This window comes from Coturnix japonica, chromosome 5 (genome assembly GCF_054131305.1).
Source record: "Coturnix japonica strain WE chromosome 5, WE-NBRP24, whole genome shotgun sequence".
Taxonomy (NCBI): Eukaryota; Metazoa; Chordata; class Aves; order Galliformes; family Phasianidae; genus Coturnix; species Coturnix japonica.
The window spans coordinates 46,170,261-46,292,156 of NC_140667.1; the positions used below are offsets into that span (position 1 = coordinate 46,170,261).

General features: G+C 40.0%; 1 protein-coding gene across 18 annotated transcripts; it reads left to right on the top strand.

Moving 5' to 3' along the window:
* The first annotated feature begins 10,570 nt into the window (after positions 1–10,570).
* EML1 (EMAP like 1) lies at positions 10,571–121,278 on the top strand. Of its 18 annotated transcripts, none has more exons than XM_015865509.3 (25): positions 10,789–11,010; positions 71,845–72,027; positions 75,642–75,704; positions 78,726–78,858; positions 84,020–84,067; positions 87,019–87,153; positions 90,738–90,766; positions 92,138–92,164; positions 95,309–95,438; positions 99,014–99,163; positions 100,201–100,270; positions 101,834–101,944; positions 104,220–104,315; positions 104,843–104,977; positions 106,281–106,380; positions 108,496–108,650; positions 109,317–109,442; positions 109,712–109,843; positions 112,013–112,080; positions 113,292–113,380; positions 113,683–113,780; positions 113,898–113,985; positions 114,183–114,278; positions 119,359–119,489; positions 119,741–121,278. In XM_015865509.3, the coding sequence occupies exons 1-25, from the start codon at positions 10,983–10,985 to the stop codon at positions 119,864–119,866; spliced, it is 2,547 nt and encodes an 848-aa protein (XP_015720995.1). In that variant the 5' UTR covers positions 10,789–10,982; the 3' UTR covers positions 119,867–121,278. The 18 variants fall into 18 exon arrangements, with proteins under 18 accessions (XP_085406685.1, XP_085406682.1, XP_015720995.1 ...); XM_085550547.1 differs by lacking the exon at positions 10,789–11,010 and adding an exon at positions 27,347–27,479; XM_015865507.2 differs by lacking the exon at positions 10,789–11,010 and adding an exon at positions 47,593–47,769.
* Positions 121,279–121,896: the final 618 nt, after the last annotated feature.

The following is a 121,896-nucleotide window of genomic DNA, read 5'->3' on the forward strand; positions in this document are numbered from 1 at the left end:
TGTCTCCTTTATGTGTTGTTCATTACTTGTACAATAACCTGTGACATCTCACCATCTGTGTTAGTGCAGGTTTGGGGAATCGTTTTGGAAACACCAGATATCAATAAGAGCCTTTGAATTTCAAGGTTTAATATGTGAGCTTATTCTTGTGTAATGCTAGTCCTGCAGCATTCAATACCAATAAATTCAATTATGCTTTTCATATAAGGACTATTTCTAAAACTAGAGGTATAAGCATGAGACAGTGTTGTGCAGGATTGTATAGTGAGAGAGTTGTAGGTTAACAGATAACAGACTGGAGATAAATTACCCAAAGGAATGAAATCTTTGCTTGTAAGATCCCTCCAAAAAAAAGGAAAAAAAAAAAACCAACCCAAACAACAACACAACCTTATTAAATCCAGATGTAATCTAGAACAGAGCCAAACAAAAAGCCATGTTGGGGCAGTGGTTTTATTAAACCACATCCAACTAACCAAACTTGCAGAACCACCCCACAGCTTTGGGTATTCAAAGTGCTGAGGAGACTGTACGAGGCCAAGTCGTGAGTGTTGATCCTGTACTCTGAAGGCTAATAGCCTAAGATCTGTAATCTGCCATCTAAAAGTCCTTGGGATCCTGTGGTTCATTGCACTCTGGTTCCTCCTGGGGTTAATTTCAGTGCAGCTCCATGTGGGTTGATTTGCCTTGGGATGAGTTCAGCACATGCTGCTTGTTACATCAAACGGACCTTACATGAAGGTTAACACTTTTTGTTTGTTTATTAATTCTGCCTTTGAGTTGGTTAGAAAAGATACAGTCCATCCAGCATTTATTATGTGAGCACAACTGCTTTATCACTCCTCACATTTTCAGAAAGCCACAGTAACGTTTTCCTGAAGATGGAGGCAGGTGGCCACCCAAAGTATTCACCAGGGATGCTGAGAAGTGGCTGAATGTTTTGGAGCAGCAGACACAACCAGGGCACCCGTGCTTGGGTGTGCATGTGTGTTTCAGGTTTCTTGGCCATAATCATAGATACAACTGAGGGTCAAATTCAGTCCTGGCATAGCTTCAGTGAAATCAGATCGTCTGCCTTGGGGTTGCTGGTGCTGCATGGTGTTTAATTTAGATCATATTCAGTGTGAGTTAATGCTTGCTTCACCCAGCAGGCAGGCTTTGCAAATGGGTTTTCTCTTCACCTCATGCTGCATGCATCCTTGTGCATCTTCTTCCACCTTTGAGTAACTGCTCTCTTTAGTCTTATTGTATCTAAGGGAAGTTTTCATCAGCAGAGAGAAGAATGTGGATCACATCTCTGCTTTCTGCGAGGAAGAACCAAAAGAACAGTTCTGCCTGGAGAAACTGTAACAGAGAGCACTGTTGATGTAGATGGAAGTAAAAAGTCTGCCCTGAGGACAGCTTGTCACATGAAGCCTCTTGTGCCTTTAATTACAGTTCTGATATGCAGATGAAATACAGATATGATAGAAGAGGTTTGCTTTGTACTGTATTGTTGGGTAATATTTTTAAAGAGACAATATTGTGCCAAGTCTTCAGCTCATACACAGAAGTTTTTCTTTTCTTGTTGCTCTTGCTGCAAAAAAAAGACTGCTGGCATCATGTCCCAAAGCACTGATGGGTTCTGCTCTGGTTACATCTCTGAAAGTGGATTTTTCCAAGGGGTCCTATAGGAAGGCCTGTAACACAGATGTTACTCTCACAGGTGTTCTTTCTTCCTCCTTGCCATCCTCATCAGACCTGTCTAAGCTGACATCTTCATTGCTGATGTGCAGAAGGGAGTAAAATGCTAATGACTTTCCTGGATGATGGTAATAAAATAGGTTTGTGCCTGCTGGTAAGGACGTGGAAAGACAACATAAAGGGAAGCAGCAAGGTCAGAAACATGGGCAGAAAATGAAGCAATGAGATTTGCTTAGAGAAAAACACAGCAAAACGTATCTGGTGACAACACAGCTTGGAAGAGGTGGTCAGCAGGGCTGGTAGGTCAGGAAAGGGATGGTGTGTGCAACAAGATCAAGGAGCAATGGTTGATGGCATATTGGATGTGGGCTTGCAGTGTGGCTGCAACCTACTGTAGGGAACCTGCTTTCCAGTGGGGCTGGACTCAGAGATCCCTTCTAATCCTTAGAGTTCTGTGATTCTGTGTTATGCTTTCTGTGCCAAATCAGTTCCAGAACTGTTGAAACAATCCCATATTAATTTGTTAGAGAATTACCATTGAAGTGGAAATCCATACAAAACAGAAAATAATATTGGGAAGAATTTTACTTCAACTCTAGTCAGTATTTCATACACCATATCAACCCTGCAACAAGACCCTTGATGAAACACATGGACGTACTAATTACAGAAGTAGCCAAGAGCTCAGTGGCAGAAAGAACTCCAACAATACTCAGAGCAAAAACAAGCAGCATAAAGCAGCTCTGGACCAGGACAGATTACAGAGCAAAACTTTGCTATCTATGGATTGCAGAGGGAAACTGAGGCACAGAGAAATTCAATCTCTTGCTTAGTGTCAAGGAAGAAATCTCTGGCAGAGCTACGAACTAAACTTAGCCTGCTGGGTCTGCATTCCTGCCCTGGGCACAATCGAGCAATAAATAGCAGGCAGCAGGAAAGGAGCCATGGGAGGAGCTGAGTCTCTGCTCTGAGGTCTCTGATGGCAGGGCAGGTTGGTGAAACAGCTGGGACTGCAGCAAGGAGAGCTGTGCCTCCTCATCCTGAGCAATGTGGATGGAGACCGGCTTGCCCCTTGAGTTATCCATCACATACCACATATCACAGTGGTCACCCACAACCTTCTCCTCCTGGCAGCTACCCATCTCAAATCCTTGCTGCTCTTCCAATGGCCCCATCACGCATCCATGTGGGATTTAGGGTTCATGGCCACACACATGGGCTGATGGAAACCCCCTCATGCTGACAGCCTTTCTCTGGTGCAGCAGCCATGGGAAGAAAGGAAAGCCATAACATTTGGGAACTGAGCAGCTGTTTCTGAATGCATGTGCACTGGAAGGAAAACTGCTTGGCTTTCTTTCCTTCCCTCTGAGGAAAAACTCCAAATGGAAATACGATTGCCACACTGCCCTTTGCAAAACAAGCAACTTGACATTTGACCATATATGTTGTATTAAGAGACATGATTTAGAGGGGAGCTGTTGGTGCTGGGTGTGCAGTTGGGCTGGGCAGTCTTGGAGGTAATTTCCAACCTTGGTGATTCTGTGATTCATATGTGGTGTTTCCTTAGATGTGGGCTCTGCTGTGAGACAGATTGCTCTCGGGCCTCTGCTACTACCTAAAAGATCACTGGTGGATTAAATTTTAGCTCTGCTGCCTTTGTATTTCTCTGATCTGATCCTCACAAGCTTAACATCTTCTTAATAATAAGGTTTTATAACTTTCAAGTGTAATTTTGTAAAGAAAAGTTAGGTGCTATGCAACAACAGTGTGCCCCAGGAACACCAGGATCCCCGAGCAGCTCATGTCATTTCTGCAGATTAATAAAGTGAGGATTGGATCCAGGACATGGTGAGAAGGTTGGCATGGTGTTGTGCCTGGGGTAAGGACTCATGGATGGGCACAGCTCAGCTCTGCGAGGGGCAGCCCTGGGGCTATGAGACTGCCTGGGATGGAAGCTCTTGGCCTCACTGGTATTAAAGCCCTGGGATTCCCCTGGCTGCCCCATGAGGCAAGCTGTGATGTCTGTGTACAGAAATGAAAACAGGAGACAGCCAGTCCTGGAGCAGAGCTGAGAAAGAAACAGCAGCTTCATGCACCAAACTAGGAAATTACAAGGATTATTGACCCTACAATTCGAGATGTGATCTTCTTTGGGCTTCCAGGCGGAGGGCAGTGGCTGGCTAAGCAAGAGGAAGGATACATGTACCTGAAATCCCTTTTCCAACAGTGCTGCAGCAGCTGCTCCTAACCAAAACCCCTTAGTGATCAGCCTGCTGGGCAAAAACGTTTTCCCACTCACTGAGACTTGAAGTAAAAAGGAAAAACTGAGATTCTGACATTTCTCATGAGCAATGACTGAAAAGGTTATTTTTCCCTTTTTTTTTTTTTTTTTTTTTTTTTTTTGGCATGTTGGCATCATTGCGACTTTCATTCTTGCAGTCTGACAGCCTGGATCCTTTGCTTACCCCTCACCCATGATGGGTGACCTTGGGAAAATCCCTTCCCTGCTCTGGGATTTCTCCCTGTGGTGGCAGCGGGAGCTTTGCGATGGCCCCAGCAACTCACACCAGCCCCAGTGTGACTCACAAAGGTCACGTAAGTGATAATAATCTGCTTTATTTGTTATTCCCATGGAGTCTTGTCCTCTTTGCAGAAACTGCCAACAAGGTCACCGCTTCCGTTAATTGTGGCTGTGTTTATTGTAAGGCGGAGGCGTTCCCACATGACTAGGAATGAAAGCTCCTCCCTGGTCGTTCCTGCTGGCAGGCGCCCTTGACAAATGTTTGCAAAGAAGCAAATGAAAGTGGATTGTAAAGTGCATCGTGCTGCGCCATGGTACGAAATTCGTAGATAACCTAATAAATAATTTTTCCTGCTGTTCAGCTCTGATTCCATTAGTAATTCTTTAATTAATTCTATTTCCTTGCCTAGAAGGCCCACACCCAGTGCTGGGGAGAACAGTGCCTGGTGGAGCAGATGAGTGGAGAGATTGGACAGTGATTATTGCTGCTCTCTGGTGTTCGCTCTGCTGCTGGCTATTCCAGAAAACACAGGACAGAGGAGCTCCTATGGAGGGAAATCCCAGATGATTTTTTATAGCACAAGATTGCAAGAGAAGAGCTTGTCAGCTCTGACTTTGGCAACGATTGTGCAGCCCATTACCTGCTGCTTTCTCAGTCCCATTCTAGGGTATGTGTTTGCCCTACCTTTAGAAACTTCTAAGTTTGACACGACTCTGAGTAGGCAGAAATTCATGAGGTTGAGATTAGCAATGGGGAGGCAGCAATTTGAAGGTGGGAATGTCTTCAGCTCTTGTAATTACTCTGTGTTAGAATCATAGAATCATTAACACTGAAAAAGACCACTAAGATCACCTGGTCGATCCATCAACCCATCCCCACTGTGCTCACCAAACCATGTTCCTTGGTGCCACACCTACACAGCTCTTGAAAATCTCTGGGGATGGTGACTCCACCACTCCTCTGGGCAACATGCAGCTCAGGGCTGGTTTCATCAGGGCTGAAGGCAAGTGTGAGCACCATACCTTGATAGCTGTGTTATCGACCTGCAGGTGAAGTAGGAAGCTTCACTTCCCCAGATCAAGTTTCAGTTTCAGGATGAGCCAATAGCTCAGAGTGCTGACACCTCATGTCTCCTCATTGCCGAGCCAATATCCCGATTGCTGCTGGCTGCAATTAGCCCCTGGAGCACTTACAGCACACGACTGACATCGTGACTTTTGCCTTCAAGAAGGATGATATTGCACCTCCTTAATTCCTCTTGGGATTTCCCAGCTCTGAAGCCCTTTGTCAGCTAACCTTGGATATACAAGCTGTCCCGAGAGGTTATTGATTCCTCTCATCCCTGCATCCTTACTAGGCTGGGCTGATTTATAGGAATTTTGGTAGGAACCACTGAAAACCTGGCAGAGCTCATTAGTTTGTGAATCTTTTAAAGACTTCCCTCATTACAGTGAACATCTGTTTGCTGGAGTGCTATTTTTGCAGCTGCCAAATCAGGTTTGCAAGACTTTCACCTTCTCTGCAAACCCAAACTTGATACCATAATATTTACCTTCAGAGCTCAACACTCCCATTTCCACAAGATCTATGCAGAGCGAACTCAGCCACGCTCAGTTGTGTGAGTCTCAGTCCCACTCAAATAACCCACAGTAATGCCACTAAATCCATAAAAAGCAAGATCAGACCTAATTGTAGAATTTCTCTTTTGCTTCTTATGTTCACCATGAGGCACTTCAGTAACATTTGGAACATCATCAGAGGGAAATACCATTAACACTAATTGAGATGTGCACGAAAATCTCCCACAGATCGGTGGGAACACAAATTCTGCCTCATCTCTCCAACTTCATCTTTCAGATATAGCATTTATATTTCCTCATGTAATTTTAATAGCTTTTTATAACTCATCCCCCAGGAATGCAACTGCTTGTAAATTAGATGAGACCAAAACACTGTTGAGATTGAGACCATTCATTCATTTTTTCCTTAAGACAAATCTTCTTCCCAGTCTTTGATCTCCTTATTTTATTTACTGTATATCTGCACATTTGCATAAAGCATTCTCGTTGTGAGCCAACAATTGCCACTGCCAGGCTCACATTTCTTGGAGGAATTTCTCCCTCATTCTCTTTGAATGTGCAAAATTATTTTCGCTGCCGCTGGGCTGGTGTCAGCTGACACAGCTAATCTTCTAATCTTCTCTCTGGGGTGACATCAGAGGAGATGATGGAGACGTTTCCTTTCTTGAATACAAATCTCAGATTCAATAGTGGCTAATGAAAATCTTATTAATAAAATTTAAAAATATATACATGAACCAAATTGATATTAAGGTCTCACAGGTGCAAAATGTTGATATGTGTAGGGGGATATATATAGGAGACATTTATAGGAGATGTATATTTCAGGGGGATGCTGTTATTCTTCTGTTTGCTGCTAGCTGTATCTTGCTTTCATCCCTTACTTTCCCTTCCCTGGATAAACCACATGAGATTGTGTCAGTGCATCCACTTCTCTTACAATGACATTATTGCACGCCCCATCTGTCATGTCAAACTGTGAAAAGGATGTGTCAGAAAACAATAATGAAATAAAATCCCAATTACTGGGACTTACTTTCTAATCTATCACTGTTGCACACACAGGTGGAGCTCCACAAGCATCCCACAGCCTGGAGGCCAGCCTGCAGGACTGTCCTTAGGGCTGTTTGATGTCATCCACTGACACCTCTGTGCTGCTATCTGCCTGCATCACTCTCTGCATCCTCCCTTCCCCCCCTTCCCAGCCACTGCTTGTACCCAGCAGGCAGAGATCTGCGCACAGCTGGGAGAGATCCAATGGCATTTGCATAAATTAGAGGCAAGAAGCGAATCTCAGCCATTCTCCTTTTAAACTGCATGGAAATTGTACTGATGCGAAATAGAAATTCTTGCCAAACTGGGTGGGAAGGTGCTTGCTTTGGCCTCATGGAAAACTGCAGTTTGAGTAACCAGGTCTTACCTGGTTAGATGACATTGCTCCTGGTCCCCACAATTCCCCTCTGTCTCAGGAGAGAGAAATGCAGGGGAGATCAGCAACAGTCTGTTTATGCTTCTACATCAAGGACAGGATCAGCAAAGCCTTTCCACCAGCAGTTTGAGCAGGCAGCCAGTGTCTGGCAGTGTGCAGACCCCACCACTGGAACCATAACTACCTGCTGTGTAGGTGGTGGAACAGCCTGGTGCCCAGCTGGGAGTGGCTGGATGAGATGTAAGATGTTAAAGAGCGGATTTCCAGTGGCATTTAGATCAGGAGTCCAATGGGATGTGTAAGCATCTGGAGTAGAAATTAGGTCCTGCTATGTATCATGCTCAGGTTGGATATCAGGGAAAGGCTCTGCCCTGAGAGGGCAGTGGGCATGGAACAGGCTGCCCAGGGCAGAGGGTACAGCCCTGAGCTGTCAGAGTTCAACTGGCATTTGGACAGCACTCTCCGACACAGGATTTGGATTTGGGTGGTGCTGTGTGGAGACAAGAGTTGGATTTTATGATCCTTGTGGGTCCCTTCTGACTTGGGATGTTTTATGTTTCTGTGATACTCATTGCAGTGACATCCAGTATGCATGACCTCTGCAGATCCGGTGTAAAGACAGTGTGGGTAGGTGTCCTGTTATGCCCTGTGCCCAGGCCAACCTTCTGTAGGCGATACTCTACTGCCTTCCTTCCGCATATTAGGTTTATCATTCCTTCCACTGCATTTGTCATTGATCTGATGCAGAGGAGTGTGTGCTGTGCAGCGGTGAGGAGAGCAGGCAGATCCACCATCTGTTTTCTGTGTGCACTGAAGGACAAGAGTCCTTTGGGCTCCTCACAAAGCCCAAGAGAGAGCACTTACTGATGGATACTTATCACATTAATACCCACTATAATACTCTGTGCTCACTTCTTACATTTTGTTGTTTAGTTCAATTTTAGGCTTCTGTATTTTACCATGTGTAATGGAAATGCTAATCTGAGGCCTGAACCAGTGATTGAGTATGTGGTGGGAAGGCAGGGCCAACCCAAGTGAGCCCAGGTGTGTGCAGTGCACCTGGGTACCCAGAAGTGGTGGATCCTGGCTCCACCCCTTCCCAGACCTCATTTAAGGGCTGACAGACAAAGCAAAGGTGTTTTGCTGGAGATCCCTGCCTACCTGAGGCCCTCTGAATGTAAGCAGTTTCTTTCCTTTATTTCTATGCCTATGGCTGCTGCATCTGAGCTAGTCTTCCCTTGCTGCAGCTTAGGAGCTCACTGCTCTGCTGTCATTGCTGCCCCTTCTTTCATGTTACACCATGGATTACTTGTAAATTCCCCAAACTTTTCTCTCTCAGACTTCAATTTTCCAGGCTCAGCATCTATCCAGGAGCAAGCATGGCTCCTTTCATCCTGAGAGATAGAGAAGCTTAAAAGAAATATTCAGTTTTACTCTTAAAAAAATAAAAAGAAAAAAAAAGAAAAAGAAGAAAATGAGTTTTATATCTTCTCAGAAAATAACTCTGCAACCAAGATATCCAGGGAGTAGAAGAAAACTTGTAATTGAAAAAGGACTTATTTAAGGTAATTGGTGGTGAGTGTCCCTGTAAGAGCTAGACTGTGTTCAACCTCCGGCCCAATGGATATCTCTGTTTTAATGTTTCATGGAGCCTTCCCAGGGCTCAGCAGAAGAGGGGGTGCCAAGTCCTAACCATGGTTCTGGCCACTTTTTTACAGTAGCTGTGTATATCTCTGTTCCTTCCTTTGCCCTCTCTGCTGCCTCCTCTGCCCTTGCCCAGAAAGACACTGAGCCAAAGGCCAACGGATGGGGCTGAGTGAGGTATGGGTTTCTTCAGCCCACTGTAAGAATAAGTTTGAGCAGAGCCACAGGCTTGGAAGCTGTCATGAATTCACTGCAGGAACCACTCCGGCACTGCCAGAGGACTTCAGCCAGCAGCAGAGGAGCACTAGCACAGCTGGAAGAGGTAACCTCAAAATGAGCCACAGCTGCTTGCTCTGAGTGCAGGGTGGGATGGCCAGCCCTTGATCCTGTGAATACTCTGGCAGCTGCTTTGCTTTATAACTGTGAGTGGGTCCAGGAACTTGTGGGGTTTGAAGCTCAATTGGTATGTATTTCTCTGCAGAACTGGGATTCTGTGATTGTACAGAGCATAGTTAGAAAAAGCCTCCATCAACTCATGTCAGAGCAAAATTTATCTGTACTGGAATTGTCAGGGGGGGAGAAGGGTTCTCTGTTCTGGTGTAAGCCCCTTGCTCTTCCCTGATATGTACTGAGAATGAGAGCAGACCCCTCCTTGGCTCTGTAACTCCCAGATCAGAGGTAATTCCTTGAGCCTGAGGGTGGCAGAAGAATGGGTGGTATGTGAAGGAAAAGGATTGATGCAATGCCCTGCGCTTCATATACTGGGATAAGAGCAACAGCTGTGGTATTTTTCTCCCCAGAGCTGACACCCAAAAGAATATCTCCAGGCTGCAGCACGAACAGGCATAGAGACATTCTCTTCCAATGGCTGTCCATTGCAGTGGGATGCCTGCAGACTTCACACCAGCAAACCTCACCAGCCCATGGCACCCAGTGCTGGGTAGAGAGCACCAGGAGACCACTGGCAGATCCTGTGCAGGGAATCTGAGGCATCATTTTGGGAGTATGTGCAGCTCTTGCAGCTTCTGATTCTCTCCCTGCTATCCTAGATTCAAGCTACCTATGGTTAACTGTGCTGCTGAGTGCTCAGAGGATGAATGAAACCAGCCCTGCTCTATCAGAGATGCTGAGAATACATTCCATGCACTTGCTGTGCAGGAAGCCTTTTTATTTCCCCCCCTTGGAAGCTCTTTGAAGCAAATTGTTCCCCAAGCTCCAGCAGCAGATTGCCCCAGGTGGCTGTGCCATGGGCTCTGAGAGCACCTTCCAGTGCACCCCAAAGGGCTCTGATCCCCCTCAACTCTCGACCTCCAGCTCTGCATCCCACGCACCAATGCTGGTGACACAATATTAAGTAACATAGGGTACAGTCTGCATAGGTCCTCACTACTGACTGGACATGGCTGAAAGGACTAAGAATTTTATACAGAGCAAATTCCATGGAGACAATCCCAAAGATTAAGAAGTCAAACTTTAAAGAAGCCATGAAAATTCTTCATTAAAGCTGTATATTTTAAGTGAGCAGCAGTTATGAAGACTAACAGAGCAATCTGCCCTCAGAGCATTGCCACTGCAAAATGCACTGTGTGGGACAGCAGTGTTACCAGCGCTATTTCCCAGACTCTGTAGTATAAACCAAGCGGATTTATTCCTGGCCCCATATCCAGCTGTGTTGCTCCAGCCCTCCTCTGTCCCGGCTCCTACCCGTGGCTGTGCCCGCAGTACTGCTCCCGCACAGCCTCAATCCTCTCCTCCGGCACAGATCCGTGGCTCAGCTCTTAAAAGCCGTTTCATAAATATTCCATGGCCTTTCAGCCTGGGTAATGTGCCTCTGTGACATTAAAGAGGAAACTCCGTGAAGGGGAGGGATGACAACAAATTTATCCACCAATAGCACACTCTTTTGGCACAAAAGCACATTCTTATCTTTACATCCCATAATGAGAAGGCAGAGACGGGACTGTTGCTGCAGCTCTCTGGGTGGGTAGCCGTGCCGTGGAAGAGCCGGGTGACTGTAAACCGTGAGATATTTTCCACCCCCCTCCTCCTCCTCCAGAAGAAGGACCCGTGCCGCTGTTTGCTCGCCGTGTTTTCCCAAGCCCCCGACGAGGAGCTTCTTGCACGATGTCTGACTGTGAGGGACTGCCTGTGGGTAAGAGCCAGATTTATATTTACCGCAGCGTCCCGTCGGCTGGCGCGTGGTCTCGGGTTGCAGAGCTCCATGCCAGCCCTTTGCTGCAGGGCGAGGAGAAGCCCCGGTGCAGGGTTTGGGTACTGCCAAAAGGTACAGGGTGAGGATGGGCAGAGTGGTGAGGGCTGCTGGCCCAAGCACCATCCTCAGGTGACAGCATGGTACAAGCCACCTCCAGCTCACATGGGAGCTTCTGGGGACAGGTCCTGCAGGACTTGTCATGGGGACACGTTGATAAACCCACAGCAACGGCAGGACCGCGGCAAGGGGAGATAAATGCAAAGGGTCTGTGTGCTGAGGGAAAATAGAAGTGTGCCTTGCTTTCAAAATAAGGGCCTGGCGTGTTGTGCCTGTCTGTTACTGTACATGGGGTTGTACATGTCAAAGCTGTCCGAGCAAGAGCAGGTTGGAACAAAGTAGGCTTCTCACTTGATTTTTTTTTTTTAACTTTGAGATGTCTTGTAAATACTCACTGTGCTGCCAGCATGGCAGGAAACTCTTGTCATAATGCTAGAGCTGCGCTCTGCCACGGCAGCTTCATAATAGAGGCGCGGGCTGTTGGAAATATATTTTGTTTTCTTTTATATTCCTGTGCCATGGAAAGTGTTTATCTTTTCATGTTATGTTGTATACATTTATATACAAGCAATATAACACAGTACTGGTGTTTCACTTTCTTTGCGGAGGTCGCGTGTCAGAAATGAGGTGGCTAAAACAGCACCACAGAGGGTGGCTGTGGCAGTGGTGTTGGTTTTCTTTGATCTTAGCTTCCATTTTGCACAGACAGTCCCAAGTCCAGAAATACGCAACTGGAGAAACATAAATTATGTATGTGCTGCAGAGTGAGCTGCGCCATGCACAATCTCCTGTGCCCTCACACAGCTCCTGCCACTGTCTAAAGGCAGGAAGGAGGAGGATGGGTTTTCCTTGCTCATCTTCTCAAGGGGCTGCTGTGTGCACCTGCAAGGCTTCCTTTCTTTGGTAGAGCTAGCTCTGATTGAGGGCCTGTCCTATTAGCTTGTGAAGCATACAGAGCTGTGGGTGGGATATTCCAGGATGACAGTGACAATATTTGGAATCTGATATTAATGATGAAACTGATATTGAGCACGCAAAGCATGCTGTGTGCAGGAGCTCCTGATGTCTCAATTACCTTTGCCAGTGTGGGCCCAGGAGGCTGCCTTCAGGAAAGTGCTGGTGGGTACAGGAGCAGCTTGCTAAAGAGACAAAAATCAACAGGGATGTGCAATGTGGATGCAGCTCAGAAGGATCCTGACACAGCAGGGGAAAGATTTGGTTTGTTTCTCCTTTCTCCTAGCCATCCTCCTGGCCCCATGGCTCACTCAGCACTAGAGGCAGGCTGGTGGCCCTTCTTGTTCCTTAGGAGCAGAGGTAATAACCTCAGGTTGCCCCAGGGGCAGTTCAGCTTGGATAGTGAGTGGTAATGCACTGGCACAGGTCGCCCAGGGAGGTTTGGCAGTCACCATCCCTTGAGGTGTTCACGAACTGCATAGATGAGGGACTAGTGGGCAAAGTAAGATGGGTTTGGGGTGGAGAAGGTGATCTTAGGTTTTTTCCAGCCTTAATGATTCTATGAGTCTGCAAGTTTTATGAGTCCTTCAGCTTCTGGCAACTGGCTCTTCACATCCAGGTACTTTGAAATCAAGAAATTCCCTTCACAGTTGTCTCCTTTAGAAGCTATTTCATAGTTTATGGATTTTCTACTGCTGAAGTTCTAAAAGGTGTTGCAAGAAAACCAGCATAAAACTTTCTAAAATAACGTTAGCATTCAGCCATACAGAAATGCCTCTTTGCTGAAGTAGTAGTAAGACTGGTGGTGTACTTCTAAAACCCTTATTTCTGAATTTGGCCAGGCAGCACAGCTGCGAGGAACTGTTTGTAGTGGCAAATGTCGTGAGCACTGCAATGTGGATCTCAAGGCCTGTTTACAACAACCTGGACAGCCACATGCAAGCATCTGTGCATATGCGTGCAACTATAAATAAGCTCAGCCGAAGCACGGTATTAGTGTCAAGTCTACAGGCTGCCTTGCCAGCCCCTCTGCAGCGGGTATGCCTAACAAACTGCCTTGAGAACTGGAGGCTGTAGTTACAGTAAATACATGCCAGGATTTTTACAGTGCTGTCGGCCTACACAGGAATGTAGTAAGAACAGCTGCGTAATTGTTCCCTCTGGGCTGCTGTCTGAGGGAACTCTCAATGTGATCTTTGAATTCAAATCGTTCAAAATCTTTGTGTTAAATAGCTGGATCTGGATGGCTCAATATACATACCTGTAATTATTAAACAGGAAGCTTTACTCTGTGAGTGATTCTGCAGCTTTCAGGGTAAAGGCAGTGGGTTTTTCAGTCCCTGGTTTATGTTTGATTGCAGCACTGATTTGGAATGGAAAACTGAACCTCGGATGAAAACCAAGTTTTATTTTGTCTTTTGAATGTAGCACAGGAGACATAAAATCCTAGCTGTCAGATTGCAGATGAAATGTAAGCAAGTGAGTCATTTTGGACTGAATTCCAACCAAAAAAGGCATTTGTGAGTGTTACTATCAAAGTGATCTATTGGTGAGCAGAAACCTGAAACTTACACTATCAATTTCCTGTTGTAACATGTGTAGATAAAACAGAAAGAAGCATCAGCCACACTCAGGACAGTGACACTCCTATTTCTTTCTCATTACCAATTATTGGTGTTCTGATGCTGTCCATTAGCTCTAGGTACATAGATTTTTCTGCCATTCCTACACGCAGATAAAAGAAAAGAACATCAATTATTTAAGTGCTTCCCCTTGTGTACATTAGTTCCCTCTTGTAAGGAGCTGCAGCTCGGTCTCTGTGTGACTGAAGAGCTTTTCATGCACCCAGCATTTTGATTAGGAATATATGAGTCACGAAGGTTCTGGTTCTTAATACAATCCTTTTGACTTCAGAAAAACCTCTGAAGTCAAGCAAAGGTTCTTAAAGTGCCCCTTCCCTGTTTACCCCTCAAGACTATGTCAGCCACAGGCTGGTTCTGAGTGGTGCAGCTGAATTTTTGTGGATAACATCACTGCTACAGAAGCATGGGGAATTCAGCCCTAGGAGTTGAAGAGTCTGTTGCTGGAGGGAGGGAAGCTCTTAGGTTACCAGGAATCTCTTACGTACATACATTCTGTTATATACAAAAATAGGGCTGAAAAGTGATGAGGCAGAATTAAGTCAGCTTGTTCTGTGGCAGGTGGTATTGAAATCTGACTGAATTCCCTTCAGATTTCTCCTAAATTTTGCTGGATTTGTGTCAATAAAGGAGGGAAAAAGACCTTTCAACTGAAGTGTGTTCCTGGCTCCTTGGCTAAATACTTCCTTTCAGAGCTAAAATTACATGTTTCAAACATGCCTTTAAGAGAGACTGAAACCAATTTGCTAAAATTGCTGTTTGCAGAATCAGGATATCCCTGAGCCCTGCAGTAATGTAGGTTTCCTGAGCCTCAGGCCTGTTCTGCAGTGTCATGGTGAGCTTGCTGAGCTCAGCAGTGCACCCACAGTGCTCTGTCCCTGTGCAGCCTCTGGAAAGTTCTCTGCAAGTGAGGCATTTTGATACAGCCCCATGATCTCAGATATCAAATGCAATAGGGGATCCATCAGGTGTTATCCCACTTGCACAGCATCCCCTATCTCGTGGTCTACTTAAGCCCAAGCTCTGCATGTAGCCGCTCACTCCCAAGCTGGGCTGGTGATGTGCAGATTCTCTGATTTCAAAGCAGTGAGGCTGCAGTGAGCCAGCTTTAGTTCCTTACCTGTATTCTTAGATCTTTTCTTGGAAAGAAAGAATAGAAGTGCTTTTTTGGACTGGGAGCAACCTGAGGACTCCCAAGCCTGTGCAGTAATTCTGATGTGCTGTGAAAAGGAGGGGGCTGGAGGGCTGACAGCAGCTCCGTTTCACTTGTGTGAGGTGCCACAGACCACAGATCTGACTCTTTGTTGTTGGAACCAAAGGGAAGAGCAGTCTGCTCTCTATTGTAGCCAGGCTTGATCTCAATGTGGACTTGGCTCAGCTCCCCTCAGCACACAGCTCTAGAGCTACACAGTATGGCTCCCTATGCATCCCTATTTAAATGTGGCAGGTGAGGTCTCTTTGCAGCATGTGTGCTGTCTGTTTTTGGGGCTCCAGGCAGAAGGTATTGCAGCTAGCAGAGACATTTTTGGAAGTCTAGGTTTGTGGAAATGTATTGTAATAATATCTAGAAGAGCAAATGAGGTTTTCCTATCCCTTCCCATCTGTTTTCTGAGGAGGATGGTGCTGAAGAAAGAGGCCGTCCAGTACAACTCTTGACAGTCCCAGCCTGTGACATTTAAAGTAGCTGAAGGTACCTAAAAATCAAAGGATATTTTTTTCTCTACCTCCCCACCGTGTACCACAACATCTGCAGCATTTCCAACATAGTCTGTGTTAAGCCATTGGTATTTAGGAGCCATAATTGCCTTTAACACTTGCTGTCTGAGGTCCTCCCTTGCTGCAGACCTGTTTCATGGTCCCTGTTTTAGATGGTGGGGCACATTTACCTCCTTTTGCAATTCAGGCTCCATGCAAAATGATGAGGTTCCCCCGGATGATTCCTTGCTTTTGTGAAATGAGAAAGAAATGCTGGGAGAGAGGAATGGGTTCCTGATGTTTTTAAGGCACTGTTTGGGGACCTGCTGATAGAGCCCAGGTTCATTTCCCTACAGGAGTCCTGTGTGGGAAGTGTTCTGCGTTACTCGTGCTTTGTGCCAGCATGATTGCTGAGGGAGATCTGTCTGTATTTGTACCTCATTCAAACTCACTTGATGTTTCATACTCCTCTGGCTGAAACATTCCCTAATATGACTTAGCAGAAGTCACTGCCCTGTGTGTGGTATTGTTCAGAGTTTATAGATGAGGCACTGAGGCTTGGCAAGATTAAACCAAAAGCAGTTCTGTCTGATGTGTGTCCGTAACTCAAGATGCTGAGGCACAGCACGATGCTTTGTATATTCAGTCCTCGTTTGAAGCTGTGAGAGCTGGGCATGTCTGTAAATCACGTCCCTGGTCCAGCACCAGGAGATGAGAAATGTTCTGCTGTGACCACTTGAGAAAAGCTTGGCTTCTGCAGCTGCTCTGTGGAGCAATGCTTCTCCCTTCCAGAGGAGCTCTGTGGTGAGAGGGAGGTGCAATCCAGTTCCTGGTAATTCTTTTCAGTCTGATCTAGCCTGAAATTGTCCTTAATCATCCTGGAATTACATCCTTCAATATCTCCGACAGGTGAAGCTGTGATCTTACAATAAACAGCTTTCTGGGAACACATTAGTCATAAAATATAAAAACCTTTATCACTTCATAACTAGATCTGTAGCAACAAATATACTTTCTCAGTTTGTTATAGTAGTAACTCAGTGCTTTATTAACTGTACTGATTGCCTCACACATCACAAGCTCTAGCACAAGCATCTTGTCCCTGGGACACCAATGCTGTCATTTTCTGCAGCTCCTATTGCCCATAACTGAGGCTTCCAAGTCAGTCTTCTTGCTACAATAGTCAGCTGCCCTTTACACACACATCTGACGTAGGCATGAGATTGCAATGTGTTTGTGCTGCAGGCATATGGGTCCCATCTGGAAAGGGTTTTGAGAAGGAAACGATTATTTCCTGCATCTATCATAAATTCCAAGTGGTATATTTAGGCACAGTGTTTGAAAACAGACAGCACGTTGATGAAACTGAAGTAATTTCACTGGGAAATTTCACCTAAAATGTTTGATTCATTGTAGTGCTGCCAACCCTTTGATGTTTGTCACGAGCCTTAAGTGTTGTTATAATCTTTTTTTCTGGTCAGGTTTCTTGAGTCGTGAGCTCTTGGGGGGTCAGCAGGATGTCTATGCACCATCCATTCTTACTCATTCAGCAACAAATGGTTGTCTTCTGTCACTGGAGTAGGGATTTTCTTTGTTGTTTGATAGATATTTTGTTATGATTTTTAAACATCTAAGTCACGGGGAGAAGCATCACATGGGAAGGAGTCAGAGAATGTGCAATGTCTGAGATATGGCAGACTGAGGCACACAGTGCTTGCATGTGTAGGCTGGAGAATAATATTTCTCCAAGAAAAAACTGCCTTTTTAGACACCAACCACATTTTTACGTGTTTTTGTTTTGAGTCATTTAATGAAAAAATTGAAAAACTCCAGGGAAAGTATTCAAACTGCTCTCAGCTTTTCACAAGGAGAGTGGTTGTTTTCTCAGCAAACTCTTCTCTTGCAATTACTTGGTTTCTTTAGACTTTTGGGGAGCCTCCCTGCACATAAAGTAGCTGAGCAGTCCCTTTTCTCTACTTTCTTACTTTCTGCCCACTCTGATGGTTTCTCCCATATACCAGGTAAGGATGCTACGACTGGAATGTGACTGATGACAGTTTCTGGTTAAGATGTAATGAGTCCCATCTCTATGAGAGCCTCGTTGCTCAGTCCCTTGAAGCTCATTTGTCCAAGGAGTAGATACAGGCTCAGAAATTGCCAGTTTCCAGGTGTTGGTTTTATTTTCTCACTCAGAAATGCATCTCAGTGTACAGTGCATGATTAGCGTTCGATTCCTTTCCCTAATGAAGTTCAGCATCTGGGCTGCTCTAGGTTGGTGCCAAATCTTTAAAGATTTCCTTGTTTTGAGGTGATTGCTCAATTGATGATCTGACTTGTGGAATTAAGCCTTATGCAGGGACAGAGGAGAACTGGAGGCAACAGAACAAATTAATGAGTTGATCTGAAGGTCCACCCCAGGGCAGCCCAACCCATCCAGGCAAATGTTTTTATCGTGATTCAGAGTGTTTGTTTTTTTGGGAATGAGCCTGACTGGTATTTGGGGTTGTTTGAAGCAAGGAGCCAGCAAATGGAGACCAGATTCTCTTGCTGCTGCTGCTCATTGCAGAGCTTTGCGACAGGCTGGGGGCCAACACAGGCCTGGTACACCTACAGACTTGGTCTTGTTCCTCTTGGAGCAGTTGCTCCTTACTTCAGCTGAACCCTAGCTCTCTTGTCACCATGGTTAAAGTGAGACAGGAACTCATGAGGACCCCATGAGGTCCTAAATACACAGTGTCCCTGCTGTGTTGTGTTGCTCATTAGGGAAATTCAGACTGAGATCTTTCTGTCCCTTCCTCGTGGTCTTTCCATCCCTGAACACCTGCTGCTGCCTTCCTTGCCCCATCCAGCAGCAGGTCTTGGAAAGCACCTTTGTTTTTATCCCCGATAAGGGGTAGGAATATCAGTCATTAGAATTTATGGGAGTAAAGTTTTTGTGACTGCACATTCATGATGAATATATGCAGAGGTCACTTTCTGCTTGAAGAAGAGATCACGAGATATTTCTTAGTGCTTTTTTTGAGGAAAATATCTTCAATTTTCACAGCTTTAATAAAAACTGCTTTCTGTAATTGTTATGCAATAAAGAGAGAATTCTACCAAGCATCTGGTGATGACCCAAACCACAACAGTGAAATATGAGCCACTTACTCATGTCTCTGAAGAGAATTACAGCCTTTAGCAGGGTTCATTTGAGGCATACTACTTAAGGTAATAGGGCAGGACAATCTCATTAAGACTTATTTCCACCCCATTTAAAGACAGATTCAGAAGTACAGCTCCAGCTGCACTGCTTACAGAAGAGAGAGGTGAACAGAAAAAACAGTCCATCACTCAATCTGCTGGGCCGTGAGAATGCAGTATCCAGCAAACACAGATTTTCAGCAAGCTTGGAAACTGAGGAAGTCAGAACGGACTTCTGTCCTTATTACATTGCGTATTATTTTTCCCCCCTGCTGGTTTTAAGAGATATTGCATCACTTTGGGAAGGGGTGGAGGTGGGGGGAGGAGACAGAACAATGGCCTCTGTTCTTCCCCGCATTCACTTGAGTTGCTTCAGAGATGAATTTTTGTCCATACTCATTTGGGAAATGCATGGCTAAGAATAAGTAAATTATCAAACATTTTGGTTTGTGTGGTAAGTTCCCTAAGTAGTCTGAGATGTTTTCATAGCTTCTAAAGCATCACATTTGTCCTCTCCTGGATAATGATAAGTGGAGACAATAATCACTCTAAGTGCTGCTGCTTGTTTCTGTTGGAGTGATTGTGGGTTATTCTGAAGAATTTATTTTCTCTGCTTCTTCATTATGAGAGAAGCTGAAGATCTTCCAACCATGGATAGGAGAATTCACTAGATAGCACAGGACAGCAAATGCAGCAACCCTCTAAATACACTGTCATGTCTTTTTTGTGAGAGGCAATGGATACGCTTGGATGCTTCAAATAGTAGAGCAAGGCTGCACCTACCAGAAGAGATCCTTGGTGACTATGGCTTGAAGCCCAGTGGCTTTTGGGATCAGGCTCCCTGTCACACACAGCCCTGCTCCAGCTCCTCTTACAGCAGGCAGCAGTGAGGCCTCTCTGGGGTTCAGCCTTCTAGGAAGGTGAGCTGCAGAGTGCACTGAGTAGAGCACTGAGAGGGATAGCATGAACAGCAGAGGACAGAATCCCCAGGATGTCTTTATGGTGCTTCTGCGTGGCAATATACCTGAGCCAGTCAGTGTTTGGACAGATTTCTTGCTTCGCTCCCCATTGTGCTCTCACCCTTCTCAGATCTGGATCGTGCTTTGTAATTTACTGAAACCACAGTGCACTGAGGCAAAGGCATTCTGCCCCCTCCCACATTTCCTAGCACAGGCTCAAATGGGAGGTAGATCCAGCATTGCTGCTCCGTGTGTCTTCAGTGGCAGTTGTTAATGCATAAACATGCACGATTGGCACTGCTGTGTAGGCCAAGACTAAAATCTGTGTGTTGGAAGAAAACCAAGGAATTGAGTAGAGAGAAAAATGGAGCTGGTGCTTCTAAGGACCGATCACCATAGTATCAAACCACTATTTACAAAACTTCTTTGTGGAGAATTTTCCATAAGTCCTTTCCTTCAGTTTCAGTTAAACTCAGCGTAGCCTCTGCTCTGGATTTAAACTTAGCTTTGAAAGGCCTGTAATCTAAACATGGAAACATTTAAGTCATGTGCTAAAACAAGAAAATGAAGTTGTGGATAAAGGTATACGGTACAACCCAGGGCACTGCAAGGGTTCTGTTGGAGCTGCATCCCTGACAGTCTGCTGAAGTACCTTGATGCAAGCACCAGAGGTGCACCCAGTGAGATACCTTCACACAAACCCCAAATATACAATCCCAGGATCACAAAGCTTGGACAAAGCAGATGAGGGTACAGCACGTCCCTGGTGTGCTGTCATAGCTGCATTTCCAGCTTTCACAGAGCATCCATACCCCATCCTCCATCCTAGGATGTCAGTGTGCTGCAGTCAAGAGGGAGCAGAATAAAATCCCATCTAGTTTTGGTGACTGTTGTGTGAAATACAGATCAGACCCTAATACCTAAGAGTGAGGATTTAATTGGGTATCCAGGTTTCATTCTGCTCTAATCTAGAATTATTAAGGAAATTTATATATTTAAATACAATGTTTAGCCTGACAGTGCCCCTTTGAAATGCTTTATATAAGCTCATTAGAAGCTTCTGTATGATCTCATATTCATTATAATTAGCAAATCTTAGTGGATCAGTCTCATAACAAGATATATTTTCAGTCCCGTTCCTCTTTTGTTCCTCCACCTCCTGCCTGTCGTAACCTAACCATAGCCACAATTAGATCCTTTCAGACATCAGCTTTTTGCTCTGATGGGTTCTAAAGAACAAATAAGAAAAAGAAAAGAAATAGAAAATTAACCACTGAGAAATCAAGAGACTCTTAGAATAAGCGCCTCACCAGTGTCAGGACTAGTAGCAATGCCAGTGGCATTAATGGCACTAAGGCACTTAATTCCAATATGATTCAGAATCATTTGTAGCTATCGGCTTATTCTGAGTAAATCCTCTTCCTCCCAGCTCTTTTGTTTGCCATCCCTTGACAAGCCACACTGAATGTCAATTAACTTGTAAGGTATGTGAAGGAACGATACATTTTCATTGGTATTTGGAGATTCATGCATGCAGATGCTATTGTAGAAATACTAACAGTGAATAGTATTAATAGCTAATGAATCTAATCTTTTATTATTATTTTTATTTTGAGACCTTGCTTTGATATAAAATATACACAATGAAAGGGAAAGCCCTATTTTGAGATTGTTCCATTCAGCAACATTTCTGGCCCAGTTAGCCCCAACCACAGCCTGGATCTCACTGCTTGGCTGGAATTCAGCCTGAGGTCCTTGTTTGTAAGTGAAACAAGGGCTGCTAAAGCCCAAAGGGCTCCTGTGATCTCCAGAGGGAGCAGAGGTTGGGTATCTGAGTCTCAAACTTCATAAGCATTGGGCTTCCTATGCACTGTCCAGTTCAAGACCCACGTGCCAAACTTTCTACTCATGTGTACCAACAGATGCCTGAGTGCTGGCAGAATGGAGACTGTGGTTGTGTTTATCCTACCACAGCCTCAGAGGGCCCAAATCCTCTTGCAGTGGGGATCTGAACTGTCAGGTTATAAGGGGACATAGTGAGTAAGGGCTACTTTCTGGCATCCCACTGCCACATGTACATATGGTTTGGTCACCTGTCACCTTCTTTCTGTTGAAAAGAATCAGGAGAGTAATACAACTGAATCAGGAGAGTAATACAACTAGCAGCTGCCTCTGCTACGCTGCAGAAAACTGCATCCTGCACTTCTTTGTCTAAGAGATAAGAGCTAGTCACAGTACGGCTGGAGAGGGCTCTGCGTTGGGGTCTTGTGAGCAGACCAAGTAGAGCAGCATTTAGGATGCAATGCAGAAATCAGTGCTGGCTCTTCAGCATCTTCCCTTTTCCCCAGCAGTTCTGTGTGTCCATGCAGGGGAGAGGCTTGGTCCTCTGCCAGGTTCCAGTCCTTCTCAGTGCACCTGCATGGTTCACATCAGTGCTTCTGCCCTGCATGCGCAATAGCTGAAAAAAAATTTTGCTGTTGTAGAGCTGCTATAGGTTTATTTATTTATCTATTCATTCATTCTGGAAAGGGAGAAAATAATGGTGTCTACAAAGTTTGCTTACTGGCTTAAAAACTGTACAGTAATGCACCCAATCACTACCATCTTTGGGAAGAACTATTGCAAAAACCGCCAGTAATCAGCTAATTTTCATTTACATTAAAATTGTCACACAAGGTTCAGAAATCTGGGCTTACAGAGTCCATCTTGGAGACCTGAGAAAGAAAGTTACCTGTCTATTAGGGGCCCATTCAGCAGCATTTAACAGCCTAGGTTTAATGGTCCAATGCATAAACATTTTCTAGTTTTGTTCTTTCCTATTTGAATTGCTGGCCCCAGCTGAGTTTCTATTTCTTTTCCTAGCTTATGTCCTTTCACCCTAATGCACTCCAGTGGCCAGACTGCTGCCCTGGCATGTGGAAATCAATCCCAGAGTGCTTCTTGCAGACCCTAAGTGTCCACCCTGCAAGCCCTGAGCAGTGCTGTGTGCCACTGCCAGAAGCAGAGATCACCACTTGCTCGATGCACTGAGCTAGTTTGCTATCCTGTCTGAAAACATTCACCATAAATCTGCCTCATTACATGTTCAAATTTTTTCCTGGATTTCAGTGAGCTTAGCTTGGATTTACTGGGTTAAGTTCTCATTCCTAAAACCTCAAGTTCTCATCTATTATTTTTCTTCTAAATACTTTGATCCAAACAGGCTTCAACTAATGAGTGTATCTTAGTCTTGTTGTGTCTGGCACAAATGTAATCTTTATGGCATGTAGTGTTTGAACTGGAAAACAGGATTGATACCTACTTCCACTGCCTCTCCAGGAATGTATTTAGGACACAGGCTGGAGATTAATGCCTTGGCTGATAGTAAGGAGCATTAGGAGCAGGACAGAGATAGGGTCAGATTACATAAAAAGAGAAACACTTGATGTAGAATCCAGTGTTGTGAAGAAGAGAGCAGAGTATCTAACTCACTGATGTCTCAAAGCTGTTCCATCTGAGATGAAGCCAGCAACAACTTAAAGACTAAGGTCTGTGTTCAGTTATGCTAGCTGCAATCTTGCACTAGTTGGTTGCAGAATATGTAGAGAGGGGGATAAATACTCTCTGTAACCCTGGCTGCCAAAGAAAATGCAGGAGATATTTTCAGCTGCTTACTCATTCAGGGGGAGCTGCAGCACATAGCCTTGCTGTGATTTTTGGCTGCTGGGAGCCAGCAGCTTTTCACCGCTAGCTTGGAAATGTGTACGTCCAACTCTTGAGGGAAAACATGGATACATCAAAAGTTCCCTGATGTTGCCTTGTTAATGAGTTGTGTGCAGTCTGAGCATGTACAGTACGGCTTGTGAATGTTCTTTTGGAAAGGAAAGTGATTGGGGAAACTTTTACAAATGAGAAAACAAACAGGCTGGCATCTCCTGTTTTGCTCCAATAAGCGTGCTCAGTATTGTGTGCAGATCTGCTACAGAAATCACAAGCCTTGTCAGAAGCAAGGGCATTTCATAATACAGACTGTGTCTGCAGAGGAAAGAAAGGAGGCTGCCAAATAATGTTTGTGAATCTATCAATAAAATACTTTTCTGCAACAAAGAAACAAAAATAGGCAAAGAATCTGACTACGTGGCTTGTCTGAACTGAGGAGACCAGGCATGCAGTCTGTACGCAAAGGACTTCATTATCATTCCTCAGTTATTCTAGCAAACCCTAAAGACTTTCCAAAATGACCCTTAACCACAAAAATTAAAAACATTTTCATTCTATTATTTACCACTGAGCCCTTCTTCTATAGGGGAAAAATATCTAACATGAGAATCTATTAGGAGCAATGGAAGGTGTCTCTAGTCCTGGTGTTGCAGGTCTATCCCTGCTTCATAGCCTTAACTTTTACTTTTGTACAGACAATGGAGGCGAAGGCTGCCACCTGTTCTCTCAATACTGTACTGCTGCAACCACCCAAGTTGCCCATTTCATGGTCAAAATGCCTCTCAACAAGCTGAGTTATATGTTCATAAATGGACACTGGCACTACCAGAAGCCCCAGTTTCATTTTCTCCCAATCCATGTGTAATGGAAATGCTAAGCCATGGCTTGAACCAGTGATGAAGCACCTGGTGTAGGCAGGGTCAACCCAGGAGCCCAGGTGCATGCAGTGCACCTGATTGACCAGATCTCATTTAAGGGCTGGGAGAAGAAGCAAGGGTGTTTTGCTGGGAATCCCTGCCTACCTGAGGCCTTCTGAAGGTAAGTAGTTTCTTTCCTTTATTTCTGTGCCTACGGCTGTTGCGTTTGAGCAAATCCTCCCTTGCTGCAGCCTAGGAGCTTGCTGCTCTGCTCGCAGTGCTGTGCTTTCCATCACGTTACATCATGGCAGTTTACAGCACTGAGATTAAAGTCCTGGGCAGCGTATTGAGCATGCATGTTTTTGGGATGGGAAGTTAAATCACATGAGGGCTTCTTTCATGGAATTGGATGTACCTTGGGAAGCCATCTGGTCCAATTATTTATTACTTGCCTAAATTAGAGCAACACAGAGATGTCTGCCAATGAAATTTGACACACTCTTGTTTCTGTGGTAGCAAATCCAGCTTAAGAAAGAGACAGTTCCTTATGTTTTTGTTTTGTCATGTTTTTGTTTTTAAAATGCTGTATACTCCAAGAGTATTAATAGATAGTGAAAGTTTACTCATGACATTTCTAGAGCACGAAGAAGTTATGCTTGAGTCTTGCTGCTATGAAAGGAGATAGAGTGCCCTAAAACATTTAGCTAAAGAAGATATAACCCATAGGATAACAGACTGAGTAAGGCTGGAGATGTACACAAGCTGGTATAGATGATACTGAGCCAGAGAACAGACTGTTTAGATAGAGGCCCTTATGGGCCCTCCACACCAGCAAGTGAATCAATGAGAGCGTAACTGTCTGCTTCTAGTTTCATTTGGCTTTTACCCCAAGAAATATTTGTGAAGCACTACCCATATAAAAATAATAGCACTATTATTAATTAATATTTATTTTTATCATTATATTCAATGTTTGGTAGCAATGGGCTGTAATCCCTATATGGTTTGAGACAGCACTGCATTAACTGTTATATAAGAAAAACGAAGATGGCTCCAGTAACAGCACTTAACAATTTTCTCTATCACTTTGACTATTCACCTTGAATGAAAAGTGCTCTTACGCACCACTGAAGCACAACTCCAGGCACTCAGCAATGCTGAGATGCTGCAAGATGTAACACTTCTGAGCACAGTCACACTCCAGCACATGCTGCCAGGACCAGGCCTGGTTCAGCTCATTGCCTGTAGCACTCATCTGCCCTGTGGCTCAAGGCATGGAGCTGAGCCATTCCAGCTGCCTTCCAGTTTTGCATGATTACCAAGCATATCTTACATTAAATTCCTTGTGTGAAATTGGTGGTAAAATATACGCAGGCTTAAGCTTGTTCCATAAGCTTTTATGGGCTCCCAGAAGTGTGTGCTCACCTTGTGGTGGGGACTCGGAGGTTGTAAATTAAGGGGTGATGCTCAAATCCAGCAGATCAGCATAAAGCCCTCAGGGTGTTATTCTTGCTGCAGTTACAAGTAAAGGCTACTAGGAGCAGAAAGGGGAATAGGCTGCCATGCAGGGAATAGAAATGTTTCTCCTCAGTTGTTTGTGCAGGTATTGCAGACAGAGATAAATTGCTGTTGCTGCAAAGCACCCAGTGACAAATTGATCCCCATCTATGTCTCCAGCTGCCTGGAGTATTTCCCTATGGGAGACAGTGGTGGGGCTCCACTGTGGTCATTTTAAGTTAATTTAAGTCTCCTTGTGTGACCTTTGCTTATACTCCTAGGCATTGCTCACACAGCCTCACTGATGCCAATGCCAATAAGAGTATGGCCAGGATGATCTCAAAGGCTGTTAGAGGCTGTAGTCTGGAATCAAAAGCCTCTTTCTGAGCTCTTCCCATCAAGCTCAAATGCTGTGACTCACTTCACCTCATGTGGAACTGGCTGCTTAGAAAAACCAATGCTGCCATCCTTTTACCACATTTAGGAGATCACAGTGTTCGCATACACAAAGCATTACTCACTGAAGCTGATTCCATTAATGCTGAAGACACAGCTTGTCCTTACTCTCTCCAAGCTGCAGAGAAGGCTTCTTTATGAGAAGTCTGTGGCTGCAGTTCAAATGCACAGCATTTCCTAGTAGGAATATTTCACAGTGAGGCAATAGTATTATGAAGAGTTTGCATGGCATCACCATATGCTTTATTTCTTCTTCTGCTAGATCCTCCTTAGAATAGATATTTTGTACAGCTATGAAGAATATAAAAACCAATTGTTGCTGTTATTGATTTCTGCAAAACCAGTTACTTAGGAAATAGAGAAGAAATCCCATGCTGAGTTGTACAACACGATCATACTATCACTGCAAAATGACAACACTTAGTCAATCCAAAGTGAAAGCTGAACAGATTTTCCTCTGACAATTTTCTGTCTGAACCTGCTTCTATGCAAACACAGGCTCAATCTGGACTGAACTAAATCAACTATATTATCTTGCAACAAGATATTATCCCAGGTCTTTGTGTTCCCAAAGATATAACTAAGCTGTAATTGTTTAGTCTGGAGAGGAGGAGTCTCAGGGAAGATATTAACCTGAAAGGAGGTTGTAGGGAGACGGAGGTCAGCCTGTTCTCCTGAGATAGGATGAGAGGTAATGGCCTTAAGTTGCACCAGGGAAGTTCGGGTTAGATGTAAGGAAAAAACTATTCTTAGAAAGAATGGCGAGGTATTGGCAGAGGCTGCTCAGGGAGGTGTTAAAGAGCTATGGAGATGTGGCACTGAGGGGCACAGTCAGAGGTCATGGTGTAGATGGGTTGGACTGGATAATCTTGGTTTTTTCCTTAATGATTCTACAATTCTTTATCTAGTCCTTAGTTATCTCTTTATATGTTCTTGAGCATAAGTAACCTGCTTCTCACAGCTGAATCAGATTTATCAGATCACCTCCTGTTTAAATTGGGCATGTTTCAGGATAGTTTAGTGGATAGAAAAAGTACTCCTCCAGGTGGTGTCCATTCTGTGGTATGAATGGCTTGGCAGATCCAACACAAGCCCTTCAAACCACAGATTGTTTTATTACTGGATATGTGCTATCCCTCTCCAGTGACCTTGCTGTCCTAAGCAGGTTCTTATGACATCACCTTAATGCCGTGGCTTAAAAACAGCTTAATTAATTTAGTGTCTATGCATCGCTGTCTGCTGCCACTGTAACCTTCACATAAATAAAAAGAAGATAAGGCACCAGCTGCTTCTCATGCAGAACCCTATGGGTCCCGGCCACAGCCCTCCAGGGCCCCCTCTGAGGAACATGAAGTCCATCCCTGAGGAGCCGGCCCCGGCAGAGCACAGCGGAGCACCAGACTTCTGTGCAGGTTGCTCATTTCTTTCATTACTTAGCTCCGCATTGCCAGTGACATGAGGATTACACTGTGTTTTATAACAGCTGGGATCTTACCTCCATCTACAGAGTAATTAATTTTCCTTAAGTGTGACGGTGCCTTGGTGTTAAGCAGTAAGTAGATAGGGTTACTGTAATGATGTTTTATGTGGTCTGGGTGTGATGTTGTAAGATAACATCTGTTTCTGTATTGTCCTGTTTTAAATATACCTGTGGCAAGAAAAAAAACTTTCTGACTTAATATTGAGATCTGAACTTGCTGACTTGTTTATTTAGGACTAATGCATTCACAGTGATTGTTTTAGTGTGAATTTAGAACAGAAAATGGCTTTCCTTTTGCTTCAGTGCAATCTGGAATGAGGACAGGTGGCAGTAACACAAAAACACAACTAAACCCACTGTAATGCCGTTAATGGTTTAACTTACTTTAATAAGAAGGGATTTGTTGCTTACCAGCTTGAGATTATAAATAACTACTTTCCTTCAGTAAGGAGAAAAACAAGATCTATACTCAAATGCCTGATTTTAAATTTACTTAATTTTCCCAAGTAGGAGGCTTTCAGGCCTTCTTTTTATGTTACTCATCAGCCAATAAAAGAAATCTCCATCCAGAGATCTAGCCAAGAAAATCCAGGATTGGAGCTCCAGCCGACATTAATCTGTGCAGATTAAATAGCTGTATTGTCTTTCTGCTGCATTACGCAGCTTGGTGCATACTCCAAAAACAAAAACAGATTTTTAAATAGAAGAATGCATTTCAGTTCTACACAGACTTCCCCAGAAACCCCAGATTTCCTCTCCTAGCAGTGCCCAGGGCTGCTGCTTGCACATGGTGCTGGCTTTGGGGTCTGTAGTGTGATCTTGGGGAAGCGCCTTTGGTTCTTCCTGTGTGCTGCCAAATGCCTTCAGCAGCCATTCAGAAAGCTGCCCCAGCTTGGCCATTGGTATCACAGCAGCAAATACTATAATATGAATCATGCGTGTTTCAAGGCTAGGCTTTGCAGAGCAAAAACTGGTACAAAAAATTCCTCTGACAGCCCTGTTGCTGATTCATACAGTGCACAACTTGTTAAATGGGAGCAGCTGAGACAGCCCTTTTAGGTGAGATGCATTTGGAGCTGGCTGCTTTGGTCAGCAGGAGCTTTGCAAATGTGTTCTTTGCTCTTGTGGGACAGAGTGAAGATGGAGAATAGCTGTCATTGAACCATGGTACAAGCCAAGTGTAAGGCTGTGGCAGACATCCAGGGGCTGCTAGAGAAATAGAAGTACAGTGAAATCTCTAATGCCATCTGAAAGTATCAAACTTGGAGGCTGAATGCCAGAGTTTGTTGAACAGTGGATATTTTCTCTATTATAGAAATTAAGTTTGAAATGTTCTTGGTCTGTGTGTTACCCACGGTGTCTAATAGACTGAATGAGGAACCAATCCATCCTCATGGGATCCTATTGATTGGAAACAGATGGTTATTACTTTTAATCATACTGCTGGAGTCCCAGTTGCCCAGCATGTGTGGGAAGTGAATCCCCAGTGTGCCAGACACCTGAGAGCTGGGGACATGGCCCTGGGCAGATACCAAGAGCTGTGAAGGGAGCAGCCACTATTGGTTCATCCTGCGTGTGTTTTGGTATTAGCACTGAGTCCTGTGGGTGCTGCACACTTCTTTGGCTTTTACTGTATGTTGATCTTCACTCCCATCCCCCACCCTGCCCGTGTCACCCTCAAATGTTTTTCTATCTTCTAAAAGCAGATTAACCAGCTGCTCATGCTCTTGGACACTGACTCTGGGATATATACTCCAGACCTAAGGGTCTGTCTCACCTTTGTATTTACCCCTTTGGCAGCTCTGTGCTCAGAATGAAGGAATTTTGTCAACTCAGCTTCCTGGGACATATATTCTGTTTTTGCAAGAGGGATCCTGTTTATCTCCTGATAAACACCTCATGCTGCATCTCTTCCCTGTAACACACGGCTGGAGGTGGTGCTGTCATGGGGAGATGCAGTGCATGTCTATGCTATTGCTTTGGACCCATACCATCCTCCAGGATGTTGCTGGGCATTTTGAGATGACAGTAGGATGGTGGGTTGGAACCTCTGAAAATGGCAAACTGAGCCACAGTTGGAGCTCCCACTTCTTACAGTGGACAAAGTGAGGAGCCGATTTGTTCCTAATTTGGTGTAAATATTAGTTAAAATATGTATATGAAAGTGACCATGAGGACTTCACATACTTGCATAGAGTCTGAGTGTAGGACAAACCTCAAGTGAAGTGAGCTAACCTCTCCCATATGCAGCACTAAAAGTGCACCAAGGACACAACACACTGAATAAATACATCCATTATTGTGTTTGCAATCTAGTAAAAAGAACTCGGTAAACCTCTGAATAGCATCAAGTGTATCCAAACTAGATGATAAAGAGATTGTCCGAGGCTATGTGTATTTCAGGATGCCTGTTAATCTGGTTTTAAAGCACACAGACAGAGCTGATTGCTGATGAAATCAACAGCCCCTTTTAACTATCAGATCATCAGTGAACAACTGAAGTATCATGGGCAGGACAAAGCCTGGGCTTGACCACCATTGCTTTTCTTGCTGTTGTTCCCCAAGTTCCTGCAGCTTCAGGTCAACTGGACTTGTAGAGCAGCAATTACTATAAATACATGTCTTCCCTCATAAATTATTTCTGAAACACATATTTTAAGTAGGACAATGAAGATATATGAACTAGAGAGGCTATTGTAAGTGGTGGTGGGGAGTTTTTTTTTATGAAGTGACTTGGATTTGAATGTCAGGTATTTTTATGAGGCTACTCACTGCAGCACCACCCATGTGCCCAAATCGGTAGCGATAAGCCTGATCTACTGTTTACAAGGAAAACTCATATTAAGGTAACTGAAATAAAGCTTTCTATATTCAGGAGGGATCTGAATTTTCTTTTTCTTTTTGCCTGGAAATTATAGTGTTCAGTATAACAGGAAATTACTGAGGGAAGTATATTTTTTTTTATCACTTCTTCCTCTAATGGCTGAATATGGTTGTCAGAAATGAGCAGTGAGAAACATGTTCATTTTATAGCCTGGAAACAGTCTTGTGTTGGAGCATTTCTCAGAATTTTTCCTCAGATCCATGTGCCAAAGTAAGATACTAAAACTGTCTTTCTTTTATCTTTTTATATGTTATGGGCTTAATTTGACTGCTTTTTCTTAACCACATTTCCTGTTGTTTTCGTTGTCCTTTTAAAACACAGATAATACCATGTAGGAGAACTCCATGGTTCATTTATTTACTATTTTTGGCTGATGAAATCCACATCATAATTTCTAGCCTGATGAGTACTTGTATATAGAGGTGCCACTATTGTATTTCTGCTGCTGTACCAGCCCTATCTCATAAACTTTCTCATCCGACTGCATCTTCTGCACTCAAGTGACACTTAGAATTCAAGCTTCTTATATACACTATAGTCTGACACCCCATGTCATTTTGTAGCATCTTTTCTTAGTAGTTTAATTCAACAGCATTTGATTAAGTTACTAATAGGGATCAGCCAGCTTGAGAGTGCAAGCTGGAAATCCCTGTACTACAAAGTTTCAGTCTGGGCTCCTGTCCAAGGGTGCACATCTATGTAACCCCTAGTGAATGGGGCCACACTGTCAGCCTATGTGAGCCCCCTGCCTTCAACTCCTCCATCACACAAAATGAGAAGGGTTAATTTATCAGAGAACATCCTCTCTAGGACTTGAGGTTTCACTGATACTACAAAATCTTGGCCACGAAACCCTGATTCAGGCAGAACTATGGATGGGAAGACCCCGTTACAGCTAAAATACTTTCTCTCCCAATAACTGGAAAATCTGCTACATGTTCCGTATTGAATGCAGCCTTCTATGCAGTAAGGCTTTAATGATCTCACTGTTGCCAAGATTTGCTTCCAATTCACAGTGGAACATTTTTATCATGCCTATTAGGTAATGCACATGATTTTTGGGCACAAGTTCCCTTATTCAATGCCCTCAGACTGGATCTTACCAATGTCACAGATGTCCATTTTCTATAAATTCAATTAACAGTGCTCTGGAAGCCGTTGTTTTGTTCAGTGCATCCTTGATTTGCATGCATTTGCTATATCTGGTCATTACCTTTTAACAGAAAACTTTTTGTCTAATTAATTGTTCTTTAAAAAGAAAATTCTGATCCAAACTGAAGAAAGATCATTCACTGTTGGCCAGTTTTTACTCTTCCATGTTGCAATACTTAATAATTATTTCTAATGAGATAGTTCACATTTTGTCTGGTCAAACTAGGGAATTTTAAAGTTTACGAATCTTTCAAGTGCTGCTTGATCTATCAGTCATTAATCATTTCATATTTTCCAAGGACCAGGAAAATTATTACAGGGCCATAGTAAATTCATTTGACTCCAAATCAGTTTCATGGAAGTCTTGCCCTGACCAAAGACACAAAACCAATGGATGGCTGTAGTCTAGGCTGACTGTCCATTCAATCCTCAAAGAAATGATTCCAATAGTGCACGGTCCTGTTGGGATGGGATCCAGAGGGAGGAGGTCGTTGGTCACTTCAGAGCTGCAGTCACTATTTCAGGCTTCCATTGCCAATTCTGTTTAGTGGCTCCTTCAGTCAATTCTGTTCTCTTGCAGTTTTTCACAGAATTGCCTAAGAAACAGCCCTGAGCTAACCAGAAGATTAATGATGTGGCCTAATTGGTTTTGCCATCCTTAGAGATGATGGGCCAAATTAATCTCCGTTAGAGCTCCATTAATCTTTATGGATTTATACCCGAGATTAATTTGTCCCCATGATACTCATCACTCGCTGTGTGGGCTGTGGAAAATCACTCACCTATGCGTGTGGATTTTCTCTTCCAGCTGGAAAACATGGGAAATAACTCTGAGTTCAGGGAAAATAAATGTTTCAAGTGCTGCTAGGATTTGTTAAAATGGATGACTCTTTTAGACAAAATGCACATTTAATTCTGAATGTTAGTTTCAGTTTGTGCTTCTTCTCTTGCCTTTCACTGAATCTTGGATAGAAATGTTTTTCCCAAGGGGTGCAGACGTGCCTAGTATTTATTCTGAGTGATGTCTTGGCACTGTCCTGCTGGGTGGGATTTTATGTGCTGATTATCCCGGGCCCAGGGTGTCACCCTTCAAGTTTTAAGGATTCACTCGTGCACACACAGGGGCAGGACTTGGCCTTTTGCAATTCTGCTTTGTTCAGGCCAATTTCCACAGCTGTTCCTCAGTGAGAATCTCACTGAGAATAGCAGGAGTTTTGCTTAAGTCAGGATTATAGGATTAATCCCTCTATCTCCGCTCATGTTTATTTTGGCAGCCACTTAGGTGGGTGATCTCCGGAGCTTCCAGCTCAGGTTCTCTCCCTTCTGCTCAGAGAAACACGTTGAAATGTGCCTCTTACAGATTAAAGCAGCAATTGCATTTGGCAGGAAGCTCCTGTGTTTGCAGGAAAATGTTCTGGTAATGTCACCAATTAGATAAAACCGGGACTTCACACAGATAATAGGAAAGAATCTGCAGATATGCATTGCAGCTATTTATTATAGCGGAGACTCGTGCTAGAGGTGAATAACAAGCAATCCATCAGCTAGGCGATAAAAAGTACACTTGAATTTTACAACCCATTCCCTTCTAATAACCCCAGGCAACATTACTCAGGCAGAAAAATTTATATGTTGAAATCTGTACTTCACCATTAATGCATGCTTAATGTGTTCAATTGGCTATATTAGCAAATATATGCATAATAAAGTTGGAGGATTGATTGTTGTGGTTTTTTTTTTTCTAACTGGAAATTATGCAATAAGATTTAATGATCTCTGCAAAAAAATAAGGTACAGAGTGTTCAGTAGGAGATAATTACAGGGTTTTGATGTTAATGTGTTACAGCTTCTCTGAATGATTTACACATTCCTGTGTATGTGGAGATATTTTTCACTTGTGCATTTTATTTTACAGATGGTATTAGCTATTTCTTCTTAATTCTATATACATAGAAAGGCTGTTTTACCTACTTACTGGAATTCCAATGGACGTGGTAAATATACGCTGAAATAATCGTCAATTATTTATTTTAGTGTGCAAGGAAAAATATTTTTAAAGTTTAATGAAGGCAGCAGTGATTCACAGCTTCATGTTGCTGAGCAACAATGCTGGTGGCCAGTGTATTTAAGGTATAGAATACAGAATCTCCATGCTGATGCCTCAGGGCTCTTTCGTACCTCTCATAGCAAAGCTCAGGGGTGCAGGATCAAAGAGTGCAGGGATTCTCGTAAGAAAGCGGCAGCTTGCAGGTTGGGTTGGAAAGTTTGGAGGACAGCATCCAAAGTCAATAGGTTCCCAAGCCCACCGAATAGGCAGCTCTTACCTCCTTCAGGGTGCAAAAGGTGGAATAATTGGGATAGATAGAAAAGGAAGCTTGAGAGAAAAGAGTGAGAAGGTTAGTTTGGCACTTTGAGTAGAGGACATAGACAGAACATCAATTTGATTAAAAGAAAAGCTTTTACATAATGCATAATTGATCTGTGGAGCTAACTACTTCAGAGTACTACTGGGGCCAAAAGCACAAAGGATCCTGAAAATAGCTGGCAATAAGAAAGGCCATGCAATCATCATTAGCTGCAGGAGGTACCATTTATTTACACAAGGAAAAAAAGTGTAATTCTTACTTCTGCAGCTAATGAAGATATATGTGTGTGTGTGTATATTCAATCTTCTAGGGACTAAGTAGCAAAACTGGAGATATAATTCTGCTGAGAACAAGCTATCTTAGAAATGCCCACTGCATCACTTCAGCCCCACTGGCACTGGGCTAGCCAAGCTGCAGGCGTGCATTCACTGGGCAGGTGCTGGAGTGATGCTCTGTAGGGAGCAACGTGCTCTCTGTGTTGTGGCTCCTGTCTGTATCTGGCCCAAATCCCAAATCTGGGAGCTGAGAAGTAAGCATCCATATAGGATTCAGCCTCCCACCAGCCTCTGTGTCCTCACAGTGGGAAGGAGAAGCCTTTTTCAGTGGAAGGGAAGCAGAAGACCATGCTGACTTGACCGTATCTGCCCAGCTCTGTCTCACTGGCAAGAGGAGCACAAGCATAGTTCAGAGCTGCAGCTTCCTCTACTGCTGCTTCCCTGATGATGCAGAGAACAGCACAGTAACAGCTTTATGCTCCCCCAAAACACAGCTGTACCAAACGGTCACCCTCTGTTTGTGCCTATTTTTGTGAAGCCTACTCTGTGCCTGCTGGGAGTTGTGTTTTTGACTGTTCCTTTTTCTGTACTCTCTGAGTCATATTCCCATCATTCCTATGCCTCACAATATTTTCCCATTGCCATAGTGACTGCTTGCGAGGAAAGCACAGCTGAGTAACTTCAGGTTTTTCCTGAGCCCAAAACTGCCTGCCAGACTGGACCTCTGCTTCAGTCTGAGTTACAGTAAGCAAGCAGCACAAACCAAACAGTGCATTTTGTTTGTAAGAGAGTCATAATTCCTTTCTAACACAGAGATGAGATGGCCACCTGTCAGGTCTAAAAGTCCTCCCACTGAGTTATGTTGGTTGTTCCGATCCTAAATCCTCTCTGGAAGCAGGCAGTGCCTCCCTAGCTGAATTCTAAGAGAGTACCAAAATAATATTATTGTGATGGTAAATTATGTGCTTCCTTTGCTTATTTTTTTTCCATCCCTGAAGCTGAATTCCATAAAATTAGGAGGAGTCCAGAGCACCTCCTTATTTCTGAACACCTCCCTCTGTCGGACACAGATCCAAATGTCACAGCTTTCTCAAATGTCACACTGGTGTGTCTGAGCAGAGCAGCAAACCTGTGTTGCAGAAATGGGACAGCATCATTTTAAACATTATGGCTTAGGTTCTGGAGTAAGAGATACATATATAAATATACAATATATGAAATTGCACATTCAAATTCATATAACCTAACTACCCTTTATATATAAAACACTAATATATATGTGTAAAACCATATTTCGGGTTATATAAAAATTAAATTGCTCTCAAAGAAGCTACATCTGTTAATACTGTGAATGTAAGTTCAGAAGAAATGTGTGCCCAAGCTTCAAGGCTAATAATCATTTTGATACCTGTTTAGGAAAACAATGTCTCCAAGAAATAAATCATATTTGAATATTACAGTTTGATGAGGGGAAGGGAGAACAGTTTGTACAGAATATTTTTGGATGCAGCTCTCTGAATACTGGGAAATAAGTGCCTTTCATCTCATAGAAGGGAGTATCATAAACACACCCAAAAGTTCGATGCTGTTCACAGCAGTACTTTGTGAAGTGAGGCCAAACACTGAGTGCACTCCAGAACGCTTTCAGATGTGCTGGTTACAGATGCAAGAAGCATCAAACACAGAGCTCTCCTCTCTGTAGCAATGTGTCTTCCTGCTGAATGGTGGTTAGGAGTTGTTAACTGAAAGCAATACCTTGGTCAGTGTGAATAGCTTTCATATTTCATTGGCTTGGCCTATGACATTGGCATTGTAGGAGTGAGTCCAAAAAAGGGAATGGAGTAGAAAAATCAAATCCCAGCTGTCCAACATATTGTTTTGGAAGCTGACAAGACTGAGGTGTCCTCACTAATGCTTACCCAGTCCTTTGGTATTCTACTACAGTAACTGACACGACTGGTTGCCAAGATCTGGCTCTGCTCTGTGTCTCTGCAGGGAAAGGGGCGTGAGCTCACTTTATAACGAGCACTGCTGGGTTGCTACTGCTTAGTTCTGACCTGATGTGCACCAGTGGCTGCGAGAAGGAAGGCTGATTCTTTATCACCAGGCCCCATTTATACAGTAGAATCATATAACATTATTTCCTTCGTCGGTTGACCTTGCCAGTGTTAGGAATCTATTGCTGACTTAGTGGGAGGCAAGATCTAAATTCCTTAGGGAAGAATATGAAGCAGTGAATCCCTACCTGGTGTTTAAGCAGGCAGTTGGCCTTCTAGGGCTGGAGTCCTCATCTTATTATCCCAGATTGACAGCAACTGTGAGAGAGTCATTAAGTACAGCAGGATTATTTGAGGTATTCCTGCCTCCATCATGTGAACCAAGCAAGATAACTGAGAGAAGAACAACAGAGCAGTGTTCATGGAATTGGACCTGTGTTTTCCATTTCCCAGAATGCTTTAAGGACTGAACAATAATGCAGTGAGGCTGAAAAGTCTTTGTGGGTTCACCTAGTCCATCTGACTCAAGGCAGCACCAACTACATCCCATTAATCAGGACAGGTACTTGTCTAACATGTTTTTAAAGACTTCCCACGGGTATTCTGTAACTTTCATTGGCAATTTGTTCTGGTGTCTTGCTGCCCTTACAAGGGATAAGGTTGTTTTGGTTTGTTTTTTTTTTTTGCTAATGTTTAATCTGAATAAGAAACCTTCTTGCTACAAGTTAAACGCCATTTATACTTGTTCTAATGACTTTAGTTTTTTCTTTTTCTAATACAATTAGTGCTCAGGGAATTGTATCACACCCTTTCCCATCTCCTTTCTGGGTGAGACAGCCCCAAATATGGTCAGGCTGCCCCCCAAGGGCTGTGCTTTCAAGCTTATCTTGATGATTCTTGTTGTCTTGGGGATTCTGTTTTTGTGGCAGCCTGTGTTTACTTACAATATGGTATTCAAAACTGATTTCAGTGCTCCAGATAAGATGTTATCAATACTGAGTATGATAAAAGAATTACATCATATTTCTGATGGATTATTTATCCATACCCCTTCGCTGCTTGCCTTTCCCACTCTGCATAGCGTGGCTAACTAAACGTTCAGTTCATGGTCTAACCTTGGTAAAACTATTTCCCAATCACTTATTACCCACCTTCCAGCAGATAATACCTGTCTGAATGTAGTCCCTTGTGGCAGACCTCAATAGCTTTTATTTTGCCTTTACAGACAGTTTCTTCAAGCTGCCAAGATCTTTTTTTTTCCACATTTTAATCTGCCTATTGACTGGCGTACAAGCTGTGACCTGCCCATTTAAGTAAGCATGTTCTCTACTCCCTTTTTCCTTCACTAAGGAAAATGCTGCATATAATGGGACTAAGGACAAAGCCATGCAAGGTTGTATTTCATCCATCCCTCCACTTTGTGTCATTACTAAGGTATAATTACCTAAATGGTTTTACACCTGTTAGAACAGGTGTAGCAGGGTCACTGGGGCTGTGCTTCCTCATTTGTTTATGAGAGTTCTAAAGGCCTTGCTTAAGAGAAGTTATTTAGCAACAAGAGCTTTCCCCCTATCCGCAACACAATGCAGTCATAGAATGAGCTAGGCTCATTTGACAAACTTTTTTACAACGGCAGCTGAATCTGCACACTTCCCTGTTACCTCCTATGAATTTGTAAATGCAAAGGCCTGATGTGTTTGTTGAAATGTAGCTTTAATGAAGACGGTTAGAAAAAGTGGTTATTAATCACTTGTACCTTGGTGTCATCTGTCAGCGGCTGTCCTGCACCCAAGTAGTGAGCCAGCATTCCCCTGGCCTTCTTCATAAGTGTTTGTAGCATGACTTCTTGTTATCCCCCTGTCTCTGCTTCCATTTTATTTCGTGCTTTTGTCTTTGATTTTGCTTCACTGCACTTTTGCCATTCATCCATAATTATCCTGAGCAATGTGATCACTTTCCACTCACTTTCCACTGGCCAGGTCAGAAAGGGGCTTGTATGCAGCCATAGACTTTATTATTCCTTTTTTACTGCATTTCCTCTCCTTCCCCTGCACTGGGATAATGTGAGTTTTTGAGCTCCAAGGGAAAACATGCAGAGATGGAAAAACTCTGGGTTTCAATCACCATATGCCATCCTTCCTAACTTCACATGGGAGGAAATCATAGTTGAATGAGAAAACAAAATCTCTTCATCTGACAAAAGGAAGAAGTTCAAAATGCTAAGCTATATCTAAGCTCTCCCATAGTTCTGTTGTATGAACTGGATGCAACTCAAAGCACATGGTCCATGGAGAACACAGTCAAGAGCTGAAAGGACGTTTTTCCTGTGGTCCCAATCTGCTCAGCAGAATTAAATGTAAACAGATATTTTACTCTGCTTTTAGTCCCTAATTGCACAATTTTCCACAAATGTACATCTATAACTGTTGAGGATCGTTAGTCATGTGTATTCTTTTCCAATGTACTTCTTATTCTTGGATGCTCACCAAGTGGCATTTCCAACAGTGAGGCTGACATAATATCCTTTTGTGTGGAGTATTTACAGGTTTTCTTCATAACAGCTTGCTGAAATGAAACTAATGCTGCGAGCTTCCTTTAAATGCGTTATCCTCTTAATTGGTGAGATGAAGCTAAATGGCATCAGGATAATTTCCTGCCAAAATGACAGTACCTAACTGCTGATGTCTTGAAATAAACGGTATCATGAAAGGATGGGGAGATGTTCTAGAAACATAAATCTGACTGTTCTGTATCCAGAGTTCCACCTTCACCAAAAGACTGCGTAGTTGAGTGAAGTGTCTGATGAGCATTAAACAGTGGGTTAGATTATTTGTGATCATTTCTGTATATGTTACCATAAAACTATATAGGCTGTATATAGCTTTTCTAACTTTTTTTCTAATTAGAAATCATGAACTCAAAGCATCAGCTGAAGTTTAGTGCTCTGCAAGGCTGCAGTAGCTGTGGGCTGGGCTCCTTCTACCCGTGCTTTGGACTGGGTGGGCACACTCACCTCTGTGTGGGAATATTCATCTGAAGCAGCAGTTCTGGGGAAAAAAAGCAAAATTAATTGTTGCAAGATTTCTCAGACAACTGTAAAACATATCATGAGCTGTTTATGGCCTGAATACTCATTAAACAGCTCCTGATGTGAAGAAGAGCTGTGTAAGAGGATGAATGTGAGGAGCAGGCAGTGAGTGTGGTGTGCCAGGGCTGTATCGTGACGTGCAGAGTGAGGTCCCAGCTTGGCAGCCCTGTGGTCACGCAGCGTCCCTTGGCAGCCACCAGCCCTCTGCCAGCCAGTGCGCACTGCGGGGGTTTTGTGTTCTTCATTCTTTCGTTCATGGCTGCATCTGCTTGTGTAATTTATGGAGCACAATACATATTTTTCTTCTGAGAGTCACTCTGTTCTTTATTCCAGTATTTATTCCGTCAGAGAGTGGTGGGAGAAGGAGGGGTTGTCGGGCATCAAAAGAGTTGAAAAGAACTTGTCTTCCTGCTCTTTTTCCCTTGAATTATGACTGCGGTAATGACAAAATCCTTTTAGCTTCTTTCCCTTAACCGTAGCTGTGATTTTTTTCTCACTCTCTTGAAAGTCTGAGAGAGAAACGTCAGGTGGTGAAGTACTTAAGAACTACAATGCTGCACCAGGAAGTGTTTTTAAAATTAGTAAACTCCATATGAAACAAATGACAGATTGTTCCCTGTGCTGCAGTGCTGGCAGCCAGGCGCTGGGCCTGGGCAGCTTCTCAGGGCTTCACTTGGACACTGCCACTACTGCCCTTCATTCTTTCCCTATTCCCCACCGTTCTGATGCCACCACCAAGAGCAGAATGCCATGCATGGCTTCCCTGGGCAGGTCAGTAATCTTGCATCTTGCACTGCCTCACGGAAGATCTGGAGAACAGACGCATTATTATTTCCTCAAAAGACAAACATTTCATGACTTTGTGACCTTGATCCCTTAATTCAAGCCTCTATGCCTGCTACGTGGGCAACTTACTGAAATCTTCTTTGGTCCAATCACTGGCTTCATTTCGTCTTATTTATATTTTCTGTATTGAAAGAAGATGAAAAGTAGAATTTAATTCCAGACAAAACTATAGTTACCCACAAGAACAAAAGCTACATCCCATGCTAGATATTAGCATAAAGCAATGCTGAAAACAGCAGGAAAGGATTGTTCCCTATTGCTTTTTGCTCAAGCCAGCCAAGTTTATACTAGCTGCTGGTTTAACTGCTTTCTTCCATCCCCAGGTTGTGCCGAGGGATCTTGTAACGGGAAAGCAGAAATGGGCTGAGGCTGCAATAGCACTGCAGGGATGTAAGGTTTCAAAGTAGGTGGTCCTGGGCTTTGGTAGATACTGAAGGAATCTGGGAGTGTAGTGGGCTGAATTTTCCACATATCCTTCATAGGTCATCTTCTCTAGCTGTGCCGGTCTCCTCTGCCAGCTCAGGAAAAGCTTGCTGGTTCATGGAGTTGGAACCAGGAGCCTTGCTGTTGTGCTGTGCAGAGCTAACCCACATGGCATGAACAAGGCACTGTCTGCCTGCTCCCTCTGCCTCTTTTTGTGTAGTTAATATTGCGTTTGATGAAAGATACTGGAGAAGCAGAAGCAAAACTTTAAGCAAGATTAATGTAGGTGGTATATGGGCATGGGTGATGGCAGGCGCTAAGATCACAGTTAAGCTCTTTTACTCTCTATAGTATGTTTATTATCACAAATTAGCTTTTCCAGCAGATTCACAATAAAAGGCAAGCACAGTGTAAAATCAGGAAGGGAAATGAAGCAGTTTTACTGGCTGTCTCTCAGAAGACACTCGCCTCCATTCATTCTACATAGATCCCAAGGAACTTTAAAATGTCCTGTCTGGGCATATTTCCAATAACATAAATTATCAATTTTAGCTCTTACTGTAAATATAAAAAATGATGTGAATGAGATTGGTGAGCCCTTTATAACATTAGCATGTTGAAGTGATGTGGTGCTTCATTTTATACATACGGTTTTATGTGTGCTTTATTATTTACATGGCTGACAGTAAAATTTCCTAATAAGCATCAGTTCTTACAATGCCTTAATGATGCTGGATCCTGAATCAGTGAATAGTGACATTGGAAGGTCTGAAGTTATGAACATTGTGTCTGGTAAGTCACAAGTTAAAACAATCCTTCTCTGATTGAAGAATGAGCTCAATAGAGCCTTAAAAGATCTATTTACTATGTTTAATTTTCTCTCTTTTTTTTTTCTTTTTCTTTTTTTTTTTTTTTAAACACAACTATTAACCTCTAGTCTCGTTATTCTGTAATTCAGAAGGAATTAATTTACATTGCTATGGCTTTTTATAAATGAGATTTTATATTGCAACAAAGTATGATTTAAGTGAATGCGTAAGATAGGCCTCTGGATTATTCATTGTCACTGTGATCTCAGCCATGTGCAGGAGGAGTGTCTATGCTGTGCTAGACACAAAAGCATTCCTTTTTTGACATTTGCTGGGAGCATTTCTGAATACTCCAGTGCTGGGGCACCCTGAGGTTTCAGTGGGTGCAGGAAAGCTCAGTCTGCTAGGAGGGAATTCCCATGGGAGTGTTGCAGCTGTGTGGGGACAACCCTGCTGGATCCTTTGTGCTGAGCTGCTCTGGGCTCAACCTGTCTCAAAGCGATTGCACCACAAACCAGATAGGGTTTTAAAGAGCTGAAGTTTCAATCTCTACTTAGGATTGAAGTCACTTAATGTAGGGCTGCAGAGCTGGGCTGGAAAGGAAAAAAGAAGTAATTTTGAAGAGTGAATGGGTAATCACTTTATGTGCTGCTATCCATCTTGCTCCTTTCTAGTTCGATCTCTCAGAGTATTAATATCTCAGAAATGCTGTGCTCATTAGCACATATTGCACAGAGGTGAGAATGGAGTTGCATTCCTATGCATTTGCAGTGCATATTGCCTCTCACTGGTTTAGTATCACAGTGCTGTATCCCTGGTTGTAACAAGTCTGCAGTTGACCATTGCATACACTGAAATGCACTGAACCTGAGTTGTTACAGGACCTTTTGAAAATAAGGATTTTTCTACTGCAGATACTATGCTTGAAAGCATTTCATAATGGGCTGCATAAGTAATACCTTCAGTGTTTGCAGGCAGGATAGTCTAATGGTTAGTGCACCCAGGTGGTAGTTATTCTGGTTTTATTCTGTGTCTGACCTCCCTGTGTGACTTTGGTTGCGTTGTGTTTTCCCTCTCATTTTCTGAATGTGTAGAATAAAGGCAGTATTTAGCTTACAAAGGTGGTGCAAGCCTGAAAGCACCACTGTGTGCTGAGCAGTTCCGTGTATTTGGGAAGAATCACAGATGTGCAAAGCATTATTCTTTTCATCTTCAAAGTGCTCTTTTCATATTTACAAATTAATTGATTTACAAACCACTACTATTTTGTCTGAGCAGTGTGACTGAGAAGGCTGTTATTGGAATTGTGTAATTTTCTCTATAATTAATGTATGTCATTCTGACCAACACGATGTGTACAGACTTACTGTAACACATTTTCATTTGGATAGTAAAACATGCATACCTTTGATGGTTTCAACCCACATTTGTTATATTGTATTTTTAATGTGCTCAGACTGTGCTTGTGTAATGGTGATTCTCCCCTTACATCCCATCTTTCCCACATGCTTTGTAGTGACATTCATGCAGACCCCTGCTGTGGCTGAAGCAGTGGAGTCCTGCTATTCAGATGAGTGATTATTCCAGCAGCTGAAGTGTTTTCATAAAGGGGACTGGGAGGCAAGTCTGCTGGAGAGCAGTAGGAAAGGAAATCCTTATTTGAGCCTATGATAGGACCCTGACAGCGAGCCCCGCTCTAATACCTGGAGATAGTCTGCTGGTGAGGAAAAAACTTGTGAAGAATGAAGGCAATTTATTCACCTCACAAAATTGTCTTCAAAAACAAAACAAAGCAAGGGGAAAAAAAAAGGGAGGAGGGAGAAAAAAAGAAGAGAGAAAGAAACTTCTTACTTTGTGCTGCTGCTCAAGGAAGAAGGGCAAAACTGAAAGAAAAATAAATGTCTAAATGAGAATTTAGGCAGACTGCAGGCAGCTAATTCCAGAGTATAAAGAAAGAAAGGGATGGACACTCTGGCAGGGTCTGTTGTGACAGGACAAGGGAAAATGTTTTCAAACTAAGAGAAGAGAGATTTAGACTGGATATAAGAAGATTTTTACAGTAAGGGCAGTGAGGCACTGGAGCAAGATGCCAGAGAGATGGTGGATGCCCCTGTCCCTGGGGACATCTAAGGTCAGGCTGGATGGTGCTCTGAGCCCTTGATGGAGCTGTAGGTGTCCCTGTTCATTGTAGCAGGATTGGACTAGATGGCTTTTAAGTGTTCCTTCCAACTCCAACAATCCTATAATGCTATGAATTCAACCCCAGAGCCCTCTGCTATGTGCCTACCTCATCCAACTGTGCCACAGCCCTGGAGCTCACTCTCCTTCCCTCCACAGGCTCTCACACTGTACTGCTGCTCCTGTGCAGAGTTCTTCTAAATTCAGGCAAAGCACCTTGCCAGCAATATGGGGCTGTGCCTTCACACTTGCACAAGCATGTAGTTTGAGGGCTCCCAGGCTAGAGCAGAGAGGGATTGCTGCATTAGGTAAGGCTGTAGATGGTGAAACAGGCACTTCTCTCAAACTGAAGCAAAATGAGTTACAGATCCAACTCACATGGCAGTGAGCATGGCCTAGCAATCAGATGATTTCCAGCAAGCTCAAGGGGCTCATCAGAAGTTAGTCACAGTAAAATAGATGCTATAATTATATCCACTGATAAATTTTAGTGAAACCAGCACATCTGCTGACAGTGCTAAATGCTTTGCATATTGAAGTTTTCTCTGGTTACAAAATAGGCTCAGTGTGCACAGCAGCTGTCCAAACTTTTCTCATCTATTCTGTGGACATGCATTACAGTGACCTGAAACAAAAACCTTTCATCCTCTGTGCTGAACTGAGCCTTCACCTCTTCTAAATTCTGCAAAGAAGGGCTGGGAGTGCCTGAGTCCACTGGCAGATCTACACAGCATGTTTTGCTGCGGAGACCCAAACCATAGTGTCCATCCCTCACCAAGAGCCACCTCATGCCCTGAATACACTCAGTGAAGGCAGTGGTGTCCTGCACAGATCAAGATGTCAGAGTAGCCTGTCAAAGCAATAACTGAATGGCAAAAACATCCTGATGCTGTTGTGTGACAGAGCCAAAGAAATGACCTGGAAAGGAAAGTCACTTCTGAAAAGTTCTTTGTTACTGGTGAGATGGAACGTGTTTGTATTCAGCATTGTTTCTCTCGACATTCTTGCTAAATGTAGATAGTATAGGAATAAGAATTAGAGCCAGTGCTATTTTTTTAGTGGACCTTGAAAGGATACTGTAACTCAGCATTGTGATGGGGACAGCTTGCTGTAATGTTACCTGCTACATCGTATTAGAATGCTGTACAATCCTATCCTGTTGAGAGTTATGAATTGTTACACTTCTGATATGAAAATGCTACAGGATATTTTTCCTATTTATTAGTAACGCAAAGAAATAAGGGGGAAAAAAAGGAATGGAAATATAAATAACGTTGAAATTCTTTGATGCCAGCATATAAATGGGAGCATAAGCAAGGTTTCTTTGTCCTAAAATTGGAGTATGACCTCCTGAGAATTCTGCTAAGGTTGCATGAAAGCTCTTTTGTTTTCATGCATCAAACAGTTATTTGTATTAAACGATACCAAATATAACGTCACACAGAGTTTCTAACACTGTCAGCAGTAAGATGTACAAATGTACTACAAAACTGCTCCAAATACATCAGTCCTACTGTATTACTTAGGATGCTACACTCACATTTATATCATTTACCTCGGAAAGTAGAAATGATTAAAGTTACAGTTCACTGAGGAATAGACTGTAGAAGAAACGCTTCCATTGTTTAGCTCCAACACCAAAATGCCCACTGAAATGTTAGTGAATTCTTCAGTTCCATTGTTCCATTGTTCACACAGCCAGATATAATTGTTCATTTTGTGCCTTGCATTGCAGGTTAGTGTAATAAGACTGTAAGAGGTCCAAAAATCATTGCAATTAAATTGGGCTTTGAATACTGTTTTCCTTTCCCCAGCGCTTGCCCTCTGAATATAATGGCATCATAACCGCATCTAGAGACCTGTGCTGAGATCATCTTCTGTCATATCACTGAGATGATATTCAGCACAGCGAGCTGAAAGGCTTCACTGTCAGCTTCACAACACCTTCCTAGCTAATTTCAGTAGGCAATCCATTGTGAGGCTGAGGTATTTTCTCATTCTTAAGGATGCTGTGCCCGCGTCAGGTTTAGATCATATTTTCTACATGAATTTGAATTTGCTGTCTCTGAAATGGAGCCCCTTTTTGTTCTTTCCTCTGCAGCAAAACACGTTGCAAAAGTTACTGGGTGTTTACTTCTCTGTTTTGTAACACTCTCATTGACATCACTACTTGCTACAGGTGTTGTACTTCTGGATATCCTTCTCCATGTGATTCACTTGATGCTGCAATTGCTACAGACATTAAAATCGTGCACTGCAGTACAGATATCATAGATTTATTTTCCATACTGTGCACATCTTAAGGAGGTACGGATGAAGCTAACATTGATGGTTCTTGGAGAGCATTCGACTTGCATTGAAACTATCTCTAGTGAGTGGAAAATCAGTGCATCAGAACACGCCTCAGGATGAGGAACTTATCACAGTAATGATACTTCTAAATGAACTTCTTAATTAAAATTGCTATTAAAAATGAGCTCCGCTTCTCTAGTACTGTACCTCATGTGGAAAAAAAATCCCATGCATATGTATGTGCACATTGTTTAGAAAAATGTGATATTTTGGAAAAGGTTGATAGATTATGCCTAAAAAAGGCTGTGAGAAAACCTAGGGGATCTTTGTTAATTTTAAAGGTGAGAAAGAATCACAGCTGATTTTAAACACAGTATTTTTGAAGTCATTTTCATTTTTTATTATATTTTATTTTTAACTAAACAACTACAAATTTCCTTTCTCTTATATCCTGCAGCTATAAAACACAGTGGTTTCTGTCACGCTGGTTTGGAGATCTCTTCAATTCTACCAATACTGGCAATGGCAATTCAGAAGGGAGCACTTTTCACCCTACTTTAATGTGGAACTGATATCCCAGCCTAATTTTATAGCATATTTTTGTGTTAGCGCTGCTATGGCTCAGTGATTGGTGCAAAGACTCGCATATACAGAACTCAGGCCTGTAACTGGATCCATATGATGGAACTGTCATGCAAAAAAAGCTCCTTAAAGGACTGAGACACAAAGTCACACTTGAAGTGTTCTGGCGTTTTTCAAGAGGAAAAGAGGTGCTACAGAAATGCAACGTGTTATTTTTGTCTTGTCTGCAGAAGAGCTTGAAGTAAAAATGGCTTTTGATCACTGAACACGTCAGCATTTCCAGCGCAAAAACTGAAGCCAACTTTTACACTGCCTAATAGTAATAGGACGAGGGGGAATTGCTTTAAACTAAGACAGGGGAAATTTAGGTTAGATGTAAGAAATTCTTTACTCAGAGGGCAGTGAGGCATTGCTGCCCAGAGAGCTGTGGGTGCCCCATCCCTGGAGGTGCCCAAGGTTGGGCTGGATGCAGCCATGGGCAGCCTGAGCTGATGGGGGGCAGCCAGCCCATGGTATTGGGTTGGAACTGGGTGGACTCTGAGATCCAGCACTTATCTTCACCTTGTTAGTGTAAGAGAACATCAGTCACAGTACTATGGTGACAGCTCTATCCTATGGCCAGAGGAGCTGCCTCTGAAATGAAGACACCGCAGGGTTGCTCCAGGGGAAGCAAGGGGAGCTTTTAAGCTGTCGGAAGGGGGATGCTGAGGCAGCACCGAACAGACAGGCTGCCCCAGACCTGCCGCCGAACTCCTGCCATACACATTCTGACTTGCAACTCTCCGCATCCCAAACTTCAGCCTCCGCATCGCTCCGGGGCACCTTTCCAAGGACCTCCCTACGGCGGACGCGTTTCTCCTCCTATCCCCGTTCCATTCGGGGCGCTGCCCCGAGGGGCCCGGGCTGCGGGCGGCTGCCGATGAGAAGCGGCCGCAAGACGCCGCTCTCCGCTCGGCTTTCTCCTTCACCGGGCTCCTTCCCGCGAGATCCCGCGGGCCGGCCGCCCTCTGACGGCGGAGGGGAGATCCCGGGCGGCTCCGGCTCGGTCCGCTCAGCAGCGGGGAGCGCCCCGCCCCGCCCCGCCCCGAGGCCGCCCCCTCTCGCAGCCCCGGCGCGGCCACCGCCCCATCAGCGGCGGAGTGAATGGGTCGCCATGGCAACTGAGTGAGGCAGGCAGCAGGCAGCAGGCCGCCTCCGCTCCTCAGTGCGCGGACGAGGCGGCCGCCGGGACGGGCGAGGGGAGGTCGGTAACGCGGCGGCAGGATGGAGGACGGCTTCTCCAGCTACAGCAGCCTTTACGACACCTCCTCGCTGCTCCAGTTCTGCAACGGTGAGGGCGAGGCGGCCGCGGGGAGCGGCGAGGTGCCGGCGTCCCGGCGGGGCGGGGGCGGAGGCCGGCGGCGGGGAGAGGGGCCTGCAGGCAGGGCCTGTCCGCACGGCCACGGCCGCGATGCGGGGAGAGAGGGAGGGAGGGAGGAAACTTCGCCTTCAGCCTCCCCGTTACGCGGCTCCGGAGCCGCGGGGAACTTCTGCACCTGGCCCGTAGGAATTCGTGTACGTGTGTGTGTGTGCGTGTATCCGGCTTGGAGCAGTGCTGAGCCGCCGGCACGAGTCGTCACCCATCGCCGTGCGGCACTGCGGAGTGCGGCCATCCAAAGGATGGGGCTCCGTGTGTGTGTGTGTGTGTGTGACCGTGCTGTGTCACAGCCCTGAGCCACGAGTGTGGCACGGAGCGTCCTGCCAGCCTGGCCAGGTGGCCCTGGGATCAGTGAGCTGGGGCTGGCAGCCTCCTGAGCTGCTCTGCTGTCACCTGCTTCTCCTTCGTTTTATTTTTAATAGGCTTTTAAGGTTTATTTCACTTGGAGGCTACCTGGTGTGATGTGTGTGGTGGCCTGGAAGGCGAGCTGTTTGGCCCACGGTGACAGCTTGTGGGAAAGACAGGAGGAAGCAAGGAATTTGTCGGTATTATCAGAGGAAATATTTGTGATGCTGGCCTGCATAGCAGTGGGGATTGTGTAGCTGGCTGGTGCTTGCTGTTATTGGGTGAAAATATAGCGCTGCTGAGAGTTGTTCCTGGAAAACTTCAGAATGAAAATCAAATATTTGGAGACTGGTTCCTGCTTTTCAGCAGCAAAATAAGGAGCTTTCCTAATCTCAGATTTCAGTGAAAACTGACGTGTGAATCTCTAGTTCCTCCAGGTCTTAGCAGCTCTCTGGCTGTCTGCTATCTGCGGAGCTGGAGCCAGGTTAGTATTAAATCGCTTTTATGACAACAACTGCATCAAGCAGCTTGCCTGCCTCTTCTCCTATCTTCATATTTTCCACATCCCACAGGATTCTTCTTGCGGTGTGCTGCACGACAGGGGTAGGGTTACAGAAGGCAGTGATACATGTGGACCTTGATGCTGTGGGAGTAGTTTCTCAGAATGTGAAGAATTGAGCTATGCATTGTGTGGGGCTGCTGTGTTCTCTGAGCTCTTCCAGAGGGAAAACCATGAGTGTGTACGGGGGTTGTGTGCTAATAACAGATGCCTGTTTTGCCTAAACTTAGTAAATATTTTATTGCGAGTAATTTTTAGCAAGAAAATATGCATCACATTGATTCATTTCAAACTTCATACCCTAATCCATTTGTAAGCAATCTGGCTTCCTACCAAAATCCTCGGGCTCTGCTTTTGCTGTGTTCATGGCAGTAGCGTACATGTGGGAACAGTGGGAGGAACAGCACTTTCTGAGCAGCTTGAATATGCGGAGTATCTGATTTCTGAGAACTCACACTTCTTTTGATTTCTTAACTCTGAGCACATAGTACGTGCGGTGAAAATACACCGTATATATTTATGTTGCATATAGGTTTGAAAATCTTAGTTAATCCTTAAGTTTTATCCTCGAGAATGAGTTACTGTAGGGATTATTTGCCTGTTTGCCATGTAATTGTCGATGTAGAGCTCAGGAAACTGTTGTTAACTTGAATTATTCTGTGTTTATAAAAGAAAGTGGTTTGATTCAAAGCCTTTCCTTTAATGAGTTAACATTCAGTGAGACTTCATTATACGACATGAAGCAGAAAAGGAGAATGGGGTCTTTGAATAGTGCCTTGAGATGATCAGATATTTCATACAGACACATGACCCATAAGGGAAAAAAATGCAGATGGGGAATAACCAGTGAAGGTTTTAGGGTTGAAAGAGGAAAAGAAAACTGCTTTGGAAGGAAGCGGAAAGCTCTTTCAAGTATAAAGAGTACTGTGAGAGATGATGTGGGGCTGTGAGTAGGGCAGGAATAAAGAAGAATCAAACAGAGTGAGCAGGTAATAGGCATTTGAAGAAAAATATGATTTTGATGTAGGGCAAAGCAAATTAAAACAACGTGGATGGTAAGCACTTGATTTGTCCATCTTTGTAGGTTGAAAGATTTTCCCTTCTGAAGAGAGGAAAAAAGGATCGATTCTAGTTTTACAGGTTGTAGTGGAAATGCTAAGTCACAGCCTGAAGCAGTTAATGAGCACCTGGTGGGAAGGCAGGGCCAACCCAGGGGAGCTCAGGTGCATGCAGTGTACCTGAGTGACACTCATTTAAGCGTTGGCAGTGGAAGTGAGGGCATCTGTTGCCAGAGATCCCTTCCTACCTTCCTTCCTAAGGTAAGCAGCTATTTTCCTTCATTTCTGCATCTGTGGCTGCTGCATTTGGACTCGTTCTCATTTGCTGTAGCCAAGGACTTTGCCACCCTGATATCATCATCCTATTATAGCATTACACAAGTACAGGCATAATGGGAATTCCTGACTGTCTGGACACGAAGAAACAAGAGACTATGTGAAAAGATCGAGGTACAAAGCCAGCACTCCTGTGAGAATAATACAGACAACCTGTGGGCAGCACAGGTGGCCCGGGCAGTGAGAACATCTCCACTTGGCACGAGAATGGCTGCATCTTCTCCAGTGTCCCAGATCTCTCCCTGCTAGAGACAGGTGGTGGCTGCTGAGGGTATGCAGAAGCCTCCCTGCAAAGGGAGGGAGGAGTGCAGTGCCAGGAGGTTGTGATGGGGTAAGAGAAACAGGATCTTGGTTGTTAGAGGGCCTGGTCAGATAGAGAAGGGGTTATGGGAGAGCAAATTGGCAAGTTTACCCCAAGCCTTCCTTTTTGTCTAGAAACAGCTCTGGGTTCAGGAGTAGGATTTTCTTTTTTAATATGATACAGACCTGGTCCACGTGATTGTGTAGTAATGTGTTTTTGTAGCTTACAAAGTGTACAGATATTGTAAATGAAGAAAGACAGGAGAGAAGAAAGAGGCAAAGAAAACATGTTCATTTGGAGCTGCATGTCTAAAATCTAGGACAAATATTTAGCACAGCTAGTTCAAAGACACCTACTTCCTTCAGTGCTTTTGCAGAGCAGTGGGATAGAGTTGGCATTTGAGAACCACTATGTTAATAGATTCAGATGTCAGTCAGGGATGGCATCAAAGCAAGAAATATGAACTTGCAGCGTGTTTTTTAATCAAGTTATTTCATTCTTTTTCCCTTAGTTGTAGACCCAAAGGAAACAGTATATGCCTACCTTACCAATGTTTATCATAATAACTAGAAATCTCCCTCTGTGTTTTCAGAGGGCAAGCTCTTCAGGGCAAAATATTTTGCTAGATGGTATGTTTGTTCTGTTTATTTTAGTGTCTTTGGTTTAAAAAAAATAACTTGTTAGTGCCCATTAGTGCCTATGATTCTATAGCGTCTGGATGGGGAGCTAGGAGATAAGATTTAGGGGTTTTCTGTAGGTATAGCAAAGGGAGGATGGTTGGACAAAGATGATTTTATAGGTCCTTTCCAACCTTGTGATTCTATGATTCTATCTAAGGATAGCTCTCAACTCGTATCTCACTTTCTAGGTAATGAACACTTGGTTTGTTTTGCATCACATAGATGGCAACAAGTAAATCACCCAAGGTTTATTTGAATGAACTGTGCCAGGTTGCGGGTACCCTCTCTGATGTAACTTTTCTGTAGTTTTTAGATAGAAAGCTGTTATGTTTGTTCACAGTCAACCAATATTTTACTAAAGTATTCCTTAGACAGAAGAGTGGAGTACTGGTAAGGCAGTCTAGTGTCACGCTTTTTAGTAGCTGTGTAAGAACTGATAAAGAAAACCACACTGGGGATGAAATCCTGCAGAACAAGGCACATACTGGAATTAATGTACAGTGCTTATCTTGCCTCCCAATCACTCTTGCAGCTCAGAAATTCACCTGTAGTGATTGTGTTGGGCACACAGGTAGGGTTTGGGCAGTGGTTTGTGGGTCCTCTGATCACAATTCCCTCTCCAGTCATAGCTGTAAGTATGGTTTAAGAGATGTGACCTGCATTATACTGGTAGCTGTGGGCATTTATTTGGGGGGTCAGATATAAAAGGTAAAATTTGTACTGTGTTCTGCAAGATGCCTGTGTGAACTTAGAGAAGGAAGGAGAACTTATCCTTGGTTCATTTACAACCCATAGTATTCCCCACTTGGCTAGTGGGGAAATGGTAGCAGTCAAACAGTCATTTCTGCAAACACAGCTGCGTTGCTCAGCAGAAATGTCAAGTTTAGAGTATTTGGGAAAAGCAGTAAGGAAATGTAGAACAAATTCTTCTAAATGGAATTGATTTATCTGCAAAGGATTCTATACTGTTAATTATTTCCTTTAAAGTGCTTAACCATCAAAATTAATAGTGCAATCATTAGTAGAGAAATGTAGATTTCATGAGAATTTTGAAGTGATTTTAACTGTATCAACATCTATTTTATTGATGTTTTTGTTAGGTAATAGTTTTGACAACTGTCAGTTACTTTCCCCTCCTGTTCCCCTAAAGTTATGATGAGTAGCTCATGTGACTCTGTTCATGTACTTGGTGTTGGTTGGTTGATTTCCAGGTTATCTGAAACTTATCTGTTGCTTCACCCGAATAAATTGAATATATATATGTTTGCTCTCTAACTCATTTGTCTGCAAGTATAGGGATGCCCTCATGGTGAGGAAATGAACTCCACAAACAGGAAACCTCTATGGATAGTATTATTCAGGCAGTTTTCTTTGACATTTGACTCCTGCACTTCCTCTCCCTGACTTTCCATCATACATCCAGTTACTTTCTTCCTACAGCTGGACCTAAATTGCACAGCAGTGTGTGGATTAGGGCATTAACAATGCTAATCAGAGTCTTGTAGTTTTCAGGTCGCTAGTTCAAAGCCATCAAGGCTAGAAGGGGTTGGAGTTTGTTTCACTGTCACCACTTTTAGGAATAATGCAAAGATAAAATGGATTTAATTTGTCTCCTTGGGCAAATTAATGTACTTCACGTACAGAAGGATGTTGTTAGCATGTTCAAAGTGGTGCTGCAAACATGTTAATCACTTTACTCATGTTTATTTTTGTTTCTCAGTAGCGAATAACAACATGTTAAGGGAGGAGGGCATACGAGGCTTTCTTGTGTGTCATCTCTAGACTTGTTCTTTATAGGACTGTGGCATGTTTTGGACTCATGGAGATAACCTGCATGAAGCTCCTGTCAGTTTGGTAGCACAGTAGAAGACTTTATTAGCAGGAACTGCTTGGAGAACACTTTTCCTATTGTTGCAGTTTCTTCTGGCTTTAACAGGCCCTCAGATGTATCACAGGATTGGACCATATATTAATGTTCGCTTCTTATTTCATATAACTATATAGCACTTAAGATGAGTTTCTGTCAAGTTGCTTCTAAAGCTTCTATTCTGAACCTGGGGAGAAGGGTGGCATACAGCAACACGTGTTGCATGTCTAGTAATTGTATGCAAAGTGAACAATTCACTGTATAATAAAAATAACTTGCTGTAATGGATACTTTCACAATATATATTGTTAGACTACTGAAACTCAAACTCTTATTATTAAGACGCTATATAAAAGTAAAATGAATTTGTTGCTCTATAATTAGCTAAGTATTTCCAAATAATACATTACTAAAAGCTCTTTTTTTGTCATGAATGACATTAATTGTAGTTACTAAAATTGGCAGGAGGGAGGAAGGGTGGCTTTTAAATTTATTTTTTAGAATAAGGTTTTTCAAAACAAATGAAAATACGGACCAGTCATGGCAAAGTCTGACTGTGTTAGTGTAACCTCAATAGAGAATCTGTGTCAGTGTTAGCAGGATGGGGAGAAACTGCAAGTATCAAGTATTTTTTCATGAATAAAACAACATAGAGAATTGTAAATGAAAGCATTGGGCTCTCAGCAGAAAAACACGCTTTATCTGATCTTCAAGCTTTTTAAAAAATTTAATAGTACTTTACAGAACTGAAGTGCGTGTTTTAAGTTCTAATTAAGAATACCAGAACTCCAATTCTTTTATTGAAGCTTAAGCCACGTGCGAACAATTCAAATAAGGATTAAAATTGTATTAAAGTACATTATTGAAGAATGAATACGTGAGGAGGAGGAGGAGAACGAGTACTCCAGTCGGAGCCATACATTTTAATAGGCTTTATTCTGACTTCTGTTTTTTCTTTCCTTGGAAATTCAAGCTGAAAATTTTAAAGTTTGATGCTGAAGCTCTTTGGTCGAAAGAAGTTTTGCGAAGCTGTAACGAAGAACCTGTCATTTGATAATGAAAATGATGAGGGAGATGAGAGAGAATAAGTAGGAGTATTGCATGGAACGGTATAATGGCTGTATTTTTGTGGGGTGTTTTGCTGTTTGCAGATGACACTAATTGGGCAGCCATAAGGTATTGCACCAGCTTAGAGGGTGTATGGAGGGGGCTGCGTGTGATGTTGCTCTTCCATGAAACAAAATGAATGTTCATTCATTATATAATTAAAATGTGGATGTAGCTCCCTGAGGTTTTTTTTTTAGGGAGATGGGGTCGGATAATGATATGTTAACATGATTTCTCTAAATTAATTCTTTGGAAAGTAATTAAGTAAGATTGTCCACACTCCATTACTTCCAAAGACTAAAATCTGACATGGTCCGTCATTTTCTTGTCTTGCTTCGAAATGACTGCTTGTTGAATACATGTAATGTGCCCATTTGAAAACTAGTAAGTGAGGTTTCAAACGCTGCCTTTAGATGTTGTGGAATATGAAATTATGTTTTTGGATCTTAAATCCGGAATAAATACCTATAGTAATAGAACAGTTTGCATTTCTTAATAGCATAGGTGCTGTGTTTGATTGTGAACATGGAGGAAAATTTCCTACAAGAGACAAAAAATAGTTCTTTTCTGCATTTGTATATGAAACATCATTTGTAATCTACTTGTAATTACCTGAGAGTTAGGAGCCCTTCCAGTGCATCAGCCTAAATGAAGCCGTAACGTTTGTAGTTTGTAAGGTGCAGAATAGGTGTCTCGCATTCCCTGGAGGTCTGGGAAAGTTTTTGTACCCTGAAGGCAGCAGCGTTAGGAGCAGCTTCCCCCCTGGAGGGAAAATCATCCTGAAACCTGGGAAAGATGCTGACAGATTTCCAGCTTCATATTTATGTAGTCTAGAACCAAATACCATTCTGTTGGTCTTTTCCCTGTCCAGCATTTCATAAACCTGTGACTCTCGGTAGGAAGAATTCTTCCAGCTCTCAAGTGACAGTGCTGCTTAAGATAGTTTGTGGGGTCTGGCAGGTGGGTTTTCCTTCTGACCTTGAAGTGTGTTTTGTGCAATATATTGCTCAGCGTGGTCCTAAAGATCAGCTTGTGATCTTGGCCAGGGGTGGCTTCTTGGTCATGAGTGAGCTCTGCTGCTAGATGGGTGGTCTGGCCAGATTGGCTGGGTCACAGGGGGCAATGGGGTCTTTATCTAAACTGTTAAAAACCTTACAGGCATTAGCATGTCCTGAAACTATTGGAGTTAGTGACTGCATTTACATGTTAAAGACTATCTGTCGTCTTGCTGTACAACTTTGAAATATAGGCCAAAATAATAGGTCAGTGGCAGGCAGGACTTTGCTCAGCTAATGTGAAAAATGAGGCCATCTTTTTTAGGTTCCTAACGTTGAACAGAGAAAATTGAATTGTATTTTAAAATGGAATGTGAGGAGTCTGTGTCTGTGGATTATGTGAGGGCTGGGTATTAAGCATATTTAAAGTAGCTCAGAGCATAACGAGGTGAACAATGGCTGATGTGTTTTGAGGTGGGAAGTGAAATGCTGCTGCTGTACAGCACATAGCAGTTTGGCTGTGGAATTCAATAGGATGGTGGTTTCCAGCTCTGAAAATGCAAATGACCAAACTCTAGAGGAGTCAGAGAGCATGAGGATTCATAGAAATGCTGTCCCTCACAGGACGAAAATGAAATTACACCATTTTAATGTAGACAGCTCTCTGTAATGCCACGTGAGAGACAAATTTGTTTTTTTCTTTTTTTCCCTTTTTTGCTAGACAGATTGTCATCCCTCTGGCAGCTGCTTTTCAGTTTGTAAGCTCGTAATTTCCTCCGGGTCTGGATATTTTAATGAACTAATTAGGGATCCTCTGGGATAAAAGGTTTTATACATACAACTTTTAACTTAAGCACTTACGTGTTTTGTCTGGCTTGAGGCCTTTCTGTATTAAGAACTGAGAAGAGATCTCTTCTAAAAACTTGCTCTTTTTTGTGCTGTGGCAGATGGGAAGGTGGGGTCAGTTACCAGTGGCATGTAGATAAATCTTTGTGTGAATGGTGGGCTGCAGGACCTGCAGCTGAAGAAAACTTTTAAAGAGAGCTGTTGTAAGATGCCCTAGCTCTGGTATGCTATATTTGAGCTTTCTGTCTAAATCAGCATAAGATGTGTTGCAATAAGAAACAATCTGTAAAGCAAACCCCCTGATGGTGAGGGCTTGGTTATCTGTCCCTCTCTGCTCTGTGCTGTTCAGTGCCAGGACCAGAGGAGCACAAACTGGACCTCAGGATGTCCTGTCTGACCATCAGGCAGCACTTCTTTGCTGCAGGTGTCGGAGCATTGGCACTGGCTGCCCAGAGGATGTGGAGTCTCCTTCTTGGAGATATTCAAGAGCCACCAAGGCACGATCCCGGGCACCCTGCTGGCTGCTATTCACTACTGAATATTAAGGGCTCTTGACTCCTTTGAGGAAATATTAATGGATAGGACAGAACTAAAATCAAGGCTTTAAGTTTACAGCTGTTCTGCTTCATTGGGTGATCTAAGAATGGTCATTTTGAATGCTGTGGGTATGTTTGCAGCAGGCTGCCTGGCTATTTTATTATTTAACAGCCCAATGTTTCCACTCCTGCTTTAAATAAACATGACCCAAATGTTAGTGTTGGTTTGAGGGGATGTTTTTTTTTCCTATTTGATTATTTACTGTATGCTGTGTTTTGCTTAGATATATATTTTTAGTGCATTATCTGAAAGAACAGGTGTGTTGTCAGCACAAGTTTGGAGGAAGAAAAAGTAGTCTTTCAGAACTAATCTTTTAGCTCAGCTATAAATCTGTTATCTGAAATGTATTTCAGTGGTCTTCTGTGACCCAGGTGGATTGGTTTTGCATTCTACAAGCAGTAAACTGAGACATGGGGTTAAACATTCAGAGATGGAGTTGAAAAATGTTTGCTGTTGTGTTAAGAAAACTTCAAAACAGCGAACAGAACAGAATGATTTATTCGCGTGTTGTCTCATCTGAGTTATTTGGGAGATGCCATTCTGGAGCTGTGTTTTCTAGGTAGGATGTTGTTGCCAGCACTGTAACCTCTTACACAAAGACATACTCCTGAGTAATAGGCTTGCTTCTAAAATTTGTTTAAACGGGGAGATTAAATACCAGAGCAACCTACCTTTTTTTCTTTCTCTTTTCTTTCCTTCTTTGAATTAAGCTGCTACACGTGGTGAGGTTTATCTGGTTGCTGATGCATATGTATGTAATAAGAAAAAAATTCTAACTACTATCTTTGAAGGTAAATTCAGATATATTCTTCAACTTTTTCAATTAAATAGTGCAACATAACATAGACTGAAGGGAGACTGGATGAGGGACATGAAAGATGCCAGGCTTAGCTCCTCAGGTGTTATCAGATAAGAGGGTGTACAGGGGTTGCTCAGGGGTGAAGGTTAACAGGCCAGAACCAGGGAAGTTGGGCCATGGTGGGACAATACTCAGGAGGCTGAGGTTCCTATTTACTGGCAGCAACACCTCAGGCAGATAAGCTAACGTGAGCTGTGATCAAGTGGAAGGTCTTGCTTCCTCTCCTGCTCTGTGTGGTTTTACCCAGTGAACACTTGACAGACTAATTTGTCAGAGTTAATTTAACATGCTAACCCAACAGCAAAATCTGCGCTGTGTTTGTGTGAGGTACTTTGTTTTTGCTTTTGCTGGGTTAGTTTTCTGCCAGGTCGGAGAATTAAATCAGCTTCAGGAGCAGCAGGAGATAAATTATGGGAATAATGGGTGCTGCAGACTAAATGGGGCTCCTTGATGGGCTCATCTCATACAGAACTGGACTCGTGTTTTGTCCTTGCAGCTGCTCATCGCACCATGTGTTGAATGGCACCAATAAATTAATTCCAGTTACAAAAAGAGATGGGTATCACTTCTACTGCGGCAGATAGAAGTGATACCCTGCCCCCTCCTTCCCTCTTTTAAATCTTGTGCCAGGCTGGTGGTGGAAGGTGAAGCTGTAAAACCACATGCAAGGCAAGAGAGGGGAGAGGCAGGCAGCCACTGCAAGGCTGTAATAAGGACAAAGCATGATTTATAATTTAATTAAAAGTTTGCGTAGGTGGAAAAGTACGTGTGGATTGCAAATACAATTGTTTGGTTACCCACTCAAAGCACAGCAGACTAAGACAATTCTTTTTTTCTTCTTTTTTTTACTGTTGAGATTCCTATATTTCAATATGGAATACTTAGCTTCTATGTTTGCTTTTGTGTGTGTGTAGCTCTGGCCCCTAGATGCCATAGATGTCAATATTTTATAATTCTTCTTATGTTATTTGCAGTATATGATATCTTAAAAAGTCAAATAAGCCCAGGCCCATAGGTGCACTCAGTATTTTTATACACAAATTTTTGTTCTTAATTTCATACTGTGTTTTTATTCTTGTATTTTCCAACTTTATAAATACGTATTCCTTAAAATTTCCTTTTGCACTTTTGCCATGAAAACAAAGAAACAGAATGAATGATCTCATCTTTATATCACCTTTCTTGAGAGCGAGCTGTTTTGAGGGGCACACTGATCAGATAATTCCATAGCTTTGAAGGAGAAAGGATCTCATCAAGACAGCACAAACCGATCAGTAACAAACAGTCCGTGTGCTGCTGCTGCTCTGCTCTCAGAATCAAGCCTGGGTGATTGGGACTGAAGCATTTCACTTGATGACAGCAGGCTCAGCCAAAGGGGAAGAGGGAGATCTGCCAGATTTGTGCTTTGAGTCTTTCAAACTGAAATGCTCTTGCTGGATCTACTGGTCATCTTTATTAGTCCTGCGTAGGAAGGGCTGGATTAAGTACCTTGAACTGTTGTGTCTCCTGTTTGTTTACTCTTCTTAGATTCCAAAAGGTTGAAGTAAACCTAAAGCCGCTCCAATGATTCTTGCAGAGCTCTGTAGTATTTTCACAAAGCCTAGAAACCATGTGTATGCTGCTGGGTCATTAACCTTGGTGGCTGTGACTTGGAAGGTTATGAGAGATTTGTGAGCACATTGTTCCAGAAGGGCTTAACTTAAGGTTTTTTTTGTTTTTGTAGTTCTTATTTAAAAAAATGTTTAGCCTCAGGGAGGCCTCTAACTCTAAGCCTTTTCCTGCCTCCTGAATTTGGCAGTTGCTTCTCTTGGTTTAAGTCTCAGGGCATGTGCAACGTGAGCTTTGAAGTAGCTGCTGCCTGACTGAAGCCTCTCTGGAGGCAGGGAGTTGGGTGAGGCAATTTGTGCATCTGACTGTTATTTCTTTCCAGCATGTAGATATTTAACACAGCACACAAGAATAAGTGAAACTGCCTATTTTTAGCAAAAAAACACAGCATTTGAGAATTGCAAAGACTGTATCTTTTCTGGTTTGATTTTAGGAAGTGGATGGAATGTGACATTCAAGGACTAGGTATTTTGTCACAGCCCAGTTCTCTTGCACGATGCCCTGTGGGCCACTGACAAATAGTAGGGAAGGCGAGGGAAGATGCATGGGAAAGCAACTCAAGCTTTTGGATGTCTGTCAGTGTTGGCCTACATGTTATCTGCCAATCTCCTACTCAGTGCAGTGAGTGTATCCCGAACAGCAAATGTGGAAAAGAAAAACATATCTCACTTTTCCTAATGGGGCTCCTCAGATGTTATCTCAGCACTGCATGTGTATATTTCCTATGAAATAAAATACGTGTAGGTAACTTTGACTATTCCTAACTTCCTTTAAAATAGTTGTCTTGAGGAATCATAGGATGGTTTGGGTTGGAAGGGATCTTTAAGATCATTTAGTTCCAGCCCCTGCTATGGGCAGGGATGCATCCCGCTAGGCCAGGTGGCTCAAAGCCCCATCCTGCCTGGAGGAGCGGATTAAGAACAGATCAGATATATTGGGGTGAAAAAAGAGTATTTCAAACATCATATATTGGAAATTAGGGAGGGTGTGACAAAGCAGATCTGGTGTGCCCAGGTGTGCTTTGTTGTGCTGGGACTGCTCATACCCTCTGTGATGCATTTGAGCTGCCTGGATCTGGGCTGACTGGGGGGTCTGCATCAGAGCTGTTTAACAGCCCTTACTGACCCCTGAGGTGAGCAGTGGAAACAGTTTTTATAATCCAATGAAACAAAAAATGCCTTTGTTTTCCTCACCTCTGTGCATTAAGAAAGATTTATCATTAATGTAAAAGTAATTGTAGTTTTCTTAGTAAAAACTTCATTTATTTTATGCAGCAGTGTAAACATTATTTGCAGTTTATTGTAGTACCTCTTCTTTTGCTACATATCTATTCAGTTTTGCTCAGTACAGAATCATTTGTAATACTAAAATGCTATACCTGTATAGCATTTTTATAGCATAACTACAAGCATTCTATGCTGGAAATAGGAATTCTGTGCCTTCCCTGACAAATCAGAGGCTTGTATGGTGGAATTGTTCCTCTTTTGTCCAGTTACTGCTGGGAGGAATTGGTTTGTTGCTTGCATGAGTCACTGTTACCTGTCCTTTAGTGCCTTGTGGTTTTGAGATGTTTGCCATGCAGAAATGTTTGTTTATTGCTCGTCTGAAGGTAACAGAACTTGCATCTTCTCTGAAATAAAGAATGCAAATGATTCCAGCAGGCAGCTCCAAATGTCTCTTTATCCTCAGTAGCATGTTGCAATTTGCATCAGTAGAATTCCCACTTCTGTGGCTGCAGGAGCAGAAACAGGAGGCAGTGAAGTGAGCACAGGCCTTTGAGACTCCTCCTGGGGTAGGTGGGGTGGGGTGCAATGATGTTGAAGGGTTTCCTTGGGCCTTTTGTAAGCAGAAAGCTCTGGGAACAAATGAGTGTTGATACGATGACTACCTTTTTGAGATAGGTTTCCCTCCCCCCCCCCCCCAGACATTTTTGACAGACTTCCACCTGATAATTACCTAGTGAAAAGGTGTGGGCTGACAGCGCATTGGATATGAATGATATACGGGGCTTCACAGCTTGAGTTTTTCTTTAAAGCAACATTGTTGTACTGAAGCTACAACTCCCTGAACTGTTGTGTGGGGCTGGGAGGAACTCTATCGATTTGAAATGATCCAGGACTAGTTGGAGGAACTGCGGGCACCTTCATTTCTCTTTCAGGGTAACTCCCTTGTTCAGGTAAATTCTTTATACAGTGCGTTATGTATATAATCTTAGAACTGTGTGCGTTAGTTTCCAGTTCAATCCAGTGCTTTATTCACATTCAAATTAAATTTCTAGAATAATCATCTTTTTATTGGTCTGTATTCTCTGAACATTATCATTCCTGCCCTTTTTATCTTATTGAGGGCACAGGAAAGAACAGTTGAAGGAGGAATTGTTTTTGTAGTTTCTGTTGAGGGCCAGGAGGAAAGATGAAGGTGGGTCTTGACTACAGTGTATCTTAATCTTAAATGGGTCTATTGTGGGTGCTGTACCTGCTGTGAGCCTAACCTCATAATTTCCACCTGAACGCTGGTTCTCAGCTCTTTCATAAACAACCAGGGACGCACTTGTTGCCCTGCAGCTGCTCTGAGCTCACTGCCTGCAGGATCTGCTGCAGGAGGCGCTTGCCCATAGTGTTGGTCGATAACTCCTAAGCACACTTCATGGAGGTAATTAGGTCCCTGCATGTGCTGACTTGAGACATGGGGTGAGCTCTTCCATAAGGAAAGTCAGTAGCAGAAGCAGCTGCCTGCCTTGCAGGGACTTGTCTGGTGGCTTCTCCATCAGCAGTCAGGAGCTGGCTGTGAGTGCCTGGCAGTGCTTTGGTTGTTGGTGCTGAGTACCACCTGTATCTCTGATCTCACGTACAGGATATGTTCCTGTAGGTCTGCTTAACGTGGTCCCTTGCTGAGATTATATGGAAACATATAATCTCTGTCTTTGGCCTTTGGTCTTGCTATGCTGTAGGCAGTTATCTGCCTCTCATAAACCTGTCGATTTCCAAGTTCAACATGCTGCTCACCTTACTGCCTCAAATCCAGTTCTCTATTGCATTGAGGCAGCTTACTGTACCTGGGTGTCATCTCGGGTGAATCTGATTGATGAAATAAACTCCACATATTTGGAGACAGCTGCAATCAACACTGATATAAAAAAACAAAAAGGTTCCTATTTTAATCGTAAATAAAGGCTGTAATGTTATGCAGTGTCCTGGCATGTTTTGGATTTGCCTTCTGAGGTCATAGACCTCAGGAAAAAGAAGAGGGAAGGGAAAGATCAAAGAGGGAGAAGAGGAAAGAATTATGCGTATTTCCAGGTTCATGGGAGAACCATCAAAATATTAAATGGGCTTAATTCAAGTGGCCATGCTTGCCCTAGCTTGTGTCTGTGCAACTGAGCACAGAGGTCCAACTGTAGAGCTGTGAAAGCAAAAGAACTTTGGTCCTAAGGATGTTAGACTTATAGGCCTGCCTTTGCTAGTAGGTTCTATCTTACTGTGAAACTTGGAGCTCAGAGGCCTTGGTAACCGCTAAGTGATGAGCTTTATAGGCCGCGCTTTTTGTACTTTTTCTTGGCACTGGTGTTTAAGTTCAGTGACATCAGAAGATGGCATTTGGACAAGAATTTGCTCAGCACACACTCAGCCCATCTAATCTCTTAAGTGGAGTTCTTAGGGCAGGGGCTCTGACTGCCACCAGGAGGAAATCAGTCCCTGAGAGCCCTTGAAGCAGAGGACGGCCATGTGCCAGGCATGGGGCCTGCTCTCAGGGTAGGACTCATGTTAGGTTCTCATGCTAACAAATCCAGCTTTGAAGAAAACAAGAATACAAATAGTCTTTGGTATCTATCAGAAGTAAATGGAAGGAAGAATTGACACCAGGTGAAAAAGGAGAGAATAAGAAAAAATTCCAGTCTGTTGTGGGCTTCCTGGCACCTTGCCCCAATCCAAGCAAGAGCACCACAAGTTCACGCAAGTACTTCTTACAAACTTTAGTCTAACTGGCCATAGTGGATAAAACTCCATGTTACTGTGAAAGGCAATGCTGAAAAAGATGGGATTTTAAATAAGCCTGAAAATAACTTCCTAAAACTGGAAGACCTTTTCCTTTAATATTTAAATTGTTATTTGTCTTAGTGACAGCCTATAATGAAACCTAATGTTATACTGCATTAATTTTGGAAACTAAAATATTCAAGAAGCTCAGAGTTCTGAAGTCAGACAGTGCTTGAAGTGAGGCCATTAGCTGAGAACAAGTAAGCAGAGTTTGCAAAAATGATAACTCTGCCTTTGAATTCAATTCAGTTACCCCTTTCTGCAGGTACAGGAAGAATATTTTATTCTTTTCATGTTCTATTGCTTGGTCTGAGTCCACGGAAAACAATTTGGAAGGATGGCAAGTCTTCAAGAAAAGTAAAAGCAGAACATTTGACAGAGGGTTGTATTTTATGAATTAAAGCTATTGATTAGAGGCTGATATCTTCCAAGTCTTCATTCTCAAAGAGTTCAGTTATGAAACGTGATAAAACACAAACCATTTCAGATTGGTAGCAAAGGATTTCTAACTATTGATCTTGTCTCAGTTTTGATAGATCTGGTGGCTTGGCAGCTGGGGGAGGGATCGGCATAATAGGGAAGGCTCCCTTTGGAAAAGCCAATAGATGTTTTATTTGCTAATTTCTGAACTTCAAGTGTGTTTTTTTAAGTGAAACTTTAGCATATATTCTTATAGTTTAGTCTTATAGTATAGAGTAAGTATGAGTGTCTGCTGCACTTCTAATATGGAAGTTAGCAAAATGAAGGAACATATGCTAATATAAGTACTTGCTTAGATGCTTATATACTGCCACTTCCAATGTATTGCATGCAAATCTCGCATCTAGTTTGGGTTTTTTTGCCCAGCAGTGCTAAATACAGTCTCACTAGTGTACGCTGGGTGATGAATTTGAGTTCATCCTTTGCTAGATTTTGTAAGGTGACTTGAAAGTTTAGCAGGAAGCAGTGACATGTATGAATATATGACTGAGGCATCGTAGGTGCTCTCACACATTCAACAGTGTGCTTTTGTTCTCCTTAGGTTGTGGTAGAGGTGCAACAACCATCACCAAGGATGTAAAATAATAGAGCACAGCTATGCTCTGCCTGCCTCTACCTGAGATGCCTCTACCATTATTGTACCCTTTCCTTTCTTTGAGCTCTTGTTATGCTGTGGCTTCAGCTTTGTAACTCTAGGCTGATCGTTTGAGATCATTTTCCTCAAACTACTAACCTTGTTTTAATATTAAACTATGGAAGGCCATATATTATTTATTTTCTTCACAATGGTTTTCATTATTGTACAGACTGGTCCAGCACAGCATGGAGCAATGACAATTTGTTCAAGCTTTTCCTATTGATGTGCGTGCTTAACAGAGTCAGCACAGTGAGTCTGAACTGTAAAACATTTCACAGATAAACCTGTCTGAGGAAAAGCCCCTCTAATTTATTGTCAGGCCAAAAAATTCTTCTGTTTTTTCACTTGAGTGGTATTAACTGGTTGAGTTCCAAATAGCATCTCATCTACCATCTGCTGGGGAGAAACCAGTGAGCTGCTGGTTACAGCTTGTCACCTAGAGGCAGGTCAAGGGCATTTGATTTGATTGCTAATTTAGCTGTAGCAATTGCTGACTTTTTAGCCACAAGGAACTTATTGAGAATTTTCTGTTAAGATAATTTTTTTTCTCTCATTTTGTTAATGAATGCAGTGCACCCAGCTCTGAGGTGGTTCTCAATAATGTCTGCTGTTGTGGATTATCCTTCTTTCCTGTTAAGCTTCTAATTTTAGGAGGTTGAATTCCTTTTCTTTAGCTTTCCTAGTGGTAAGGCTGTAAAAGGACAAGCTCATTCCTCAGAGAATGTTTGGAAATACAGTGAGATGCTTTTACAGGTACTGGATTGCAATAGCTGTGTCAGAGAAAACACCATTCACAAAAATAACCGTCTGTAGTCCATATGAAGAGTACGCATTTGGATTGCAGTTTTGACAGTGTAGTTTAGATCTGTTCTGCCATAATGATGATTTAAGCTGTTTTTACTTGGATCACTTTTCTCATGGATTCCCAGTGCAATTCAGGGCACAGCATTAGGCAGGTGTGTGGGGCAGTGTTGTCTTCCTCCCTCCTACACACACACAACTTCTGAGGACATGGAGCAACTAATCTGGTCTGTTCAGATTACTTGCTGTGAGATGTACCTGATTGTACCCAACTAGGGCATGTCCTTATGATGCTAATTGCTCATTAGTACATTCATTGGAATAGAGATAGAACTGAAAAGTTGTCCTACCTGTTCAGGGTATATGCAGTGGTACATATATGAATGTTTATAGATGGAATGGCATTGTGACTATAGCTTTCGGGTTTGAAGATTAGACACAATTTCATGTTCCTTTGAATCAGTTTTTCCATCAAAAAAACCATGTTGTTTTCTGTCTTACCTTTTATATGTTTAAAATGCAATTAGAGAATCTGACGTAAAGTCCATTCCTGTAGCATTCTGCTGGCAGCAGTTCTGCTCCCCAGGATCACATGTAAAGCAACACAATTTTCCAACTTTAAGTGTAGTTTGTCTGTTTTTTCCTCAACCACATCAAATAATGAGATTAAATAGGATAACATTATTTCAGGCTTTAAATCCACTTGCTTTTCACAACGGAAAGCTCTAATCTGGTCAAATCAGGGTCTAGCAGAGCAGTCTGGTATGTGCCAGACTTTGGAATAAGCTGTTGCACATATGTGTTGTCATTGTCCTTCGGAGACAAGGCTGGAGAGCTGCTGCTGTGCTTCAGGTATGGTGTAATGTTTTGCTTTAGAGAATTGGATGTAGGGAAGATGGTCTGTGTGATACTGTCAACAGTGATCCTTGAAACAAAGGAGCTTGGTATTGTGTCGTCAAAGGAAACTGAACTGCTGTTTTATTTTGCATTGTTCTCCTGCACATAGAGAGCCTTTTGGTCTGCAAATAACTGCTGACATTATTCCATAGAAGCAGCCACCAGAATGTTTGGGACTTCCCAGTTCCTGAACCTAAGCCTGGCAACTCTGTCATTGCATTCCACTGTTTAAGTGCCGCAGTGATTTGCTCATTTTCATTTTGCAAGTTGTTTTCTTTTTAATCCTTGGTTTTTGGTGGTTGTTTTTCTTCCTAATTCTCTTTCTAGTGCTCTGGTGTTGTCAGTTCAGCCGGAGCGTATTGATCAGATATGTTGTTCGGCTGATGCTGGTGCCCCAGACTCAAAGATGTGTTCAATGAACCAAAAAGGGAGGGCAGGGTTTTTAAAGAAGCAGAAGATCCGATCTTACAGGAATCTTTTTCTGCACTGTTAGTTTCAAGCTAAACAGGGTGTGTTCAGAGAGGTGAAGTGGAGAGAGATCACTGAAAGTCAGTGTTAGCTTGACTCAAGGAGCCTGCAGAAAATAGTTCCAGTAACTTGGCTGGCACATGAAATCTCTGTGTTGGTGTGGGCAGGAGAAGGGGAGGTTACCAAGTGTGTAGCCAAGTGACATGAGCAGCATCTGACACTTCTGTGGATTTGGTGAAGTCTGAAAACAGGAAATTTGTCACAAATTGCAACATCTTCGGTGTTTCTTACTGCTATACTGGGTCCAAATCAGTTTGCAGTTCTCTCTGTCTGCATTGAGCAGCAGGGTGTGCACTGGCATCTCAGGCAGCTGAGCAGCTCCTACCTTCACACACATGCTTGGCTGCGTGTCAGAGGAGGGCTCTTCATCCCTGTGCATATTTCATAAGGCTGTAGTGGTGCTGAAGTTATTAGTGATGTCTGAGCAATGTAAATGGCTGGAGCAATTAATTTAAAGGTAAAGACATTGATGTACTTGCTGGTATTTTGGAGAGCCTAGCCACCAGCTGAGCTCATTTCAGACTTTCTGGCATGGTCTACATTTTTGTGCTAGAAGGGCATCTCTATGGGAGATGCTGCCTTTTCTCTACCGTCCTTTGCCACAGTTTCCATTGTTTGGGTTATGCTTTAACTTTTGCTGAAGGCCTCTGCTGGAAATTGCTGTCCCTAGAAGACTTGGATTTTCTTTTCTAACATTCTGCAATGAGTCTAAATTTAAAGACAACTTTGGTCAGAAGTATGAGATGCTTCTTTTAGTGAGCACTTCATCAGTGTTGGACAACTGCACCTATACTGTGCTAGGTTCTTTGGAAACATAGAAGAACAAAACAGATCCTGAGAAGTATGTGATGTACTTCCAAAACAACTTGATCCTGTTAATTGGTGCTCTGAAGAGACAGCATAAATTGAATAAACTCAGATTTGTTTGCCAGTCAGACTCAGTATCTAGTGTTTCCATTACTTTATCAGCTGCTAGAGTCTGGGCTGGACAAGGTAGTCTTGGAATTAGTGTCTGTGTGAGGCAAAGGTGAAATATATTTGTTTAATGAAGTAGTTCTTATGGGGAAAACTGCCAAGTCTGTTTTAATTTTAGCTTTTTAATATTTCTGTTTAACAACGTGTGGAAAATAAGTGAATACATACACAGCTTACTCATCTCGAAAATCAGTGGACATTTGGCAATGAAAAAAATAGATTCAGATAGCTTCCTTTTATTTATTGCTTTTCTGATGTTATTGGTGATGTTATTGTCATTGCTGGTTTTATTTTTCCTCTCCACCCCCCCAAAATGCTATTAATTCTTTGAGATCCTTTATTTCCTACATATCTAATTTACAATTCAGATTTAGGTTTTCCATCAGAAAATACCCTGCATTTTAGTATGCTTGCCTCTAACTAGCAGTGTAAGTATGCCTTTCTGCTTTGCCTTATATACAGTTAAGAAATCTTTAAATCATTCCTACTTGTAAACAGTGTGCACATCCTTTTGTTGGCTGTACTTCAGATGTTTCCTCACATTTGGCGAAGTACAAGTAATAAATTGCTGAAAAACTGGAAGATACTCTGGAAGCAGATTATTCATCTGACTCAGTATTGTCTTTTATTTTGCCACAAGAAATCTTTCCAATCTATGAGATCATGGATTAGCTGGTTGGAAAATTTAAAGAGCAGCACAAAGAACATTGCCTTTTCTTCTGCTGTATTCACTTTGAAACCTGCAGAATCTCAGCAAGGCATAAATGACGAATGATTGTTCTTTCCATATATTAATATGAATTTGTATTATGGATTATAACCAAGCATCTGAACTGATACTTTCTTCTTTTATTTAATTCTGGACATTACGTATGACATTAATCTCATGGGCTGGTGATCCAGGCTTGCTTTACAATCCACAGAAATACAAGAACACTTGTAAAATGTGAATTCACTTCAGATTTCTGATTCAAGGGATATAAATTGTAAACTATAAATTTAACTTTAAAGGCATGTTTCTTCTTTCTATGCCTATTTTTCTACCATTTCTTCCTATTTTCCTCCTTTTAAAAGAAGCAGTGATCAATTCTAGCATGTTTTCATAGAACTGTTAAGGTTGGAAAAGACCTGTAAGATTATTTATTATATATATATATTATGTATATATATATTTAGGCCAACCCTTGACCCTTTATCATTATACCTACTTAAATCAGTGCTACCCACTTGGGTGATGTGATGTTTGTGCATGGCCGAAAATGGTGATGATGAACATTGGCTGTATTGTAATGCGTCAGCAAAAATGTTTACGGTGTGTGGCCTCCTTCATGCACCTTTCAAGATAGTGAACAGCTGTGGATTTTATGAGGGATGAGGGGAAGACATTAAATGTACTGACACTGTTTAAAAAGTAGCTACATTTACTGAACTTATGGTCACAAAAAGTAACATATTGACACAGTAGCGTTCTTTGCTATGACGTTCTTTGCTATGAAGATGTGCTTATATACTGCAGAGGCTAATCACAAAGTAGGACTACAATACAGCTTTTATGAGCAGAGAAGAGTCACATCTCTTATGACCTCTGTGGTAGTTATGTGGTTAGGTAATTTTAATTAGTATTTCTCTTGTTTTGGTACCGCAACACATTGCTTATCTGCTTGCATTTCAGTTGTAACTATTGCTCACCGTTCCCAGATCTGGAGATCTCAACTGTGGGAACATTCCAGCCTCTCCTTGCAGATTTTGGAGCTCATGCTTGTGAATACTGTGGTGCTTTGCTTTCTCCACAAATGTAGCTCAGTTATATCCCATACATCCTCTATAGCTTACTGGTATATTTATGCAGAGAGGAAGCTAGGTCAAATGTGGCCAGGCTCTCGCACATCTTGTCTTCAACTGTAATCTTACTGGAAGTTGCTAGAGGTTCTGTTCTTTCCTGCATATTTGGAAGGGATCTGGATCCTGTGAGGCAGCAGACACAAAAAAGGTAAGTTGAGGCTGCAGCAGGAATGAGAGCTCCATTTCTGAGGAGTGGGAGGACGGGTGATGAGGAGGCACAGGTAGGCTGTGTCCAGAGGATGGGATTGGTTATTGCTTTTTGTTAGCGAGGATGCATGGAGAAGAGTCACAGTGACAGCTGGGAAGAGGGGAATGAAGAGAGAGATGTATGTTGTAATAATTATCAGTGGAAGTGATTTTATTTTTTTGTAAATAAAAATGCTGCTGATTTACTGCTTGAAGATTTATGTTTAAGCAAAACTATTGTTTCTTTATGCTTTGAAATGAATCTGATACTTTAATGAGAATATTTCTTCTGTAACACCAGGGCAGACCATTTTATCACCAGCAGATTTCTCCTCGAGTTTTCTTCTCAACTTGAAAACTTGCTATTTTTCTCTGAGTTCAGAAGAAAATATACCACGCCATATTGAATTCAGCAGAATGGCTGAAGTTCGAATTTGGCTTGTATTTGTTAAATGAAGTTTTAGATTCAGTTGCCTATTGTCCAGTATGCTAATCCATGTTATTTCCAGCTGAGTTAAAGTGTAAAGTCATTAGAGCAGCATGGGCCTTTTGTTTGTACAAGGAAAGGTTAAGTTCTACAGGCAGCTCATACTGCTGCCAGCATGTCTGCTAATCTTATTTTTGGGATTAATTACCTGCAACAGCTGCAGCTCAGAGTTCTGCACCGAGCAGAATTGTGACTATGCCAAAATGTGGAGAGCATTTAGGCTGTCTCGAAGGGAAACTTTTCCAGCGTTTTTCAGGAGTTCTCTTTTAGTTCGTCAGAACCGGGTGCTTACATTGAGGCTGTGAACACAACGGTGAAAGCTTTAATAGCCTAATGCTGATATTTTAAATATGCTCTGAAGCTTTTGTGAAGAATTAACAAGCAACTTAAGCTATATTTGCCTGTAATGGGTGTTCCGTACTGTTATAGCGTTTAAGTTGTTTCCAAGTCAGTTTTGGTAACCACAGATAACTGCTGAGGGTGTGAGAAGTACGTGAGCCAAAAAGCAGCAGTTAGGAACCAACTTGTGTTTGATTGGATTGGAAATGAATAGAGTTTTTCATTTTAAATACATTCCCCCCCCTTCCCCCCCAGATTTTTTTGATTAACAGTTCGTATGTATGAAGTTCTTTGGACACGCCTTTAAATGCATTCAGAAGTTGAAACTGTTATTTTCCTGTTTGAAGAACTTTGTTTTAAAATTCAACACTAGTTATTATGCACAAGCCACTGAACTTTCATTTTATGCCTTTGTACATTTGAAGTGGAAACATCTGGTCTGGAAAGGAGGAAAATCAAGTACAGAAGAAATGAAAGCATATAGTACCTTCTTCATAAAGAGATTGGCTTCAACAAGTGAGCAGAAGAAATGTATGTAGTAGATACTCATGAGGAGTGAGGCAGAAAAAAGTTAATGATTGTAGGCGGTAATTTAAATACCATTTTTAAAATAAAATATAACTTACTAGATATTCAAATGAAAGCTATAATCCCATAATCACTAGACTATTATTACTTAAAATTTTGAAGTAGGTTAATACTAATTCCTTTCAGTTTTTAAATCTAGCTAGTTAAATAAACCTTTTATGGTCCTCTTTTTAAAAGATACTTTTTCTTTTTCCCCTAGTAAATATCATCTTGGACATCTTTGACATTGTTCTATTTTTTTTTTTCCTTTTTTTCCTAATTTAATACTGTAAGAAATTACAGTGTTTCTATTTGATATGAAATGGAGTGGAACAAAAGTACTCATTTAGGAAAAATATTCTTGTTGCTAGTTTGGAGTGGAAAGAATGTGTAGCCCTCATCAGTGAGCTGCAGGCTCTAAGCTTCTGTGGGTTTGCTTCCAAATAATGGGCGAATTGTATACAAAGTAATGACCCTTTCTGAAATGTGGAGATTAAGAGTACGGTTCTGGAATAATTCTGAATTTACTTATTGTTTCTATTTTGGCCAGAAGGAATGTTTTCATAACGTTCCTCATGTAAATTGGGTTTTACGATACGGGATTAACGTATTTTCTCAGTTGATGGAAGGCGCTTGTAAAATTGAGTCTATCTGTTGTTTGTGTGTCTATTATTTATGTTCTATTACTTATTGGAAAGAAAAATCTAGGAGGGTGTACAGAAAATAAAAAAAATAACTCTTTGTCTAAATACCTGAAAGTTGTATAAAGTAGAATATTGAATGGGGATTGCTCCAAACTCCAGTTCAGAACACAGTGGATAACTGATAGTGGGATCAGCAGCAAGTAATCCAGAAACCAACCTTAATTATCTCATCATACTTCTTTCTGATTGTTGTTACAGAATTCATATCTCTGCCTTTTAGTCACGTGAAAGCTCTCTTCCTCAAGAGGTCATCAGATCTGAGTAAAAACCTTAACAACAGGCATTTGTCCAAGCTATTCCTTTATGATTACACATGTAGGTAATACGGCTTTTTCTGCTCCTTTGCATAGATGACAGTGCCTCTGCTGCAAGCAGTATGGAGGTAACGGATCGCATTGCCTCTCTGGAGCAACGTGTCCAGATGCAAGAAGATGACATCCAGCTGCTAAAATCTGCCCTTGCTGATGTGGTTCGACGCTTGAATATTACAGAGGAACAACAGGCCATGCAAAACAAGAAAGGACCTACCAAAGGTTGGCATTTCAGATATTTGTAAAATGGGTAGTTCAGTTCAAAGAGTGTTTTGTGTATACTAGTTTATTGTTTAGATCTTTCCGGTGGTCAAAGTCAGCAGCTTAAAATTCAAACAGTTGGAAATCTGACCTATCAAAAAGAACATGTACAAGTCTAAATTGTTAAACCTGTGAGTCTTCTAAAGTCCTCATGAACTAGTGAAGTGTTTCCATATTGCTACAAATTCCTGACTTATTAAAATTAATTCATGAAATCTTTTGTGAATGTTTCATAATAACTAGTATTGAATGTTGCGTATTCTATTTGTGAAATTGCTAAGTTTTTTTGTCTGGGGGGCGGGGAATGGGAAAAAGTTCAGACAAAAATTAATTCAGTTTAAAATGGGGTAGGCGTAACCAAAATCAGAACTTTGAGCTAGCTCAATGGTGATCTGACCAGCAAGATGTTGCTACGCTACTTGCTCAGGTTCAAATGAAAAATACAGCCAACTTTGGTGCCTCGATCAGTTACAGAATAACAGATCGAGATTCCAGATGTGATAGACATTGCAACTCTGTTATGCTGAGTTATGCAAATATTGCAGAGCGCTCACAATCTGGTCCTTTCCCCACAATACAGTTTGATATGTGTGTGCGTCAGAAAAGCTTGAGTTGGATATCCAGCACTTCACTGTAGCAAATGCTTACTAGAATTCTGCTGATGTTACATGCTGTCATCTGTGTGTCTGTAAAAGCATAGGAAAGAAAATGCTCATTACAAGCTTAGTAGGAATTTTTAGCAAATACTTTTGGGTAGTCCTGGGAATAAGAGTGATGACAACCTACATGTGGAAAGTCTGTGTATAACAGACTTCATAGAATGGCTTAAGTTGGAACGGACCTTAAAGATCATCTAGTTCCAAACCCTGCCATGGGTAGAGTTGCCTCCCACTAGACCAGGCTGCCCAGGACACCATTCAAATGTACTTTGAATGCCTCCAAGGATGGAGCATCCACAGCCTCCAAGGGTAGCCTGTTCCAGCACCTCACACCCTTTGAGTAAAAAAATTCTTCTGAACATCGCAATCTAACTCTCCTTTTTAGTTTAAAGCCATTCCTCCTTGTCCTATTGCTATCAAACCGCATTGGTCCCCCTTCTGTTTGCAAGCTCCCTTCAAGTACTGGAAGGCTGCAATGGAGTCTCCCAGGAGCCTTCTCCAAGCTAAACAAGCCCAAGTCCCTCTGCTTTTCTTCAAAGGAGAGGTTTCCCAGCCCTGGCATCTTTATGACCCTTTTCTGCACCCACATCCTTCCTGTACTGGGGCCCGTAGGCCTGGACACAATATTCCAAGTGGGGCCTCACAAGGGCAGGGTAGAGGGGGGGGGGGAAGACAGCAGAACACCATTTAGATTGCTCCAAGGAATTTCAATCCAATATTCTTTCTGAAGGCCTGATAGAAACACTGAGTCCTGGATGTCAGTAGCCTGCAGGGCCTGGTGCTCAAGGTGCATTTATGAGCCCTTTGTATCAGTGGATCTGTAAAGCTCTTATTCAGAAGAAAGGTAGCAGCTTACCACATCATTAGGAGTGCACATCTGGAACCTCATGGGATCTCATCTGTTGTCCCTTTGGCCTTTCTGTAGCAGAAACAGCCAGTACACAAACAGGTTTGCACTGGAATCTTTGGGCCATATCAGAGCAAAGCACACAACACAAACTCATACTCCCTCACAAGGCAAAGGTATTTTTTGGTATCCATTAGCAGATGATGTTTATGGTCTCTCTACTGTTTAAATTAAGAAATTGTTTCTTTGGTGGGGGTCCTGGCATGTGTTAATACAAATTAAACTTTTAGTTCATGTTGAAGGGTCATGTTTAATAATATATTCCTACCTTTTTTTGTGGGGGGCGGAAGGAGGGGGATGGAAATTGTTTGACCTTTACTATATATTTATGATGGATATTTACTTTTAGTCATTGATTTAACAGAATATGTAAAAACTACTTGGCTTTCTGAACTGAGATCTTTAGTTTGTTTAATGGAAATGGGGAAAAGAGAATTGGACAGAATTCCAGAACCAGATTAGCTCACTGTTGACGATACTGCTTGTTGGATAGAATATACAGTAAATGTCTGTGATCTTGTTCTCCCATTCTCTTCCCTCTGTGTTGTATTCTCCTCATTCTGAATTTGTTAGTCTTAATGGGAAAAACAAAAAGTTGAATGTTACCAATGATAATTCCCACTAGAACAAAATGTTCCACAAAATATGTTAGTACAAGAGATGAAGTGGCTTTATGTTGCCTTTAAAATAGATGTTATCTGATGTGTAAAGGAAATAAAGTTTAATTATTATTTCTGAATGGTAACCAGATCAGTTCTTGCCTGCTGACTTTGCTTAGTAAAATACAGAGCCAGATTTTCATGGATTTTGTGAACAATTGAGTTCTAAATCAGGAAATGTTTTCTTAGTTATGGCAGAAATTCAAAGCCATAGTTCAGCATATATTCCAAAGAAGCTTTTATAAGCTGATATTTCTGCCCTTCTATGGTTTTATTTTTTTTAATGTGTTTGTGGCGTAAGTACTTCTCTGGGTGTGAAATTACACTATAAGAAGCTTTATATGTGGTAATGTAAATAGGGCTTGGTAAAAGCCATCATACAAATTGCTGAAACGAATCTTGGTAATTGCTAAATAAATCCACTCAATTTCTTTAATTTTATTATATACCAGTTGTACCATCATTGTATGGTCAGCCTTATTAAACATAATTTATAACACAAAACCAAATGTGAAGTATCCTGATTGTTTCTTCCAGCTGGTATGTCAAGTATGATGCATTTCTATGATAACCTATTTTTTCTATAGTAGGCACAGCTATTTCATAAAAGACTTAGCCCAGAAGGCCAAGTTCCATTTCAGTACTGTAATTCAGAAAAGCATTTCAGTGGTCTCCTGTGGGGCCTGCTTGGACATGATGAAGCTGGGGACTGTGGCTTCTTGTGTCATCATGTGTGCTGACTGGCACTTGATTTACTTTCTTCTTATTGATTATTTAATGACTAATTCCTCATATACAATGTTAAAAAGTGAAAATTGGTCTCACAGTGTTATAAAATCTTATCCACTGTTGTTTGAAACATACTATGCGATCTTTCTTTTGTTTCCTCTGTGGCCTTTGATTAAAGTGTGTGTGAACTGTGGGAAGGTTCTTAACCTTGAAAGAGAAAATGAATCCCCACTGTTCTGCTTAAAGTCTGAAATAAGAAAATTCATGGGACAGAGTAATCCATTTTCTGAATACTTCATAAGTGAAATTGGCTTAAAGATTCAAGTGTAAGGCTAGCAAAAAAGTAATGCAGGAAAGCTTAAGCTTGTTTTCAGTCTCTGCACCTTCTTGTTCTAGACTTGAGCTAGGCAGCTTAAAAACAGTATACGTCATAGACACAGAGCTGCTTATCTTCTGTTTGTGGAGCTCCTTCACCAATGTGGCTTTATTTCTTCCTTATTTGATTCAGCTACTTTGTGGAGTTCAGTATGTTTCCTGTCTTTGTTTTACTCTTTGTTTGTTATTCTTTCCTTTTATAATTATTGGTTTGTTTGTAAACTTAATGGCCCTATTAATCCATAGATCAGAGTATGATTAAAAAAGCTGCTGCTGAGGCTGGTAAACATGTCAGTGCTGCTACCACAGGTAAGACCTCGAAGCAACAGAACTTCCCAAATAAATGTTACTGACAAAGCAGTAATCTGAGTGCGTTTGAGTTACTGACATCCACTGCTTCTAACAGTTAATGATGTGTTTGTGGTTGTTTGACTGTTGCGTTAATTACCACTGGTGTGAAATAGCTTTGTAAATAAAACTAAGTAGCTCCAGAATAAGTAGCGGAATAAGTGAATGATTTGTAGCTTTTCTGTGTGCTATGTAAGAATTTTGTGTTGTTGCTTTCAACAGTACCTGCTCATGGGGCTCAATCTTTAGATCTCCATCTCTAGAAATGTGGAGTCTCAGTTTGGTTTGGATTTAGAGCAAAAACCTTTGATGATCAAAAGTTACAGGGGTTGTTACTGTCTCCTGCTAGTTTCAATTTCATAGGGCTAAAAGAATAAACCAGTGCCCGTTGGAATTCATTTCAACTTCCCTTTAAGAGGTATTTTTATATAACAACAAAGAAGAAATATTTTATTTGTTTAACTTCAGTTATTATTCTAATTTCCGATGTCAAAGCTTCATGAAACTGTTGTGAACTGCAGTGATTGTGTCAGGAAACAAGTGTGCAACTGCTGAACTGTAGCCACGATTCTATAATATACAACAGAATCTGCTTTTGTGTGTTAGTTATATAATAAACATGCATTAAGGCATAATTAGTACATTTCAGCAGTTGGGTAGGAGTCATAGTAGAGCAAAATACTGTAGAAGTAAATAGGATCATAATATCTGTTTCCTTGACTGTGAGAAGCTGAGGTACAGTAAGTTTCAGCTGTTTTGCAGTGCCACTTGCTGTGGGTTGACCCTGGCAGGCAGTGGAGTTCCCCACAGCCACTCACTCTTCCCCAGTGGGACAGGGGAGAGAACTGGAAAAGTGAAAACCAGAAAGCTCCTGGGCTGAGATACCTGCAGTTTGGTAGGTGAAGCAAAGCTATGCATGCTGACAAAGCAAAACAAGGGATGGATTCACTACTTTCAATTGGTGGGCAGATGTTCATCTGTGTGGAAAACAGAACTCATTATGCACAGTGATGTCTTGGGAAGACAAAAGACAATGTTTATGATGTCCTTCTCTTCCTCATTCTCTCCTTCAGCTCTTATTGCTGAGCGCAATACTGTATGAAACGGAGTACCTCTTTGTTCTGTCTGGGTCAGCTGTCCTAGCAGCGTCCTCTTCCAGCTCCCGGTGCAGCCCCAGCTCCTTACTTGCAGGGCAGCTTGAGAAGCTAAGGTGTCCTTGGCTTAGTGTAAGCACTGCTCTGCAGCAACTTAGATATCAGTGTGCTGTCAACTCTGTTTTGGTCACAGATCCAAAACAAAGAGCTATAAGAGCAGCTATGAACAAAATTAATTCTAGCACAGTGAAAAATCAATACAGTTCTAAAGACAGTATTAGCATGTTAAAATAGGTCATCGAAACAGGGCTGGGAGGCACCATGAGTTCATTCAAGTCTTGTTTCACCTTTCCTTAAAGCTGCCCATGATGTCAGAGTGCTTTTGTTCTTTTTACTTTTGGTAAGAATGGTACTATTTAAATCCATCAATCCCAGCTTCTATCTTCAGGGAGCCCAGAGTTTTTCATTATTTCTTTGTTGACTTCTTTTCATGTCATTCTTCAGTCATCTAAGCCGAACAAGCCTTATTTCTTCACTGTTTCCTGATGGGAAGGGTATAATAAATAAACGATGAATGTGTAACGAACAGCTATATTTTTTAACACAGTTAACTACTTCAGTATGTGTCAAACAAGTATAGCTCATCTTGAAACTTGCATTCACAAGTAAATCTTATTTACCAGTGCATTCTCCTCAAGTCATGTCTTTCACTGTTTTTTCTTCAGTGTATGAGAACTTTAGGTGAACAAGTCAATACGTGATTACAATCTATACTACAATAAAATGCAAGCATATCTTAATCTAGATCTGAATGCACTTGTTAGGGCTTGGGTTTTTTAATTTATTTATCATTTTAGATTTATCCTGTGCAGTTTTTTTCCCCACAGTATTTCATAGCTGTTTTCCCTCAGCTTTGAGATGATGCCAGACTTTTTTCTTGTGTTTCTTAAGTGACTTATGAACATCTACTTTCTCCTGGGTATTCTTTCTCTGAACCTGGAGACTTTTGGCATCTTCACAAAGATGGCTGTAATATGAAGTGATGTTGAATTTCAGGTGACATATAGAGCTTCAGTTTTCTTCCCTGCTGTGCAGAGAGCACTGACACGCTTGTCTATGTTTCCTATGTTTCCAAGGTTTGCTTTGTAATGTAAGTTTTCATGTAAGTACTCACTGCTTGCAGTTTTAACCGCTTTTTGTTTTTGCAACTAATTTCTAATGCACTGGAATGGAACTTTTCAGTTATTCTACTAGTAGTTACAGTTTACACATGTGTAACACTTTATGAGCCAACATGTGATCAGAATACAGTTAGATAATGTCAGCTGATGAAATCTGCTGTTTTGATGATTTCAAAGCTTTTTCTGATTGATGGATAAAATTCCTTTCAGTAAGAACAGCCTACAGTCTTGAAAAGAAGTCAGATGTATGTAGCTGGAGAATAAGGATTTATTAACAGATTATTTTCTTGTGGAAAGCTTGTAAGTATGTTGAAGACCAGGAGTTTCTGGAACCGTGACTTACCTTTATTTCTAGCACTCTTCCAAATATCATCCAGGTGGATGATAGACAGGTGTTCTTTTAACAGGATTGCTTTTGGTGGCAGCTACTGCCTTTGTGTCTACCTGTAAGCTGACTGAGCTAGAACAGGATTTTGTAGATGGCACAGGCTGTGGAATTGTGTTCTTAATCCACGTGCAGATGGTTTAATATGATTATGAATAAAAAGATACTTAAATCATCTTCAAAACCTGCATCCACATAACTTTGGTAATAGTGAAGGGGGAGCATACTCTACAGCTATTTCAAAATATTTTTATTTTGTTTGCTAGAGGAAAAAAAGGAAAGAATATGTAAACAACGATTTAATCCTCTACTTGTTTTGCAGCAAGACCGCTGGTACAAACACTGCCTTTAAGGACAACTGTTAATAATGGAACTGTGTTACCAAAGAAACCAAGTGGCTCTTTACCTTCTCCATCAGGAACCAGAAAAGAAACTGTATCACCAGCAGCAAAAAGGTATGCATCCCTTGGAAGCACTGTAATTGTTAAATTGAGGGAATAATGGATCTTCTTCAAGCTTCTCAATATATGTTTTTTCTTACTTTCAGAGCAGTAGCCTGAATATTTAGTTCAGAATGAAAAGACATGGAGTTAATTATAGGAGATTTTAAACTCATTAGGTCTGATTAATCAGAATTAAGGTTATTACCCTAAAAAGAACACACAATGCTTAATCTACCAGTTTCTGTTACTTTCTTGTTACTGCAGTCTAACGCAGAGAATAAAGCGTTTCTACTGTGCTGTTTTGTAACATGACACAAAAAGGCAAGGATTTTCTAATAGTAAGAAGAAAACATGCAGTCTGTAGAGAAACTGTGTTACCATTACAAATCAGTGTGCTACTTTTGTTGATTTTTGTAAGTCATCTTAGAAATGTTTCAAGTATCTCAGGGAGGAAAATAGCATCAAGTGCATTTATGCAAGTTTATGCAAAGGAATACCTAGCTTTAGATACCTTACTATTACTGTTAGATGATTGGAATGATGTTTCAATTTCAGTTGTGTATTTTATAGATTACATATATGCCTGTTATACACCTGGGTTATAAGAAATGCAAGAGATGGAGTGGAGCCAAGTTCAAGTTAAATGTGACAGTTCTTGTGCTGCTGCTCTGCTGTAATGTTTGCCTGTTTAAATATATACTTGTATTGTATGCAATGGGGTTGTTGTTTTTGAAACATTTCTTTGGCTGTGTATCATCCTCAGCTTTTTGTAAAGACAATGCTGTCAGGTCTGAGAAAGGCAAGTTGTGGAGATGAGAGTATTAACATGCTATAGTTTAAAGCTTTTTTTGTTAAAGGTCTCTTTCTAAGGGAAGATGTCAACTAAGTGTATGCCACTCTGTTACTGATTTGAGGACCACTGGTTTTCATAAAACTCCAAATTTTGTTATTGTAGAGAAGCTACTCTATGCAGAATTGAAATTAGAAAGCATTATAAAACATTGTTTGTTTCAATGTCACACAAATAGAACTGGGCTCCTATGAAATGGGTCTTACTGCAGCTGCAGGCTTTGGCGAGTTTGCCAAAGATAAGAGAAGGAAGGTAAATACAATATGAATGTATTCATTATCAGAAATATGTTATCAGAATTTTTGCAAGTGGATGGAATTACTCGACTTTTAAAGAGAAAATTGATTTGTGTTTTAAAAGGAGCAATATTTTATGTATCATGAACTTTTAAGGAAAAATATTATTTTTTCTTAAGTCTCCTTAGTTTGTTCCTGTTAATTGAAAGCAGGGTTTTAAGTGGTATTTATTTTAAAGAAAGAAAAAGAGTGAGCCCAAGTATTGGCTTGTTTCACTTGTGTACGTAGGGTGGGACCCGTGATTCTGCGCACTTGCTATCCAAGGTTCAACATAGGACTTCCTGCTCCAGTACAGAATGGGTCAGATGCAGGTGAAGATCATTCTGTAGCCTGTGGGCAATGTCATGACTCTGTACATCCTCGAGATAAATGGCATTCTGCAACCTTCCCACCACATTCATGCGCTGTCTGGATACCCTCTGTGCTAGTGGGAAAGTCCTTATGGAGAATCCTTAGGGAGTGACTGTTGTATAACTGCCTTGGCTCATCTGTAAATGAAGTCTTCCATGGGATAAGAATTTTAATATAATTTTTTTTATTATTTTATTGTGTATATATACTACCAGAGGAAGAGAGTAGAGTGTTAAACTCCCTACCAGTGAATTACTGTAGACAACTTTTAATAAATTATTCTCTTCTGTTTTTGAAAATGAACTTTAAAATAACTGAAGGGGTTTTGTGTTTTCGCAATACAGCATGCACAAAATATTCAGTATTCATAGGTGAATATATCTTAACTGCTTGAAGTAGCCAACTTGCCAGTAGTCAAGTAGATAAGCTCATTAATATGAGTTCATTCATGCTTCATATTTATAGTGGGCCGTTTTACATTCAAGTGCTGTGAATATGTATAGAAGTAGAATCGTAGAATGGCTTAGGTTGGAAGGGACCTGAAAGATCATCCAGTTCCAAACCGCAATGAAAATGGGGGGGTTGCAACAGGGGAATATAGCAGCAAGGTCAAATAGGGGGCAGGAGTTGTCTTTGTTGAGAAGCTTTAATGAGCACTGAACAGTCCTTGAATTATGTGTAGTTTGTAATAACTTTTAAAGTCCTGGTTTCTGATAAACAATCACATTTTAACAGTGCTGTTCTCATATGAAGTGATTTCTGAAACTGCTACTAATTCTTGGCATAGGTGTGATGATGTGAAATTGGAGGTCTAAATAGTATTAAGTGCTTATAGATGTTTGTAAAGCTTATTTTTGGCTTGAATATATCTATATAGTGTATATGTACTATGTAGGTGTATATATACAATATAGGTGCAGAAAGAAAAAATTGTTTCAAAATTTGAAAAGTGAAAGAAAATTAGTAATAATAAAATGGAATAACTCCTATTTGAGTCTTCTTTTAAACCTTCAGTTTGCTGCTGTAAATTACAAACATCTGCTAGGATTACTATAAACAGGAAAATAGCATCTTTTTCTTCTTCTTGTTGAACATATTTTCAACACAGGCAAACCTCAAGGTTAATGGAGTCTCTCCCAGATGTTTCACTGAACCCTGTTATGAAAAGGGGATTAAAAATAAGTAAATTTTGATTTGAAATATTTGGTTAGGAAGTATATTGTTTCCAGTTAAAACAGCAAGTAATGCCTATCTGTACAAACATGCACAAATGATCTCTGCAGGGATCAAATATGCATCCATACATTCTATTGCTTAGAAGTAGATGTGTTTATTGACATGTCTACAAACACAGTCTCATTTATATGTGTTGGTTAACTCATCTGAACCCACAGATTGGCATAGTACTCCTCCTCCTTGCTGGATTTCCATGGAGATGCAGTTCAGAGTTCATGACGTTTTTCTGATTTCCCTTTTAATATTTGAAATGGAAATGACTACTTGTGGCAGGAATACAACACTGGAGATGATTAAAAAAAATATTGAGGCTGAAAGGGTGGAACTAACAGACTTTTATTCAAATTCTGCCACATTCTCTGAATGCCCTTATGCAAATCTCTTAACCTTTATGCATATTGGTTTTCCATATGTAAAATGCAATATCAGTAGGTTGTTATATGGCCCAATGTGTTAATTAGAACCAGATCTGTTAGAGCATTGAGTAACCTCAACTGACTCTGACTTCAATTTAGAATTGAGGGCACCAACCCCCCTTTGGCATTTAGATCTTGTATAGCCAAAACATGACTATCCAAGTTAAGGAAGGAACGAAATAACCTGAATACAGCAAATTCACAAGTACAGCACGTAGGTCAATCAGGTGATTATAAATACATGGTAATTAATGCAATGCAAGACTTAAAATAATGTTAAAAATGCTGATGTTGGTGATACCAGAACCAAAAGTTCTTATCCAGAACCAGTATGTGCTGCAGAGCTACGTGGCTACCAGGTGCGAGCTGGCTAACGTGAAACTGAAGTGATTTAGAGATGATCTGGGTAATCACCTGATACAGATAATCAAGAATTGCCCGTCTTTGTAAAGTGTTTGCAAGTCTTCCTTGTCCCTTGTCTCAGGAACTTTGATTTTTTTTTTTATATCTAGTGTGTTTACTACTTGTAAGCTGTGGAAGTCAGGATTTGTTTTTGTATACTGATTTTTATTCTGAACCTTATACATAGAATAATTGTTTGAAAGTTTCATTCAGCATAAGATGAACTTTTTCTATCATGAACAGAACTTTCCCTTCCCCCAGCATTCTTCCTTTCAGAAGCAATGTGGCTTGAAGTTCATTGCTTAACACTAAATTTGCCTTTGGAATGTGTCCAGCGCACAGTAGTAATGTTTTGAGTTCCCTATTAAAATCTAGGTTTTTGTGACTCATCTAGGATAGCTTTGTTTCCAATAGATGAAGGGGAAAAAAGAGGAAAAGAAAATATAAGGGAGGAGAATGCAGTCGGTACCTTTCTCAGTAGGGATGCTGCTGCAGACTGTAGGCCAGCATATACTTTCTCTTTTAGAAAGAGCCAATCAGTCACTCTTTGTTCTTGAGCAGATTGTAAAGTACTACAATGCTACAAAGCTGACAATGGAGATCAAAAGGAAGAAATTGGAACAAAGAAAACATAAAAAGCTTTGTTTGTAGGGAGAATAAAGTACTTTAATAAGATGAATTCTTGTTCTTCTAAACTCTAAACACATGGCCCCTAGGAAATTGTTCGGTCTCCTGGAATTAATGTTCCACATTATGTTCAGGGGGCAGCAATGATTTGCAACTGGCACACACAAACTGTGTCAAAACTTCAGTTTAGTCTCCTATTTAATGCTTGACTCTCTAAAAACTGATATTAAATAAAAGGAGTATAAATACAAAAAGCCTATCCATTGAACTTCAAGTGGAAAGCCATTACACTACTTCACTTTATCTCTAACAATTAAAGTTATTAGTGTGCTTTGCTCAAAGGCGTAATGAAATTAAAGTCATATATTATTCTTGAATTCATTCTAATTGATTAAAATGAGAGTCGGGAGTGCTATACAAGTTTCAGAATATTAGTATTATTAGTTTCACTACTATACAACTATTTTAATGTATATTATTGTACGAGCTCTAGTATTTTTCCCTCCAGAAATTTGATTATATGTATTCATATATTTTGTCCAGGTTTGCTCAGTGCAATTCAATGATGCGAGCATGTAAAACATACATGCTCTGCAGTAGTGTGTGTATATATGTATCAAGATTTATTTTCTTGTGCTTATTGTTGCTTTCATAATGGTCTTCTGTCTCCTAGCTGGGTCATCTGTCTGTTTCCTTCGCTTCTTTGATTTTCTGTGTTTTTTCTCAGTAGCTTTAGAAAGAGTCGTTGTATCTGGAGCACTGCTATGATTTTGTCATTCAAAGATACATTGGTGTTCTTAAATGTATGGTTTGAAATGATCAGATGCCAGAACCAATAATTGCTGTTGTTTATTCTTGCACGTGACCTCATACCTTAAATGCATGCAATGATGTCTTTTAATGTAAGCTTGTTTTAAATGTCTTTTCCGTGTTTTATTGTTGCATTCACTTTTTATTCTGCTTTGTTTACGCACCTCTCAATGTGGATTAAGCAGGTCTGTGAATCTTCTCAATGCATGCAAACTGAAAAAGCCTGCTCTAAGGTGAGGGATTCTTAATAGCTTTGTAGTGTTGAAGCTCAATTGCTTTTCCTTCCTGTTCTGATTCACGTCATAGAAACTGGCTGTTTTAGTGGCAGCATTAACACTGTAGAACTTATCTGTATTTATTACTCCCATTTTTAACACTTTCAGAAGTACATTTAAAACTTCTTGTTGCTGATAAATGCATTACTGAACTTATCCAGTAATGATTTCTGATGTTATCTCCATTCTCTTATGCTAACGTCATTTTTACTATATTTCATTAACTCTCATTCCTGTCTTAAATGATGTTTAAAATCCTTCCTTTAGAAATGATGTTAACAAATGTTACCTTTTGATTAAAAAAATTGAGAATGTTCTCCTTTCATATCACTAATGTGGAAGCCAAATTCTGGAATCCAGTCATGTTCTTACAGTCTTGTAATTTAAATGAGTATTTCTTATTTTAAATTCTTTCTCAGGTGTCCATTTATCTGCTGCAGCCATGCTGATATTAAACACTGGAGAAACCAAAATATGCATATGCCAAAATGGAGTTAATGTAATGGAATTAAAATATCCTGCTGTGATCCTCTTTTTCTGATCATTTGCTAATACATCTCACTGGGCTTTTGCTGTTGGTGGAAGTTTAAAATTTGTCAGAAGGTATTTTGGCGAGTTAGTTTAAGCACTAATAGATGTAAAATAACTTAAAAGAGTTTTGTTCTTCATTGTGGTAAAAGAAGTTTTTATACTGATATGGGGCTTCATCAGTAAAAAGATATCATTGCACTTCTAAGCTTTAGGCCTGTTCATTTTTTATCCATCATTTATCTTTTGAATGTTGATAGCTGTAAAAATAAAACCTCAAGCGATATTAAATTAGCTTAGAATTGCTTCCATGACTGCTACAGTAGTTATTCTGTTGATAGCATAATTTTGTGATTTCCTTCATTTAATTTCAGTGTTGGCTGATGTTGCGTCTTCTTTTTTTGGTTAAAGAGAAGATGTATCAAACCCTTATTTTGACTACAAAATCACACAGAGATGATGTTTTGCATTAGCAAAATCCAGTGAAAGGGCACATGCTGATAAAGATAATTTACATGGAGAAAAATTTTTCAGTACCAGGGCTGCTCTATGTTAGCCTAGGGTAAAGTTATATGGAATGATGTTAGTAGAGACAGAGAATTGTTAATTGTTTGTAGCATGCTACTTAATTACTTAATATATAGGTTTTCATGCATTTGATATTGAGAAGACTTGGGGAGGGTTAGCCTAGCTTAGGAAACAGTAATACCAGAAGTGACAACAGAATTGAGTTTTCACTGCCTTTTGCTTCTCTTGTGCATTATTTGTCTGTCCCTGTGTGCAGCTTATCATTCTGCTTGCTCTCTTACATCATTTTCTCCACAGAAACGTTTTCGTTTCAGCTTAATCCGTTGAATGGTGCTTGTTTTTAATACAATAACACAGCACTGAATATCTGCACTATCACTGCATATTCCAGAAAGATTTTTGCCAAGCCATCTGAGATGCATCACAAGTTGTATCTGCTCTGCCCTGAATGGATGGAGCTTCCTCTCAGAAAAATATTGTCTTTGCTGTGACTTGAGCTCAGATCTGTCCATTGTATTGTACAGTTATGTGTGTTGACCATGCAGAAAAGTCTGCTTCGCTTCCTTTACTTATGAAGAGTTGATGCCTCTGTTTTTTACACTATGCATGAAGTGGGGCACTCTGAGGAGCTAACTGAGGTAACATGGCAGGGGGTAGTTTTTAGAAGTTGATGCAATGGCCTGGGATAGTCCATGGTGATACCTGAACTGAGCCTCTTGGTAAGCAGAGCTCTGAGTGGAAAAAGTAACAGGGCTGGGGTTGGCAAAGGGACTGACTGGAAAGAGACTGGGTCCTGGAGGGCAGGAGCAGAAAAAGATGAAATGTTTATGTGAAGGGACAGAACATGACTAGGATGTGAGATGCATAGATGCCCCTGCTCTTATCTTTGGGGAGGGTAAAGCAGACAGAGGGCTGAGTTGGGTGAAAGGAGGAGTCTGTACCAAGTCCTGTCCAGCTGGTGCTTCGGAAGTGGTTCCTCCCTCATCCCAGGCACAGTTGCTCTGCATCTCAGGGAAAGGAGTAAAGCATGGGACCTAGCCCAGCTCACTTGTCACCTACTCCCTTTGCCCCTAGGGAGCATTGCTTTAGAAAAAAGTAGTTTGAACTAATGGAAAACCATAGTACTTTGTCACCTTTGTTATATGCTCTGGGTGATAGATATTGCTTCTGTTGTGCCTTGTTCTCAGTCAGTGAGAGCTTTCTGTCTGAAAGTCATGCTGGAGCTACCTTACAGCCATCTTTGCCAAAGGGATAGTTGAAAAATGAGAGGGTTAAGCCTCTCCCCTTGTCAGGGGATGCAGGTAATGTGATCTATTTGTGCATTTAGTGTAGAAGCGTGTATTTTTGACAAGTGAATGGAGAGCTAGCTTAGATTTTTCATAGTTTTTTTCTTTTTTTGGAGTGTGTTAAAACTAGCTTTGAACCACAGTGTAATTGATTTTGAATGCAGATACTGGTTAGCTTGCTAGTGCTCAAATTTTGACCTACTTTTTTAATTTTCTGTAGTCTGCTGGTGTCTGGTGCTTCCTTTGGGTCCTCCCTGTCTTGAGATAATTCTGAATTGTGGGGTGGTATTCAAAGATCTGGGAAGTTACATGAAAAGTAGGTGTTACAGATGTCTAAGTGTGACCCTTTTTTTTTTAATAGTTGGGCAAAAAAGTATGATGGTCTCTATTGCAAAAGTTACTCAGCAAAGCTCTTATATAAGATCTTTAATAAATAGTTTTTTATTAAAAATGATGTTATTATTTTTATGGCCAGCTTTCTACTAGATGCGTTTCTCAGAGATGTTTGTCTTTAAGTGTGTTCTTAACTAGTTCTGCTGTTAATCTTACTCCCTTTTCTTTTATTAGTACTATTAAGAGAACCAGCTCTTCTGAGCGTGTGTCCCCGGGAGGCCGGAGGGAAAGCTATGGAGATTCCAAAGGGAGTCGCAACCGCACTGGATCCACCAGCAGCTCATCCAGTGGTAAAAAGAACAGTGAAAGGTAGTGTTTCTTGAATGGCCACCCTGTTTTTTTTGCCTTCTGCCCTAACAGTGGAATTTGTTAGTGTTTTTTTTTTTGTTTTTAAACCCCCGCCAGTTGGTCAAAAATACATATTCCAAAAGACTTCAAATCTTTTTTTTTTTTTTTTTCAAATTTAGAAATGTCAGATGAATGAGGAATGGAGAAATAGACTTATGTGCAGGAACTATCCAAAGAAGCAGAGTAAATAAATGTGCATCTCTGTGCATCTTGATGGTGTTTCTCTGTATTGATGACAGTAACTAAAGGAGAATGTCTTTTCCAAGAGTTTCAGAATAGGATGTCTTGAAGATACAGGTTATTTACTGTTTGTGGTGAAATCAGTGTTTTGGCTAATCAATTCTTTCCCATATTTCCTAGACAGATTTTGGCCATTAGCCATAGCAATTACACCTATATCTGTCCTGCTACAGTTCCCTATGTAAAAAGAGGTGTTGATGATAGTTTTGAGAAACACAGTGTTGACGAAGAGTACATAATAATGTAATTCATCTGTTCTGCATCTCTATGCATGAGTGCCTTTATAAGAGTCATTGGGATTGCTGATGAGACAATGGCAGGACACAAAACTTCTTGTTGAACTCAGTGATCCTGATGGGTCCCTTCCAACTTGGGATATTCCATGATTCTACAACTTGATATTTTAATCTCTTTAGCATCTTCCCTCAATGTGGAGGTTGACTGAGGTTGTTGTCAAGTAATAGGCAGCAGCTAAAAGTGGGTGATTGAATTACTACTAGTTTTGTTTTGAAGCTATTCCTTGCTACTTTATACCTGCATAAGGTGCTACTTATCTGAAATTAGTTTTATATTAAAGCTACTAAAGAAACCAGATGAGAACATTAGTTACATTTTTGATTATTTAAAAGAAGAAAAGATACAACTTTTAATAACTGCATAGTGGTACTATAAACTTAAAAAAGATTGATTCACAAACAGCTAAGAAGTGGGGGGAGAAAGAAAAAGATATAACTGATGATTATCTGCAAAATTGATCGAAATTTTACCAAGATACTTTAAAATTTTTCATACTCTTGTAACAGAATTCAGATATTTACATAATTCAGCAGATATTTAATCGGGTCACAAGGGATTCAATTCAGTCACCATAGATTAGAAATCACTTAATTTGGGTTTGGGGAGGTGCTCCCATAAACAAGTGAAGCAATATGTAAATAATGTATGAAATACATTATTTAAATGAAATTTCCTAAGGAACTAATTGAGAGACCATGTTAGATAGCATTAGGTGGAGCTAGCGTGGCTGATGCTGCTGTTAGAGCAATAATTGTGTGGTTAGAGAGTTTTCCCAGGAGATAAAAGGCCTGATTTCTTATATCACATGGAGCCTGCAGATGTTCAGAGCCACAGCTCTTACCTTATTGAAGAAAGTCTTTATCCTATGGAATAATCTAGGTAAAGTCTTCCTAAAGTCTTCCTCATAATTTCTGCTGAAGGCAGGAAACTGTGCAGAACATAGAGCAAGAGTCATGGGACTAGATTCACGCTCACTTCTCTTCTATATGCCAGGAGCTAAAGCTGTCCTCCTAAAGCTAACTATGTGTGTGTAAGAATAAAGAAGAGAGCATTACTTATCTACTCGCTGTCTTTTCATTTCTTGTGTAATATCTGGTCTCTAGATGAGGCTTAAAGCAGAATGCATGACAGAAATCTAAGAAGGCAATTGTGAAATTACTGTTTTTCAACATACTTGTATGTACAATTGTAGCCATTATGCAAAGCCATGTTGCTTTAGAAAGATATTTTAAGAAGCTTTAATAATAAAGGATGAGGAAGTGACTGTAGCCTGAGGTGTCCCAGTTCACTATCACTCTGAGCAAGAGGTAAGTCCTTGTTAAGTTTTAGGTAAGTAGGAAATGATTCAAGATCACGGAAAAAAGGAGCAGTCAAAGTTCTGTGTCTGGTTAGGATTTTTATAATTAGAAGGTACACATGGTTTGCTTTATTACTGTAATGAATCAGCTATTCGCATTAGCTTGAATAAGACAGCATGGACAATTCAGATCTGGGAGGTCTTGTCTCTAGAAATGTAGCATTTCTGACAAATGCTGCATCCCATAAACAGCTTATTTTCTATAAATGTCTTCATTCATAAGAAAACAATTTAATCTTGGTGCTAAAAATGGTAATGCATCATGGTATTTATTTAGATTGGCTCTGTGGGCAAGATCGGTGCAAGAATTTTGTTGCATGATTAATATCCAGGCTGGTATTATGAGAATCTGCTGTACCAGGTGGGACCCATAGAATTATTTTGTTGGTTGGTTCAATCATTAGAAAAATATATTATTTTCAATACAGCAGATTCAAATCAAAGGAAAAAGAATAATACTCAAATTGCTTGTTGTGGCTTCAGTTTCATTTGTAGTGAAAGGGAATCTTTCATGCTTAGAAAAAATCCTGCAAGCAGTTTTTAGATTTCTCTTTATCTGCCTGTGCAGTTCTGGATCTGATGTGGATATTGCATTTCAAAGCTCTGTGGATACTTCATCCTTTTCATGCATCTCTCCACTGAAGTTGTGGAGTTCTCGACTCTTTTGGGATCACTCGGAGCTATGCTGTAGTAACCTGATGTTTCAATAAATGTACTGAGTACGATGAATATAGGGCTGGGAAAAAGATAACTACTTAGTATGGCTTAATGACCCTTCTGTTTCATCAGAAACAGCTCCCTCAAGATTGATTACATAGTGGTGAATGATTAAAAAAGCCCAAAACAACTGTTATTTCTTGAGAAAGATTTCTTCTTTCTGACCAGCGTAGCAGGGTAGTACTACCCAGAGAGCGACTCTTCTGTCTGTTCCTTATCCACATGTATTTATGTATTTTTCCCTCACTTTTTCCCAGATAGTTTTCTCAAGTCAAAATGGCAAGTGGATTTCACTTGTCTTTCATGTACTGCACAGGGAAAGAAGGTGCTTTAATAATGATGGACATGTGTTTTCCTGGGTTTCACTGAATACCGTAGTTCATCAGGAACCATTTGGGCAGTTCCATCTTTTGTGTAAAATCTTTAGGAAAGCACCATTCAAATTTTATTTTGCTCCTTAAATTCAGAGAGAGCAAAACCATGAAGCAAATACCTACATATACCGTAGCTCCCTCCAGATATTCAGAGATATTGTATTTAAGAATATATTCCTAAATCTTAATGATATCTGTAGGTCTTCCTAGGATACCTAATTTCATTGACTGCAAACCAAAACTTGACGCAATTCCATGTTCTCCTACAACTGATGCTGCAGGAGGGAAGGATCTGGTAGTAGTAAAAGATCTATGTTTGTAAGAATGCAAAGAGAACTCAGTGTTTAAAAAAAGAAGTGTTAATATTTGTCATTAAGGAACCATCATGAATATTGTTTGTAATTTTGTCTGCCTTGAGATTTAAAGTGTAAATAATTGAATTCTATCTATTTCTATTCTATAGAAATATATATATTTAATTTTATATCGCATCAACAGCCTTATGTGTGGATACTTTGTGTGAGCTTTTTAAAATAGGTATTTCTTCGTTATTTTCACAGCAAACCTAAGGAGCCAATGTTCAGTGCAGGTAGGAACTTCTAACATTTTTAAACATTTAAAAAATGTGATAACAATAGATTTTATCTGTGAATGTTCAGGAACTGGTGTTGGGACTCTAAGCGCAATGCTTATAGGCTATACTGATAGTATACATAGCTATAGCTTTTAAAAGAAAACCTGAGCAGTTTGCTCAACTTTTTGTTGTCCCAGTAGGTTTATTTTAGTTAGACTTCTTTGTAAGAAGATGAAGAAGCAAAAGCCACGTCTTCTTACCTCATATATATCTTCCCTTTGGGGCAATATTAAAGTTTTGTAAATTGAAGGTATTACTACATTCCAGTTATGACACATTAATCTAGTTATTAGCTGTACTTGATTACTCCCTTTAAAGAATTCCATATCTATCCCAATGCTTTGTAATACAGTTTGTCAGATTACAAATAAAGAAGGTGTATTGAAGCTGTGGTTTTGGAGATCTATCTTGAATTCAAGAGTCATTTTTTTTTCTCGTGTATTATTTTCATTACGTGATTTCAAAAGCAAACTGGCCTTTTAGTGCAAGTGCTGGTCCTTGTCCTTGATGAAGATAAGAAACTGAATTCTACACCTAAGTAAATTTTGTTCTGAAAAAACACAGATTTAAAACAAATCCTTCATTACAATAGAATAAGGAAGACAGAAAATGGCTCATTTATCAATTTTATCATATTCTTGTTGTTTATATTTCTTTAACAGTATCTTACATTAAGCTGAACAAGAAAATCCCTAGTTTACCAAATGGATTGATCAGCATCCAACAAAGCTCTTAAGCAGTTCTTCAAGATTTAGAGTGTAACTGGTTCTGAATCTAGGAATATATAGAATTGAGAATTTAAATACATTGTGACAGTACAACCACAATCAACATTTCTTTCTTGAAAATAGTTGTTTCAGCAAAAGAAGTCTTAAGAATTCACACAGAATTTGCAGTTTTTGCATAACATTTATTGCATAGTGCCAGAGAATAAATGGTGTCTGGAATAGTTGTTCTTGTAGCACTTCCCCAGTAGATAAATGTTGGTAATTAAGCATGTTATACAGCTTCTACTCCCCTTACCTGGGTAAATTCTTACTGAAAGTTCTAAGAAAGTTGTACTTGATATTTTAGTTACTTTTAGCATGTAGTTGCATAATATAGCTTAAATAATTTTGAAAGATAAGGGAGTGAACAGTAATGCTAGGTGGTTTGTCTGTAATGATCCCACCTGCTGAACAGCATATGGTTCAGGTTTTGTCAGGAAGCGAGCTAGCTTCCAGCAGAGTTGCCCCTGGACAGCCTGTAGAGCAGGTGTATAGTGAGGCTGTTATACTGGAACACATCTTTATCTAGCCCTTCTGTCTCTGTCTCTGTAACCACAAGGGAAGCGCCGTGTGACACACTGCAAAGGTAGGCTGCACTTCCAAAACCTCATAGCTCTCGAAGCAAAATGGTGCCAGCGTGATAAAAGCTCTATGTATAAACTGCATTTTTTTTTTTCTACTTGCATGTGTTTTGCAATGCTAAAACTTTTCTGGTTCTTTTGAGTAGAACAAAAATATTATACAGTCTATTATACTATCTACTGAATTATAACCTGCAGTTTCACTGTAAAAATAGAAATGGGTTATAATTGAATCATGGATTTTTCAGGAGAATTTGGAATAGAAAAAAAATATGTTGAGAGAGCTATATGGCAACGTGGATGTTCACTGTGTTTGAAATGGTGTTTTGCACTTCTACTGAAATTCATATAGATTTGCCCCTTTGGCTGTTTTGCTGGTAGTCTAACACAACGATAGAAGCCTTGGTTTTTTCCCTTTGCTATTTCATACTGAGTAGAATTTAGAGTTATATATTTCTGAACGCTAAATAAGCAGATTTAGGCCTACAACTAATTTCTCAGTGCTTTTTGCTCAATGTCATAACGTAGAGTTATATTTGTTAAACATGCCATATTGTTTTTTAAAGTTGCAGCTAAGTTGCAGTGTAAATATGTACATTTTTGACGCATGTTTATGTCTGTGATATAATCACAGATCTGTCTTGCTTTTAGAGATAGCTTATTCCTAACAGTTTTTCCACTAATCAGCATCTTTCAGCTTTGCAACAAATGTACAATTTCATTTTAAAAATGTTTATTCTCAAGGTGAAGTCTTTTAAAGGGTTTCTACTTCTGTGTAGTCGTACAGTTTTATGTAATCAGTAGTGATCATCTTTGCTGATCTTACTAGCATTCACGTCTCCTAATTTCAATTCAGTGGTTATTAACTTTGAGAGTTATTTTCAACAACAGTTTTAAATTCTCAGCATTGCGGATGTGAAAGATACATTTGTTTAGAAGTTTTGCCACTGATATGTCTTTATAGTTTGTCTGTCTTTACTGCTATTTTTTGCATATAGAACTGTGCTGTCTTAAAGATTTAGTTAAGAAAAATAGAAGGGGACTATGTAGATGATATACTTGTATTACTAACAAAAATCAATGCACGTAGAATTAATAGTACCAGAACTTCCAAATAAATGTTTAGTTCTTTGCCTTACCTAGTCATCCTAAATTCCTATTTACAGTTAGAGAGAGAGGCATACTAAAGACATATATACTTTGGCCTTGGATGCATGCTTTAAAGTGTGATTAATTCCTGTAAAAGTACCTGCTTCTTCCTATTTACTTTAGAAAGGAGCTTCGATTGACTAGGTCAAATGTCGGTAATTCCACCGTAGGTACCTAAATGCAAGTTTTGTGAGTCCCGTGTTTTTTAAAGTGAGAAAAGCAGCTTAGTGAATTAAACTATCATCCATTCACAGCCTTCGATAAGCACAGTCCAGACTTACCACTGCTGAAAATCTATTAAATTTCACTGCACCAGCATCACTAGCATCGGCTTGTGTTTGAAGCTCATTAAATAGATACTGCATGCGCATACAAATAGTGCTGAAATGCTCTGCTATTTAATGCTCTACCCTCTTTATTTTCCCATACAGATCGATCAGAGTAGGTTTTTAATATCAATTCCAGTATTCTGGCACTTTTTAACAGGCTTCTTGAACTCCAGCCATCTGTCACTCTTGTTATTCTCTTGTTTTGGTGTTTTGTTTGTTTGTTTTTAGTATTGTTGTTTTGTTCTCATTATATTGCATTGTTTTCATTATGTCTGTGAATTCTATATGTTAGGGGATTTTAGAGCCCTAGCTATAACTTTACTGTGATCTCTCCCAGATGAATCAGTCTAAAGGCAAAATACACATGTATGTAGGTAATACAACGTAACTATTATGTTTTTTTGTTCAACCTATAATTTTTATTCATTTAATCAGAATTTCTGATGTATGCATTTCCAATTAAAATAAAGCCTTAATTTTCTAATTAGAACATGGTAGTATACTTGTAATGATACCTAGCAATTCGTAGCATAATTTTAAGACTCCTAAATTGTTAATTTTTTTCTATTTACATGATTTTGTTACTTTTGCCCTTCCATTTCCTCTGTGCCCACGATTATTCTGTCTAGTAACTCTACAGATGTCACTGACTCCAAAACTGCTTGATTCGCATGAGAACAAGGCTGAATTCCTTGATCTGCCGATGGAGCAGCAAGAGCCAGCACGTTCTGAATGTGGACAAACTTCACCAGAAGTTCACAGGACGCCCACTTTGGCCTTGCCAGTTCCCAAAAGTCCTAGTCAGACCTTCATGGCATTTGCCAGATCTCCTAGTTTTATAAGCCCCATGAAGTCCCCAAGTCAGTACTTCCAGATCTGTTATTAATCCCTGCTTCTCCTCCCCCCAAAAATATTTCTTCTGAATTCAACAGATTATTTTTAGTATTTTCTTTTAGAAATGTTTACTTCTGTCAGCCAGTTCAGTTTTTGTAGCTTCTTTCCTCTGTGTCATTCTCCTTTCTATAATGTGCTGTCAATGTTGTCGTTCCTTCTCAATGTTTAGTGATTCTTAAAACGCATTTCTTTTTTTGCATGTACATCAGCATGATTCCTCTTACTAACTGTTCGTGTTCCTTACTTCAAATGTATCTCTAACACTGTATCAAGTGTAAAGCATAACTTTACACTGATATGCAAAGAATGCGACTGAGTGTTGGAAAATACTTTAGATGCTGATGCTCCACTGTAAATATTGATAAAAAATAAAATCACTTTTAAGTGGCATTTCTGTGTTAATTGTAATCTTTGATGTTTTCCCCTTTCAAACATTTTAAAAATGTAATATGTAACATTCTTTGTTACAAAAAAAACCCCCAACATTTTAATTGTAGCCCTTTAATTGTTTCAGTTCTTCATGACATTGTTTAATTCTAATTCTTTTCAAAATATTTAGAAGAAAGAGGGACTTACTTAAATATGTATCTGTGTAGTGAGCGTGATTTAGGGGAAAAGAAAGCTGCTTATCTTATACATTTGTGATTGCATGTCATTCTGTAATTGTTAACACACCAAACTGTTAAGTAGGAAGGGATTGAGGAGCACTGGAGTTCTCTGCTGACTTTTGTTTTTTTTTTTTTTGGTGTAACTCTAACCGTTTCTGACCTTTTGTAGAGGAAGGATATGTAAAAATGTTTCTTCGTGGACGTCCTGTTACCATGTACATGCCCAAAGAGCAAGTGGAATCCTACAATTTGGAAGCAAAAGTAGAACTACCAGCCAAGAGGCTTAAACTGGAATGGGTGTATCCTTTCTGTGTTGGAGAACTACTTGAAGTCAATGATTTCTTTATGACGTGTTTTAAATAAATTTTAGAGCTGAAGTATAGCAAATTTAAGATCTTCTTTAATGAGGTATGCTTCATTAGTGAAGTGCAAGGTGACATTCCATTCAAATAGGTGCTCATTTCTCAAGGCCTGCTGTTCCGCACTCGGTGAATTACAGGGTGGCAGCTGAAGATTTTGCTTAAACATTGCCTGAAGGTTGAGTTTGAAGCATGCTAATTAGCTGAAGATTAAGCTAGGCATATTGTAAGAGTGTAGCGAACTGTGATTATTAATTATAGTACTCATAAAACAACCTAAGGTGGGTTTTTTTTACTGACTCACAGCAATAATTTATCATTTTGAACTGTGTTTTATAAAAAGTGCCATTGATTACAGCAACTTCCTGCAAGGACAACTTCAGTTTTTGAGTAAGACTAGAACTGAAAAGCATATTGCAATTGATATGTGCCACCATTTAGATTTCAGCTGTGTTCAAGCAGCATAAATGTCAAATGACCAGAATTTTCTACAGATAACTAAAAGTGGACATGATTATGAAGTTCTATCTTGGAAAGAAACCCATAGCATTTCATCAAGTAGAGAAATTGTCACGTTTCAGTTTTATTACTAATAAGTCTATCCTTTGAAAAATGAAATTTGTGTATAAATAATAGGTGATTTATGGTAAAATATAAACACAAACGTCTGTTTGCAGTATCCACTACATTTAGAGAGATTAAGCCTTCATAAGGACCTCTATTTTAAGAAAAGACTTTTTTTGGTCCTGAGCACTGCCAATAGGATGTTGCTTTGTCTTCATGAAAAAGAAGAAAAGCTGCAAATATTCTTTTTCTAAGTTGTATAAATAGAACTCCATGTGGTTTCAGATTGCACACAGGATTTCCAAGAGTCCCATTGTATTCGCTAGAGATTAATGACAGATTTAGTAACCATTCTTGTTACTCCTAATGCAGCTGAGCTTTTGTGGGTTCTACCCCACTCTGCTGGAACTGCATAGATAATACAGACAGAAATAACTGAGGGTCAATTAAAAAATCAGAAATATCTGGGCACCACAGCTTAATAAAATAGTTGATAATAGAGTGATAAATAATTCTTGCAGTATTCTGCCATTGTACATATATCACAAAACAACCAAATGATGTCTTTTTAGGTTTGCGCAGTCACCCTCCCCTTAAGGAAGGGGCAAAAGAATTATATAAGGAGTTATAAGATGCTTTCTGAAATAAACAAATCCCACAAAAACCAAAATCAGAATAGATTGCCATTAACACTGCGTACAGGGAAGTTGATGCTAATATTACAGACCTAAAAATGATAATTAGAGTCATGATTTCAGTCTCATTAGTTTCTCATCTAAGCTTACTTAAATGACTATTTCCTAGATGGGCTATTATTTTTGTTTTCATTGTTTGGTTATTCATATGTCCTCCCAGCTGTGTATCTGTATATCCAAAATAATCGCATATTAATGTTTAGTATTAATAGGAAAGGTATTAATTAATGAAGTGCCCCAAATAACCCTAAGTGATTACTTAGGGTTTCACAAAAATTTTGTGCTGTTTTTTTCCAGGAGTTTTTCTTTGCAGTTAAATCAAATAATGCCATCCAAGCGTCAAAGTTATGTCAGTGACCAGGTGTCTTCAGGGCTCAAAGAGGAATAGATTAGTGAGTAGAAATAATGCTCAATTTAGAGATTGTATGGAGCAAAGATAGATTCCTGCTCATGTTTTAAGATAATTGGAGGAGGACGCTAAAAAGGGGGAAAAAAAACAACAACCCCACAACCAACCACTGATTCAGATTATACGATACAGTCAGATATGAAGAAATAGAAATGCTGAATGATAAAGCAAGGGAAGGCTGGAGCAGAGGTGGCAGTGCCAAGCAGGACATAGGCACTGGGTGCATCACAGAGAGAGGGCCGTGATCTGCAGAGATCGTTTGAGAGCAGCTCATTTAGTAAGCGGGAGGTCTGAAACAAAGACTGCAGGCCAAGAGAAAAGGAAAGGTCAAGATAACATTCGCTGAAGTGCCAGTTCACCAAATCAAAGTTGACGGCAACAAATCTGAGTGTGGGAAATTGTGAGGAGATCAACCCCGGGAGTTTAAATCTTAGGAATAAAGACGGCTAGAAAGAGACTGAATATTTGAATGCAGCATTGTTCCCAACAGGAAGAATGGTAAAGAAAGGAGATTTTCCCTCAAGCATGCAATCTTTTGCATGTAGCAGGCACAGAGATTTCTTCCTCGTGAAGGTCCAACTGAGTGATGCCCTGTGATCTAGAGAAGTAACTTATCTTTACAAACGTATTAGGAATTGATAATAAATGCTTCATAACTTAAAAGTATTTGTTGCTTTCATTTCTTCAGATTTAAATATCTCCAATTTAAAGGAACTTTGGCTGAAAAATGCTGATTTGGGAATTTAAAGTTGTATTTTTGAATGTTTTTTAATGTATTTTTAATGTTTGTGCATGCAGGGCTATTACATATATTAAAATAATAATAAAACAAAGCAGCAGCCAGCTGTTATTTAAATGTTTGTTTTAGGGGTAAAATAACTGTAGTCCTTAAATATTGTATTCCTATGCTAATATGGATCTTTTACTTTGGCTGTGTTGTCACTGTTTATGGAGGGGACACTGCACAAATATATTTATAGTATCAGGTAATGGGGGTTTCAGCAGTACCTTTCTATATATCCATCATAGCCAGATTCTCCATAATGACTGAATTAAAATGCTCTTCTGTTTTGCCAGGATTCTGCTAATATTGTTCCTCTCTTTTACCATAAAAAGGGAAAGCCAAAATAGTTGTAGTCCCTAATGACTCTTCATAAATATAAAAGTACACAATTTGACTGAATTCGCATTCAGTCTAAATGAGATTATTTTTGGGTTAATTCCAATTAGTTTATTGAATTAATTTTATATTAGTGTTGATATGATGAGCATCAGAATCTGGGCTGCTGCCTTTTAAATGCTACAAAAATAAATCAATGTATGATGTAACTATTCTATGGTTTGGTGGTTTTTTTTGTTTTTTTTTTTAATCCATCTGGTTGGTAATGACCAGAATAATGAAATCAATCAACCTGAACAAAGGATAATGCAGTCCCTCCTAATGCAATGCAGGGACATGTACTGAATGGCTTACCAGTGTTTCCATCAAGTTCAAGTTTTTAATTTGTCAAGCTGCATGAATGGTAAATACACTTGGACAGCGTTAGAATTGCAATATTGCCTTAGTCTATTATTTAGAAAATTTTGGAGGATACTGAAGGAGTGCTATGGCTATAAAATGCTGTCATTGTCTCTTCTACTCTGTTGCTTTTGGTGTGATATGTAGCTTTTCAGGCACTCAAGCAATGAAAATGCTTTGGCTCTCGCAACTGTTTTGGAGGTTTTGAACTGATAATGCTGTGCTCAAGCGAGGAGGTGCTGACTATCAGGAATTTTGTTTCATTTTTCCTTATTTTTAACATTCTTAATTCATAAATGATGTTATCACAGCTTGACAAACACTCTAGCTATGGATATCGGGGTCGGGACTGTCGCAGTAACCTGTATCTTCTTCCAACGGGTGAAACTGTATATTTCATCGCCTCAGTGGTTGTGTTATTCAATGTTGAAGAACAACTTCAGAGACATTACACTGGTCATAATGATGACGTGAAGTGGTGAGTTACACTTCAGATTTTTTTTTTTCCTCTCTTAAAACACTTGTTGTCAATGAATCTCTAAAATAAACCTAAGAATCAAATCTGACTGCATTGTGAGTGTGTTTCATAAAACTGAATTATTTATATAATCTAGTATTTTTATGAGGAGATTTTAACTTGGACTGTTCCATCTCATTTCTTCAAATTTCTCTAACTCTTCAGAAATTTCAAAGCTTCCTGCTTTATGAGGAAGAGGATTCAACTGAGAACAGTTCTCGGTTATAAAGTTGGACGGTTTATTGTCACTTACTTATTGCTCAGGGTATTTCATGTCTAGATCTGTATGCAGAGCCGCTGCAGTGAAAAAAGAATGAAGATGAAAGTTTAGATGAAAGTGGACTCTGCTCTGCCCTTTAGGCTGTACTTTAATACAGAAATGTGGACTTCTTTTTCTTAGAGACTTTAACATTGAGTATAGTGTTAACAATTCTAATTTTAGAAATCACATAATCTGGTTCTTAATTTCAGCATTACTATTTATCAGTTACTACAGGACATTTTTCTTTTTCCTTTTCCCTAACCTTTTGAAGAATCCCATAAGCTGCTGAATATCTGGTCAACACATTCTGATAAGCAGTTTGTCACATGTTTGAGTAAGTGTTTGTTCTGTATGACTGTCTTTAGAATGTGCTTACCTTAGTGACCAGATCTCTACAACATATCATGAGATAACTTGAAGTCAAATAAGTGACTCAAGCAGCAAACTCTGTGTATTCGGCAAGCATTTAAATCTAGGTGAGATGAATCTCAGCATAAGGCTGGTGCTTGTTTAGCGTGTTCTTTGAGGCATTAGAGCTTAGGTTACTTCATAAGATTTTTGAACAAAAAGCATGGAAATAATTTAGCCAGTTCTGGTTTTGCGCTTTTAAAATGTTGATATGTATGAAATTTTTGTCTAAGTAAATAAGACTATTCACTGCAGGCTCTAGTAAAAGTTTGATTTAATGTATAATAAATAGCTTTAAGTTTCTTGTCTGTTTTTCTTCCTTTTTTAGCCTGGCTGTCCATCCTGACAGGATCACTATAGCAACAGGTCAAGTTGCAGGTACATCCAAGGATGGAAAAGTGAGTAACCTCTTTATTGACATACCACTGTGTTTATTTCACAAGCTGAGAAGATACATGCTATATTCTATTCAGGTTGCATTTAAGTTGGTTTTAAATTATGGAGTTGAACACAATTAAAACTTAATCTGAGAGTGCCTCTTGGACAATATCAAATTTATTCCGTTCCATTATCAAGATTAGTCAGTGGTTTCTGGTTCCATTACTTATACAGAGCAAAGGAAATTTGGGAGTTGGTCTCCTAACAAGATGGGGAAAGGATGCAAGGGAAACATGAGAATGAAGACAGAAGTGGGGAAAAGGAGAGAAGCAGAGATTTAATTGTACATTATAGCACTTAATTCCTGACCACAACTACCAAGACAAAGTATAAAAAAGGGCATCAAGAAAAAAAATATTTTCTTATGATTGTCTGTACTGTGAAGCTCATTTGTATGCTAAGAATTTATTAAATTTATTTCTTGTACTTGCTTCTAAGACAAAATGAGAGAATGAATACAAACAGAAGTAGGAAAAGGATGAATAAAATGTTTCTTGATGTGTTATGCGGCTGATTCATAGAACAGCAACTTTTCTAACAAGAAGAATTGTAAGAGAAGTTTAAAAAAAGAAATTATATTTATAATGGGGATTTAAGTAATTGAGAAGAACATTACCCAGCTGCACATTATGATATTCAAATATAATATTCTTCTACTCACTGCCTTAATTTCTGTTGTGCATTGGATAAATCTGGTATTTCTGTCTTTAAGCTTCATAGATGTTTATGTTCATTACTGTATTTGTGAAATAAAATCTAAAATGTTGCTGCATATGGATAATCCTATGTAAAAGACATTTCTATAACAGGTGCTCTTTTTTGAGGGGTGGGAATAATTTTACCATCTACTTACCGAGACTGGTTGTTGCTCTTTCCTCCTTCCTCTGATGTTGCAATAAAAGTTATTTTATTTGAAAGAACATGGGGAAAAGAAAATGCAGAATTAAATATTTTTCTGTAAGCGGAGGGGAAAAAAAGATTTTCTGTTACATTGTTAGTTTTAAGATAAAACTTATTCAGCATGTGCTTCCAGCGGTTGCCCTCTAGTGGCTTTGAGATGCATTTTCTTCTTGTCCTTGTGCATGCATCGGGGCTCCCTTTGTGTTGATGATCTTTAAGGTTCTTCCCATCCTAAGCCATTCTGTGGTATGGACCACAATTATTTTGTTTGTTGCAGTATAAACTGATGATTCTGGACCTGCCAGTAGGTCCTGTGTTGCAATGCAATGAACAGTTTTCCCCTTATAGACGCTGAATATTTTTCATTAACTTCTGTGATTTAGCAAAGATGGATGAGATTTGACACCCTGTACACTCTGAATGGTCAGTCCCAGATATTGGCTCTGGGCATAGTAATGAGCAAGTGATTTATAATGTACGTGGTCAGATTTAGTGAAGTTCCAGTAGCTTTTGTAACTTAACTTGTGTTAAAATGCTTTTTGGATGTGCTCACATTTTATTTTTAATCCTGTTGTTTTTGTCCAAAATTGTTTCAACAGTTATGTCTGTGTCTATTTTTACAGCAATTACCACCACACGTACGTGTTTGGGATTCTGTAACTCTGAACACACTGCATGTCATTGGAATGGGTTTCTTTGACCGAGCTGTCACTTGCATTGCTTTTTCTAAATCTGTGAGTAAAATAATAGTCATATTGAGAATGCTTGCCTAATGTGTCTACAAAGCCTTGCAAATTTAGCTTCCTTAAGAAAACCAATGTCTAAACTTCCTTTAATTTCTTTTCTTAAGTTGCTTCTTTAGAAGGAAGAAAGCTTACAGTCTAGTTGTTTCCAGCAATTTCTGCCATTATTAAAGTTAGCAGTATTTCAACAGTCCCTGAGGTCTACCTTGTGCATACCCCTAACATGGAATTAATTTCTTCAGGGACAGACATTTGTAGAAGTACTTCTTTTTCTGTAATCATCTCATTGAGATTCTCCCTCTGTTAAATAAAATTAAGTTACTTTTTTAGTGGATTTTTTTTTCCTCATTCAAGAAAGACTAACAAAAGACCTTTATAATGGCCTGTATCTCAGATTACTGTGAACTTAAAAGAGGGAGTACCATGGGAGAGGCAAAATCTTTCACTTGAAAGCAGCAAAGGCATATGGTAAAAGGCTTTAAAGAGTTGGGATCCTGTGGTTAGCCTCATGGCAACATGCTTTAAATTCTAGTTCTTCAAGATAGAAATATATGATGTAGGTGGCACCTGTAAGTCCTGTATGAGAACATGGCCTTGTGAAGTCACACAGAAGTTTAGAAAAGTGTATATATTGTGCAATTGCCTTGATGGCAATTTTTAAACAAGAGAGGATTAAACACAGGGGGGTTGGAACTACATGATCCTTGAGGTCCCTTCCAACCCGGGTCATTCTGTGATTCTGTGATGTATCCCACAGGCAAAATGTACCTCAGTGAAAGTTTCCACAAGTACATGGAACTTATTGGTGACACTATTTTATGGGAAGTGTGGAGTAAACTGGGAGAGCTGATTAGCTATGATGGAGAAAGAATGCAGATCAAGATCAGCTTTGGAGGATAACGTTTGCTTCATAGCAGAGTATTGCTATTGGCAGACGTCACGAGAAAGTGAAAGTTTAATGTGTTTATGCTGTGATTTTACAGTCATAGCTAAGCTTGTTTCAAGCATCACTTCCCATTTTATAGCAGTGTTGCTTTTCTCATTTCAGACAGCCCTGTCTTCAGGCTGCTAATTCCTGTCTGTCTCCTTTTAGTTTGTGTTGGCACAATTATTTTTGTAGCTGTGTCTGAGATATGTACACGGGACCTAATCCATCACAAAAACAACCAAGCAAACTTTTATATAACAAAATGAAACAGTTTGTTTCATTGGTTTTTTTCTTTCTTTTTCCTCCAAAACTGACCTGTTCCCTAGACAGGCTTGCGCTATGATAGTCCAAACTTTTGTGCTGGCAGCAATAAGTGGCTGTGCTATGGGTGGCAGATACAAGACTGTCAGAATTGCTGCCAAAGGAATGCTTGTGTAACCTTAGGCTTGTTCTGTTCAGCAAGCTCAGGTGCAGTCAAAGCCAAGGTGGTTAATACCAGCAACTATGTAATAAATATTCATGCCTTATGGCTTTCTGTCCCACACAAATATTACTTATTTGTTCTACCACAGACAAAAAACTAGGAATTAACCCCTCAAGATAAGAAAAAATAGTCTAAATACTGCCTCTCTGTATAGCTGCCACATGGAGAAAGATGGCAGTGGTTATACAGCTGTTGCTAGTGAGACCTGTGATGTCGTAATCTCCCCTCAGCTCACGTTGAGTGTCAGTTGGATCTTCATCAAGTCATTAAGAAAACTGGGTGTGGAGAAGATCTGGCTAATCTGGTGCATGAAGAACAGCTAAACAAATTAGGGTCATTAAGATTAGAAAAGCTGACAGAAGATACAACTGTGAAAAAGATATCTATCAGAAATGAGTCATTTATTTTCTTGTTTGTTCCCTAATTTTTATCCATTATTCCTATATAATGAGTAAAATTGTTCCCTGTATCCACAGCAGATCTGACAAGTAATTGACCAAGAAACAAAATCAGTATAATCATCAGGAAAAGCCTTCTTAAAGGTGCAGATGTTGATGCGTAGTTTGCCTTGGGAAGATCTGTCACTGAATATTTAAAAAGAGACACCTATCTCATTCCTCACAAAGTCTGATTTTTCAGCAATTTGCGAGCGTTCCGCTTCTAGATTCCTTTTAACTTTATTTTTCAAACATTCAGTGAATAATTACATTTCAGGAAGTTCTCTAGGATAATTAGAACTGCAACAAGCTGGTAAATGAATCGTTTTCATCTACATTTATTTGTTTTGAATGCTTTCCTATATATTTCTAATGTTTATTGGTCACTAAGTTAATGTTTTCCGTGTTTTGCATCAGAATGGGGGAAGCAGCCTTTGCTCGGTGGATGACTCAAATGACCACGTGCTTTCTGTGTGGGACTGGCAGAAGGAAGAAAAGCTGGCGGATGTGAAGGTGTTGCTATAAGATATTTTGTATTGCATTCTTCCACGTAGATCAGAGTACTTTCTTTTGTCATGAAATGTCTTTTATAAAGAACATATTGTGCCTTTTTAGCACTTTCCATTTTATAAAATCAAGGTACATGAGGGAAGGGAATGTTTGATTTTTGCTGTTGATTACCCTAATACCTCTTTAAGAAATAAAATAGAATTGCTGTGTTCAGTCTTGAGTTTAGTAAAAAGTCCTGTGCCTAAATGGGAGGACAAGATGCTGAAAGGAAAAATCTTTATGAAATTTAGTTTAACTGACATATTTTGAAGGATAACCTTGGATACTACCTTAAAAACGCAAAATTTTTTGGCTGTTTTTCTTCATAATATTCTATTAAAACCTCTTAATCTACTCTGACAAATAAGCAGCTTAAATTTTTTTCTTGTGTCAGGAGTTGATCAATTTATCCAAGTAGAGAATAATTTCATCTTGTTTTGTTTTCTTTGAATTTTAAATTTTGATACGCTGTTTTTCTTTTTCCTTTCAAGTGCTCTAATGAGGCTGTATTTGCTGCAGATTTTCACCCCACTGATACAAATATAATAGTTACTTGTGGAAAATCACATCTTTATTTTTGGACACTAGAAGGGAATTCCCTTATTAAAAAGCAAGGATTATTTGAGGTAAAATATTTATTTAATTTTATGTTTCTACTAATAGTACAATCATATAGAAGTAAGGGTTAATAAGCTATGAGGAAATCAAAACAGCACGATCATGATTTAACTTTGAAGCATTATAGAACTTTAGATTACATTTGTGTTATCACCAATTAAAAGTCTTTGAAGTGCAATGTAAAAGCAGCTTAAGCTTCTTTTCGGGGCTGGTAAGTGCTGAAATAATTTCTTTGCCCACTGGATGTTTGCATTGTCACTACAGTGAAATTCAGTAATGCAGTTACCATTCTGTTCCTTGCATTCCTTGTCATTTATTCTTTATAGTACCTATGAAATAAAATAGTACCTGCAAAGTAAGAATACTTTAAAACTCCTTATGCTTACCTCAAGTTAAAAGAAAAATAGGTGTCATTTATTTATTTATTTGTTTGTTTGTTTATTTATTTTAAGTTATTTTGTTAGAGGAAAGACAGTCTCCCCCTTAGTGCAGTTAGGAATTATGTGAATATCTTTCCCTTTACGTCTGTTCTGCTCAGATACACAAACATACGTAATACAAATCCAGATTGAGCTGGATGCTATTTGGTAACTATCATTTTCATTTCAAGGTCTTGATAAGAATTTGTTCTTAAACACAGACTAAGCTTCACAGCAGTGAAACATGCACAAAGGAGCAATTTTTGCAGTGACTGCAGATAACTACAGTAGGGCCAAGTTAACTGCCTGTAGAGTCATTCGTCACTGTTTAGCTATGTCAGTTTTTGTACTTTATATTAATAAGGGTGAGATACCTCAATGACATACTTAAATTTCGTTAATTTTTATTCTTAACTTCAAAACTACTTTTACAGATTTTGGCCTCTGCCATGGTTCCATTACTGCAAATGTAAAACTGGTGATCTTGATTGTATTTTGAGGGAGAAAGCAGACCCTGCTAAACTAGAAGTCAACAAACATTGTGAATAATGTCCTGAAGCATTACTAGTTATTACTGTAAAATTTCTGTCCTCTGAGTTTGGGATGTGGAAGTTTTTGGGCAAATTCTGTTTGTATCTGAACATTCCAGGTCTTGTTTCAGGCCACCTCACTCAATCCATTCATAACTTGTATCTGAACGGTGCAATTTTAGGACTCCATCTTCAAGTGATGTCTTTGCACATGTAGTCTGTTTAGACTGTAGGAATGTTTTTAACTCCCTTGAAGATTAGTAGTAGAATGATATAAGACTAAACTAAATAACTCATATGCATACAGTTAAGATGAATGGGTTGTGTGGTGCTGTGAGTGTATATTTTTCATAACCATGCAGAAACAAGAGAAGCCAAAGTTTGTCCTGTGTGTGACCTTTTCTGAAAATGGTGATACTATTACAGGAGACTCGAGTGGAAACATTTTGGTTTGGGGGAAAGGTAAGAAAAGATTGAAATTAACAGTGAAAATTTCTTATAAAAAAAAACTCTGATTTTTTTACTTAAGTGTAATCTCATTTTAAGGAGAATAGATTATGTTTATCTTGTTCTTTGTAAAATCCAGTCCTGTCTGGATTCTGAAGCTCTTAAAAAACTTATACCTGACTGCCACAGCAAAAAGTTGTATTGAACGTGTTCCCTGTAGTCAAACGTTGAATCACAAAGCTATACTGGTAATTGTGCATGTTAATGACAATAAGAAATGGAAAAATTAGTTTCCTTAATCAGGGTGATAGCGAGAAACACTGTTAATATAATCTATGATCTCAAACTCTTACTTATATCATCACTCTGTATTGTGTTCGTAAAAGTTAAGCCTATTGACATACCCTTTAAAAGAGAACAAATAGGTTTGTTTCCTCAGGATGCCCAGGCTAAAATATATGGATGTCAAAGTGAATTCTTCGCTTTTATTTCAAAAGAACAGATAGTGGGGCAAACTTCTTAAAATATATTTTCTAGTAAGAAAAGACTATTTTAAGCAGCAGAAGGCAATTTCTGCTGGAGGGCAAACAGTAACAATACCCTAAATATTTACTTAGTACTTGAAGTGCCCTGCATAGAAATAAGCAGAATCTCCTAAAGGAGGCTTATTAGTAAAGAGTAAGTAATATGGATGACAGCTGCTCCTTAATTACTTTGTGCCTTTTCCCAAGATGCATAAAGTGAGGGACAGGCAACCTGGAAGCAACATGGTGAATCAGTTACACGGCTGGACCTTACTCATTTGTTTTTATAGACTTTGGCCATTTGAGGACTTTTAGCTAAGAAACTATTATTTTCTGTGCTTTTGGGCAGTTGGTACGTTATGACACTGTTGTGGATCGAGCTGAATATTGGTTTTGGACCTCAGTTTCTCTTTTATTCTCCCTGTCTTTTTTGTTTGAACCAAGACATTTGAACACTGCAATGAAATGAAGTTCAGAAATTGCATAGTCCCTCACCTTGCTTCTCTTGGTTATTTTGGACTGACAACAAACAAGGGAGATGGTGGCAGCTGCTGGCATGGCAGGGTCAGTGCAGTGCTCAGGTGCCAGTTTGCTTTGTGCCAAGTACTCTTTTCTATCTTGGCTGCATGTGGTCTGTCCTGACCCACCTCCCAGAAACAAAAGGGAATTATTTCATATCTCCTTACCTCAGTTGTTTTTTGGGGTGGAAAAAAAAACAACCACCACCACCCAACAAACTTTGTTGGTTCTTGATTTCTTATTTTAGTACAACTTAGTACAAATAATTTTCTATGTTTCTGCTGTTTTTTAGTCAGAGCTTTATGTTTAAGGCTGGGCTGATCCCAGCAGTACAGTGTAACCCTAGGGAAAAGTTCCCTTATTTGAAAGCATTAGTAGCTGACACACTGTGTCTATAGGTGAAGGAAATGTGGTTCTGTGGCTGACAAAAACAACTGTTTCTTCCTAGCTCACATCCATCCCTCACTTGGGCTAAAGTGCATTTTTAAGTTACAGCACCACGAATAATATATTTATATTTCATAATTGTAACGATTCTCAAGTTAGAGATGTTAATTGTAGATGTTTTGGAGGTATATTGAGGATAAATAAATACATGAACATACTACATTCATCAATAAAGAGGTACCAGCTCTCTTGGGATGTGATTCAACACCTTCTGCTAGAGCAGAAAAGACTTGTAACCTTCTCTTCAGTACACGCAAGGTTTCTGATGGTTGTGGGATGTCCTTGGAGGATAAAAAGTGGTTGGGTTATTGTTTTGTTGTTAAAGCACATAGTACGACTTCAGTTCAAGCATGAAGTCAGATTAAGTTCCCAAGAATGGCCTTAGGGAACCTGTTTAACTTTGTTTGAGTTTATATGAGTATGAATACTTCTCGTTTTTGCATTGCGAGAGAATATATTCTTAAGATGGGCTAATGTAGTCTCTTTTGTGGATATGAGTGCAATGCTCCATTCCCACCAGTAGCATTGTTTAGGTGTGATCCTTGGCAGGTAGAGAAATGGAGGAGAAATAAAAGCTTCGGGGAAGAGGAGCTATTAAGCTTAGTGTTTCACTAGTTGTGTCTCTTCTCCTTATATCCAGGCACCAACAGAATAAGCCACGCAGTTCAAGGGGCACATGAGGGCGGAATATTTGCACTCTGCATGCTGCGAGATGGCACACTAGTGTCAGGAGGTGGAAAAGACCGAAAGTTAATATCTTGGAATGGAAACTACCAAAAACTTCACAAAACTGAGGTGAAATTGCCTATCTTTAAATTTACTTTTTTTCAAAGTGAAATTCAAGCTGCCTTTTGAAGAGAGCTTTTGAAGTCATTTTCTTTCCTTGTGGATATGCATTCTGTGAGAAAACAGATCAATGGTAAAATGTGATATTCTGAAATAAGCCTGTGACAGTTTAATAGCATGCTCACGTTTTGGTATTCCTTGATGTTTTAAATTTTACATTTTGTCTTGCATTTTATCAATATAAATAATTGGAGAGTTGCAGCATATCTTTCAGAACCTTGGCTGTAGCTAAAGACACATACCTGAGAAAGGTGTATTGTGTACCAGTGATATAAAGCTTGAAAATACCTCTGAATGGAAATGCTCAGTCTGATGTCAGTTGCAGTTAAAACATGGTCAAGTTAACACTGCATGAGGGAACCATTTCTCTTTGCTGAAATTTTTGGTTTATCTGTATGGATATAATGTTCCATAGATAAGAGTTGTTTGATGCAACCCTTGTAATGATGTTATAAACTTCTGAAAATCAGGAATGTATACTCCATGCATTTTGTTACTTCTCTGTGCAGCACCTTAAAATGCATTTGCTAGGCCATATGCCTTTTAAAACAAAAGTCATACTTGACAAATCATTTTGTAGTCTGACTTATCTATGTTTGTCTGTTCTGAACACAGATTCCAGAGCAGTTCGGTCCAATAAGAACAGTGGCTGAGGGAAAAGGTGATGTTGTACTAATAGGAACTACCAGAAATTTTGTCCTACAGGGGACACTGTCAGGAGACTTTTTCCCTATTACCCAGGTAAGCTGTTGCCTTTCAAATCTTTAGGTATGTAATAGTAATAAAAGCATGGAGTCAAACTTAAGTTTCCTAAATACAAATTAATGTCATTTACGGTTATGGTACTTTTGGCAAGAAATATATCGTAATGAATTATTAGCATTTATCCAGAGCAGCATAGTTTTCTAATGTATTAATACATAATTTACTCATTTTAAACCTCCTTAAACATTCTTAGCTTTATTGTTATTGTCCTCATTAAAAAAATATATATGTATTTGTTTGTATAGGGTCACACTGATGAGCTGTGGGGGCTTGCAGTCCATTCCTCTAAACCTCAGTTCTTCACTTGTGGACATGACAAACACATTACCCTCTGGGATGCTACGACTCATCGTCCTATCTGGAACAAGATTATAGAGGTATACATTTTTAAACGCAAGCTGACTCCTTCTATAGCACTTCTCAATTTGAGTTTTCAATAAAATTATTGATGTAAAGTATCTTAGTGTTAGCTTGAAGAATCAAAGATGGGTCTAAAAATTATTCTGAAAATGGAAGACTTGTAAAGCCAAAGCTTTTAAGCCCTGGATTGTGTGGATGTTTGTGCTGCATCATGTTGAGGTGTGTTACTGACTTTCAAAACTTTTTTTTGACTAGGAAGTTTTAGGAAGCATTTATAATTTAGAAGTATTTCTGATCTGGTTTATGCTTGCTGTCCTGATATTAGGAAAAATTAAAGACGAAATTAATTCTTTGATGCATTTTTTAGTTTTTATCTGTGTTCTACATTTTGTTAGGAATTTTAGTATGTTGTATCCACCAAAGAAAACATATTTTTTAGAATGCATAGTCACGTCTCTGATATCAGTTCCATGTCTAGGTACAGAAGTAATACAGAGCCTAGACTTGGTTTTATATGGTACTTAGGCAGTCATTTGCTCATATGCAAACTCCTACTGGCCATGTGATAATGTGATCTTAATTATTGCATGCATCTCCAGGAACTGATTTCATGAACAAATTTTTTTACATCAATTCCATCTTTAAATGTTTATCCAAAGGAAGACATTCTGTTCTCCTAGAGAGAGAAGTGGTGCTTTTCTTTCTGTTTTGAGATGACACCATCACTTTTTTTCTTTCCCTCTAATCAGTCTTAACAGAATGGTATTTGCTATACTGTCTCTCATAGTATCCCGTACCAGTTGTATGCATTTCTAAAATCAGAGTTGGGAGTGCAGAAAAAGGTGTTTATCTCATCCAAACAAGGTATATGTTCTAGGATCTGTATTTTTGTTGACATTAGAAACTTCTAAATTAAACCAACAATTGAATTAAACAATTGAACAGTCCAAATCTAATGTTCTGCTGCACTAAAGAGTAAGCAGCATTTTCACAGTTCAGTGCTCAGGTTATAAAAATAAGGTAGTACGAGGAATTAAAGAAAAATTAGTAGTTCTTTTTTCATCTAAAAATGAGAATCAGCAATACTAAGAGTTTGGCTTGAGTGGCAGACAGATAATTACATTTTCTTACCTCCTGATCACTTCAGGATTTTAGATGTGATAATGTGATTGAGATTTAAAAATAAGTTACCTCCTTTTAGTCCATAGGAAAAGTGCAGGCTACTTAAATCATGAGACATGCTAAAATCTCATTGTGTTTGCAAATCACACTGTTAATAACATGCCAAATGCAAGATAAAATAACTACTAGCACATTGATATATTAAACCAAATTGTCTAGGATCCATCCTGGTAGGCTCTCTAGGTGTAAAGGTATGGTTTTGTACATACAGCTTCTAAAAAGCTTCAGGTTAGTATTTCTGATATATTTGTCATGACAGGAATGTTTTCTCAGGATTGCAATTGGAAGAGAAGTGCAAAATTTGGCACTTTGCTCTCCTGCATTCTAAAGAGGAGAGCACTTACAAGTAATTATCTCATTACTTGAATATGAGAATTGGAACAAATCTATTAACCAGATAAGCAGCTGTTTCAGAAATAAAGCAGTTGTCAGCTCAGAAAGGTCAAAGTTTCTACCAGCATATCTGTGGTGTCCTCTGAGGAACAGCACGGGAGTGCAGCTGATTATGGCCTTCCATGAGCTTCAATTAATACATTGCTGTAGTTTTTCAAATATAAAGCAATTTCCAAGAAACTTTTCACTGAAGTGCTTAAAAACTGCTTTGCTTACCTTTGTTTATCCTTTTGAGAAAGGTTGATGGCAACAGCAGTGGGTCCATTGCATTGGAGTTGGGCTTTTTTCTTCTCTAAGTAAATACTGTTTGAATAAGAAAAGAGTTCTATTATCTATCTTGACAATAATCTCCTTATTCACCACTTGAAATGTCTGAGTATTTCATACATCACTGGCTGCTTATCTATAGTGATGAAATAATTTTGCATTTACTTATTTTTGCCAGAAGGATCGATGCAATTAAAAATGGTGTTTTTTCCTCTCAAATTTCTATTTAAAGAAAAAAAAAAGAGAAGGAGAAGCTTACTCTGTTCCTGCGGAAGATAACTAACTGTGTTCTTTATTATAACTTGGACTGCTAAAAACATATGTTTTCTTCTGCAACATTTTAGGATCCAGCACAGTCTTCGGGTTTTCATCCTTCAGCAGCTGTTGTCGCAGTAGGGACGCTAACTGGAAGGTAAGATGCACGGATTTATGCTGCTGTTTGGTGCCCAAGGCGTATTTTTTTCCAGCTCGCTACATCCAAGTTCATATTCTTGACTTGCAGATGTGTGCCTGATATATGCTCATCCCCCACTGATTTGAACGGGATTTGAGAATGAAATTTATTTGTATTCCTTTAGTGCTGAGAAATCCTAGTTTTGGAGCTGCACACTGTTTGCTGAGTATTGCATGAACGTGAAATGAGGAAATGGTTTTTGCCCTGAGAGTGTGACAATCTCAGGTCAGTGCCAGGAGGCAGATTTTGGCAGGACTGGCAGTCTGGGTCAGCATCAGATGGTGGGTGGGAGGTGCTCTCACAGTACCAGTGACCTGTGTGTTAAATCTCTGTCCATTGTGGAAAAGAAGAGTTGAGCGGAGAAGTCTGAAATAAGCAGTTAACTTTGCTGGTGTGTGTTCAGAGAGCTTGTCTGAGATTTAGAAGGCAGTGCGGAAGAGATCTCTTAGAAAAAGAATGTTCATTTGCAGATTTAACAAGTGATTTATTATCTCTGATGCACTAATGTCAAAAAGCTTTAACAAAATGTCAGCAAATGTTCCACTGTGCTATACGTAGTGTTAAAATGCATATGAAGAGGCTTCTTCTGCCTGAAGATTGTGATCTGTAGACAAGACAGACAAAAAGCAGGGTGAAAAATAGTGCCTCTCTTACACAAAAGAGATGGAGCCACTGGTCTCATCCTGGATCAGTGATAGACCTTTGGTTTAACTGGAATTGTCCAAGTCATAACATAGTGCCTTTGCTTCCACCTCTCCTTTAGTGTCACTTGAGGGCAGACTTTGCCATTAGTACTGAAAGCAGTTGTGCTTAACTGAAAACATACACAATGCTTATGGGTTGTGAGCCAAGTGTATTTGATTATTTGTCCCCAAAATTATGGTAGAAGCCTTGCGAGGATTCTTCTCATTAGTTAATCATCAACACTATATTTTGTCATGAGTGCTTTGATGCAATGGTTGAAATGAATTTTTTATTTGACCCTTGAATGTAGTTCCAAAATTAAATTTTAATTAAATAAAAACAAATTAATATAGCTAATCATCATGTCAAAACTGAATCATGTCTAGATTCTTTTGTTCTAGGAGTTAATGTACTCATCAGTTGAGTTGAGGAGACTTTAATAAGTCATTCTATAAGAAATTTGTCTCTTTCTGTATTTACAACAGGTGGTTTGTGTTTGACACAGAAACAAAAGACTTGGTCACTGTACACACAGATGGAAATGAACAGCTGTCCGTAATGCGTTATTCACCAGGTTCGAGAGCATTTATTTATTGCTTTTTAATTCTTTGGCATTTATTTATTTTAAGATAATTTCCCACTTGAAATACTTAAATTGAAAATAAATGTGCAGTGTAATATTGGCCATATGTTTCTAATAGTGATATTTTTTGTATGAATTTGCAGTGTTATAACCTTGATGTGTGCAACAAACACAGCTTAAAAACCAACATTTTTCAAGACCATCCTTTTTCAAGATCATGGCCTTTAAGTATGAGTTCCCATAGTATAACTTTTCTTACTGGAATGATTACATTTGAATGTTCTGTTTTTTAGATGGAAATTTCCTGGCAATAGGTTCCCATGACAACTCTATTTATATATATGGCGTAAATGAAAATGGAAGAAAGTACACTAGAATTGGCAAATGTTCAGTAAGTAAACTTTCTTTGTACTCCTGGTTCAATGACACCATAAGCACTATTAATGTGATCATCATTACATCAAGAGAGAGATACTGTTCAGTTAATGCTGTATTTTTCTCTTTGTAGGGTCATTCCAGCTTCATTACTCATCTGGATTGGTCTGTTAACTCACAGTATCTTGTGTCTAATTCAGGGGACTATGAAATCCTGTATTGTGAGTAAAAATCATACTTAATCATTTTGTATGTAGTTCGTGCAGTCTAATTCAGATTTAAAATTTAAATGAAACATACAGCTGCCAAGATAGGCCATATGTTTTAATTCATCTGCTGCACTCAAAATCTATCTGATTTGAAAATTAAAAATGCTTATCATACTCTTTCTTGTTATTTTTTTTTTTCTCTTTTGTAGGGATCCCTTCAGCTTGTAAACAAGTAGTGAGTGTTGAAACAACGAGAGATATAGAATGGGCCACATACACCTGTACTTTAGGATTCCATGTTTTTGGTAAGTATCTTTCCTCTCAAAAGCTTTTATCATTCTTGTTATTCACAAATACTGTGGATGCCAATTTTTTCTTGTGAAACATGACTATTCATACTTCAGGGGTAAATACAGAACTTCTGTTATGCCATTCTTGTTGCAATCTGTCATCGTCTTTCAACCCAAAAAGGCCGTGATTTAATATTCTTGTTAGCTGCAAGTATAAATATTAAATTAAGACACAAGTGAGAGGAAAAGAAAGAAACCGCAGTCTGCCCTTTCTGTCACACCAGTGCTGCCTTCTCATCTCTTTCAATTTAAGGTTCTATTTCTATTGAATTGTCAGTCATTTTCTGACCACTGGGCCAAATTTCCACATCAGACCAGTTTCCTTTGCTCTGGCTACTGTGCAAACACAAAAGGGATGGCAGGCCTATCATTATATACTTCAATGTAATTTGATGCCAATTTGATAGAATGTGTAACAATTAAATGACATGAAAGAAGCAGAAATGGAACAAAATCGTAATGAATTGTTTCCATGGGATTTCTACTGCTTTTGAAGGAACTGTGTTCTATTGCATTCTGTATATATTTTTTTTTATTTATTCCAGTGCATGCAGAACTAAACAGATCATTGTTAAAACTCAATGCAAGAGCCATTGGAAGTCATAAAAGATGCTCGTTGATGTTTTAGTATAAGCAGTAAGCAGAGAAGATTTTTGCCTGTGTTTCAGGCAGAATAAAGGCATTTATGTGTTTGAAAGCAGTCAGAAAGGACATGTTTTTACAGCCTAAAAGATGGGATGGCAGTAACAATATGCCAGGAAGAAACATTCAAATTTGGTAATGTTTATCTGACAGGCACTGCTTGGGTATCACAACAACACACAGACTTAGTAAGAGGAGCAAGTCTGCATGTTAACATCATGCATTTCTCACACAAGGGATGAAGGCCTACATAAAACTGTTAATATATTCAAGTACACGGTGCTTGGGGATGGATTACGTCTGCCACAAAGTTCCGAAGTCTTTGCATGTAATGTCAAAGATTTATGTATGGGGAACCTATGGAAACGTTGCATACATTTTTATTCTTAGTTTTCTATGCAGAACAGGTTTATTTTAAACTATGTATTGTTGCTAAAGCAACAAGTTTTGGGGAATAAATAAGGCAGCTGTTAAGGTGAGTAATTATCACAATTATTATTTTATGAATGTAATAGAAATGGTGAGGAAGTTAATCAATAAATAGGATTTTAAAGTGAAAGGGTATAAATTATTCAAAAAGGATATGTGATACAGAAAGAAGGAACATGGTGCCACATACACTGAGGATTCAAAGATACATAGTTAGGTTCAGACTGGGGAGGTACGAAGATAGGAAATATAGGTGAAGAAATGAAGATTTTTAGTGAGGACAGGGTTGCCCATCCTCATGGAAAGAAATGATTAGAATTCTTTTCATATGTAGCAGAATCAGTGAAAGCACAGGAACTGCTTAGGACATGACATTTTAACAATTTCAGTGTATTTTGGGAAAGGAATTGCAGTACAGTAGCTACCCAGCAAGGTCTCTAGATTATTTTCATAGGGAAAACAGATGAGGACCTAGAGGGGAGTTTATTCCAGGTGGGTTTCAATTGAGGCGGAAAGAACTTGCTGAGAGTGTGAACATATCCTGTGTAGGAATGACTGGAATCGGGGAGGTCATACAGGAACAAAAAAAGAGCAACAAAATGAAATCAGTGGGCTTCAGAGAGGCAAACTGCACAAATCCAGAGTTCTATTTGGGAATATCTGAAGCTGGAGAACAGGAGTTGGGGAAGTGTGGTAATTTCTTAACTGATCTGATGGTTGGAAACTCTGCTAGCGCAGGGGAAAGATAGAAATGGCAGAAAGACAGCAACTTGTTTAAACTGTTAAGCTGGTTAAATCTAGAAGGAGGGGGAATACTGAAAGTAGAAACTGATGACTAATCCAATACAAATATACAGTTGTGATGTGCAGTAATAACTGAAGAAACAGTGAGTATTGAGATGCTGCATGCAGAGGAGGAAGAGGAGAGTTCATACTGTGAAAGCTGAGGTGTTAAGGCTCTCTTTTTGTTTTTCTTCTATGCCCAAATTAGAGTTTGTATAACCTGCTGGCTAACCCAGTTATTATCAGTATGACCTTTGCTTTGGGTAGGGAGAAATACATTTCAAAATCAGGTATTTTTCAAAGTATCAGACTGTGACAAACTTTGTTATATCTCAAGAAACAATTGATAAGTATAATCTGAAGGCCATCAGTATTGATTTTCAGGACATCGCTGAGTAGAAGTAAGTTACTGGAAAAATGGAGAAGAGTGGACATAATGTGTGTTGATTCATATACTTCAGGCTCCAGGTGGAGAAAAGAAAGTGCAAAATTGGAAGCAAGCCTAGTAATGTTGGAAGTCATTCTGTCCTCCATTATGTTGTGGCCTCTGAGCAGCCACATATGAGCAGTTTTAACTTTTTGGTCAGTATTGCCCCACTGGCCATAGGAGATATACTCATGTCATGTAGGATGGGTTACTTAGGATATTGGTAGTTCAGTAAATGCTGGCTGACTTAAAGTAGGGATATTTTCTCACTGAAGTAGAACTGTGTCAGAATCACAGATAAGCATGAGTAGCATTCACAGTTCATCATAATCAAGGCAAGATGGAAAACGAACATTGATCTGTTGAACACCTGTCTTCAAGTATGGAAAAAGATCAGTCAGTCTGGAAGTGTTTAGAGATTATTCAACTGAAAATCAGCACCATGTAAGGAAATGTGTCCAATGTGGGATACCTTAGTGATACAAACACATGTACAGGACAGAAGGCCATAAAAGGCTTCTTGATTCTTGGGCTTCTGGTTATGCAACCTGTGGCCTTAGGTCATATTGCATGTTTGTTTTGGCTCAGTTTTAGAGAAATCATTTTTTGAGGATGAAGAACTGGAGGAGAAGAAATGTTTAAGTGCTGTGAAAAAAACCCAAACATTGCAAGCAAAGCAGAGAATGAGACTGGTTGGGTTCAAAAGTGTCCAGGAGTCTGTACCATGAATTTTTCTTTAGACTATGAATAGCATGGATGATAAGTGTGTATTATTTGTAGCTGGCATGAAGCTGCACGATTAGTAAATTGACAAACAGAAGAACGGTATGAAAAAATGAGGCAATCCTACAGAGACAAAAGAAGGTTGTAAAACTGAATAGCAGAACCCAGTTGTGCAAATAGAGAATAGAGGCTAACAGGCAAGAGAGCAGTTCTGTGCAGAAAGATCAGATTACTCTTGCATGCAAACTGAGCATGACTCAACACTATTATGCTGTTACTAAAGAAGGCAGATGCATTAGAGGGATATGTAATGAAAGGGATGCCAAGTAAAATGTGAAATAATTGTCCTTTTATCAGCATCTGCTTCAGTAACAGCTGGAATACTGCTTCTGGCTTTTAAGTATTGGACCAACTGATAATGTAGCCCAAGTGCTGACAAACAAGAATAATTACACATCTATATATTGTTCTGTGAGAACAGATGTAATGAGTGAATTTACGAAAAGAGAAGAAAAGAGCATGGCATCAGTCTTTGAAGGAGAGAATGGAAGGGGTCTGTTTTATCATGTCTGCAGAGATGGGGGGGGGGGAAACCTGGGCTAATTTTTCAGCAAAGGTGCTCAACCTACGTACTAGAAAAACAGAGTGGCACTGAAATCATTTTGAAACAGCACAGAATCTCAAAGAAAAACAAACAGAACTGATATAATTCTTTCCCTATTTTGAAATAGTAATCCTGTTCTTCAAGCCATTTCTTTTAGGGGTTCTCAGCTTATCATACTAACATCTTGAGAAAACTCCTGTCTGTTTTTCACCCTGTTTTATGTCAAGGCAGTTATTTAAAACAGCTTTTCTGTGTCCCTTCATTCTATGTAGCACATTTCTTCTCTTTCCTCCCTGCCTTTTATTTTAATACCCCTGATCTAGCGAAGAGGTGTTTCCACTCAGGTCAGGATAGTGAGTAACTGGCAGCCCGCAAAATCAATACTCTGTTTCATTTACAATAATTTGCAGCTCTTTCAAGATCACGCATAAAGACATGATGAAATCACTTCCTTTTAGTGCTTTTATTTATTTATTTATTTATTTTTGCTTTTGTGGAGAGATGCAAAGATTTTTAATTGGATTTTGTTGCAGTTTCAGCAGACAGTTGGAAGTGTTAAAGATCTGATGCAAAGATTTCTTCCTTGCATAGTTGTGTCTGCAGTTGTTGAATTTTAGGGCAACAGTTTTTACAAGGAAAGGATGGAGTAGAGAATGCAAGGGAGAAGAATTACTTATGTAAGTAATAGTATCTAAAGAAAAGCATTTAAAATTTTAGAGCAGTCTGTTTCTTTTTAAGGGATTAGTTATTAAATAATATTTAAAACCATACAATTTCTTGTGTCATAAGTCAAGCAATAAGCAATATGCAGAAAGTACATTGACTCATACTTGGATAGTTACTAAGACTGTAGTAATGTGAAGAAATGTTTACCACCTCTGTTAACAAACAGAAGGGAAAACAAACACAGCAATGTGTTATTTGTTACATAAACATACCAAGATTCTTTTGGACTCTGAGACATGTCCACAATTCAGCAGAATTCTTTTTCCTTATTTATTTTTTTTCTTGTAGAGTAAATAGCACTTTGCTGACTGGAGAAACTGAAGTATTTGTGTACTTGATTACCTATTATTAGGACCTGGTCTTGTGCTGTTTCTGAAGGGTGCATACTAATCATACAATCATAGAATGGCCTGAGTTGAAAAGGACCACAATGCTTATCTATTTTAAACCCCCCTGCCATATGCAAGGCTGCCAGCTGTGAGACCAGGCTGCCCAGAGCCACATCCAGCCTGGCCTTGAATGCCTCCAGGGATCCACATGGGGCATCCACAACCTCCCTGGGCAACCTGTGCCAGTGTACCACCACTACTAACTCAACTGAAGTTACTTTCATAGTTTTTTGAACAAGTAACAATATTTAAACAAAAACTGCCTATTCTGTTTCCATTATAGAAGCACTTAATTTGTCTTCCATGTTTCAGGTGTATGGCCTGAAGGTTCAGATGGAACAGATATCAATGCTGTTTGCCGATCACATGGGAGAAAACTTCTGTCAACAGGGGATGATTTTGGCAAAGTACATCTCTTCTCATATCCATGTTCGCAGTTTAGGGTAAGGAATTTCAAAGCAATTCACTTTTGTAACTCAAAGAAATGTGTTAAGTGTTGTTTTCCTATTTATAAATGAAAAAGCATGGTTATGTATACTCCAAAGGAATTTACTTTAGCCTGAGACTAACATTAAATTTTAATTTAATCTTGAAGTATTTTAAGAGTGATAGGATGCCTTGTTTTTCATTGTAGCTTGAATGTTGTAATGCTATATTTTCAGGACGCTTTACATTCTCACTCCATGTTTTCTAGGCTCCCAGCCATGTGTACGGTGGACACAGTAGTCATGTAACTAACGTAGACTTTCTCTGTGAAGATACCCATCTCATCTCCACAGGTGGAAAAGATACAAGTATTATGCAGTGGCGAGTCATATAGAGGAAACATCTGTGTGAACGTATGCAGTTGAGTCGACCATGCACAGAACTTATGTATAAACTGTATATTTAAAACTTAACAGTATGTTTGCAGTTTAGCCTGGTCACTGTGATTTTTGTTTAAAAAAAATTCTTACAAACCTCAGGAATATGAAGCCCTGTGCTGGTTACTTTACTCAGTTTAGTGATTATTTTTTTTTTCCATTGTTGTCACACCTTAAGAATGATCGTTTTTCTTTTGTGTACAATATACAATGCAGTACAAGTTGAATATAAAAACGTGGCTCGACAGTTTGCAATACAGTGGTATCAGCGGAATGTGACTATCTTAAATGTTGTCTATAAACACTGCTAAAATGGTCACGAAAATGCCTTTCAAAAACTGTATATATGTGCTTACTTGTTTCACTATCTACACTTCGTACTGTATATCTACTTACCTAGAAAAATATTTGGCGATGTCAAGGTACTGAGTTGCTTCTGATAGAGGATGATGAATCGATGCAAAAAGTATAAACAAGATGCAAATAGTAGTGTTCTTGATGTACGCTCTCTTGGGCGTAGCACGCTTTGAGTAGCACTTGTGAAGAGTTCTATTCCTTTTCAGAGGAGTGAAGCAGCAGATTACGTCCTGGTTTGAGCTGACTATCTCAGCAGGGTTTACAGATGGCCTTTGTGGTTCAGGTATTCCGGAGAAGTTTCAATTAAAAAAATCTTTATACTTTGTAAATGACAAATTTCTTTTTGCAAATGAAACACATAAAGCTTGACCACATCCCCATTATTGGTTGATATATTTAACTAATATGTATATTAATCAGCATGATGCTATATTGTACATGTATAAGATTTTAGCAGTTCATAACAAATTGTAAGGCAATCCAGCTTTACTTTTTTATGCTTATGGATATTGTATATTTGTATTTTAAGACCAAGTAGACCAAGTCTAAAGATATCTTTTTAAGTGTACCATAAACCTGCATAGGGTAAAGGAAGTCTTCAAACCTACATGAAATATTAATGTGTAACTTCTGGCCCCCTGTGTTTTGTGCATGGATGGATATTTATAGTACGAAATAAGATTGTGTTTTGCAATGAAGTAATAGTGGAGGTGGTATAAAATGGTTAAGAAGGCCTTATCAGTGGTGATTGTGACACGGATTGAAATGTATTGTTTACTTTGAGGAATGTATCTGAATTTTAAGAGAGAGGAGTCTTCAGTGGACTCAAAAAAGATATTAAAGTTTTGCTCCGAATGGACAGTACGCGTTAACTCTCTGAACTCTAAAGCACTGGTTGTTTAGAGTGACTTAAATGAAATGGAATCAATAAATTTTGAAACTTTTTTTTTATTACATCTCCAACCTCCTACACTGAATGTGCAGGACACCAATAAACATGTATTAAAATGAATTTTCACTCTATTCTTACTATGTGGTACAGTATATTTGCTTTAACGTTAAATACTAGAAGAGACGGGCTTTTACCTGATGATGTACATTTGTGAATTTGAGATTAGAGTAGTTTTTGGAAGTATTTGGGAATAAAATATTGTGATACATAATTTCATGCATTAGCATGTGTCTGAGAACGTGAACTCTGCACATAGAGACTGAAGCTCTGTTTCCACAGGAAGGGAGAAGTACGTACTGCTTGCTTTCACCTATAGGCTTTCTTGGTTTGCCTGCAAGTAGATACCAGTTATTTCTCAGTGCTTGACTGGCAGAAGAATGTTGTTCCACTGCATGGGGTGATGTTTGCAGCAAGAACTCCTGACACTTCCTTGTGTTAGGAGCTCATCCTCAGGTAAGACTGAAGCCATCATGTCAGTCACTTCAGACTGACATTATTTAGCGCTGTCACTGAAGAGGTTTTACTCCCAGCTTCTTATTCCTGCCCCATACAGCAGCAGTACAGGAGTTAATGGAGCTTATACATTAGCTACATTAGGAGAATTACAAAACAGCAGTATTATTTCAGGTTTACCTATGTGGCTGTATGAATGCTTGTACTGAGGCAGAGGAAGCTGCA

What these genes read in the sequence shown, in the direction of transcription:
- EML1 (XM_085550547.1), top strand. Translation starts at nt 27,362, where the DNA reads ATGCAGAACCCTATGGGTCCCGGCCACAGCCCTCCAGGGCCCCCTCTG. An exon ending in GGAGCCAATGTTCAGTGCAG is followed by an intron (nt 90,767 to 92,137) that starts GTAGGAACTTCT and finishes TGTAACCACAAG; the next exon opens with GGAAGCGCCGTGTGACACAC. An exon ending in GGACTATGAAATCCTGTATT is followed by an intron (nt 113,986 to 114,182) that starts GTGAGTAAAAAT and finishes TCTCTTTTGTAG; the next exon opens with GGATCCCTTCAGCTTGTAAA.